The 117,512-nt window shown below is 55.4% G+C and overlaps 33 protein-coding genes and 1 non-coding gene across 34 annotated transcripts; 21 read left to right on the forward strand and 13 right to left on the reverse strand.

The window, feature by feature from the left end:
• On the reverse strand, nt 1–1,124 carry BZA05DRAFT_117342 (uncharacterized protein; the record flags this gene model as incomplete). Its single annotated transcript, XM_051478643.1, has 1 exon — nt 1–1,124. A coding segment is annotated over exon 1 (743 nt), but the record flags the coding sequence as incomplete, so codon positions are not given.
• Nucleotides 1,125–5,168: 4,044 nt separating this feature from the next.
• Nucleotides 5,169–7,480, forward strand: BZA05DRAFT_340420 (uncharacterized protein; the record flags this gene model as incomplete). Its single annotated transcript, XM_051480967.1, has 4 exons — nt 5,169–5,508; nt 5,591–5,664; nt 5,750–6,947; nt 7,062–7,480. The coding sequence occupies 4 exons, from the start codon at nt 5,169–5,171 to the stop codon at nt 7,478–7,480; spliced, it is 2,031 nt and encodes a 676-aa protein (XP_051337435.1).
• Nucleotides 7,481–9,218: 1,738 nt separating this feature from the next.
• Nucleotides 9,219–10,285, reverse strand: BZA05DRAFT_117395 (uncharacterized protein). Its single transcript, XM_051478644.1, has 2 exons — nt 9,858–10,285; nt 9,219–9,804 (listed from the first exon to the last, which is right to left on the reverse strand). Exons 1-2 carry the CDS (start codon nt 10,185–10,187, stop codon nt 9,415–9,417), a joined length of 720 nt encoding a protein of 239 aa, XP_051337436.1. The 5' UTR covers nt 10,188–10,285; the 3' UTR covers nt 9,219–9,414.
• Nucleotides 10,286–14,652: 4,367 nt separating this feature from the next.
• Nucleotides 14,653–16,562, forward strand: BZA05DRAFT_404085 (uncharacterized protein; the record flags this gene model as incomplete). The annotated part of the gene is made up of 2 exons (XM_051484261.1): nt 14,653–15,042; nt 15,079–16,562. 2 exons carry the CDS (start codon nt 14,653–14,655, stop codon nt 16,486–16,488), a joined length of 1,800 nt encoding a protein of 599 aa, XP_051337437.1. The 3' UTR covers nt 16,489–16,562.
• Nucleotides 16,563–17,256, reverse strand: BZA05DRAFT_404087 (uncharacterized protein). Its single transcript, XM_051484262.1, has one exon. It carries the CDS (start codon nt 17,120–17,122, stop codon nt 16,886–16,888), a length of 237 nt encoding a protein of 78 aa, XP_051337438.1. The 5' UTR covers nt 17,123–17,256; the 3' UTR covers nt 16,563–16,885.
• A 1,760-nt stretch (nt 17,257–19,016) lies between these two features.
• On the forward strand, nt 19,017–19,898 carry BZA05DRAFT_426431 (ubiquitin-conjugating enzyme E2 6; the record flags this gene model as incomplete). Its single annotated transcript, XM_051486010.1, has 2 exons — nt 19,017–19,043; nt 19,110–19,898. 2 exons carry the CDS (start codon nt 19,017–19,019, stop codon nt 19,896–19,898), a joined length of 816 nt encoding a protein of 271 aa, XP_051337439.1.
• Nucleotides 19,899–20,580: 682 nt separating this feature from the next.
• On the forward strand, nt 20,581–22,716 carry BZA05DRAFT_404092 (surface antigen-domain-containing protein). The gene is made up of 4 exons (XM_051484263.1): nt 20,581–20,709; nt 20,793–20,909; nt 20,970–21,156; nt 21,215–22,716. The coding sequence occupies exons 1-4, from the start codon at nt 20,680–20,682 to the stop codon at nt 22,402–22,404; spliced, it is 1,524 nt and encodes a 507-aa protein (XP_051337440.1). The 5' UTR covers nt 20,581–20,679; the 3' UTR covers nt 22,405–22,716.
• Nucleotides 22,717–23,394: 678 nt separating this feature from the next.
• On the reverse strand, nt 23,395–25,036 carry BZA05DRAFT_340597 (carboxylesterase family protein; the record flags this gene model as incomplete). The annotated part of the gene is given in 5 exon segments (XM_051480971.1): nt 23,395–23,838; nt 23,946–24,058; nt 24,074–24,390; nt 24,451–24,475; nt 24,529–25,036. The coding sequence occupies 5 exon segments, from the start codon at nt 25,034–25,036 to the stop codon at nt 23,395–23,397; spliced, it is 1,407 nt and encodes a 468-aa protein (XP_051337441.1).
• Nucleotides 25,037–26,952: 1,916 nt separating this feature from the next.
• BZA05DRAFT_475475 (ribosomal subunit 39S-domain-containing protein) lies at nt 26,953–28,342 on the forward strand. Its single transcript, XM_051488194.1, has 3 exons — nt 26,953–27,323; nt 27,390–27,846; nt 27,905–28,342. The coding sequence occupies exons 1-3, from the start codon at nt 26,995–26,997 to the stop codon at nt 28,211–28,213; spliced, it is 1,095 nt and encodes a 364-aa protein (XP_051337442.1). The 5' UTR covers nt 26,953–26,994; the 3' UTR covers nt 28,214–28,342.
• A 294-nt stretch (nt 28,343–28,636) lies between these two features.
• On the reverse strand, nt 28,637–28,723 carry BZA05DRAFT_t235. Its single transcript has one exon. It is a non-coding gene; the product is annotated as a tRNA-Ile (tRNA).
• Nucleotides 28,724–29,081: 358 nt separating this feature from the next.
• BZA05DRAFT_446717 (uncharacterized protein) lies at nt 29,082–31,131 on the reverse strand (the record flags this gene model as incomplete). Its single annotated transcript, XM_051487100.1, has 5 exons — nt 29,082–29,111; nt 29,407–30,030; nt 30,324–30,470; nt 30,552–30,710; nt 30,769–31,131. 5 exons carry the CDS (start codon nt 31,129–31,131, stop codon nt 29,082–29,084), a joined length of 1,323 nt encoding a protein of 440 aa, XP_051337443.1.
• Nucleotides 31,132–31,671: 540 nt separating this feature from the next.
• BZA05DRAFT_446718 (uncharacterized protein) lies at nt 31,672–33,255 on the forward strand (the record flags this gene model as incomplete). The annotated part of the gene is made up of 5 exons (XM_051487101.1): nt 31,672–31,930; nt 32,009–32,316; nt 32,382–32,773; nt 32,840–32,866; nt 33,072–33,255. 5 exons carry the CDS (start codon nt 31,672–31,674, stop codon nt 33,253–33,255), a joined length of 1,170 nt encoding a protein of 389 aa, XP_051337444.1.
• Nucleotides 33,256–33,504: 249 nt separating this feature from the next.
• BZA05DRAFT_446719 (uncharacterized protein) lies at nt 33,505–33,900 on the forward strand (the record flags this gene model as incomplete). Its single annotated transcript, XM_051487102.1, has 1 exon — nt 33,505–33,900. The coding sequence occupies one exon, from the start codon at nt 33,505–33,507 to the stop codon at nt 33,898–33,900; it is 396 nt and encodes a 131-aa protein (XP_051337445.1).
• A 2,590-nt stretch (nt 33,901–36,490) lies between these two features.
• BZA05DRAFT_117567 (uncharacterized protein) lies at nt 36,491–38,481 on the reverse strand. The gene is made up of 5 exons (XM_051478645.1): nt 37,871–38,481; nt 37,694–37,798; nt 37,226–37,605; nt 37,052–37,137; nt 36,491–36,986 (listed from the first exon to the last, which is right to left on the reverse strand). Exons 1-5 carry the CDS (start codon nt 38,081–38,083, stop codon nt 36,550–36,552), a joined length of 1,221 nt encoding a protein of 406 aa, XP_051337446.1. The 5' UTR covers nt 38,084–38,481; the 3' UTR covers nt 36,491–36,549.
• Nucleotides 38,482–47,324: 8,843 nt separating this feature from the next.
• On the forward strand, nt 47,325–50,073 carry BZA05DRAFT_420311 (uncharacterized protein; the record flags this gene model as incomplete). The annotated part of the gene is made up of 11 exons (XM_051485640.1): nt 47,325–47,330; nt 47,473–47,530; nt 47,753–47,828; nt 47,964–48,070; nt 48,108–48,219; nt 48,334–48,363; nt 49,004–49,067; nt 49,291–49,379; nt 49,474–49,507; nt 49,813–49,925; nt 50,049–50,073. The coding sequence occupies 11 exons, from the start codon at nt 47,325–47,327 to the stop codon at nt 50,071–50,073; spliced, it is 714 nt and encodes a 237-aa protein (XP_051337447.1).
• Nucleotides 50,074–51,286: 1,213 nt separating this feature from the next.
• Nucleotides 51,287–52,187, forward strand: BZA05DRAFT_404105 (uncharacterized protein). The gene is made up of 3 exons (XM_051484264.1): nt 51,287–51,423; nt 51,541–51,630; nt 51,707–52,187. Exons 2-3 carry the CDS (start codon nt 51,626–51,628, stop codon nt 52,038–52,040), a joined length of 339 nt encoding a protein of 112 aa, XP_051337448.1. The 5' UTR covers nt 51,287–51,423; nt 51,541–51,625; the 3' UTR covers nt 52,041–52,187.
• A 292-nt stretch (nt 52,188–52,479) lies between these two features.
• Nucleotides 52,480–55,185, forward strand: BZA05DRAFT_356097 (bacterial low temperature requirement A protein-domain-containing protein). Its single transcript, XM_051481402.1, has 7 exons — nt 52,480–52,620; nt 52,734–53,053; nt 53,152–53,507; nt 53,570–53,854; nt 53,924–54,444; nt 54,499–54,743; nt 54,806–55,185. Exons 1-7 carry the CDS (start codon nt 52,592–52,594, stop codon nt 55,033–55,035), a joined length of 1,986 nt encoding a protein of 661 aa, XP_051337449.1. The 5' UTR covers nt 52,480–52,591; the 3' UTR covers nt 55,036–55,185.
• Nucleotides 55,186–57,336: 2,151 nt separating this feature from the next.
• Nucleotides 57,337–58,974, forward strand: BZA05DRAFT_376185 (8-amino-7-oxononanoate synthase; the record flags this gene model as incomplete). The annotated part of the gene is made up of 3 exons (XM_051481810.1): nt 57,337–58,368; nt 58,418–58,560; nt 58,627–58,974. Exons 1-3 carry the CDS (start codon nt 57,606–57,608, stop codon nt 58,969–58,971), a joined length of 1,251 nt encoding a protein of 416 aa, XP_051337450.1. The 5' UTR covers nt 57,337–57,605.
• A 1-nt stretch (nt 58,975) lies between these two features.
• On the reverse strand, nt 58,976–60,466 carry BZA05DRAFT_430957 (biotin synthase). Its single transcript, XM_051486172.1, has 2 exons — nt 60,029–60,466; nt 58,976–59,967 (listed from the first exon to the last, which is right to left on the reverse strand). Exons 1-2 carry the CDS (start codon nt 60,275–60,277, stop codon nt 59,062–59,064), a joined length of 1,155 nt encoding a protein of 384 aa, XP_051337451.1. The 5' UTR covers nt 60,278–60,466; the 3' UTR covers nt 58,976–59,061.
• A 636-nt stretch (nt 60,467–61,102) lies between these two features.
• On the forward strand, nt 61,103–64,019 carry BZA05DRAFT_117689 (onanonoxo-7-onima-8-eninoihtemlysoneda). Its single transcript, XM_051478646.1, has 5 exons — nt 61,103–61,544; nt 61,617–61,710; nt 61,769–63,078; nt 63,126–63,685; nt 63,743–64,019. Exons 1-5 carry the CDS (start codon nt 61,342–61,344, stop codon nt 63,907–63,909), a joined length of 2,334 nt encoding a protein of 777 aa, XP_051337452.1. The 5' UTR covers nt 61,103–61,341; the 3' UTR covers nt 63,910–64,019.
• A 1,584-nt stretch (nt 64,020–65,603) lies between these two features.
• BZA05DRAFT_404115 (ERG2/sigma1 receptor-like protein) lies at nt 65,604–66,605 on the forward strand. The gene is made up of 2 exons (XM_051484265.1): nt 65,604–66,017; nt 66,074–66,605. The coding sequence occupies exons 1-2, from the start codon at nt 65,782–65,784 to the stop codon at nt 66,474–66,476; spliced, it is 639 nt and encodes a 212-aa protein (XP_051337453.1). The 5' UTR covers nt 65,604–65,781; the 3' UTR covers nt 66,477–66,605.
• Nucleotides 66,606–72,930: 6,325 nt separating this feature from the next.
• Nucleotides 72,931–73,707, reverse strand: BZA05DRAFT_404116 (uncharacterized protein). The gene has a single exon (XM_051484266.1). The coding sequence runs from the start codon at nt 73,661–73,663 to the stop codon at nt 73,463–73,465; it is 201 nt and encodes a 66-aa protein (XP_051337454.1). The 5' UTR covers nt 73,664–73,707; the 3' UTR covers nt 72,931–73,462.
• Nucleotides 73,708–74,341: 634 nt separating this feature from the next.
• On the forward strand, nt 74,342–78,519 carry BZA05DRAFT_117715 (uncharacterized protein). Its single transcript, XM_051478647.1, has 2 exons — nt 74,342–76,531; nt 76,583–78,519. Exons 1-2 carry the CDS (start codon nt 74,600–74,602, stop codon nt 78,503–78,505), a joined length of 3,855 nt encoding a protein of 1,284 aa, XP_051337455.1. The 5' UTR covers nt 74,342–74,599; the 3' UTR covers nt 78,506–78,519.
• A 778-nt stretch (nt 78,520–79,297) lies between these two features.
• On the forward strand, nt 79,298–81,353 carry BZA05DRAFT_376194 (integral peroxisomal membrane peroxin-domain-containing protein; the record flags this gene model as incomplete). The annotated part of the gene is made up of 2 exons (XM_051481811.1): nt 79,298–79,592; nt 79,666–81,353. The coding sequence occupies exons 1-2, from the start codon at nt 79,580–79,582 to the stop codon at nt 81,351–81,353; spliced, it is 1,701 nt and encodes a 566-aa protein (XP_051337456.1). The 5' UTR covers nt 79,298–79,579.
• A 695-nt stretch (nt 81,354–82,048) lies between these two features.
• BZA05DRAFT_430961 (uncharacterized protein) lies at nt 82,049–84,187 on the forward strand (the record flags this gene model as incomplete). The annotated part of the gene is made up of 5 exons (XM_051486173.1): nt 82,049–82,233; nt 82,316–82,510; nt 82,618–82,782; nt 82,839–82,982; nt 83,035–84,187. The coding sequence occupies 5 exons, from the start codon at nt 82,049–82,051 to the stop codon at nt 84,137–84,139; spliced, it is 1,794 nt and encodes a 597-aa protein (XP_051337457.1). The 3' UTR covers nt 84,140–84,187.
• Nucleotides 84,188–85,628, reverse strand: BZA05DRAFT_475487 (uncharacterized protein). Its single transcript, XM_051488195.1, has one exon. It carries the CDS (start codon nt 85,578–85,580, stop codon nt 84,303–84,305), a length of 1,278 nt encoding a protein of 425 aa, XP_051337458.1. The 5' UTR covers nt 85,581–85,628; the 3' UTR covers nt 84,188–84,302.
• Nucleotides 85,629–89,060: 3,432 nt separating this feature from the next.
• Nucleotides 89,061–91,595, reverse strand: BZA05DRAFT_117788 (uncharacterized protein). The gene is made up of 2 exons (XM_051478648.1): nt 91,063–91,595; nt 89,061–90,874 (listed from the first exon to the last, which is right to left on the reverse strand). Exons 1-2 carry the CDS (start codon nt 91,115–91,117, stop codon nt 89,109–89,111), a joined length of 1,821 nt encoding a protein of 606 aa, XP_051337459.1. The 5' UTR covers nt 91,118–91,595; the 3' UTR covers nt 89,061–89,108.
• Nucleotides 91,596–93,891: 2,296 nt separating this feature from the next.
• On the forward strand, nt 93,892–95,920 carry BZA05DRAFT_117794 (uncharacterized protein). Its single transcript, XM_051478649.1, has 5 exons — nt 93,892–94,440; nt 94,509–94,735; nt 94,783–94,919; nt 94,989–95,083; nt 95,133–95,920. The coding sequence occupies exons 1-5, from the start codon at nt 94,288–94,290 to the stop codon at nt 95,820–95,822; spliced, it is 1,302 nt and encodes a 433-aa protein (XP_051337460.1). The 5' UTR covers nt 93,892–94,287; the 3' UTR covers nt 95,823–95,920.
• Nucleotides 95,921–97,123: 1,203 nt separating this feature from the next.
• Nucleotides 97,124–98,539, reverse strand: BZA05DRAFT_404132 (uncharacterized protein). Its single transcript, XM_051484267.1, has 3 exons — nt 98,385–98,539; nt 97,600–98,324; nt 97,124–97,520 (listed from the first exon to the last, which is right to left on the reverse strand). Exons 1-3 carry the CDS (start codon nt 98,387–98,389, stop codon nt 97,384–97,386), a joined length of 867 nt encoding a protein of 288 aa, XP_051337461.1. The 5' UTR covers nt 98,390–98,539; the 3' UTR covers nt 97,124–97,383.
• Nucleotides 98,540–101,722: 3,183 nt separating this feature from the next.
• BZA05DRAFT_117866 (uncharacterized protein) lies at nt 101,723–103,483 on the forward strand. Its single transcript, XM_051478650.1, has 2 exons — nt 101,723–103,354; nt 103,443–103,483. The coding sequence occupies exon 1, from the start codon at nt 102,173–102,175 to the stop codon at nt 103,286–103,288; it is 1,116 nt and encodes a 371-aa protein (XP_051337462.1). The 5' UTR covers nt 101,723–102,172; the 3' UTR covers nt 103,289–103,354; nt 103,443–103,483.
• Nucleotides 103,484–105,683: 2,200 nt separating this feature from the next.
• Nucleotides 105,684–107,142, reverse strand: BZA05DRAFT_404138 (uncharacterized protein). The gene is made up of 2 exons (XM_051484268.1): nt 106,230–107,142; nt 105,684–106,176 (listed from the first exon to the last, which is right to left on the reverse strand). The coding sequence occupies exons 1-2, from the start codon at nt 106,891–106,893 to the stop codon at nt 105,788–105,790; spliced, it is 1,053 nt and encodes a 350-aa protein (XP_051337463.1). The 5' UTR covers nt 106,894–107,142; the 3' UTR covers nt 105,684–105,787.
• A 295-nt stretch (nt 107,143–107,437) lies between these two features.
• Nucleotides 107,438–110,114, forward strand: BZA05DRAFT_404140 (uncharacterized protein). Its single transcript, XM_051484269.1, has 10 exons — nt 107,438–107,640; nt 107,694–108,232; nt 108,296–108,340; nt 108,400–108,500; nt 108,569–108,772; nt 108,836–108,935; nt 108,992–109,101; nt 109,162–109,375; nt 109,481–109,619; nt 109,700–110,114. The coding sequence occupies exons 1-10, from the start codon at nt 107,589–107,591 to the stop codon at nt 109,942–109,944; spliced, it is 1,749 nt and encodes a 582-aa protein (XP_051337464.1). The 5' UTR covers nt 107,438–107,588; the 3' UTR covers nt 109,945–110,114.
• A 1,522-nt stretch (nt 110,115–111,636) lies between these two features.
• BZA05DRAFT_404142 (serine carboxypeptidase S28-domain-containing protein) lies at nt 111,637–114,030 on the forward strand. The gene is made up of 8 exons (XM_051484270.1): nt 111,637–112,078; nt 112,141–112,234; nt 112,289–112,409; nt 112,459–112,664; nt 112,732–112,806; nt 112,859–113,342; nt 113,400–113,631; nt 113,689–114,030. Exons 1-8 carry the CDS (start codon nt 111,899–111,901, stop codon nt 113,914–113,916), a joined length of 1,620 nt encoding a protein of 539 aa, XP_051337465.1. The 5' UTR covers nt 111,637–111,898; the 3' UTR covers nt 113,917–114,030.
• A 2,127-nt stretch (nt 114,031–116,157) lies between these two features.
• Nucleotides 116,158–117,220, forward strand: BZA05DRAFT_404148 (uncharacterized protein). The gene is made up of 3 exons (XM_051484271.1): nt 116,158–116,812; nt 116,877–116,923; nt 116,998–117,220. Exons 1-3 carry the CDS (start codon nt 116,399–116,401, stop codon nt 117,071–117,073), a joined length of 537 nt encoding a protein of 178 aa, XP_051337466.1. The 5' UTR covers nt 116,158–116,398; the 3' UTR covers nt 117,074–117,220.
• The last annotated feature ends 292 nt before the right edge of the window (nt 117,221–117,512 follow it).

Here is a 117,512-nt window from a genome sequence, read left to right on the forward strand (position 1 = left end):
GGAGGCGTCGGAGTAAATCCAACGACTGAGAGGTTGCCCAAATCCTGCAGCTCCTTACCAGCCATAATCTTCTTGACGGTGGGTTCGGCAGGTGGTGTCAACGAACGAGGTTGGGGGGCAGTAGGAACAGCAGTATGAACGGGAGCTGTATGATGGCTGGGAGCTGGGGCAGATGGGCTGACGATGTTCTGGGGAGTCAAATTGGTAACGGCAGGATCCATCGGACGCATGGTCGTTTCGGAAGCGACAGACGAGTAAGTTCGCTTGCCCTTGGGGGGAGCAGCAAACGACAAGCTGTCACCGCCCGAAGTCAGGACGATGGCCTCGGTGTCCCGCGGCAGCGGCTTGCTGACGAAACCAGGCTTCGGCGGGAGACTCGAATGACCACGACCGATGCCAGGCGGCGGGTAAGACTTCTTGGAGCCGCGTTGAGCAACGAGAGCCATTGGCAAAGCTGGAATGATGGGTGCTATCGAGGTGGGTGAGGATTTACGGGGGACAGCTTGCGTAGGGGGAGGACGGGGAGGTAACGAAGAAGCTGGCGGAGGTGGTGGTGGTGGAGGTGATGGTGGTTGTTGTAGTGGGGGCGGAGGTGGTGGTGGTGGGATGGCAGTAGTAGTAGTGGTGGTGGGGGTGGTAGAAGTAGAGAAGTTGGAAGGGAGTGATGTTGATTTTGATTGTAGGTGTAGTGGAGGTGTAGCGGGTGGTGTAGCTTTAGCAAGGGAGGTGTGGACTTTACTCATGGCGGGCGGTTTTCTTTCGTTTTTCGTTTTTCGTTTCGACTGTGTTTGAGCGAGAGCGGGAGCAAGAAACGAGGCTGTTGGAGGGAGCGAGCGATTGAGTGATGTGTTCTGACGGCGGCGGCGGTCGTGGTCGTGGGGGTGGTCGCGAGAGAGTGATGGAGTGATGGAGTGATGGAGAGAGAAGGGCGGGCTCGCAGACAACAACTGTCGAACAACTCACTCGAACGGGACGGCAAGCTTAGTGCGAGGAGAAGAGGAGTTTTGGTGGGTTGGAGAGTTCGGAGCCGCAAAAACTCTAATTTACGCGACGGCGGGGGCGGGGGGAGGCGGCCGTTTATGTCCACTCTAGGAACGTGCAGCTGGTGGCGAGTCAACGTCAGGCGGGCCGGCGGGTCGGTCTCGTGAGACAGTATACGCGTCAAGATCGGCACGGGCGAGGGCGAGGGTGGGGCGGGCGGTGAAACGTGAGGGAAACGATTTGGGTGAAGAATATCTGAATGGGAGAGGTGGCGGTGATGACAGCGATGGAGGGGGGGTGGTGGGGGCACGGGTGGGCACTGAGTGGTGATGGCTGCTGCAAGACACGGAGGAGGCCAACAAAGGCGGGAAGAGAGGTGAGCGAGAAGAGCGGCGGAAGAGTCAGTGAAGCAATCACACGAAATACCAAAATAAATAAGAGTTAATGGCATAAATATCACCAGAAGAAGAAGAGGAAGAAGAAGAGACAGAGACACGCACACGACGCGCGCGACTCATCGTTGCATGCTGCATTCCATTCCGTCACGGCCGATCACTCCGTCCTCTCTACTGTCAGTAAAGTGGTGTTCTCTCTCTCTCCCTGCAAGCTCCTGCGATGCTCATTCACGTCTGCCAGCCCGATTCCACGCCCACCCCGCTTTGCCATCAACCGGAGAACCTAGAGTATCGTTCGGGCGTTCGCTCGCTGCTCGTCTCGTCTCGTCTCGTCAGAAACAAGAAGAAAAAAGAAAAGAAAGTAGGCGACAGCCTCTCGCCTGTCACACGCCCCACCCCCCTGCAGTCAGTCAAACGTTCTCCCGCCTTCCAGTGTCCACGGACCAATCAAGTGGTTGATTAAGGAAGGGCAGGGCTGAAACCCCACTCCCCCCTCCTCTCCAGATGCCCATTTGCTAGAGTGAGTGTGCAGTTTTCTCGTTCAGACCGGATGTTGGCTTTTGAGCTGGTGGTGGTGGTGGTGGTGGTGGTGGTGGTGGTGGTGTCGGTGATGCCGCTCGAGATGTCCGACAGTCCGAGAAGAACCCCGGCCCGGGGCACAGTCTACATACAGATGACTGACGCTTAGCTAGGCGCTGCTCGACTCCGGTACCGAGATCACGTCAGATGGGTGCTGCTTACCACTGCAATGTGAAACAGAGAACCCGGATACCTATCATAGGTCACTTACCTACATGCCAGCTCGGGGTTGGTTGGTTTGCCAGCTTCGTTTGCTGGTTCGGCAGGCAGGTTGGATGGATGATTGGGGTCACAAGGGAGCAGCCCGTATCCATCAGTCGAGCTCATCGTCGAGCTCATCGTCGATGCTCTGGGCATTCTCCACAGCAGTGTCCAAAGCTCCTTTAGCTCGCTCAGCCTTAACTTATCTACGCGTGGGGACTTCGAGCCATCCGTGCTCCTTATCCGGCTCCAGGATCCTTATCGCCATCAAGGCCCGGTGAGCTCCTCAAGCTCCGGCAAGGGAAAGAAAAGAAGAAATGGTCTACCAAAAGAAAGAAAGAAACATCACGGCGGACGAAGATGGATGGATTGCCTAGGTACCAACTATAGAGCATTCGCGCGATACTCACCGAGTTCCCCTCCCCCCTACATACCGCACGATTGCGGACTGCGGACTGCAAACGGCTCTGCATGCCAAGATATCGTTTGTTACATCGTCGGTGACTCCTACTCATCGAGCGAGCGAGTCCGTCAGTCACCGTATGTTGGTGGAATGCCGCAGCTAGGTACTTGCCACCATCTTTATTCACTCGGATGTATCTATTCCTCTTCTCCTCATGTGCCATACGTACTAGGTAGGTATATGATTTGTTTGCAGAAACGTCTACTTGATTATACCTATGCCTCCCGCAGCTGCGGGTCCGAAGCCCAGGACGGGGACGGGGACGGGACAGTCCTACCCACCCAGGTACCGTAATGCAGACCGGACGGACGGACGGCGAGGAGTCCGGTTCTTGAGTGATGCATGTTTTTGAGTCACTGAGCCCGGGTCCTCGGAATCGCGACTGGAATAGGTACCATAATGTCTACCTAGGACATGACCGAATTCTTCAAAACGTTAGGAGACACGGCAGAGCATCTGGAGGCTGTTTCCGTACTGGTCGGCCGAGGAATCGACAGTGGGATGGCATACCTACCGATTCCAATACCTGCCGTATATAACGTGGGAGCATCGTGAACACACTAGGAGCAGTACGAGGTGAAGTGATGAAGCCCGCGATACCGTACACACCCCTCACGAGTGAACGGATGGATGGACGCAGGCGGCATCCGGATCACTACCTAGCCAGATTTCGCTACATACAATTTCTCTGGAACCACGTGCCCACACGGTCCAATACCTATCCTATCACGGAGCTTCAACCATAAGCTATCAGGTCGCAACCCATACGGGATCGATCGGAAACCTGCTTAACGTTTATAGTGTTGTAGGTAGGTAGGGTAGGGCAGGTATTCACGAGGGTTCATTTTCCTGCATACTCACGCGACCGTAGGAGGTAGGTACGCTTATCCGACGGGTAGATTGTGGTTGAGGTTGTGATTGTGGTTGTATGTAGGACCGATGGGTTGATTGATTCCCTTGCACGCATCACGCTTGCTTGGTTGATTGGTTGGTTGGTGAAGGAGCGTAGGTACTCTGCATAAAAGCGAGCGATATGTACCGGTACATACCGGTACATACACGCCAGACGAACGTGGCGAATTCGATTCGCTTCCTGGCCCACTATCGTGCAGCGGCCAAGCATGAAGGTGTGTATAGAGCGTATCTCGTAATCATCTCCCGTCTCGATCGCTCACTCGCTCGTTCGCTTGCTCCGTAAAGTTCGCATCGGCGCGCGGGGCAGTCTACTCCAGAGCAGTTGGTCAGCTTGTGGTGAAAAGGCAAGGTGTGCCTGACCTTGGCGCCACCACCACCACCGGTCTAGATACTCTACGGTGACGTTTCTAGATGCGGCAAAACGTCGTGATACCGATATCGATTGCGGAGCGGAGCGGGGTTTCCTTTCCCTCTAGGATCTAGGGGAGATCCATATGCTCGTATGTAGAGGATGCATGCACGTATCATGGGATTGCAGTTCAGTTTGGAAATGGCGAGGTCAAGACTCAAGATCCTCTGTCTGTCTGTCTGTCTGTCTGTCTGCCTGTCTGTCTGTTGCCGGATAAACCGAAACCGAAACCGAAAACTCGCTGCAGCTGAAGTTGCTCGTGATTGTGAACTGCGCGGATTCCGTGTATCCGCGATCGCGACGTAGGTAATCCCGAGGACTGAACGTGATGGATCATCAGGATAGAGTACCACATCCGGAGACAAAGCCTGAGGAGTCAGGAGTTAGGACGGAGGATCCCATAGTTTTTCGACAGGTGGAGATCGCATAGCTACGTCACACTCTCTCCGCTCCGCTCGTGTGTCTCCTGCTTCCTCGGGCAAGCAGCGGAACAGAGAAACTCGCACGGTCCTGCGTTTAGATCTTGAATTTTGGCTTTGATTTATCGGCTTTTTCATTCTTTTCTTTTTAGTCTGTGTTTTTTTTGGTTTTTTAGTTCGGCGTCGCTTCCTTTTTCCTCACGCAAACCGCCCTAAAAGCATTTCTCTCTTTTTGCTTTTGTTTCGCCCTTTGGACACTTCCTTAGGTTATCCCGATCGTCTCGTTTCCTCCCGCGGTGCCAGCTCCTAAGCCGAGAGCAGTTCGTCGTTGCTGTTGCTGTTGCTTGTCGCCCTCCGCCAGCCTTTGCTTTGCTTGTGACAACGACACATCCTCCCCCCCACCCACCACCCCCCATCCCAGCCCACCATCATAACAACAACATCCATCACCCATCTCCCCTCTTTGCGAAGTATCCACACCAACTCACCTCACTCACTCCCGTACCACACTAACCTCCTCCTCCACCCACCACCTCAACCACCTCCACCAACATCACCACCACCACACTTGCAATAACCCCCCACAACCCTACCTACCCCCCCAGTTATACCTTACTTATCCGGCTTTATTACCCACCGCCCCCTCGCCACCACTACACCTACCACCTTACACCACCACTACCACCACATCCCCATCGATAATCACACAATTGCCTGCCCCGCGCAGCACCTCCGAAATAGACGAGGAAGAAGAAGAAGAAGAAGCAGAAGCAGAAGCAGACTGAACCTCCTCCTCCCCCGACGCGATGGGCAACGCATCGACTAAGGAACGCGCCGCCTCGCCGAACGACCAGCACCCGTCTCGGCGGCCGAACCGCAGCAACAACAACGGCGAGGGCTCGTCGTCACATCTCGGCCGGCTAGCCACGCTGGGCGGCGGAACCGGGGGCGAGGGATATACGTCGCGATCGTCGCGGTCACGGCACAACCTTGAGAATTCGCTGTTCGGCGGGCTTGGGAGCAGTAGAGATGTGCGCGAGCGCGACAGAGAGGCCGAGAAGGCGGCGCGTGAGCTGCGGAAGAAGGAGCGCGAGGTCGAGAGACAGAAGGAGCGCGAGAGGAGTCGGAAGGAAGAGAGTCTGGATGGTATGTGCTCTTCTCTCTCTGTTGCTCGGTTCGGGAAAAGATGCGCGAGAGGCTCATTCGTGTGTGCGGGTGTGGCGTGCAGGCGGTTTCTTGGTTACACATGGAGTCTACACCGGTACGGAGGACTTCAAAGATAAAGTTGTTCGGCATTTGATGGTGAGTTCGCAGGACGCTTACTTGCGTATCGTGTGGGTCGGTTCGGAGAGGCTGACCCGAGGCGGGCGCGGGATGGTGACGCCAGATTGAACGTCGATTGGCCCCGTTCTTCAAAGGACTCCGCGACCACGAGGACGATTGGACCGATGCACAGCTCTACGCCGCCTTCCACGAACTACCGATTCCCGGCCCGGATGCGGAATCCCCGAAGGAGGAGGTCGACGAGCGGGAGGAGCAGAGGTCTACAAAGGTGATGAGTCGAACTGTGGGTTCTTCCGACAATTTGACCGTCCCCATCGCTTCGCGCTCGCGCGCCCAGTCTTACACCTCCGAAGGCTCGAACCGGTCCAACTCTTCGACGCCATCGTTTGGCTTCTCGACGTCCAGATCACGCGCGAAGACATTGTCTATATCGTCGCCCAAGAACCCAACCCTAGCCAACACTGCCGGACCGCCGGAAACCAACAATCCCTCGCGCTTCGTCGATGGTCGGTGTATCGAAGCAGTACTCTACAAAAACGCCGTGGAATGTCCCATCTGCTTCATGTACTACCCACCGTTTCTGAACAGGACACGCTGCTGCGACCAGGACATCTGCTCTGAATGCTTCGTCCAGATCAAGCGAGCGGACCCACACATTCCCGAGAATCACGACACGCCAGGAGAGGAGCGGCCCGAACCCAGCTCCACGTCGGAACAGCTAGTGTCGGAGCCGGCCACATGTCCGTTCTGCAAGCAATCGGATTTTGGCGTGACGTACTCACCGCCTGCTTGGCGCCGCGGCATTACGTACGTCTCGCAGCCGGGATCGTCGACGAACATTCCATCCCCGTTCTCGATCGGTGGTAACTCGTCGACGGCTTCTCTCGGCGCATCGTCGAATCCCGCTGGATCGCAGCCTGCATCGCCGCCGCTATCACCATCTTGGAAACGCAGAACCATGCTGCCTCTTGGCGACCCGGGCGTGGTAACTAGCGATGATATCCGCCCCGACTGGAATATCAAGCTGCAGGCTGCCAGGGCACATGCCGCCAGACGCGCTGCCGCCGCGACCGCATTGCACACTGCCGCATTCCTTCTGGGCAACAATGAGAATAGCAGTCGCACTGGTGCCGGTGGTGCTGGTGGCTCCAGCGGACCAGCGGCACCCGGTGGCTATGGGCGGCGGTTAATACGTCGAGCGGTACGGGAGGGCTCGTATGGTAGTGATAACCGCGGTGGTAGCGAGAGTCCATCACCCAACCGTAGCGGCTCGGGAACTCCACGCGATGAGACTTCGACACGTCCCGGGAGTCTACTAGCACTCGGAATGTCATCGTCGACAACGCAAGAGCGTGATCGCGAACGCGAGCAACGGGAGAGGGACCAGAGCATGGAAGAGCGTCTCGCAAGCCTAGGCTTCATCACCCCGCGCGGCTCACCCAACAGTGCCGGCATGCTCGCGGTCTCCAATGCTGGTAGTCGCAACGAGCGTCGGAGCCGCATCGTGGACCTAGAGGAAATGATGCTGATGGAGGCTATACGGCTGAGTCTGGCCGAGGAAGAGGATCGGAAACGCCGCGAGGCGGAGGCCGAGGCGAAAAAGAAGAGGGAGGAGCAGCAGGCGAGTGCGCCCGCTGACGGTAAGGGGAAGAGTGTCGACCGCGGTGCGGGCTCGTCCAGCAGTAGTGCTGTAGAACACGTTGAGGATGCGGGCGTCGTTGGCCGTGGGATTCCTGTGCTCGGGGAGAGGGAGGAATCTGAGGGTGCCGAAGGCATTGGAAAGGGAGCCGTGGTTGAGGTGGGAAGAGTCGGTGCTAGCGAGGAGGCGCGGTGATTCTCGTTCTCTTTCTTGATTAGCCGGATTGATTGTTCGTTTTACTGTTTACTTACACCAATGGCTGGCCCGTCTACAATTGCAACTTTTACGGGAGGTTGTCTCGTTGTTCTTCTCTGCTCTCATTTTTTTCTTGATTTTTCGTTTCTTTTTTTTTTTTTGTGTGTGGCATATACCATTTTTCGTGTTACCAGCGTGTCGGAGGGGGGGAGGGATTCATATACGATAACGGAAGGAACGATGAGATGTGCGATGTGCGATGTGCGATGTGCGATGTGCGATGATAGTGGACTGTGGGGGATGACAATGTAGGTACTTAGTCTCGCTCATGCGACGTCACTCGTAATCTCCCATTGCATTTATCCAGAGTTGTCCAGAGTTGCCGGTTTGAGGCGGGCGGCCGAGGAGCGGCAGACGGCGGATGGATGGCGGTGATGTCCACGGAGGTTTGAGTTCACGAGATGCTGGCGTGCGGTTTGCAGGTTATCAGAAGCAGCTAAACCGAGGATGATCGCCAATTGAGGGATCAAGTTCTCACGCTGGCTGGCCAAGATGGTACAAACATTGTTCTGCAAAGCATGGCCGTGTTTACATACGCTCCTCTTCGAGGTGGTATGTAGAGAGTAAGTGCCTTGCTTTCGCTGACCGTGACCACTGTATGTAGATCGCGATTGACTACGCTAGAAGTACCCGGTATAGTGTGACGTCAGGACGTGGTGACATCACCGCATCCCATCACCGCGTACCATCGCCGACGAGAGGGAGGTCAAATACCGTGCTCCTTCCTCCCTCCGCTCACTCCTTCTGCCACTCTGTCAATTTCGCACACACGCATACATAAACCTTCCGTACACAGAACAAACCACGAACCACCACCACCACCACCGCCGCCCCCCACAACCACCGCCGCCCCCCACAAACCAAACCAACCACAATGTCAACCAACCCCCAATCCGCCTCTCAAGGCCGCCAATCCCCGGGGGCGCAAGACGACAAACAGATCGGCTCGCAGTCCTCGGGCGGCAGCGATTCCAAGCACAGCGCGCCGGCACAGAAGGGACAGCAGAAGGGCACGCCCGGAGCGGGAGGCCAGGGAGGCCAGGAGGGGGGGAGTGGCGAGGCTGTGCAGGGGCTGCAGAGTAATGTCAAGGAGCCGCTGTATGGGGCGAAGGGGAAGGAGGAGTAGGGGGGATGGAGGGAATGGGGGGATGAGGGTGGGAGGGGGTAGTTTGAATAATTCAGTTCTGGTCCTATGATGCTTCTTCGTAACTTCGTGACTTCGTCGGTGTTGTTGGTGTTGTTGGTGTTGTTGGTGAGATCCATCGTATACTATATACGCGGTCAATTCCACGCAGAGACGAAGACTTCTCCGATCCTGTAGGCTGTAGAGTGGGCGTGAGAGAGCCCGGTAATGAATACGTGATAAGTGTGTCGTCCGAGTGTCGCGAGCTAGGTATGAATGTCCTGGGCGTATCCAGGAGGGTGACAACTTACGAGCAGTAGAATAGTATGAATACCGGTAATAGCAGGAAACACTATCCATGGCGGGTCGAGCAAGGTAAGGAGCTGTAGTACACTAGTAGTAGGAGACTATCCGCCACGGTTCGGTGGCCGCTCGAGGGATAACCCAACACAGTACTCCGATTTCTACATACCAGTGTTCGACATACATAGTCCAGTCCGTCGACTGGACTGGACTGGGCCGTATCTGGGCAGTCCGTCCGGGAGCGGTGTTTGGACGGACTATGTATGCAGTCCAAAAAGAATCGAGGGCAGGACGGACTGCAGTCACATCATATCAATAACATCTAGTTGAGTCAAGGAAAAAGAAATATATATACAACCGCAACCAGTTACTTTTCCACATTGATCCTCTCCATCCTCCACTCCCGCTTCTCTTCCTCCCCTCCACTTGTTGCCGATGCTCAATCTATCTACCTCCCACTCCACCACCCAGTAACACTACTAAGCACGCCGACACTCCCGCCAGCCGGCTTCTCCCCCTTAACCAAATCATCAGCACCAAGCCTATCGATCCTCTCGCCTGCATCCCTGCCCTCTCGCGTGAGCTCCACCACGATCGGCGCCACAACAGCCTCAGCCTGCTTCCGCTCCTCGTCGCGCTGCCGCTCAAACGCAGTCTTGTACTCCTGGTCCGCCGGCGTCATCCCCGACAGCGCCCAGGACTTGAACTTCGTCCACGGGCCGACGACGGGGCCGATCGATGCCGCAGCCTCCGCCGCAGCTGCCTCCGCCTTTTCCGTGGGCGGCTGGTGGTGCTCGACGGGCGGCGCAGCCGGCGTAGCAGCGGGCACGGGCGTTCCCTAGTTGTTCTCCGTTAGCCGCGCCTCCCCCCCCCCCTCCTCTATCAACGCACCTTCGCGAGCCCCAACTCCGCCCTCCGCCTGCGATTAAAGATCATCATATCGGTCATGGCATAGACGGTGACGGCGCCCGCGAGGACCGTGCCGCCAATGAGTCCGACAGCGACCACGCGGTGCGCCTTGTCGGCGACGGCGCGGCCGCGGTCCAGAATGCGCTCGAACATTGTCCCGGCGACGCGGTGCTCCTTGGCGCGGCGCGCGGCATCGCGCAGGCGGGCGACTCGCTGCTGTGGTGTTTCCGCTGGGGAGGAGGCGTGGGACTGTGAGAAGGCGTGCGGGCCTGTCGCGGTGAAGCGCGTGGCGTCGGCTACTGTGCGGGGCATTGTGTTGTTGGTTGCTGGGGAGAAGAGGGAGGAGGGAGGAGCTGGGGAGTGGGTTGGGATGCTGGGCTGGTGGTGGGGGGAAAAATCGATGATGTCGTACTACGTTGTCGGCTCGGTTGGTGGACTTTCTTTGGTGGGGTGATGCTTGCTCCGGTACAGCCGGGGCTTGGCGAGGTGCTCGGTCGGTTGTTTTCGCCTCAGTAGCAAAAAGTGGGGCGATTGATACGGGAAGAATATACAGCGGTGGAAGAACCATCAGAATTTTGTTCAGTAGGTACCTTTTTCACATCACGTGTCGAAAAGTAATACGTCATATACAGGCAACGAGAGTTCTGCAGTGTTGCAATGCACTGCGTAATTATATCAAGCGTGTAGTTTCAGGTTCGTCCTATAAACACGACTGCATATTTGGTCAGCTTCGGTGGTACTACGTGATGTTCGACCGGATGGCTGCGTAAGGTATGACCACTGAAAGACTTTCGTGGTTGCAGAAATCGGTGCTCACCAGCACCTTAGGGGATCCGTATTCATACAATGCGATCTTTTGGAGTGTCATGGGGGTTGGTACCTAGATGCAGCAGCACAACGGATTTGCAGACGGCTCCTTTACCAACACCCCTCCAGCTCGGCGGTGGGGTCGACAGGAATTCACGCACTTCCTCTCGCTGACAGCTCCTCCTTCACGCCGCCATAAAGGGGCTGTCAGGACTCAGGACTCAAACAGCAATGAGGGTGTATTATTCGCGACAAAGACAGTGCCACTCACGGTGACGCAGTGTTCACTGTTCGACATAGTCCGGTCCGGACTGCAGTCCGTCCAGTCCGTGCTGCGTAAAAGTAGTCCGTCCAGTCCATGGATTTCGTGGACTGGGGGGGCGGACTGCGGCTGTGTACTCTACTTTACATCCCACTCCCCATGGTCCCCTATCGTAGATATCCATCTCAAAACTCGAAGGGCAAGAGCGGATGGACAATGTCAAATGTGGAGGTGTGTACTCTACATGTTGAGCCAGAGAGGTGAAAACCGGGGGTCGTCAAGTCCGGAATCATGTTACGTCACTCGTACATCCCAGTCGACCATGTCAATTACATAGCATCGTCAAACACTGGCCACTGGCCACTGGCTAGATAATATCTCCAAACCGAATCTTGGCAGATAGTGCCAGCCTTTTATACAAGGTGTTGGCTGGTTCCAAGATCTGTCAGGCAGGAGTGCGTCCTGGACTGAAATTTTCTGTTCCGAGAATCTGTGAGTTGTGTCTTGGATTCGTCATTCAACTCTTCGGTACGAACTATTGTTTCGGGTGCACACTGGCCCACAGGATTTCAACTCCGGTATTTTACCTTACCGATTTCCATTGAGCCTGACGATACCTTCTGGTGTTTTTCCAAGTCCACACACCCTTTACATACGGCTAGTCGGCCCAGTCACGAGTGATGCTGTATGAATATCCCGAAGGATAGTTCACGGCAGACTGCCGAGCCGATATCGGCCGACACGAACACGGCAATTACCCACGTGAGAAACTCGGCTGTAGGGATTCACCCTAGCCCGCAGTCGAATTCGTATTCGGTTGACAAACCCTATCGACCGGGAGGGTGTCGCGTGGATTCCAGAGGCTTCCACCGACCGACGGCAGAGCAGAGCCGCATTCGTCAGCGGGGCAGATCCAACGCATATTACCCAAGTAGTCTCTCTCTCCCGTTGCATATTTCCCACCTCCTCGTGAATCGACATAACCACCATCGAACCCACCTTCGCGAGTCGACATTCATCCACACTCGATCCCGCAGAGATGGACTCCTCGACGCACGTTTCCGGTCCCCCGGCACTTCCCTGGTCCGTCCGCCTCACCGTCTCCGCTCCGGCGAACACTCCCGCGTCCCTCGCTGGCGATAAGATTCTCCTGCCGCAGTCGGCTTTGGAGCAGCTGATCCTTGCGGCGGAGCAGGCCCCCGCCGCGCCCGAGAACCCACACGACCCGTGGGTTCGGCCGCAGGCCCGCAGAGATGCGTTTCTGCCACACCCGATGATCGTGAAGCTCCTGTACCGGCCAACGGGGGTGAGCGTGTACGCCGTCCCGCGCGAGTTCTCGGCGGAGGAGGGCGAGGTTGTTGCCTCGGCGTTTTTGCGCGGGGCTCTGGGGCTGCCGGAGGATGAGAAGGCCGAAGTTGATGTCGAGGCGGCGAGTTTGCCAAAGGGCACGAGGGTGAGACTCAGGCCGCTCGAGGCGGGCTACGACGATGAGGATTGGAAGCCGATTCTGGAGAGATACATCCGTGAACGGTTTGCGACGGTGGCGGAGGGAATGGTGCTTGAGGTCCCGAGGGGCGTGGGCAAGAGGGGCAACTGGAGGTTTCTGGTGGATCAGGCGCTGCCGGGTGGGGCCGTGTGTGTGGTCGATACTGATCTGGAGGTCGATATCGAGCCGCTGGATGAAGAGCAGGCTAGGGAGACGCTGAAGCGGAGGCTGCAGAAGCAGAGTTCCGGCGGGAAGGTCAAGCTGGAGCAGACGGTTGGGGGCGAGATGGAGGCGGGAGACGAACACTATTACGAGCTGGAGGATTGGGATCGCACTAGGCCGCTGGAAATAGAGCTGGAGGGCGACGGCTTGGTCGAGGGAGAGGATGTGGATGTTTTCGTCACGACGGATCGCCAGCACCACAGGCCACGGTTCGAGAAATACGTCTGGGGAGATATGGGCACGACTTTCCCGAAGCGGATACACCTCATGCCAGGCGATGCTGAGTTGGAAGGGGCGAAGACGCTTCACATTGGGATCAGAGGGTGGAAGAATCCCTACGAAGACGAAGTCGAAACGTCGGAAACCGCAACACCTCGGCGTTACACCCTCTTCGTCACTCAGGCTGAGATATCTAATCCATCTGCCAACACCGCCGGCGCTTCTCCGGTAGCCCCCTCGCCCGATCACAAGCAATGCAAAAACTGCACGCAGTGGATTCCCTCGCGCACATTCTTCCTCCACGAATCCTTTTGCCTGCGCAACAACGTCCACTGCCCGCTGTGTAACTCGGTCTTCAAGCGAGGTACCGAAGAAGCACACTGGCACTGCCCGGACTGTAGCGCCCACGGCAACCACCCGTCCTCGCGCCTCAAACATACCCTGACAACGCACACCCCCCACTCCTGTTCTAGCTGTCCCTACGTCGCCACCTCCCTCTACGACCTCGCATCGCACCGCACCAGCATCTGCCCGGATAAACTAATCCTCTGCGGCTTCTGCCACCTTCTCGTCTCGCAGGAAGGCAGCGACTACCCCTCGGCCGAACAAATCCTGACCGGCCTCTCGCACCACGAGCTGCAGTGCGGAGCGCGAACCACCGAGTGCAACATTTGCAGCCGACGCACACGCCTCCGCGACATGTCCGTGCACCTGAGGGACCACACCATGCAGCGGCTGTCGCGTCCGCTACCCACGATCTGCGCAAACGTGCAATGCTACCGCTCCCCCGCCTCTTCCCAGAATGCGCTGCGCCTCTGCGACGTCTGCTTCGGGCCGCTGTACTCGCCCAACCACGATCCGACCGGCTCCGCGCTGCAGAACCGCGTGGAGCGGAAGCTCCTCCGGCAGTTTCTTGCCGGCTGCGGAAAGAGCTGGTGCCGCAGCACGCTGTGTAAGAGCGGCCGCAGCAATGTGGGCGTGGCGGAGGAAAAGCTCGGCGCCAAAGAGGCCATGCCGCTCATCAAAGCGCGGCTTGCGTGCGCGGAGGTTCCGCTTTGCGTTGATGAGATGACAGCAAGGAGGAGGGATATGGCCGAGGTTCTGGAGATTCAGAGTGTGGCCGATGCCGAGGACGGGAAGGGCGGATATGCCCTGCAGTTCTGCTGTCGCGCCGTCGAGGCTGCTAATGGCGATTTGGAGGGCGCCAGGAGGTGGTTGGGAAGGGAGGGAGTTCGCGCTGGGGAGCGGTAGACTGCTTTTACTCATGTACGAAGCGGATGGGCTTGATTCCCTTGATTGTTTTTTTTCTCTTCATTTTTTTTGCGGGAGTTGAGGTATGATACACAGATTTTATGGTAATTGGCTTTGATGGATGGACACTTGAGGATAGTGATGGACAGTCACTTGAGATAGGGATCGATGAAGATAGACATACTTGTACAAGGCGATAATAGACAACCCATTATTATTACATCGTCCGTGAACTCATCAATGCCGCTTCATGCTTCGATCCATATAGGCCCATAGTCCTGTAATATGCCCAGGCGCGCGGGTAACCAAGCCCCAGTGCCCACAGCCTCAGCGCATTTCTGCAGGGCCCGGCCCAGTGCGATAAAGCGCACGGACCACGCACTACCGGGCGCAACATCTCTTTCCAAACTTTCTTTCAACCACGCAGGGTACGCAGCATCCCCCACCACCAGCAGCACCAGCAGCACCAGCAGCACCACCACCGCCGCCGTCCCGCGCAATCCACAACCAACCAAAAGCAATTTCTCGCAATGGGCGAAACAGAACCCAATGCGCCCGCCGCCGGCAGCGACACAGTGCGCCTACACATAACCCCGCTCACCACGGCGACCGCCGCATCGATCCTGCCGGCCGGCACAGACCTGTCGACGATATCGTTCCACGCGCTGCCGACGTTCCCGGAGGCGTCGTACGGCTTCGTGGACCTGCCCGTCGATGCCGCGAACAAGCTGAAAAAGAAGCTGCACGGCGCCATATTCCGCGGTGTCAAGGTCCGCGTGCAGGAGGCGCGGGCTGAGGAGTGGAAGAAACGAACGGTTGAGGAGGTGCCCGAGGACAACGGGAAGGTGGGGCAGAAGAAACGGAAGAGGGCCCGTGAGGAGGGCGTCCTGGAGGGGTTTGAGATCGGCGATAGGAGTGTCGTCCGTGGCTGGGCGGAGAAGATTGATAGAGGCAAGGATGGGGAGAAGAAGAAGAGGAAGGAACGAGGGGAGTGCTTGTTCAAGGTTGTTATTCCGCCGAACAAGACGGATAATGATGTCAAGAAGGAGAAGAAAAAAGAGCTGAGTAAGGAGGAGAAGAAGGAGGAGAAGAAGGCGGAGAAGAGGGAAGGAAAGGATAAGAAGAAGAAGAAGGTGGTGAAGGAGTTTGATCATCTGGAAAAATTCCCGCAGTTTTTGAAGATCAGCCAGCTCGATATGACGAGGGGTAAGGAGTCGCTTGCTGCCGAGTTTGTGGAGGATGTAGGCTGGGTGGATGCAAAGGGGGAGATTGTTGAGCTGCCGCCAAAGAAGAAGGAGAAGAAGCAGAAGAAAGAGAAGAAGGAGGAGAAGAAGGAGAAGAAGAAGGAGGAAGCCCCGGAGCCCGCGGTGGAGGAGACGGCAACGCCTGGTATCGTGGATTTTACCGAGGATATCGCCGTGGATATCGAGTCTATTGCCGAAGCCATGGATATCGACGACAATGTGTCTGTTAGCTCTGAAGAGGTGTTCGCCGACGTTTCCGATAATGTCGAAGAGTCGTCGGAAACCGCGAAAGAGGACGAGAAGGAAGAGCAGGACACGATGGCTGCCGCGGATGCAGACTCTTCCTCCGAATCGGAGGATGACGGGCAAGAAGAGGACGAGGATATGGCCGAAGACGACAGCAAATCCTTCGTTTCCAAAACAGAACCCGAATCGAAAGCCGAGGAACCCGCACCTGCCAAAGTCCTCTCTACTCCTGCCAAAGGAAAGCAGGTCATGTCACATACCTCTCTCCCGCCGCTCGCCATCCACCCTCTCGAAGCCCTCTACAAACCCGCCGCCCTCGATTCGGACGCAGACCCAACCGAAGCTTCCGGAGCCAACGTGAGCGCTTTCAAATTCGGGTTCGGCGGTGATGCCGAGGATTCGGACGACGACGTGGCGCCCGTCTCGACACCCTACCGCGACCCGGGACGTTACCGCTCCTCGGCGCCAACTCCCGACACAGCCATCGGTACTAAGCGCTTCTTCTCTCCCGCTTCGATCTCCGATGACTCCGGCGGCGAGTTTTATCCCACCACCCCCCACACGACATCTTCGAGCAACGTCATCTCCGACGCCCCGCTGCTGTTTCTACACGAGGAGAGCAGGTTCCTGAAGGGTCTGAGCCTGTGGCAGCAGCTGCCACAGCCTACCGCTTTGAAGCCGGTTGAGGAGCCAGCAAAAGAAGAGGAGGGTGAGGCCAAGTTGATTACCGACCCCGTGGAGATATGGAAGAAGCGCTTTTACGAGTCACGCGGGGAATGGAATCGCGATTGGAAGAGGAGGCGTAAGGAAGGGCTGAAGGCGAAGAGGAAGAGGGAGCGCACCGGACCGGGTGGGAGTGGGGCTAATAGGGCGTGAGCATGTGTCAAAAGTCGTTTGCTTGAGTAGATATCCCGTGTAGTAATGCGGATTTGGGAATTGCGTGTGCTGGCTTGTACTTGTATTATGTGCATTCGATTGTCGGAATCAATTGCTCGTGTTTATAGCAGTAAGTGCTCTACAGATACAAACGTGCAGATGTGCAAATGTGCAGTTGTGATCCATTACCACCCACTCTCTTGCCCGGTGATTCAGCTGTCACCTTGTGTGTCTCGTGCATTTCGTCTCCACAATTCTCGGGCTGTTACTTGGTCAGCCCGCAACCCCCACATGCCAAAAGAGAGGAACGCCATACAGACTCCCTTTCGGACAGCGTCCAAGTCAAAACATCCAACTTCCATATCTCCCATTCTCCCATGTACACCGACGCCCACTCCTACTGCACTTCATCTTCAAACAGGTCCTCCAGCAACTCGACCACTCTCCTCCTCCACTCGGCGAGCCTCACAGGATCGCCATAATCGACGCCCTCACAAAACAGCGGCACGCCCAGCTTCGCCATCTCCCTCTCCATCTGCCTAACCATCTCCCTAGTCTTCGTCCAGACCATGCGATCGAACTCCTTCAGCTCCTGCTCGGCGCTGGTCGCCGGCGCCGCCACCTTCGTCCCCATCAGCGCCGACAGCCGCGCTTCGGTCGCCGCGCGCTCCGCGTGTCGACGCTGCAGCACCGAGCGCTCGCTGAAGTAGTGGCGCTCTTTGGCGTGCTGCCAGCCGCGCAGTGAGCGCAGCGCGGCGCCCACGGATGGGTCCGATAGTAGGTGCTGGGTTATGTAGCGGTGCGCCGCGGGGAGGGTCGTGATGCTGCGGGGGTCGGGCGGGCGCGTGGGTGCTGCGGACGGCGGAGGGAATGGTTGCTGCTGTTGCTGCTGCTGCGGAGCCTGGGGTGGTGGCTGCTGCTGTGCCTGCTGGTATGATTGCGCTGGTGGGTGCTGTGCGAGAGACGGATTCAGCGCGGCAAGGATCTCGGAGAGCTTGTTTTGGACGTGGATGTCGTTCGCCATCGTGTCGCAAGCTGTGGGGGGTGGAAGTCGCGCCGCGCGGTGTCGTGGTGATGGAGACGCGTTCCTAGGTGTGTAGCTAGAGTAGGTGCAGGTAGTGTGGTGAGGTGGGACAACGTCATTCTCGGTAAGTTCCATCGCGAGCTTGACACTAGCTGTCACTCATGATCAGGTGTTTTCACGCAAGAGTTTGCGGTTTCGAGTTGGGTGGAACTGAAGTTTGCGAGCGAGAAAAACACAATTTCAACCAGCTTCGGCCAGCTTTGAGAGCCCCAACGTCGCGGATGGCCTACGCCCTCCACCGAATCGTCAATTGTCAATGATATTGGGGTCGGCTCCGGCGGCCGTGGAGAACATTGCTTTCGGTGGATTATGAGCGATACTCGACGGCCTACTGCCATCTTCAGCAAGATGGAAAGTCTTCTATCGCGTAACTAGGTAGCCCACAGTTCTATGAAAGACATTACTACCTGTCACGTCAAAGCCAGGTATAGAAGTGGTCAAGTATGTGGTTTTGAAACAGCAAAGCAAGCTCTCGGGTTGAATCCTCATTGAGACTCATTGTGCCCGTGCACCCAGACGGGGGAAGAAAGAGAGAGGTTCGGGGAAGGAGGGGGATTCATTGATTAGTAACTCGGTACATCTTGCGTTTTATACTCTCGGTGTGCTGCCGTGGAGCCGGCACGGCTGTCGAGGTGGGGTCGATCCGTAACGATGACTTGCGCGAATGTTGAGTTAGTAACATGTAGTGAGGAATTTAACGCGAGGACAGCACGATCTTCTACCTATGGTAGGTCACCAAGGAAGACCACCCCGATGGAATCAAACACTGGATATCGTTCATGGGAATCATCAGCCATCCACATCACAAAAATGGAATTTGTACTAATCAGCCTATCGAGTGATGACATATGATCGGATTCATTCACGAGTCATTTGCCGTGAGGATGGGGGGTCTCTACTAGTACTCGCTGGTTGAGAGGCGATGCGGACTCTATTAGCCTTACGCTCACTATCTCGATTACACTCCCACTCCGTTAGAAAACCATCAAGGTTTGTATTTATTTTATTTGTTAAATCGTTGATTGCATAGAAAACCATCAAGGGATTCCGTGCATTACGTCACGTGTCCAAGATGAGTGACTCGCTGAGCGTCATCCCGGATGTCTTGGCACGCTGGGCACCATTGACTAGGCTTCCTTGAGGCGACCGCTACTCTGCTCGAGTAGAAGCTTGCTCCGCCTACCTTGCGAATTCAAGACCAACCGCCGGCTCCGCCTCCTGTCTCATCCAGCGCCCGATTCCTGTTACCTTAATAACCCTCCTTCGTGTCATATTGCACAGCTTCGCTCTCTGTCCTTCTGCTGTATCCCTGTTACCCTTCTCTTCCTTTCTTTCCTTCACACCTCATACTCCACGTCGCTTGTCTTCGCCTGCGCTGTAGTTGCATTACCTTTCTCCCTCGCCACCCAACCTTCCATCCCCTGCCCCCGTACCTATTCTCATAATGGCGACCGTCGCGGCTAACAAACGGGTGCGTATCTGAACCTCAACTCATCTTTCCTCGCGCTCCGATGCTTACTCTACCTGTCCTTCTTAGCTACAACGCGAGTACAAAGCCATCGCCGCGAATCCTCCGCCGTACATCAGCGCGCACCCCTCGGAAACAAACATCCTAGAATGGCACTACCTGCTCGAGGGACCACCCGCGACCCCGTACGAAGGCGGCCAGTTCTGGGGAACCCTCGTCTTCCCCCCCGACTACCCGTTCAAGCCCCCCGCGATCCGCATGATTACCCCGTCCGGACGCTTCCAGACCTCGACCCGGCTGTGCCTGTCGATCTCCGATTTCCACCCCAAGAGCTTCAATCCTGCGTGGGAGGTGTCGACGATTCTGATCGGCCTGCTGAGCTTCATGACCAGCGAGGAGATGACCACTGGCAGTATCAGCGCGAGCGAACGCGAACGTAAGGTTCTCGCGCAGAACAGCCGGTGGTGGAATTCTACGGGCGGCGGAAGTGCGGTGCGACGCTCGGATGGCACTATCGTCCATGCAGGAACGGTGATGCCGGGAAGGAAGGTGGGGCTGGGGGATGCTGGCAAGAGATTTCGCAACGAGTGGCCGGAGATCGACGTTGAGAACTGGAAGTGGATCGATGCCAACAAGATCGATGTTCTAACGGGCGGTATCCCTGTTGCGGCTGCGGCGAAGGAGCAAGCGGTTGTCAGGAGGCGGGCTCCACCGGCTTCTGCCATCCTGGCGAGTGGGGGGCCTGCTGCGGGTGCTGCGGTTGTGGCTAGAGGCGAGGGATGGCTGAGGAGGCATCGTCTCGTGGTCGGACTGATGGTGGTGGTGGGCTACGTGTTGCTGGCCAGGGCATTCGAGTAGGGATCGGAGAACTGGGGATCGTTGGTTGACCGAGACCGCGCCGAGGAATGAGGGTTTCCTTTACGTTTTATTCGATCGTTGGATTCCGCCGGTCCTTTAATCTGACCACAACGTCTTTTCTTTCTTTCTCCGTTGGACTTACTTTTGCCTCAATTTCCCTCTCGGTTCGACTTTTGCGGCACGGGTTTCTTTTGCGCTTTGTATTTCTGTACGGTTTCGGGTGTGTTTCTTACGTTGGTTCTTTTTGCGGGGCTTTCACCGTTTACGTTTGTGGGGGGCAGCGAGCATGACCGCAGCAAGATAGCTGCTTCTGTGCTCATTCGTGGCCTGCTACAAACCAACCTGGTCGGGCCTGTCTCGTATGTCTGTCTGTAGTCACTGATGGATCTCGACAATTTGCCATAGATAAGTGGGTGTGCTTCTATCTTACCGCGTGACGAGTCGTTGTTGCACAGTGACTGAGTTTCGCCCCACTAAACGATGGCTTCCATGCGAGCTGAAACAAGGCTCGCCGTAGCGAATCGGAATCCAATTTTGTCTCCGCCAATCGTGTTGCCCGAACTCGCCTGGCAGCCGGCAACTGCTGCCTGCTGTGAAGGAACAGACAGAAGCACGTGCGACCACTCTGCCACTCTCCGGGTAATCCACTGTGCCCACAACCCTTCAGTCCCGCTTCCCGACCCTCCCCGGCCGAAATTAACCACCTCGGCCGCCCGCCACACGCTACGTAATCGCACATTCCCGCGACAGCAGCAGCAGCAGCCATCCCGCAGCCCCCCCAATGGCGTCACCTCTCTCCCCCGACGACGATGTATGTCCGCCCCCCCGCCCTGCGCTACCCCTCACCCAAAGAGATTGAGACCGAGACTAACCAATGCTCACACGACACCACAGGTCTTTGATCGTCTCAAAGCGTCCGCCGATCCCGAGGTCGTCTCGGAGCGCGAAAAGGCTGTGCAGGAGCGAGTCCGTGCGCAGTACGAGAAGGCGCAGAGGCGCCTTGCCGGGCTGGTATTGCTTCAATGCATACCTTTCGACGTTGCGGGACGTAGAGGACGCTGACGGGAACAGATCGAAGACAATTCCACGCTGCCGGTCAACATCGCTGATATCCGGATACATGGAACGAAGATCACAAGGGAGGGGTTCTTGAAGAGTGTGTTTGCGGATGCGCTCAAGGAGGAGAAGCAGAAGTCTTATACACTGAAGACCGTAATGGAGGAGCTGCAGAGGACGACGGATAAGCTGCATCGGTTCGGTGGGTCCAAGCTTGGGGGGGTGGTGGGCCTGTTGTGGTTGTGCTGATGGTCCCGAAGGTATTTTCCACCCGACGATAAACATGTACCTCGACCAGGCACACTCGTCCAGCGGCACGGCACTCTCAGCACTTCTTACGGTCCAGGAGCGAGGAAGGTTGGTGTTGAAGACGGGAACGGAGCTCGGCAATGCCGAGGGTGGGGGATACTTGAATGCTACACTACGCAATGTCTTCGGTGGTGCGGAAAGTATCTATGCCTCGGCAACCACCGCCACATCTACCGCCGACGTCGGCGCTCGCTCCCGTTCCTCCTACGAACTCGCTTTCGCGACCCCTATCGCCGCGAACCCGGACACCGTTGCGGAAGTCGCTGGATTTTCGTCGGCCCGGAGCAACCACTTCTTTGCATCCCACGAGGAAGCGACCCAGGGTGTTCGCGCAGGCTTGCGCTTTCTGAGTAGCCACGGCTCCCACGAACTCGGATACACCGGCGCATGGCGACAAGTCACCAACCTCTCCGACGGAGCCTCGCCCACCATCCGTGAAGATGCCGGCGACACCGTAAAATCCTCCATCACGCACACCTTCACCACCGACACGCGCGACAACAAGCTCCTCCCTATGACCGGTTCGCTCTTCCGCAACATAACCGAGCTCGCCGGACTCGGCGGCGACGTCTCCTTCCTCAAGAACGAGCTCGAAGCGTCCCGGTCCCACCCGCTCGCCCACGGAATCTCCTTCTCCGCCGGCCTCCGCGCCGGAGTCATCGTTCCCCTCCCGGGGCTTTCCGAAGGCACACCCGCGCGTCCCTCGCGTATAAACGACCGCTTCTTCCTCGGCGGCGCCACCGACATCCGCGGCTTCCGCGAGAACGGCATCGGGCCGCGCGACGGCAACGATGCCGTCGGCGGCGACGTATACCTCGCCGGCGGCGCATCCGTGTTCTTCCCGCTACCCCGCCTCGGCGTCGACTCCCCCTTCCGCCTACAAGCATTCGTCAACGGCGGCCGTCTCGTCGCGCTCCAGAAACCGGCCGATGGCGAGAAATCATCCACCACCACCACCACCCTCCTGGATGCGGTGAAGGAGGTCGGAGTGGGCCTGCCGAGTATTGCGGCTGGCGTCGGACTGGTCTATGCCCACCCCGTAGCGCGGTTTGAATTGAACTTTGCCCTGCCCGTGGTTAAGCGCGAGAATGAGCGTGCCAGGAAGGGGCTGCAGTTTGGTGTCGGAATTAGCTTTTTGTAGTGAGCAGCGTATGTAGGATATACTTGTGCGTTGTGCCTGGGCGAGGAAAAATGGGACATCTTTTGTATTATGGATTGGATTGCGGGAGGGGAACGTGGATGGATCGATCAGTACCTAGAGGGAATAGATGCGGCTGTACTGCGAAATGGATATGGATATGGATATGGAGTTGGTGGTGGTATCCGTGAATCGGTTGGGCAGGGTCGTTGACTCGGCGGTAGAGACGTCTCCGCGCAGAGAAATATCCCATCATTGTTAGAACCGTGGTATCTCACTGTATCATCAGAAACATCAGGTAATTCTCACTCGGTTCTGGAAGTTCTGTATCACAGCCATCACTCGATTATAGCGAGTGATATCCCATGCATTCTCAGCAGCGCGGCCCTAACAAGTACCTAGCCCACCTGCAGACCGCAGTTCTTCCGAACGCACAATATTACGCGGTGTCCAGAATACCAGAGAACTACCAGAGAACTACCCTATTCGCACAACAGCGTAGTGCAGAGAAAACGTCGTCTTGCAAATCACGCAGTTCCTGGACTGTAGTAAAACTATGACGACAAGCGTCCTTCGGAAGAAATTCCCTGCTGAGCAGAATGCTCCGGTCACTGAGTCCGGTATGCATACGGTAGGAAACCTATAGTTTCAACAATACGTACTGTGAGTAAGACGTGCTGTACGCAAGCAAACATTTACGACATTCTTGTAGTGCAGGGAGTTCTGTAGGCCTACGGAATAAATACTGAAAATTTTATTATCATAATCGGCGTTATAGACATAAGTTCCTCTTTCCATCCTCCTCGTAACAAACACACTCATACCTATGCGCAGGCCTACCTAGTACGGCCCAAAGGACTCAATTGGTATACGCGGCGGGTTGTCGCACCCTCGTCGTATTTCCCGGCTGGCACAAACTCCACGCCAACCTTGTTGTCTGGGAACATCTCGACCAGCGTATTCCCTACCGCAGTGGTGGTTAGCGATTTTCTCTCACCGGACAGAGTGGCGATAAGTACCTGCTGGATTGTATTGCGGCCACCATCGCCGCTCCCGCAGCCCATCCTTGGGATCCTTCACGAAGGTAACCCAAGCATCCATCATGTATTTGCTAATCTCGCGTTCCCAGCTTTGCGGCGTCTCGATGCCCGCATCGAGAAACCCAAACACGGTGCCGACCTCGGCGCCATGGAAAGCGCCGCGGATCCAGCTGTAGGGCGTCACAGATGGCAGGCGCGCCATGTAGCGGTAGTGGTAGGTGGGCACAGAGTTGTTGGCGCGGATCAGAGAGTGTCCTGCTGACGGGCACGTGAACATCGTCTTTGTGCAGATGTCGCTCACTGTGTAGTTTATCCCCCGATCCTTGTGGAACGGGACGGTGTTGTCGCCTTGTTTGTCGTTTACGCCGATCAGGGTGGGCTGTAGGGAGAATTTTAGCTGTGTATGCGGACAGGATGGGGGGGGGGGGGGGGGGGGGCGGATGCTCACGAGCTTTGCAAACTTCCCTCGAAGCCCCGCCGGTAGTGTTCCGCCGTCGACCACACCGTGCGGTTATCCACTCCCGGAGCCCCGCCGTTCGGAGAAGCGAAGTAGTTCAGCGTCAGGTTCGAGATCGCCTGTCGGATCCCTCCTGCATCCACCGCCTGCAAGCAGCGGACTCAATCCTCATCACTCGTGCCGCCGCCGCCACACCCGACCGCATCCGATACCCGCTTGAACTCCGAGTCGTCCGAGTTGCCAATGATGTCGCCGGTGCCGCTTTGCATAATCAACGCTCGGACTAGCGGCTTGTCGGTGTAGGCGTAGGCGTACGAGCCGATTATGGCGGCGCCAGCGCTCTCGCCAAAGAGTGTTATCTTGGAGGGGTCGCCGCCGAAGGAGGCGTGGTTGGCGTGCAGCCATTCGATGGCGAGGCGCGCGTCCAGGAACCCGATGTTGCGTTCCGGGAGCGCGGGGCTGTTGGGGAAGCCGAATGTGTTGAGGCGATAGCTAGATGGTCAGCGGTGGATACGCACGATCAACGGTGGGGCAAGAGGTACAGACTTGAACTATGCGATGATAACGTCGGGATGCGCTTTCACAATGTTTGCACCACTGGTGACTGCACGATCAATGTCAGCTATCTACCCATCCGGAAGCAGTGGCGCACTGCGAACATGCCTTCCCACGACGTTGCTCCCTCCCCAAACCCACCACCAACAATCCACACCATAGCTGGCAATCCCCCCTTCCCGTTCTCGTTCCCATTCTTCCCCTTCCCGTGCACACGATCATGACCGGCCGGAACCCAGATATTCACACTCAAGCAATCCTCACTCTGCGGTTCCGCCGGTTCCGCAATCTCATAGAAGACGGTCTTGTACGCAAACTGGATACAGCTCGGGCCGAAGGCTGTGGCACGGATCGGCTCCTCGCTGTACGGCGCCGGCTTCGGGAGCATGAACTGGAGGCCCAATGGCGGGACTGCATACGGGATTCCCAGGTACGCATGCACCCCGGAAACGGGTTCGAAGCCGCTGACGACCCCGGACGTGGTGTTTACCGCCGGTGGTGGGCTTGTGGTGTAGCCCGGCCTGGCTTCGGTGAACTGGAACAATGCGAGGAGGAGCACGAAGAGGAGGTCGGTGAAATGCATAGCTGCTTCGGAGCCAGATATCCCAGGGGTTTCAGTGTATCGATCTGTACTTACCTACGAAGGAATTCGATGATTTATACACTGTAGATCACGACCGCAAGCCCGCCATTCAGAATAACTCTCAACCCTGTGAGACTGGCCGCCTGCAAACGTCAGAACTAAAAGGCTTTGCGCGCCTCCGACCAACCACGGCGGCAGCCCACAGCCCGCAACTCGTAAACGAATGTATCAATAGGTATCTGCTATGAATAGCAACCGGGGCGGATTTCTAAGGACCACACTTCGGTCTAGGCTATCGGTCGTGAATACGAGTCGGAAGAAAAGCAAGTCCAAGGCATAGCCAGCTCAATGGACTACAGGTGACGTCTTGTGAGCAGAATACTCGAAAAGTGGGCAGCGCAGAGCAGACGGAGTCGGCGCCGCAATACTGGTCAGGTATGGTGATCTACGCATTACATCTCGCCTCGGCCATCTTTGCAAGCAGCAGGTTTGACGGTACTCGCATCCACAATCATCACTCATAAGCTTCAATATCTCTAGAGTAGATCTATCGACCACAAAGCCCGCCGCTTCCCACCCGTGTACCGCCACGCTCGAGCTGAGTTGAGGCAGATTTCCAGGCAGGATCCGTTAAAGGCCGTTTCTGGCCAAACGTGGCGCACCATGATATGTCTTCGTGATTGCTCAGCTCGTGTCTCAGCTCAGCCGTTTCGACCGGGGGATCTTCCTCCTCCTCCGCAGCGCCACGAATTCATTACTTAAATAATATACCACATCAAGAGGAGCAGAGAAGAGAATTGAAGAAAGAATAACGAAGCCACAGCCGCACCGTAGCCAGTAGCTGGTCTTTGCATCAATGACTGCCTCCAGAGAAGGGGCATTGACCTCCACTGAGTCTCAAATCGCTTTGGCAGAATTTTCGCCCAGCAGAAAGGAAGAACTTCTGTCAGCTTCACCTTCACCTCCTCGGGGCTTCCGAGATGGTTGATACGTTCAGAATAATCACTCGCAGTTAAATACGGCGGAGATGATGCCATAGACGACAAAGAAGGCGGTCATCATGTCTGTCTCGAGCTTGCCTAACTCTCTTCGTTTTCTGTCGGTTTCCATCCAGTGTTTTGGGACCTTCGCCGTCCAAGTTTAAATCCACTAGCGATTCCTTTGGCGTATGGATCTAGATAGCGGAGAGAAGTCACGGTTGAAGAGAGGAGGACGAGGAGGGGTATAGTTGTATGTACCCCCCTGGTCGATGCTGCTAAGCTGAGATACAGCTGAGCCATCATGAAGACCTTTCGATTGGGTACTGCATGTGGCTTGGGGAGCCACAGGAGCCTGGCTGTCAGTATGATTCGTGGCCAAATAGTTGTCGTGATGTCTATAGTTAGCCCTGCCACAACTCTGCGGGATGGGAAACACTAGGATTGGTGAAGGAAAGGAGCAGCTAAATTACACCACCATCAGATCGACCGGAGGCACATCACTGCCGGTAGTTCACGCCTGGGAATTCAAACGGGCACCGGTAATGGCGTCTATGTCTGGAGACAGCTCCTGCCGTTGTCGACCGGAGACAACTTCGTAGTAAGTACTATACAGACTCGGAGTTGTAGGCTGTCTGATCCTGCGGCACCCGTAGTGAGAATAGAAGGGGGAAAGAATGAGGGTGAAAGGAATCGAAAGAAAACAATGGGACCCTCCGTCATGGTTAAGGTCAATTGCAGCCACCAGACCAAAAAATAATAAGCGCAGCCGCGTCGACCGGGGCTGTCAAAGACGAAACCTGAGACAGTTTTCGGTTCCGTGTTCTAGCCCAATGCGAACTAGAAGCGCCGTTCCAACTAGTTAGCTGCAGAGGTTACACGAAAAACCGGGTAAACCCGCTAAACACCACCCCGCAACATTTTTTTGGCGGAGCGACACACACTCCCGGCCAGGCCAGCTCTACTCAATTCACAACCACCATGCGCCGCGCGATACTGTCCCGTCTCACCCGGCCCTGCGCCTGCACGCGCCGTCCTATTCTCGCGTCCACCGCCGCCACCACAATCTCGCAATCCGCACGCTTCGCCTCCGACAGCCCGTCCATCACCGAGCGCATCCGTCGGAACCTCTGGGGCACCGATGCTCCACCGGGCCCGAACGATCCGTACAAGCGGATTCCTTCCACCGGCGCAAAGGTCGTTGAGAATAGCGAGATAGAGATAGATCCCGAGTACCGCGAGGCGCTGGATGCAAGGGGACTGCCCATTGCTGGACTGGAAAAGCTGAGTGACATGTGGCTTATTGTTCCGTATGTATCATTCCCAAGGTGGAGCGAGGTAGATGAGGGTGGGGCTGACTCTGCGGCCGGGTATAGGTTTGCACCGAAAACGGAGACGGTGCTGCAGACCGAGGATATACATCGTGCCCTTCATCGGGCTGTCGTTGAGGTGTTCACGCTGCGATTGAATGGGAGGAGTCCGGTAACGGAGATTGGAATTAATACGCCTACGACACCGGAGACTGCTACGGGAGATGTGGAGATTGTAGTTACGGAGAGTGGTGAGGTGCGTGTTGAGTTTGCAGGGCCGGAGGTAGAGGAGGCGATTTTAAACTCGCTTGTGCCTCTTGCCGAGGAGGTGGAGGTGGAGGTGGAGGCAGATATTGTTGCCGAAACGGAGGTCGTGGCTGAGACCGCTGAGGCGGCAGAAACAGCCGTGGAAGCAGAGTTTATGGTCGAGTCAGATGAGCCACGGCCTCAGTGGCTCGAGCAGGGCCTCAGGGGCGAGGGCTGGGTCAGGCTACCAATATCGCAAGAACAAGTCAAGTTCGCGGTCTGTACCCCTTCGCGCTAGCTCTTTCGGCCATCAACCTTACTGACGCTCATCATAGATCATCAAACGTGTTCTCCAGCTCACCGGCCAGCGCATTCCCGACGCCGTAGCAACACAAACCAACACCGTCTTGGACCTCTTGAGACACCTTATCACTCCCCCTCCGCCTAAAAAGCTCGCCGACGCACTGGTGGAGACTGAGCTCGCCGAGCTTCCGAACGTAAAGCTGTTCTCGTCACGGATAAAGCCCATGGACAAGGAGCGGGTCATTGGTCGGGCTAGGCCTATCGAGCAGGTGGTTGATTACACTTACGAAGGCATTGACAAACCACAAAAGGCTTTCAAAGGGCATGTGGTGTACCGCTGAGAGGTTGTGGTTTGGTAGACGGTGTATTGTAATATAGTCGGGGAAGGATGGGCAATTTACGGTACCTAGATAGATCCTTGGGCTCGGTCCTGCTGCCGAAATTGGTTTCACATCACTCAAGCTTTGGAGTACTTACCCAAGTGTTTTGGTTGGTGTTGCCTACGACTGGACCGTTTACTTGAACATTATCCAGCAATAAGCGGCAGTTTCCCGCTGTCCGTGAGTGACCTCAAGTTGCAAGCCGGCGTTCCAGCTCCCATTCGACTACAATCTCACTCGTCGGCACAAGGGAGGGAGGCAGGGCGCTGTCGCGAGGAGCACTTCCCAAGCAGTTCGCTGAGATCACATGCTCCCAGGGTATATAGAACGCGCAAGAGCACAACGACCAGCGCAAAATACTCACCACCTCGAGGTAGCAAAAAATGATCACTACAGGGGTCGAACCTGTGACCTTGGCGTTGCATATCGTTGATATTAGCACCACGCTCTAACCAACTGAGCTAAGCGACCTTTGATGGCCGTTGAGCCCGGTGACCTATAATGAACGTGGCGGTTCAACGCCGTAGCATGAGAGGGGATAGCGTTGAGCAATGGCCCAGGAGGTTGCGGGTAGGAGCTTGCAATCAGTATTTGGCTTCGGAAATGATAATGTATTTGCGCGGGATAGGTATGCACTCTACATTGCTACAAGGAAAACACGAGACTACATTTGCTAGGTAATGTGTGAAGAAACAACCGGACAGTGCGGAAATAAGAGAAAGCGCAAGCATCAAAATGTGAGAGTGTGTTTGTGCGAGAGAAAGAGACAACAGAGCAGAGGGGAAAGTTTCCCGAGTGGGCACCCACCGACGCGGCCGCCACCAACTGATCAGTCGTCCGACATTGCGCTGGTCGAAATCTGACAAATGTGAGTGAGCGCGCTGGGCAGAGAGAAGGAAGAGAGAAACAGAGACAATATAGACTTGCCTTATAGTTCTCCTCGAGCACGTTGATGACATACTGATGGACCTCGTCCTTGTAGTTAGAATCATCCAACCTTCGCGGTGGAGGATTATTGGATCCAGGACGGCATAGCCCGAGACATCGAGACAAGGCAAGCATGTAGCTCTCACCCGACTCGATAAGTCTTCCCACTAGCTGACAAACTATGTCGTAATCCGCCTTGTTGTCGGCTTGGGTATTGTTAAGCGGACGTTCAGGTCTTCGAAGCATTTTCTGAACCAAAGCTCGATTAGGACGATCCCCAGGGAGAAAAGACACTTGTCGTACTCGGCGATTTTCCGCTCGTGATTTATCGTCAATGTTTTCTGTCTCGATACACTTGCGCAGCTGCCAAATTCTTTTCGAACGAAGGGGTTATTGACGATGGGCTCGGGTAACCAGGTCCCGTCTATCGCTCGAAGTTTTGCATCCTGGCGGCCGCAGAACAGTATATCTTCGCTACACCAGCCTTCTTCAAGCCACTTTGTGCCGTGTAGCTGGACAGCAGCTGAGGCAAGCTGGACTTCGATCTGAAGCCTTTCGTTGAGCCCAAGAACACCGTTACGAAGGAGTTCTTGCAGCGAAAACGTGATGGCGATATCAGAAACTGCCAACGGTTCCATGGGCGGTTGCATGCGATGCCACTGGTCACGACCCGGATCCAGTATTCCGACACTGTATTCGCCGAGCTGTCGCTCCGCCCGATAACACAGGTTCTTTATCTCCTTCCCGAAATTTAGCGGGAGGGAGATTGGGGGATTTTCACGCCCTGAGGAGCTGCGGTCTTGAGGCCAGGACCAAACGAAACCCTTTTTGCCAGAGGGGTTGCCGCCGCACTAGAAACGTCAGCTTGTGTTCAAACCTCTCAGGCGAAAGGGCAAGCTTTTGCTCACGCTAAGTGTTGCCCGCTCTTGAAAGTGTGCTTTGTAGATGTGGTCCGGACTGCAGGCTGATTATCCGAGCTGAAAATAGAACCGACTTTGCTGCCGAATTTCTTTTTGACTTGCTGCTTTGGTTGGTGGGGCTTGATGACCGGTGCTGGTTGTAGTTTGACTGCGGGTACTGTGGGTTTTTCAGCCTCGATTGGCCGGAACCCTGAGCCGTTGAAATCCCATGGCGTCCGACTCACCATCGCGTTTTTAAGATCATATGAGAAGGTGACCTTGAACCTCACAGCTCCAGCAGCCCGTCCTTGCTTGTCGATAATGCTCTGCAGTCGAAGGTTGACGATGTGTGCAGCATCACATGTGCAGGCCGGAGCTTCCTGCAACCTCATCTGAAATACGCCATAAATAGTCATGGTATACTGGCGCACCAGATCATAGGCCTCCGGGAGGTGTCATGTCTTTTTGGATACGGAAACTTCGGCAGGACACGTTCGTAACATTGCCAAGGTCGCAAGTTCATGGTTGATCTGGACGATATCTTGGTGCAGTGAAGAATAATCTCCCTCTTTTGCGACAAACTTGATCTTCATCCACAACCGCTTCTTGGACTTTGTTTCCAGCAACGCCGGCTGCAAAGGATCATGATCAATATGTACGTGACGGAAGAATGAGGGAAGAGCTCCATACTTCAAAGTTCTCGTTAAGTCTCAGTCCCTCAGCCAATTCCCTAAGCTTCGAGTTAAATTCCTCCATATGTCGCCTAAAAATCTTGGTCCCCAGTGACCCAAGACGCCGCTCCAGATTTTCGGCGATGGTGGTGCCTTCCCAGCCATTACCATCCAAAAGTTCCTGCAGTTTCTTGGGCGGAACAATATCTCCGAGCAGGATTTCGAATGTGTTCTCGAGCTTCATAGCTTCCACCTCAATCTTTTGCACCAGACGTCCCAAAGCTCTTCGGTAGCCGAAGACCTTACGACTACCATCGTCAATCTGTCGCAGCCCGTTCAAGAAAAGCGGAAGTATGGCCAAGACGAGTCCGGCAACCTCCATGACGGGATGTCTGCGGAATCGGGGCAACAGCAGAGTGTCTCCAGCCTCGCCTGCGGTGTTGGCGGGATTCCTCGTATGTAGTGGGCACGACTGGATCCGCGTATCGGTATATAGGTAGGTATAGATATAGCCCGTCTGGCAAGCGCTCATTTCAGTCAGTGCAATATCAAGTGAATAAGTGACAGCGCAATTACTCACGTATAGTGAGAAAGAAGAGCTTCGTTCTCGCCGGCGGGAAGCAGAAGTGATGGCGTTTAAAGCCTCGGCCCCGCATTTACGATCTCTAAGCCTCATGCTAAGAGTAAGTACCGTAGGTATGTCGTGTTCTGTTCTTGAGGGATGTGATTGGCCGACCTTTCTGCTGCATGTCCTGCCGCAGAAGGATTGGTTCGAAGCCTGTGCGGATGTATCGACAGGGTGGAGTAGATACGTCAGATCCCCTCGCAATCCATATCCTACAATTCAAAATCTAAGTCTCATTTCTTCCTCCATCAGCGAATTCGGGTCCGCGTATGTGCATACGTACGTGCAACCACCGAAATGTCGACCTTTTCCGCTTATCGCGAGCGCATGAAATCCTTTCAGCATCTCTTCGACTCGCTCAGGCTAGGAAGCCCCGGAAATATCCCTACCAAGCTTCGCGAAGATGTCGGTCGATTCAGGGTGTGGGCGGAGAATTGTGGAGCGCATCGACAGAGCAATAACCAGATGTCACTCGATCGTCGCCTACGGGGAGCTTCGAAGGTGAAGGATATGGTCGTGAAGCTGTTGGGTAGTCTGAATGACGTTCTAAAAGACGGTAAGCGGATCTCAAGCCCAGCCAGTACTCGAGCAGAGTAGGTAGTAGCAGTGGGTCTGAGCTGATATCATGAATAAGCGCTTTCGGCCGGATCCGCCAAAACGTTGGCAGATGGGCTTCCGGTGACTGGCGGAATGTCGGAAACGCAAGACCCAGAAGACAGCGACTCCGATTCGGACCCGGATACAAGCGACGAATTCGAAGAGTGTCTACTTGACGTTTCCAATATCATCACCTGTCTCTATAACACCTCAATCGCGGTCGCAAATCCGGCACCACGAGACCGGTTGGAAAAGTGCTCCTTCATCGACGTCTCGCATTATCACGGCCCGATGTCGACCATGTCGATAATAAGTTTCCAGATGCTGAAGACTTTCTGGTGGAACGTCTTGGGAGAGCAAACTTCAAACGCCGCCAACTTCTCAGTTACTACGAAAAACATCATGAAAAGATTGTCGGACGCCCCCGGCTGGAGCTGGCCGTGACAACACTCGACGATTCTGGCGTCCTTGAAAATTTAACCGTCGCCTACGCAACTACGCAAGCGGTGACTACTGTCTCGACGTTTCTGAAGGGTGGACAAGCGGCGGCGGCTAGTGGTGGTGACCCTGCAGAAACGGGCATAGCGGTGGACGGAGAAAGTATATTCCCTATCGACCCAGATCATGGTTGGACCGTAGAGGACGACACTCGGTCCGTGACATCGTATGCGTCCTCTATGGGAGACCCCAACAGGCTTCGCGTGCCACCACCGCCTGACCAAGAATCCTCGTTGGAGGGAACACCTTTCGAGTGCCCATATTGTTTTTCGTTGGTGAAGATTCAGGGTTGGCAGTCATGGAAGTAAGTCCGGATTCTCAAAAAAGAATAATTGAAGGACTGAATCGCTGACTCCTATGGTCATTAAAGACGGCATGTCTTCAAAGATCTCCGGCCGTATGTGTGTACTTTTCCAAATTGTCAAAGGTCAGAGCACCTGTTTGAACGTATGCACGAGTGGTTTGAGAATCCAGCATCGGAGGGAATGGTTCTGCGGCACATGCCAGGAGGGTTAGTCTTCCAGTACAGCGTTTGCACAACACGTCGTCGATTCCCATGAAGACCGGATCGGATCTACCCAACTACCTGTTTTGGTGAACAGGTCCGAAATAGCAACAGAGTCGAAGCAGAGTTGCCCTCTGTGTGGAAAGAATAATCTTACTCCTCGTATTCTTCAGCGCCATATCGGACAGCACATGCAACAGATCGCGCTATTTGTGGTGCCTAATTCGATAGAGGAGGATGAGGAGGGGAAGATGATGAGGATGGAGATGAAGGATCTATAGTCACCCTTGCATCGAAATATATGAATCAGGGTCGGTGGAAGGAGGCCGAGGTGCTGGAGGCGCAGATCATGGAGATACGGATGAGGGTGCTCGGCCAAAAAACATCCAACTACCTTGGCCAGCATGGCTAGCCTTGCAACGACATACAGGAAGCGGGGCCGGTGGAGGGAGGCAGAGGGACTGCAGGTGCAGGTTATGCAAATAAGGATGAGGATGCTCGGCCAAGAACATCCAGATACTTTGGCCAGTATGGCCTCCCTTGCATTGACATACAGGAAGCAGAGCCGATGGAAGAAGGCTGAGGGGCTGGAGGTGCAGGTGATGGAGATAAGGATGAGGGTGCTTGGCAATGAGCATCCAGATACCTTGCAGAGCATGACCAGTATGGCCTCCCTCGCATTGAAATACAGGAAGCGGGGCTGGTGGAAGGAGGCTGAGAGGCTGCTGGAGTCGGCCTTGGAGGCGAGTAAGAGGGTCCTTGGCAAAGAGCATCCAAATACCTTAAAGATCACGGAAAACCTTGCATCTATATATATTTCCCAGGGTAAAATCGACGAATTCGTCGAATTAAGGGAACAAAATCGCCCTCTCAACACCGTCGGCTTCCATATATATGGCGGATCTGATGTCTACTACGAGGACTAGGGAACGACGACATGTTTATAAGGAGTGACTTTATTTTTGCGAGGTATTCCTTTCCCTTTTATTTTCTTAGCATGCGCTAACTCTTTCAGGTTTACGGAGAGGCTTCCGTAAGCTTGTTGGAGTTGTACATTTGGTATTCGTGCAGATCATCATTAGCTGGCGTTGATGTGGGGGTAGGCTAGCTGAATTCGGTCATGTACACGGGTGCTACCTAAGTGTTGTTGCTTTTACCGGTGATTATCTTCCGGAGATACATCCACGCATCATACAACTGCGTATTATGTATATTCACAACTGGGGGCTTGGTTTCTGGAAGGGAGGGTTAGGTGTGGAGTCCGTCGGTATACATACAGAAAAAGATCCCTGATATGTAATGGAGGGAGCGCGGGGGTTGAGGCGCCTTGGTGTTGCGGTGATCGGCGAAATGGAGGGACCTTATTGATGGCTTGCGTTGGCAGGAGAGACCGGGGAAGGGACCTAATGTTATGGGGTGTGATCCGGATTAAACCCGATGCGGCGGGCGAACGTTGAATTGTTTTCTAGATATTGTTTCTGTTCTGTTCTGTCTATCCGTCTTGTTTCCTTCTGTTCATCATCATCATAGACCATCCACAGGATTAGTCAACCTTTTTGCGTCATCCTATTTTTTGGTCTCTCACTATTAAAGTAACTACGGTCAGCCTCCACTACGGTCTAAGAGTGAAAGCCGTCATGCAAAACCTCCCGCCATTTGTGCTACCGAATCTGGTGGACGAGGAAGCCGAAATATGGAGAACGTGAGAACACATAATAGAAAGAGGTGGAGCAAGGAGTGAACGAGAGCTTGAAATAAGACGACTCACCAGTGTTTCCAAAAACTGGATTGATTCGGGTCGCCGAGTGATAAAGCTTGACATGCAGGCTGGATTTAGTGGTCGCATACTACTATAGTAATCCTTCCTCCCTTCCGCGTCTCCCCAGAGGCAACCCCAGAGCTCCAAATCATTTAAAAGGAGCTAGTTAGAGGTCAAGGTGTTCGCTGTTGAATCTACACGGGCACTATGTACAGCCCCGGGAATGATCCGGCATCACTCGTTGTTTTTGACGTCTGAGTACATTAGGTAAGTACCCTGTACTAGGTATGGCGGGATACATCCGAGCATGCGGCGCTTGGGCGGTGCAGCCGCGTCCACTGGGGTTTCTTTCTCTCGGTTTCGCCAGAGTGTCGGGGAAGTTGGAACTAAGTGTTGGTAGTTACTATGTGCCAGGATTAGACCTCCGGAAGGCTCACGATCCTGAAGGTTCCTTACACTGTACGGACGATATGTTGGACACATACAGTGACCCCGTGACGCACCGTACGCATCTTGGAAGCCGGAGGGGACGGGGATAGCTCCTATGTATGTAGGAGTATTGTGTCTTGAACTGGATGGGCGTGTATGTAGAGGCCTTCTCCGACCTACCGGACGAGAAGCATGAGAATCGACAGAAAATCGTCTACTATCCATCCATCCATCCATCCATCCATCCATTCATTGCCCCTTTTCCTAAGTTTACCCCGAAGTACGTTCGTGATAGGCTGATACGTACAAGCAGCCCCGCCTACCCCCGTAGTAGAAGAGATTATCGCAGATGAGCACCTTGCGTGGCTCTCCGCCATCGAACAAACAGGCTCTAAATCCGTTTGAGGTTAACAGCCAAGGCTTAGGGGGAGTGGTGGAGTGGCCGCCGGTGTGCGTGTACCGGTAGTAGAACGGCAACGTCTGCCGCCGTAGGAGCGGCACGACGTTGGGATAAACTGTCGTGATGGTTCGCAGGGATTAGCCATGCACAGCGGGAGCCTTGCTTGGTCTTATTAATACATAAGCACATACGTCCAGGAAAGGCGGATGGATTAACTAGGTATAGCCTGGGATGAGTTATTCACTGCGCGTATGGTCTATGGTCTGGAGGAAGCTATCGGGATTTGCACTGATTCCCGTATACGTATCGTATTATGTACATACAAAGCAACTCGAACCCAGGCCGTTTCTTCATACGGTACGGTATCCCTCACCCTGGAAATTGCTAATTGTGAAAAGTACTCTTTCACGAGTATGACAAGGGAGATGGAGAGATAACTTTATGTCAACGGAGCCTCTTTCGTAGGCATCCGCATACTATCGAGAGAGAGAGAGATAATTCAGTTTATTGTCGCATACGGCCGCATACCACTGATCTCGTTTCGTCTTTTTCCGAAACATTAGGCAGTCCGAGTGACCGTTCATGATGAACCCGAACGAACTATCCACTCTGATGGTAATCCAACGATATTTCCGGCTGTCTGTCTGAAACATTTCCCCCCTCCCCCCCTCCACCCTGTCTGATGTCGAGTTTCAGGTAGCTTCCCCCGTGACCATGGATGCAGCGGGTGCGTGTGCATCATCACCACAGGGAAAAATCTACGGGTGTGCTGTATTCCAGAATACCATTGCGTCTCGAGCTTCGGATCACAACTCTCCGACACCTCCCCACCATCTCCCCCCGTCGGCATCCAATCCCATACTTGCTAGTGTCTTGTGCAAAGGCCGTATCGACATTAAAATGCTATGGTTCATCAACATACAATATGCAAAGTATCTACACGAGCGCAACCGGCGGCGGCGGCGGCTGCAGCGGCGGCGGCAGCGGCTACGCTTCCGAAATCCTCACTTCCGTCCGTTTGACGATTCCCGCCAGCCCGTCAAGGTCACCTCTGGCGTCGACAGCGGAGCCATCATCGTAGTTCCCCTCAATATCCGTGGTCATGGGGGCCGACACGCCCGCGAACCGCTCGGTCGAGGAGGAACAGTCATCGGATTTCGAGAACATACTTTCCAGCGGGATGCCGGGCGCGCCGCCGCCGCCAGTGCGCGAGAAGTTAGCGCCCGAGCGCGAGTGGTACGTGTTGATGGACGGGAGGTGTGGCGGCTGCCGCCCGCCGGTGCCCTGCGAGCTGCTGGCGATAGAGCTGCCGAGGAGCCTGGGCATCACTTTACGTATCGCTGGGCGCAGCGTCGGAATGCTGCTGCACATAATGCCGACGTGGATTTCGATCGTCATCCAAAGCGCTGTATCGGATACGTTGTCTATGGGATGCGTGCGACGTTAGGGGCTGGTTATGATACTACCCAGGAGGGGGAGAATAACTAACACGATGGGTCGATGGGACGGTCTTTCCCGATGGCAGTCCCAATGCGAAGGGCGTAAATAAGGCGCACAATGGCAGCGATCCACACCCTATATAGGTACTTGGGATGAGCGGAGCCGACAACGAAAAACCTCCCCAGCCAAAGTTGGAGAGGAATCGAAGGAAGAGAAAGCTTACAGAGCGCCCAAGGCGAAAACGACGGCAAGACCGTATTTCTGCCCCCAAGGCAAGCGCACCTGCCAGATGATCTTGAGCGGCGCCAGCCACACCACGAAGTCCATGAGGATGTTGACCACGCCGTATGAACTCTGCAATGTGAAGTAATCGAGGCACCCATTGGAGCCACCCGTATTCATCCAGAACATTTGGGGGTGAATTCCGCAGAGGAACGTATGCAGGAAAACGAACAGAGTCGTACAAGTCGCCGTGAAGCCGAATATCACCCAGAAGACCGTGCACATGCGGTACGACGGCGCCAGTCGGATGAGCTGGAGGACGAGGGATGCTCTCGCGAAGCCGAGCCCCAGAATGTAAAGTATGTGGATGATGTAACTGTACTGCACCGACGTCAGTAAGAGGTGACGGTGAGGACGGACATCATTATTGAGCATAGTACATTGAGTATGTATTTTGTACATATCATACCTTCAAGATTATCCTCATGTTTTTGTAGCCGACGAGCCATATATGGTTACCCAAACCGAACGGCACACTGGCAGCCATCAGTCCCGTAATCGTTATCGCTATCATCTAGCACACTGCCGTCAGCACCCCCGAGAAAGGGATCGTATGATTTGTTTGGGAGACGGCCATATGGCGTACCGTAGCGATGACGATGCAGTAGTCGTCGCGGCCAAGGATCCTCATGATAAAGGCCCTGCCGTATACTCGAGTGCTCACGATTAACAAGGCCAGCGCCGACAGGGCGATGGTGGTGGTCGCCAGCAACGGTCCTCTGTTATCGTCCGGGAGGCCCATGGCTGCCGCCTTGGCTGGCGGTATAAGCCCGTCGTACAAGCTGATGTTCGACGACATTGAAGGGATCGCTCGAATGGAAAGACATCACTCTGGTGCCTCGCATGGCCCACAGGGCATAAGCGACTTCATATACCTGATCCCCCCTCCTCCATCCCCCCTGTGAAGAAAAGCGGCTTTGCGACTAGTGTAGAGTGCCTATGTACGCAGAGTAGAGTATTTACTAGCCGTAGCCACCTCCTATGTAGAGTACATCTACATATGCCCCTAGTTACCGACTCGAGCCAGCTCGCGATGCCTGGATCCAGCCCACTACCTACCTAGTCGGCATCCCCGGGCTGCTTGGATCCTCGTGGTGGGCATAAGTGTAGTGCTATAACCAACTACTAGGTATAGAACTTCGAGAATGCAGCTGGTTCCTTGGCCCAAAAGCCTTTTCCGTAAGCAGTAGCATTTCCACCGAAACCATCCGGCTCGAGCAAGATTTGCACGTCTCAGAAATCCCCATCGCACTAAAACCGTGCAGAGACGTTATGGCGAACTTACCATGAGTTGCATCGGGCGACAGATCTTGCTCCTGCGACCACTCCACAATTCCCGGGGGGCAAGTCGGTGGGCAAAAGATGCTCGAATCAGGGGCCGGGACCCTTCTGCTGATGGGGTAGCTAGGTAGGTGCAGTACAGGGTGATATCTACCACGTTGTGGTTAGCAGGTAACTATCATACCTAGTAGGTGCCACGCGAAAAATCGTTTCGCTTGGCTGGAGTACTACATATATGGTACCCACCTATTAGTTACCTAGGTAGGTAGTAAGCTGTCGAATCCTCCCGCTCGCGATGATTCGAAACGATCCGGGAAACCTCCCAGTTCCCCCCATCATTCGGCGTTCGAGAATCTCGGCAGTATTTTCGAATCCTGCAGTCCGCGACGATTCGAAACGATCCGGAAAACCTCACAGTTCCCCCACTATCTGGCGAAGTTTGAGAATCTCCAACAGTATTTTCGCCTCTTTGGCGAGCGAGCGAGGGCCAAACAGTTCCCCTGGGGCCCTGGCCACTGGCCAACCGTGGCAGTGGACCGTCCGGGCCGTGGTTCGTACATGAGTAGTTATCCTACATATGTATAGTGGAACTGTAGATCTTGTAACTAGGTACCTAGGATTATACCCACCTAGGTACTGCACGGATCCCGCAGCTTTCGAGGGAGGTCTGGTCTCTCCATCCAGTCCTCCAAAGAAAAGTATGTAGGTATCCATGTGAGATCCTGTCCACCAGGCAACTCCAACCTCCTGTGGGATTCCCACTAAACCACCTGCGCGTCTCGAGCGCTCTCAGCCTTTCACCGCCGATACCGGCTGAACAGACCGGTTGATGTTGGGTGAGATAGTGAGGTGACGGCCAGCGCGTTCGATTTCCGCAGGGAAAGTCTACGTTGTGCGAGCCGGGTCAGTTGAAACACAAGACGCAGGTGGGGGAGGGGCACCGTACTTCGCTGGTATGACTTACATACTTACTCTGCTGCCGTTCGTTACATAACTATCCAGCATCAAAGTACATCGTGCTGTGTGTGCATATCTACATATGTAGAGCAAGACTTCGGAGATCTCGACAGGACCCCCAAAATCTGGGGGCCTGGAAACAAGACCCACCGTCCCGGGTTCACCACCGGGCGGAGGCTGATGTTTTTGACTGTCTGTATGTAATCTAGGTAGGCAGTCAGCATCTGCGGGCGACTCATCCGATGGCGGTAGGTATGTGCGTAGAGTATCTACATACCTTGCAGAAACATTACCACGGCAGTTGATCTCTGGCAGGGCCGCGTGCTGTGCTAGGCAGGTAGGTGGATATGTAGAATTATGCGCCCACTGCCCACGCCCATATGATAGATACCGGTACATACAAACCTATGTCGCTTTGCCAGAGTACAGCACATACCGTTCCTACCGTATCCGCTCGATAGGTAGGTCAAAGGTTTCTGCCCCACTTGCGATCCGAATCCCAACATGCGTACTCTTCATACCCTACCCTTCCTACGCAGTGCACCACGCGATTCGAACAGATACGGCGAATCGATCGCATCGCTGAGGGGGACGCCATAGGTACGGTACCATAGAGTGCGTACTCAGCTGCCGGGATTTGTTCCCGAGCACCTAGAATCCTAGATAACTATCCTCAAACAGAATTTGCCATTCCAATCATCAATGATCCTGATCCAATCGCGACCTACGAGAGCTCGGCCCTCTTGCTAGCGACGGCGAATCCCTCGCGGAATGAGGGGCCATCCACGGTAGAGGAGTGACTAGAGTTCCTAGATGAACATCCCATAGCAACGGGGCTTTCCGCGGGAACCGAACCGGGAGAAATAAGCGAGCCCAAACGTCGCAACACAAAATTTTATTCGTCACCATCATGCCCCACCACACAGAAACTTGTTACTTACTCCACTTATCTAGCTCTCGACTTCCCCAACCACCCGCAAAACAGGTGAGTACTGTGCTAGTATAAACCGACTTTGGAGATCTCCGAGACACGCCATGGTTAACCATAGTAGTAGGTGATGACAACTCCTCTGTCACCCCGTTCCTTCTCTTGAACTCTGTTTTCTACTCTAGAGGAAGTGGTGTTATTTGAACCTAAAGAGCGTGATGCAAGTCCTTGTGGTTTGAAGGTGCATTCCCATGTATCATACGAATGATTTACCCACCTATGTAACCAAGCTGACCGAGACAGAGATGCCCCACCATATCTAGTGAGTTGGTGAATACCGCCGATGTAGTACTGTGCATACCCCATGTGGAGACTTCCGGAGCTACATATGGTATTTGCCACTGTGGATGCATTCGCATTTCGCCCCACGGCCCCTCTTCGGCAACGGTGGCCAAGTATGCACAGGGGGATTCGCAAGCCTTTCGGCATCGTTTCGGGTACCATGTACTAACCAGTTCGACCGTTCGAGCCCTCCCCCCAACGCCAACGCCAACGCCAACGCCAACAGCCCGAAAGTCTGGAGAACTACCTGGTTGGTTGCAGCCGAAATCTTCGGGGATCTCGAGTTCTAGCGATATCTTACTCTAATTTGCTCAGTGGGACCTCCCGCTTAACTAGGGCCTTTGAGGAAAGGAGCCACTCCTCCTACTACTACCCAGGTATTGTAGCCTGCGCCGCCACCTCGAACACCACCGCGTCGTCGCGAAGGAAGCAGCACTTGTCGTCCGGCAGAACTTCAGGACCACGAAACCTTTTCTTCTTCTTCTTCTTCTTCTTCTTCGACGTTTCCAAGCTGGGGATCTTGCTGCTGAGCTGCTCCCGTCAGCCCAAAAGTCGCCCCGAGAAAGTTGCAGGAATCCCTCACTGAGACAGCATACGTCCAGATGTCAGCCAGCATAAGCGATCATGGGAATCCAGCACTCAGCCTACATACATACCTGGTAGAATCCAGCATCTATGTTAGCGCCAACAGCCAGGACCTGCGTGATTCGCGAGCACTCCGCCGCCGTCAGCCAGACCGCCACCACGGTTCGACGCAAAACGCAAAACGCATGACCTACAATTACAAACCGATCCTGGCGAATAATTCGTGGCTTTGAGGTCGATTGCGGGTGAAGCCCGTTCTGGATCTGTTGTCACGAGCCGTGTCACTACTGAGATACCGCATCATGATGGTTCCACTCACGCTCAACTATGATTCAGCTACCTAGATATATACATAGGATCCAATTGGTCAGTCCGCGACACAGGCGGGCAGACTAAAAGACCCCCAGAGCGACTAGATGCTTGGGTACGCCCGTGTAGAGTATTGAATTCTGAGAGGCGGTATCGGTGGCGCCTGCATGCGGATTCTTGGTACTCTAGCTCTCACCGCATATATACTTACGCGGATTGGATCATGAGGATCGTGCACAGTACCAGTACTCGACGATAACTACCGGGGGTGCGGTAAGCATTTTATTTATCAAGATCATATTTGAACAGGTCGATTTAAACGTCTTGGAGTGTGCGTTTTCTTTTTTCTGTGAAAAATTTTCCGATTGCAGTTAGCCGAGTAACCTCCGACTGGATCATTTCCAGCACTGGCACTGGCACTGAACTCATCGTCTCGCACTGGGCAGATCGCCTCCGATGTGAGTATAGGGGAGCCAGTCCTGCGTTGAAACCGCTAAAGCCTTTTGGGCACAGTAAATAAAAAAATAAAAAAATACAGCGCCACAGTACTCTACTCAATGGATATCCGTTCAGGGGGACATCCTTCCGCAGACGCGTTACCATCACCAAACATTCACCACGCAAGTACACACTTTCCCCGACGCCGATAGCACACTGTCTCCACCACGAATCATCCGCTGGTAAGTTCACTGTCTTCGCTGTCCGACTGACAGCTCCTGCTCTTTGGTAATTTCCTCGTTGCGGATACCACAGTTTTGCGTCGCGGATACCACAGTTTCGTGCCGCGGATAGGTACCCCCGTGTTTTTGCCGACTCACTGCGAATACCATCGTTCAGAAAGATCCCTCTGTCCTCGATTCAAAGAAAGTACTCTGTTAGGGAATGTTTTTGCGTTGCCATCACGGGTTGAGATTCTACAGAAATGGGGACAGTTGACGCCGTTGACTCCACCCACCAAATGAACAAGTGGAAGAATTGTAACAGACATATTTGTCGAGAATGTTTTGTCTCTTTGTTTCCTGTCGCGACATTTCACTGAGTGCACGGGGTGATACTGCTGAGCGCGCCCGGGTGATGATGTTGCCTATATACTTTTATTCCAGTTCAAACTTCACTGAGCGCGCCCGGGTGATGCTACCACCTTCATACTTTTATTTGCAGTTCAAGGTGATGCTATTGCCTACATATTTTATTCCAGTTCACTGACCGTGCCGGGTGATGTTTCCTACATACTGCTATTTCTAGTTCACTGAGAAAACCGAGTGATGGTGATGTCGCCGCCTACATAGGTTTTTTCCAGTTCACACAGCGCGCCAAGTGATGGCCATAAATGCCAAGTGATGGTGTCGCAGCTGCCATAAGAGTGAAAGTGTGGCAGTGCCAATGCCTGTTGGTGGTTAGTGCGCACTAGCGTTTTCAACGCAGGACCGTATCCCGAGTATAGTAGATTAACCTCAATTTCGGACCGCTAGACTGGGTATCGGATCCACTATCCTTCCCGGTACATATGGGGGTGGTGGCGATCTCGACTCCTAGTGACGGATAGTTATAGACCAGTTCTAAGTTCCAACAGGAATCCAAATCATGGCTTGGCCGGGCCCTTGGCACGGTATGTACCAGCAGAGCTGGCCCGAGCCCATCGCTACATATGCGTAGAACCTGTGAGCAGATGGAACCGTGGAACCTGTGAGCATGTCATAGCAGAATACAAGTTCGCTGGGTAATCTTCACTGACCCGAGAGGAGCTCCACCCTTCGAGACGTTCGGGTTGTTGGCAGGACGTCCGGTTTCGTTGCAGTTACAGTTCGACGGCGGGCTTTCCACCAACCAGGGTAAGATTAGGGACCGCTGTCCAAGTTGCCTGCTACTACCTACTCCATAACTAGGATTACGTCCGGTCTTCGAAAAGAAAAGAAACATAAGCACCTGGTGCCCTACCAGCTCCGTCAGCGAGCGTCCAACAATGGCTGGTCCTCAATCGTTGATCTATATCTACCGGTACTCGGACCCAGTCCGAGTCGGATACATATGTTGAGATGCGGCGTCCTGGGCTCCCGCAAGTCCATCCCCAATGTCCACCGAGTGACTAGATACCTAGGTACCTAGCGTGTCGTCCGTCCGTCCCCGTCGCATCCTCGACGACACGACCGGGGCGAGAGTTCACGGCTTTGGGTATATAGAGTACCTATTGGGACCTAAGGTGGTGGCTACCATCGGTATGTACACTCCCATAAAATAGAGAGTTGAAGTCGTGGTAGTTAAGCTACAGCTCCAGCCCCCAAGTAGCGAAATCGCCCGTTCTGCTGGTAGTGGAAGCCGAGTCATGTAGGTATGATGTGGCACTTTTTCCCGTCGGTATCGTTGAGCTGATCCTATGTACATGCTGGACTGTGGGAGCTTTTCCTGGGGAACTCTGATGCGCGACCCATCTGCTTCTCAGGTATGGTAGGGAGGTAGGTAGGGAGGTAGGTAGGTGGGGATATCAACGTAACAAGCTCGTGTGGTATGAGGGTTTATTGGGAATGCCCAGATGTGCACCGGCTCACATCTGTCCACCTACGAAGTTGCCCGACGAGTCATACATGGTGTTGCCGATCACTCACAATGATTCGCGTGCCTTTGTCGATGAAACAGAAAAAGGCATTGGCGATCACGTGCACTGGTTCGACGTAGTCGATAAGCCTGCTGCTCATGCTGCTGCGCGACGTGGTTATAATCAGCATCAACATTCTCCCTGTACGGAAAAAAACCCGCGTGGCCTAGCGGTCACGCACCCGGCGGAGTTAGCATGGACAGCGGTCCAGCTACTGGGGTTTCCAAGCCATCCACCGGGGGCGGTGAAGGTTTTTGGTTCAAACCACGGTTCAGCTTCTTTTTTGTTTGTTTATTGATTGCAGGTGACCTATCTACCTAGATGGTGGCAATTTCTACCCGTCCGCCCCCCCACGTTTCCACGTCACTGTCTAACTCGACTTACAAAGAAAAAATACTAGGAAGAGACAACGTCCGCTTCGTCGACTCGCCCGCTCCCTCAACTCTTCCCCTCCCCCAACCCATCCGCTCCCTCAACATGTCCCTACTCTGCCGCGAGTCCCTGCGGTGCGCTTGGCCGCCTCCTGCCTCTTCAGAAGGAGATGCCACGAAGGAGGTTGCAGTGGGCAGGAATAGTGGGGGTGACCCTGGCTCCTCAACTTCAGCACTTTCCTCCTCCTCAAGTCGCCTCAGTCCCCTCAGCTTCTCCTCTCTTTTCGCTCACCTGCCTCCCACTCGGACACCTCACTTGCTGAATATTCCTCATTGGCCTCTAGGATCCGCCTGCCTACATCGGTGAAGGAGAGTAAGTCTCGGATGGCCTGGCTGCACCGCTCGTCTACAAAGAGGTCTCGGATTTTGAAGCCCCACAGTATCTTCTGCTGGCTCTTCCATTCAGAGCAGCATTCAACTGGCCCAATACGTGATATACAATGTACATAAATCTCAAGTGAGGAAGCATGCCGTTACGTGGCTATCTACAGTAGCAAAAAACGGGGGTAAAATTGACACCGTCGCCCAACCGTTTCCTGCAGAAGGAGTGATGGATACGGTATTATAAAACCAGCTCGCTGTGTCAGGAAAAAAAACGTATGCCGCAGAATGGTTATTTATCGGAGGCGGGTGTTCACGCGGTAGAGTATTGTGAAGACGAGGTGTTCGGCGAGAACACCGGTTCCCAAGACAACGTTGTGAATACCATACTAACACTTTGGGCCACAGAAAACCGTCTTTGACTGCAGTTGGTGCCCGCCTACCGACCGGTTTAACGCAAAAGCCAGATTCTACAGAACTTCGGTTTAATACGGTACTGATGCAGCAAGCCCTTACGCCTTGTCTGCGCTTGTCCGAGTGCTTTCAACTTTGTCTTTCCGACAAAGAGTCTCTCTCTCTCTCTCTCTCTCTCTCTCTCTCGAATAAATATATTGCCACATACGGACTATCTATTATCCTATCTAGACTAGTAATCTACGAAGACAGGATGTCCCCGCGATCAAGAGACAGAATATTCCGAGAAAAAAACAGGGCCGTGGTCGAGTGATCACATATGATGCCCCGTGCTTTTCCCGTGTCTTCGAAAAGGCATCTATTTCTCACGCACTCTGATTCTCACGCAATCCTCGGTCTCACAAAATCTGATTCTCACGTAATCCGGTTCTCACGCACTCTGAGGTCTCACCTATTCTCACGCCTACCCCCCTTCTCTCTCCCTCGGCGGCTGTTTTATACACCGATTGGGTCTCATCTATAGTAGGATAGTCCACTAATTCCTGCAGGGGGAAGAGATGTTTACTCCGTCAGAGTGGCCCTCTCTGTAGTCCTGTGCAATCCGTGGAAAGATCTGATCAGAGTCCGGACGGCGCGAGCGGTATCGCCGCTCGGTGAGATTCAATAGCCCCCGCGAGGCCATTACTAGACCTTCCCTCACCATCTGCTATTGGATCTCGCCAGGAATCTCGCTAGCCTCAGATACCTATTGAAGCTTATCCTCAAGCCTGGGGGACCAACACGCCTACACCCCCCACGCCCACCCACTTCTCTTCTCTTCTTCTCTTCATCATACACACCACACGTTAAAACGACTCTCAACGCCAACTTCAACGCTAAATTTGAGTATCGAACTATTTCCCGAGTCCACCTATAATCTCAAGTAAGTAGGTAGGTAGGTAGATCCGTCTTATCACACAAACTCACTCGCCAATAACGAATGATAACTCGAATACCTACTAGAGATGTCCGGAGATAAATATAACCTTCGCAAGCGCGTAGCGGACCTCCAAGCATCGGAGCCAACTTAAGGGGTTTGCAATTGGCCCGACGTGCATGCGTGCTGAACGAAGTCGAGTGAGTTTTCGAGCATCGAGCTTACTTCACTTGTGAGGGATGCATGTAATTTATATTGCTCGTTCTCTTTCGAACTACACACTCTACATACATATTTATCCTTATGTAGTAGGGGCAGTTTTACGTCTCGGGCATCAGGCGGCGGTGGTTGCTGGCAGATCGGAGTTCGACCGTGCCCGCTACCCACCAGCAAATGCATTCAATCGGAAATCGCAGACTTTCCCTTCCCAAGTTCCCACTCACGCCCGCAATCGCAATCGCATGCGAGAATGAGCTACGGGCCACGATCGAAAAAATCATTATGACACATTGACCCCAACCGTCAAAGCGACGCCGACAAATGAAATATGAAATGTGGTCACAAACAGACGTTGCATTACCTAAGTATTGCATGAGGTAGATATATGTATAGATTGGATTTACATAGAATTTGGGTTTTGGGCGTCATGCCGTCATGCCGGCTGGCTGGCTGGCTGGCTGCCGGAAGTGTAAAGACTAATTTTCTACAGACTGGTCACTGTCGGCCCGGACGTAAGGAGATGCATTGCTGGCTGCAGTGGCTGGTGGCTGATGCCTTGCGGGGTTTATGCAGTTTATTAGAGCTACCGGCGTCCGCAGCCTCACGTGTTATGCACCTAAATACATACACAACGTTAAGAAAAGAACCCATCCTCTGATTCCGTCTAATGCACAATCGCAATCGTGGTGCGTGTAAGACAAGACGAGGCGGTCCGGCGGACGCTCTCATTTCCGCCGAATCCCGATGACCGTACGTATCGGCTCCACGGGTCAAAATAACTTTTTACATCAAGACCCAACTTCGAAGAGGTGTCAACACAAGGTACCAAGAATAGGTACCCAAGTTCCAACTGCCTGTTTAAACTTTACCGATGCTGACCACACACACACAGAATTCAGGCCCGCTTGCGGTTGAGATAACGTTTGAGGGCGTAGTCGGGGGATTCTTCCGTGGGTGCTATTTCCCAGCCTCCAGGTAATTATTTAGCCTGCAGCCGCCGTCCGGGCTTTTGCACTTTGCACTTTGCTTTACGCTTTCAAGAGGGCGGCCTTGTTTCAATGGCGACCTTGTTTCCATGGCAACCCTAACTATCATAGGAGCGGGCTTGTGATATAAATCCATCAACCCATCAATCCGCAGCGGCGGATGGTAACTACTACTACTACTAGTAGTACATCTCCGCCAGCAACCGTTGCAGAACGCAAAGCTCGCCAACTCATCGGGACAGTTTCGGATATCCCGGAATAAGTAAGGCAACCGCTCGGGGAGAATTTCAGGCAGCCGCTGAACGCTTAGACGTTTTAAGCTTTCCGCCTCCCAAGCTCCCAGAGTTACATAAGAGTCGATTAGACCACCAGGCGCCCAAGCTACCTACCAGCTTAGTTATGTATATACTCGCTGGAGCGGCGAGACGACGACAAGGACGACACATGCTGCCCCGCGCAGACCAAGCAGGGACTCCGTTCGGTATTACTATACCGGTACTATAGGTACTATAATATTACCTATACTACCTATACATACCAGTGACGGCGCAGTCTCGGTCGGAGCGTCGGTCGGTCAATCGGATGGTTGCGATGGAGCCGCAAATCTATCATCTCGTAGGGGAGTGGTCCAGTGGGGACTCGTTCGGCGACCGGTAGGTGTTTCATGCATGCCCGGATCAGTCTTCAGGGCGTGTACGGTGTGGCCTCGATATGTAGGCAGTCGCGGCTGCGGACTTGCGGTTGTGGCACCTCTTCTACATAGGTAGAGTACCGGTACCGAAGTTCGAACTGCCGGTGTATGTGAGATTCCCCCCAGCGAGCAGAGACTAGTCAACCTCGACCGCCCCACGGGCACGGACTCGGACTCGATGCCGTCCATCATCCATCGCCAACTTTGATGCGGCACTTCCGAGTCCTCCTGAGTAGGTTGTAGGCAGCTTTCGCGGTGCCTGATTATCGGTGGCCGAATGACGTACGAGCCACAGACCGCGTCAACGTTTTCCGTAGGGACCATCAGCCTCGAGTGACTTCGCATGCGAGTGCTCACTACTTACTCAGTCACCACCGGACATATTTCAAATCACGAATCAAGAGGATCTGGTTCGACACATCTAACTAATATCCATCCTTCTCCAGTAGTTAGCTAAAAGAAAGTCCAAGCCGGCGTGAAAAGTTCCTGCATCTATCTGCCGTCATCAATCGCGGATTCGCAGATTCGCAGATTCGTAAGGCTGAAGAGCTTTGAGCGAGACCGAGCTGGGGGAGAAACAACTCAATCAAAGGCGGGTCCGCAGCATACAGATTCGAAACCGTTACCGAGCTGGGAAACAGCTCAATCGACGGCGGGTCCGCAGCATGATGCGTCCAGATTCGAAACTGTCACCGAATAGAATAACTAGAATAGGTAACTAAATTTTTGGCGACGGGCGTATGTAGGGCTGGAGCCTGGCAGTGGCCGTTGCCCAAAAATAGGCCCCCTTCTGTCTTTTTGGTGGATTGTGTATGTATAGTAGTACCAGGTATGTAGTAGTTGTACTGAGTAAAGTAAACCGCGCCACCCCCGCAGCCAGGCGTTGGGGCTATTCGCCTGCAGGGACTTAAGGCGAGAAAGGCGCACTCAGCCACGCTGCTCCGAGACCAGGATTACATACGCGCCGATGCTGTCGCCTAGAAGTTGCAATTGATCTCCGAGTCAGCCCGCAGTATTGGTAAGCTCTGGGTAGCTCCAGCTCGGGGAGGTGGAGGATTTCGCTTCGCTCCAATCTTTCAACAAGCCTTTCTCTCCGGTCGCCGCCCCCATTCATCGGCTAGAGTAAGTGCATGCCAGCACAGGTATGTAGATACCTTGGTACCTGGCGCACGAAAGCATTAAATTATCAACACGGTACATAACTGCGGCCTTGGAGAATTCAAACTGGACTGAACTGTGCGATCGAGAAGGTGAGCGGAGTGCAACTTCGGGTTCGGGTTCGCCACAGCTGGTGCTCCACAGCAAATAAGCGGAACTACTTACCTACATCGTAGATACTTGGTTGGGACTCGGGAGGGGGGGCATGATTACCACCAACTGGCATCCCTAGGCAGCGATAATATGTATATAGATACATATGTAGAGTTACTTTACGTGCTAATACTGCCCAGTGCTGATAGTTACTGCTAATAGTAAATACTGCTAATAGTAAATACTGCTAATAGTAAATACTGCTAATAGTAAATACTGCTAGTACTAGTTATACCCACATTAGGTACCTCTGTACTTAATGCAACTCGCGGTCGAAATTCAGGCCTTCCACCGTTCCACGGGTGGATATGCTGACGCCGTCCAGACCACGCCCTGCGCCACCCTCCAGGCAGATAGGTAACTTGGGTACATACCGGTACATAGGATACCGAACGAAAAAAGGGAAAAAGGGAAGATGGACGAAGCACGCGCATGGAGCAACACCTCCCGAGTTAAATGTTTACTCTATCATGTACACAGTTGCCTACTCTGGCCTCTGAAGTGAGAGTCAGTCCGAGATCGACAGCAAGGCAAGTAAGACTTTCTCAAGGATAGTATTAATCCTCAATTGAATCCCCTCTATTAATCCTGCAGACCGAACGAAAGCGGGGCGTGTCGGTCTGTTTAGTGATAATCGTTCGCTGTCAAAATGAACCCATTAAGCCTGCCGCCCGCCGCGGTTTGGCCCTAACGATGTGCGGAGCGCAAGGGCGGGCTGCTGCTGGTGCTGATGGTTGTCGTGCCCCTCCTTACCCCACTTGGTCCCGAAATCACAAAATCACAATCGTAGCATACATATCCGTATCCGCACCGCTCTCTTTCTCTTTCTCTGTCTCTCTCGGAGGTGGAGGTGGTGGGCTCGTTAACTAGCTGGTTGGCTGGCCGGTCGATCGATACGGTCGATGGCTGAGAAGCAGAAGCAGCAGCAGAAGCACGAGCAGAAGCGCATTCAACTTCAGCTGAAGGGCAATCATTTGCTCGATTCGCATCGCGTACAAACGAGCCAATAATGCGGTTGGGAAAAAAAATTCTGCACTCTGCGGGCAAGTGTCAGCTGGCGCACACGTAGAAGGAGCTGCTTGCAGCTTCTACAGCACTTTCGCCAGAGCCTCGAGGGAAGGAAGTGATAATTCACAAGAAAAGAAGCAGTGCCGACCAGTATGCGTGCCACGATCCTCCACCACGGAAGTGCATCAGCCCCGCTGATCTCGAGTATGTAATTATGGCTTTTTGTTTGTCGAGAGAGGCGGGTTTGGTTCACCGTTCACCTGGGATGGATGGAGGGGAAGGGAAGGGAAGCGGGGATGGCCACTGCCCACTGCCACGCTTATGCCACACTAACTATAGTATCCGGTAGTACGGTGGAGGCGGTGGACTGAGACTGAGACCAGCTACATACTCTGAATACTACACATACCTGCGAGTCCAAAGTCCAATCAGCTCTCCGCCGGCTCTGCATGCGTGCGTGCGGCTGTGTGTATGTAGGGCCCTAATTACCAACCTTATCTGGACGCGGTGCACATCATTGGCTGGCAGCTGGCGGGCTCGGCTACTGGATCGCATGTGGCTCGTGGGGAACTCGAGCGGCACTGCAGGCCAAGTCATTGTCAACGATAGGTACCGGAATGGCAGGTATATTCGCTATTCGGTCAAAGGTGCGGGATTCCCGACGAAAGTATGATACATACCTGCACGATCCGCCTTTCGAACGGCTCTACGGCACCGCACCGCCCCTCACCGGGAATGCGACTCCTTCAGGTTCAGGATCCTCCGTTGCCCAACCCGGTGCGGAAGTTTCAAGCACCATACCTATGGCGGGCAGGTAGTATGTTTCTACCATGATGGCATGAACGGACTGTACAGTGTACAGTGTAGTTAGTACTGTATTGATAATTGTACAGTACCAGCCTGTCTACCAGGTAGGGACCGTTCTATTTTCACCGGTCAAGGCAGTGAGGCGGTGACCACTTACGACTCGGGAGTCACCACCGCCGCACCGCCCGACGGCAGAGCAGTGGCTACTATCTGATCTCACCTTATTGGCGATCAAGTGGAGCATGTTCTGTAGGTGCTTGGACTTTAGCTAGCTACTCTATTTGTGCATGAGCGGGGTGAGTGCATGTACGGTGCTTACATACCATGATGTGGTTCTTGCAGATTTTGTGTTGCACTCCAAGGTTCAATTTGCTGATTCTTCAGCCCTACCTAGGGACTGCCTTAGTTGGTTGTTCTAGTGCCAAAACTCTAGGTGCACCACTCCAACCTTTGGAGTCGGGGAGGGGGAGGGAGTTCCCTCCCCCAAACCCACCTGTTCCAGCAAAGATCAGCATCTCCGAGCACTGCAAAAAACCATCAGACCCAGAATCGAATGGCAGATCCTACCTATTGCTCTATGGAGCTGTCGATGAGCGAGCGCTGATCCAACAGCTGTGCGTGATGAATCGACGACGAAGGAATGGCCATTGGATATAGACGAAGTGGAACGGCTTGCACGGCATGGAGGATGATTGCGCTGCCAGTCCAGCTGCTATTTGCAGTCAGAGTCAGTGAGTGCTACCCCGCGTCCGCCGGTCCAGAACTCTGCGGGCGGGACGAAGGTGGCTTGTACCTACTTACTTGCTCGATCCTATCTCTGTAGAGTAAGGACGCTGCCGGGGTGGTGGTGGTGGTGGTGGTAGTGGTGGTGAACGGGGCACAGGCATTAGTTAATTCGGCAGGGCAAAAGCTTCTTACTCTACTGGCGACGGCGGCCTATTGGTGAGTGGCCGACAACCCAGCCCATGCATGACAATGCATGCAGACACAGTCGAGCAGAATAGAGTCGACAAGGCAATCGCAGGGGTGCTGCGGCAGTGGTGGGAACACAGCACACGTCCTACCAATCTTCACAATAGTTACCACCCCGAAAAACAAAAATATTTCCATATAATACCTCCTCCTCCACACTTCCATGGAGGCGTCCAGCAGATAGCAACACTCTCCCCCATCCAGTGCTTCCAACTCACATACCTCATACCTGAGCAATGACTTCAGCGTACACTACAGCTGAGCAGTGAGTCCACTACTCCGCATTGATCCCGGCCCCGCACTGGTCCTCCCGAGTTCGGCGTCGACCATTGCGTTCGCAAGTCTACCATACTGACCGCATCTCGTTCTCGCGCATAGGCAACGGCTCAGCCAGCGGAAAGCCCAGCTGCTTCCGTGGATCGCAGATCCCCTCACGCATTTCTTCAACCACGGCAAACACGGCCATGCCCAAGTACACGGTGCGAGCGGCCATCAGGCGCTCCCTCAAGGCGACGAGAAGGAGAGGATCCTGAGCAGCGATGCTTCCATCATCACCACCGACTCGACGAAACGCAACCGCGACATCCAGGAGAAGATTGATGCTGAGGAAGCCTCTTCCGGCGAACTGTTCTACGATCTGTTCTTCGTCGCCAATCTCACCACCGTGACGGCAGTACACTACGTGGTCGATAACCAGAGTACGCACTTCTCCCCCGCGTGCACCCCACCGTCCAACGCACCGCCGCCAAATGCGGTTTGGAATTTGCGCCGACTAACGAAACCTCGAAATATCTAGGCTTGGGCTCGTACGTCCTCTTCTTCATCATCCTGTGGTTCACATGGCTGCAGACCACGCTCTACGATATCCGCTTCTCGGTCGACTCGGTCTACGAGCGCACCATAAAACTGGTTCATTTCGGCGTCATGATCGGTTTCGCAGCCACCACGCTCGCATGGAATCCATTGGATCCGACCCTGACCACGCACATGATGAATCTCAAATCCATGTGCGTCACACTGATGGCTTCGCGGTGGGCGCTCGGCGTTCAGTACGGCGTGACGGCGTACTACTCGAAACGGTACCGCAAGGGAACGACGCCATTGATAATTCATTCGGTCGTCATGATCCTCTGTGGATTCGGATATCTCGGAGTAAGTGCACCCCGCGCGGGCTTGAAGCGAAGGCGGCATGATGCTTACGGTGTTCATCGCAGCTCTGGTTCAGCTTCAACACTTACTCGAGGATGAGTTGGGTCGCTTGGTACCCCATCATCTTCATCGAGCTGGTGACTGTTTGCGGAGTTTCGACCGTCTGGAAGGATATCGGCTTCAAGCGCACGCATCTGATCGAGCGCTTGAGCCTGCTCACGTTGATCGTCATGGGTGAAGGTATTATCGTCATGCTGAAGGCGGTCAACGCTGTCGAGAAGGGTGCCACATCCGGTGCCGGCTGGAGTGTCAGCACTTTCTGCATCGTTGGAGCGTCCATCGGTATAGTTGTCAGTAGCCCCTTGCATCCACGCGGATTCTACCCCTTCGCCACCCAGCGTTACTAACTTTTAAACCAGTACTTCTTCTACATGTTCTACTTCGACTACACGCCGCAGCACGTGCATTACGGTTCCATTCGCCAACAGATCTGGACCTGTCTCCACTTCCCGTTCCACCTCTCCCTCGTGCTTGCCGTCGAGGGTCTGCGTCAGATGACAACTTACTGGGCGTTCATCGAGAGCCGAAGAGCGCTGTCGACCACGTGGGAAGCTGCCCTGGTCAACGCCTCCGATCCCAATGCCGGCATGCTTCGCAGCCTAGGCTTGATGCGTACCTTCACCGAGTACCTTTACAACGACAGCACTGCCATTGAGCTCGTCAAGAATTACGCCTTCATCAACAGAGTCTTCGTCAACCTCACCAGCGTTCACATCGACCAATGGGGCCCGCAGCAGAGGAACGAGACCCTGTGGCTGGATCATTACATTTCGCGAGCTCACGCTCAGTTCTACGGCATGAAGATTCCCTACTCCAAGCCGAACGCGACACTCTTCGACCTCTTGGGTCCCTCGATGCAGTCCGAGTTCCCGGTTCAAAAGTCGGTAACCCCCCTACTCACGAAATCCGACATATTGCTAACTGCTTCGTGAAGACTCTACGCTAGCGTATTCCAGTACTTCTATGGCGCCCTCGCCGTAGTCTTCTTCATGTACGGCATCATGGGACTCTTCGTCCGCCGCAGCAAGGACATGTGGGACTACTTCTCGGTCGGTCTCCGATTCGCGATCGGTGTAACCTTCATCTGCGTGGAGCGCATCCGGATCAACCAAGCGCTGTACGACTCGTTCATCAACAGCGCCTGGCCGATCCCGACCGTTTCCCTGCTACTCCTCGCCGGTAAGCGATCTTCCACTCATCCCTGACATTGCGGTTTCTCGATGCTGATTTGTATGCCACAGTCCTGTTCATCGACAAGACAGTCGGTCTCTACGCCTACCGCCGCATGAAGGCCTCGATGAACCGTGTCAACCGTGAAATCGGCCTGGAACCGGAGAGGACCGCGCTCAAGCACGCGCAGTACTCGCCGCCACACCCCCATCCCCAGCCCCACCCGCAACCTTCGCCGCTGCTCCAGCAGTCGACCGAGTACTCGCCACACGTGTCGCCATCGCCGCCGCCGCACCATTGATGGAGACGTTGATGGAGAAGTAGGCGAGCGAGGGTGAAGTTTGCAGGATGTTTTTTCTTATTTCCCTCTGTTTTGGACCCGGGTTGGCCTTTGTTTCTCATTAGAACATGTTGCGTTTTCTGTTTTCTTTTTTTTTGGGGGGGGGGGGGGCTAGTCTTGTGTTTTGTATCTGGTTTTGTATCTACATCTTTTGTGTGCGCATGGGGTTCTGCGGTTTGCAATATCAAGTTTCTTCCAGGCTTTCGATGAGTTCGGTTGTAGCTGAGCAATTTCCAACCGTGATGACGTCCGCGTGTCTTTCGTTGCACGGAAACTTCCTACATACGAGGTATGTACAAGTACAAACGAAAACCCTCGCACTCGCGAACTCGAGCCCGCGGATGCAGCCGGGAGCGCTCCCGTAGGATGATGACTGAATGAGCCGGAACGATACCGGGGCGCCGGGGCGCCGGGGGCGAGTCTGACAATCGTCACGATGCGCCGCCCTGCGTCGGTGACCGAGCCTCTCATCCGGTACAAATTGCGCTATTCTACGAATCTGCTACTCGGTATCGGAACAAAGTTCTTCAGAGGTCGGCCTCCATACTACCTAGGCTTGGGTTTAGGACATCGGCTTTGAAGGGAGGATATCATGGGCCGGGGTTGTAACTTGTGGCATCGGGTGTCATATTGCGTGAGTTTGTGTGAGAAGTAGATTGTATGAGAAGCAGATTATGTGAGAAGCAGATTATGTGAGACCGAGGATTGCGTGAGATGCCGTTTCGACGACGCGGGAAAGGTACGGCTATCATGGCTGATCACTCGGCTACGGCTTGTTTTTTTTTCTTTCGGATTTTCTCTCTCTCTGGATATCCGGGACATTGTGTTATCGTAGTCTACTAGTCTAGGTGGGATAGTAGAGTAGATAGGCCGTATGTAGCACTATGTTGATGTGATTGGGAGAGAGAGAGACTCTTTGTCGGAAAGATAAAGTTGAAAGCACTCAGGCATGCGCACACATACCTGTCTACCCACAGCATGAGTGGATGAATCCGCTCAAGCCACGACACGAAACTTCCCGTGCGGGAATTAACGACCTGCAGGGGGGCGCAATCGGCGAGCATCGGTGAGCATCGCATACGGCGCTGGAGGAGACCGGACTTGCCTGGAAAGAAGGCGTAAGGGCTCGCTGCGTTACAGTAGTATCGTATTACACCGAAGTTCAGTAGAATCCGGCTTCTGCGTAAAACCGGTCGGTAGGCGGGTACCAACTGTAGTCAAAGACGGTATTTCTGTAGCCCAAAGTGTCTAAATATCTGGATCGATCACGACGATATCGTGTTTCTTTTGTGGCCGCTGTGAGATCGGTTTGGAGATAGCTGACGGGACGAGTGAGATATCGTGGCGTCACCACCTATGGTAGAGTAGAGTATTCAGCGCCGAGCAAGGCTTCCTGCCAAATATCTAACCGAACTTCGCAGTGAGTTGAACAAGCTCGCATCGAGTATGCGCCCCTTGTGAATGACAATGTTTGTTAGTACATATGCAGAACGAGAGTACTCGTGCGTACATTTGTGCTATTCGACGCCCCGGCACCGGCGAGTCCTCCGGTACTCTAGATGAGGTGATATGATGATCACAAAAAGACTAATAACGTCGATACCTCATGAGTAAAACGAAAAACTATGGTACCGGGATTCCCGCAGGTCACCCACTGCCTGCATTACTAACCTGACGATACCTTGCTTAACTGCTCTACTATAGTCTATAGGGCCGAACGGACGGGAAGCCGTGTGTTCAATGAATCAATGTTCTATGACTGCAGCTATTTGGTAAGGTTTTTGGAAATACCAATGTAGAGGAACACTAAAGCGGCCTCATTCCATTATAATATCATACTCCACCACCTCAACATGATCGCATCGGTTTCTAAGGTTCTCGCATGACCACCCGAACACTCTCCGGAGTAAACCGAGTGATCTTGTGACGCGTGTAATCCTACGGCGGTCTGACGTGCTTTTTCGGCTTTTTCGGCCCATTGTGGCATCCGCGGCGGCTCGCCACAGCCAGCCGGACGAGTGCCCACTGCCCCCCCCCCACACACAGAGCGCAAGCAACGCGGTGACCGGCAGCTGTCTTTGACGCGTCATCTGCTGCATTACATACTATGGTATTTCAGCTCCAGCCAAATCCCCTCCTCTTATCTTTTCTATCCCATGCAAGCGGTGCACGTTTCCAGGAAACTTTTTCATGTGCAGGAGCCTGAGTGCTGAAGAAAAAAGCATGCAGGCAGGCCGCAGGCCCGCAGCAGGACCCCGGACCGCCGCGCGCCGCACGCTGTGCAAAAGTTTTTTTTTACCCCATGTCAAATAAGTGGGAATAACCCCACTAGTTGGTGAACGAGAGCGGGCGAGGACGGTAGGTACACTACTATACGCGGCACATGTCGTCGAGACGAGGAACGGGGGGCCGACTTGTATCCTCGGTGGGGGTGAGGAGAGGCCCGAGACGCGATCTTGAGCTCGCTCGAGCCGGATTGATTCGCACACGATAGGTAGCAGTACGTACCGCAAGCAATCAAGACTAGAACGATGTCCTCCCCGTCGTCCTTAGACCGGTCCATGAGCGCGGCGCTTCTCCGCCGCCAGCAAATCTCCAGCTTCCGGTCACTCACGCTCGCGCCCCAGGGGAGCATCGACTTCTCCAGCAACGACTTCCTGTCGCTCTCCGCGTCCGCCTCGTTCCGCGCCTCATTCCAGCGCGAGCTGTCACGCATCGCGCACGCCCCGCTCGGCAGCGGCGGCTCCCGCCTGCTCGACGGGAACTCCGTCTACGCTGAGGACCTCGAGGTCGATATCGCGGGATTCCTCCAAGGAAAGGCCGGATTGCTGTTCAATTCCGGCTTCGACGCAAATTCGGGGTTCTTCGCTTGTGTTCCCCAGCCCGGGGACGTCGTCGTCTACGATGAGCTGATCCATGCCAGCGTGCATGAGGGCATGCGTTTATCGAGGGCCGGGAGGACGCTGCCGTTCGCTCATAACGATGTGGGGGCGTTGGAAGCTGTGCTGAGGGAGCTGGTGGACGGGGACCAGCTGGTAAGGGACGGGAAGAGGAATGTGTTTGTGGCTGTCGAGACGCTGTATTCCATGGACGGTGACCTGGCGCCGCTGCAGGGGATTGTGGACACGATCGAGAGGGTGTTCGGTGGAGGGAACGGGTACTTGATTGTCGACGAGGCGCATTCCACGGGGGTGTACGGGGACATGGGGAGGGGGCTCGTGTGCGAACTGGGTTTGGAGGAGAAAGTGTTTGCACGGCTACACACGTTTGGGAAAGCATTGGCCTGCAACGGAGGTGAGAACACTCGGACTCGAGCTCGAAGCTGTCGCTCACATGCCGATAGCGATCATCCTCTGCTCGCCGCTCGTACGGCAATATCTGATCAACTACGCTCGGACATTGATCTTCACCACATCTTTATCGCTGCCCGCACTTGCCGCCGTGCGGGCAGCTTTCACTCTTCTCTGGAACGGTGACACACGCGATGTCAGTACCGTTTCGACCTCTGTCCCTCGTCCCATGGTCTAGTACTAACCAGGACATTCTCTGTAGGCCCAGGATCGTCTTCACAGCTCGATCAAACACCTCCACAACCAATTATCGCGCCTCACGAGCACCGCAAACTGCGTTCTACAAAACTCCGACCAGAACAACACCCCGATCGTCTCGGTATTGACACCGAAGCCGAGGCTGTTGGCAAAGTATCTACAGGATAGATTGTATCTAGTCAGACCGATCGTGTACCCTACTGTACCGAGAGGAAAGGAGAGAGTGCGCATCTGCGTGCATTCGGCGAATACCCACGAGGAGGTTGATGGATTAGTGGCACGGATAGGGGAATGGGTGGAGCAAGAAGAGAAGGCGGCGGCGGTAACGGATATGAAGGCAAATCTATGAGACACTGCAGTATGCACTTTTCTGGCTGTCATTCTTGAAGATACATTGGAACAAAACGCGGCTTTTATTTTATCCCCTCCAACCGAGTCCTTAAACTGCGCATCCACCCGCCTGCTTCTTCGAGAAGCTCTTCATCGGGGACATTCCCCACCTCTTCAGCATGGCCTGGTCATCGTCCCACCCAGAACACTCCGTCGTCAACATCTTCTCTCCCGTAAAGACGGCGTTCGCACCAGCCATGAAACACAGAGCCTGCTCCTCCTCCTTCATCGTGATCCTGCCGGCCGCCAGCCTGACGATGGAACCGGGCATCACGCATCTCGCCGTCGCAACCGTTCGCAGGATATCGGTGAACGGCAGCGGGTTGTTGCCTTCCAACGGCGTGCCTTTGATCGGGACCAACGCATTGATCGGCACGGACTCGGGGTGCTCGGGCAGAGTCGACAGTGTGTAGAGCAGGCCGATGTGATCCTCGGGCTTCTCGCCCAAGCCCAGGATACCGCCGGAGCAGACACTAATTCCCGCCTCGCGGACATTATTGATAGTGGCCAACCGCTCATCGTAGGATCTCGTAGTGATGACCGTGGGATAGAACTCCCGCGAGGTGTCGACGTTGTGGTTGTACGCGGTGAGACCCGCATCCTTCAGCTCCTTGGCCTGGGCGGCATCGACCATGCCCAGGGTCACGCAGCACTCCATGCCCATGCCCCGCACGCCCTTGATCATCTCCTTGACGTTCTTGAGACTCGTCTTGCGGCCGCGCATGTCGCGCCACGCCGCTCCGAGACAGAAGCGGGTGCTGCCGTTGTCGTGCGCCTTCTGTGCGGCGGCAAGGACCGTGTCGACCGAGACCATGGGCGTAGCCTTGAGCCCGGTCTTGTGTTTCGACGACTGGGAGCAGTACGAGCAGTCCTCGCTGCAGCCGCCGGTCTTGATGTTGTGGAGGGTGCAGAGCTGGATCTTGGTGGGGTCGTGGAAGCGGCGGTGGACACTGGCCTGGAGGGGATCTCGTTCATCAGCCACGCAATGGGAATCCGTGCGGTTGGGATCCACTCACAGCCGCGAAAGCCAACTCCATCAACCCGGTGTTGTAGATCTCCTTGATCTCGTCCTTCGTCCAGTCGGTCCTAGGAGCAGTGGCATTTACCGCACGCTGCAACACCGAGCCCGAGCTGCTGCTGCTGCTCGATACCGGCGGCGGCGGTGCGTCTTTCGCAGCGATTGTCGAATTGAGGACTGTGCTGTATTCCCTTCGCATGCACAACCGTGTGCTGCGGGAAGCGGTTGTGATCAACGAGCGGCGCATGTTGTTTTCTTTTCTTTCCGGTTCGTATGAGTGAGCGGGTGAAGAAGTGGATGATAGGAGTCACAGCTGTCACTACAGTAGAGTAGATGGAGGAGATAACTGCTTAGCTGTAGAGTGTGTAGGTGCCTGGACGATCAGATGTAGAGTTATGTTACATACGGTACGCTCGAGGCCGTCCCGCGGCGTATCGGTACCACAGCCACCGAATTCAGATTACCCCCCACCCCGCAGTCCAAGGCCGTAGTTAGGATCCAGTTAAGCCATCCCACCTACATATTCGCGCACTGTGATAGGTCAGAACACCATCGCAGCGCAAAATTCTGCAGGCCGGTTATGGCCACAAGCAGCTAGAGCGGGGTACAGATGTGCATCATACTCAGCCTGCTAACTCGCCTTAGTTACCGGATAATCACTATCAAGCCGAACATTTCTCAAGCTCATCATACATATCCGGCCCAGCATTTATTTTTCGCGCGATGCATCGAATCCAACAAGTGGTTTTTTTGGCTGCCATGAGCGATGAGCTATGGAGATACCTGCCTTTCACAGGCGATTTCTGCTCGGAAGTGGACGGTGGACCTCGCGAACTCGTGAGAAAGCGGAGACAGCTGTGCGAAAATGGGATGATGTCGGATTAAGGTATGGTACGTGCGTCAGGCTTACCGGACATCTCATACGATATGATCATACTGCCTCAGCATCATCTCAGACTATGCGGATTTCCTAAATGCCCGCCCGCATGTCGGTGCCATATGTATGACTCTTCGATTTTTCACAGTCTCCGCTCGATGTCGATCCTGGAAGGAGGGGTTTATTTTTTGTTGAGCTGTGATGATGCGGCCTGCCAGGTTCCTGCAAAGCGCACACATCCCCGTTTTTCGTTTCGGGGTATTTTTCTTATCTTTTTTCTCTTCTCAGTCATCTCGGCCTCGGCGTGGGGCCAAGGCAGCGGCGCCGGCGCCGGCTGGAGTCATGCAACTACTGCTATTATAAATCCCGGCCGCCATTAAAGGGCCATTGTTCCTCACCACGGCGGATTACTCACCTCGTCACCGAACACGAGAATGAGGTTTCCAGCGCTCGACGGCTCACCGCTGTTGCGGTCACTTCGCGCCTTCCAGGTCTATGGGGCCAACACTAACGTGGGGAAGACAATCGTGTCGACGCTGCTCTGCAAGGCGCTCCTCCGCCGCGAGTCGGAGAAAAATCAGGGTGTGTGGTATCTGAAACCGGTCTCGACCGGTGCCGGCGTGGATGCAGATGACCGGTGAGCTACCTACATACATAGCCGCGTCTGCCGCGTAGAGATGGGGGTATGTGCTTATGATCCGCGCGATAGACATGTAACCAAGTACGCGCACGGCGTGAATGCAAAATGTCTATGGCAGTTCAAGGAGCCGATCAGCCCGCATCTGGCTGCTCCGCAGACTCCTGTAAGCTACCACGATTCCTGTCTGTATCGGCCGATTGCTCATTACATGTCCCCGTCAGCAACATTCGGACGAAGCGCTTCTGTCGCAGCTGCACAAGCATATCGCCGGCATCAAGCAGTCGGGGACGCTGGTCGTGGAGACGGCCGGCGGCGTGCATTCGCCGACGCCCTCGGGGACCTCGCAGGCGGATTTCTACCGGCCGCTTCGGCTGCCAATAGTCCTCATCGCCGACTCGGCGCTGGGCGGAATATCCTCCTCCATCTCCGCGTTCGAATCCCTCCACATCCGCGGCTACGATGTCGAGCGAGTAGTAATCTTCTCGAACTCGACGTACCGCAACGACGGCTACCTGGGGCCATACTTCGAGCGGCACGGCGTGCCCACGACGGTGCTTCCCTCGCCGCCTTCGCAGCACGAGAGCCCCGCCGAGGACGCCTCGGCAATGTCCGAGTACTACGAGTCCACCGCCGCGAGCCTGAGCCCCGCGATCGCGGACCTCGAGTCGCGGCACGCATCCCGCATCGCAGAGCTCGAGAGCATGCCCGCGCGCGCAGCAGAGACGATATGGTACCCGTTCACGCAGCACGCCGAGATCTCGCCGGCGACCATCCAGGCGATCGACTCGGCGCACGGCGATTTCTTCCAGGTGTACTCGCCCGCCGCGAAGTCCGCGAAGTCCGCGGAGAAGCAGGAGGAGGTGCTGCGCCAGAAATTCGACGGCTCGGCATCGTGGTGGACCCAGGGGCTGGGGCACGCGAACCCCGACCTTACACTCGCCGCCGCGTATGCCGCCGGAAGGTACGGCCACGTGATGTTTCCCGGATCGATCCACGCGCCGGCACTCACGCTGGCGGAGATGTTGCTCAAGAACCTGGGGAATGAGCGCCTCGAGCGCGTGTTCTACTCCGACAATGGGAGTACCGGTGTCGAGGTGGCGCTCAAGATGGCGCTGCGCGCGAGTCGCCTGAGGTATGGATGGGGTGCTAACGATGACCTCGGGATCCTCGGATTGAAGGGCGCATATCATGGCGACACCATCGGAGCGATGGACTGTGCCGACCCCGGTGTGTACAATGAGGAGGTGGAGTGGTATAGCGGCCGTGGTCACTGGTTCGATTTCCCCAAGGTCGCGATGAAGGATGGTGTGTGGAAGGTTACCATGCCCGAGGAGATGGGTGGGGGCGAGACGGAGTTCGCAAGCCTCAGCGAGGTGTTTGACGTGGAAGGTCGGGAGGCCGGAAGCCTCGGTGAGATGTATGCAAAGTATATCCGCGCCCGTCTCGAGCAGCTCGTCAAGTTCGAGGGCAGAAAGTTCGGTGCAGTGATGATCGAGCCGGTGGTCCTAGGCGCCGGAGGAATGCTTTTCGCGTGAGCATCCCTCGTTCCCCCGCATGCACCCTTGGCTGACTATCCAGCGACCCACTGTTTCAACGTACACTCGTGAATGTCGTGCGCTCCAGCGCCGACCTATTCCCCGCAGCGGCCTCCGAGCCCACCGGATCACCAACCTGGTCCGGCCTGCCCATCATAGTCGACGAGGTATTCACGGGGCTCTACCGTCTGGGTCGGATCACGTCGTCGTCGTTCCTCGGGATAAACGCCGACATCAGCATCCACGCGAAGCTTTTAACGGGCGGGCTGCTGCCACTGTGCGTGACTCTCTCGAGCGATAGCATCTTCCGCGACTTCCTCGATGAGAGCAAGACCAAAGCGCTTTTGCACGGGCACAGTTACACCGCGCACGCGGTCGGCTGCAACGTGGCCAAGACCAGCGTCGAGACCATGCTAGCTATGGACGCGGGAGACGCCTGGCGTGCGGCTAAAAAGGACTGGAAACGGTCCGGCGAGGAGACGGGTGCCGCTTGGAGTACGTGGCGGCATAGCTTCATCACTGAAGTCTCCCGCTTCAGCCAGGTCGAGGGCGTGTTCGCGCTCGGATCGGTGCTGGCTATAACGCTGAAAGATAATACTACGGGTACGATACCGCCCGGCCCCCACCATGTAATCACGACATCGCAGCTGACAGATGCAGGATATACTTCTACCGCCGCCGCGGGACTGTTGAAAAAGCTGAAGGTGGAGGGTGTGGATGCGAGAACGTTGGGGAATGTGCTGTACGTACTCGCCAGTCTGACGACGAAGGAGGAGGCGGTTAGGGGACTGGAGGAGCTTTTGGTGAGGGGGTTGGGGGAGGTGTAGATAGGGGGTTATCTTTCGACGCGTCATGCTCGACTCAAGAGATGTAGATAAGTAGGAGGTCATCCATCGCTATATCGTAATCGAGCGAGTCTGAAATGCGACATCACGAGCATTGATGACGAGTGCTAGTTCATGATCAGACTTGATCATTCAAGTGTTACTTCACATGGTACCTGGTAGTTACAATGCAGCCCAGCAGAAGTTCGAAACCGCGCAGCACTCACCAGCACCCACCAGTACTCGCCGGCCAAATCACCCGTCAATCACTGGACCTCACTCATCCAATCCAGCGGACCAACCATCGACAAAGTCAGGGGATGCATGTATGTACCTCATGTTCACATGTACACACAACGATGGTAGAAAATCAAGTCAGGCACCGAACATACCGGTCGTGTCCTACGTACGTACGCGATCTCGGCTAGCAGGTAGGTCCCTATAGGTAGCAGGTATGTACCTAGATCATCACTCGGTGGATATACCTATGTAGGTGCTATGAAATAGTGCTTTGTTGATATGGAACCTCGGCGTTCTGTATCCCTTCTGAGCATCCTTTCCACTTCATAGATGAACTTTGGACGGTGATACAAGCAAATGGAAACCACGGTACCCATTACCATCCACCTTTCATCAACTTCAGTTCGGAAGTATGCATGTCCCAACGCAGCTCCGTAACTTTCATGGCTGAATCTCGGACCTCTGATCGATTCGGTCTGGCTCGCATTGGAATGGATTGGTCGTTTTCCATTGCACCAGTACCTTAACACTGGCCAATTCGAGATGAGAGGGATGCCGTGCGTCGGAACGCGTCCATGCGCGTGTTATGGAACGGTAACAGGTGTTCGACTCGCTTATGGTGCCGGACGCTTTAACGGGCAAGCGAGGGACGAAAGATGACCCCCAGCGCCGACCGCTACTCCTCTCTACCACAATAAAAAGAATTTATTTTGAAACCGTAGAATGGTAGAGTAGTATGTGTAGAACGGTTCTACGGGTTCAAAATTAAATTATTGGTGGTTGGTGGAGAGGAGTAGGACTTGAAAAGTCGGGTATTTTGTATGAGGGGGGTATGCCATTGGACATACGCTAGCCGCCATGAAGAATGACACTAATCAGATTAGTACAGGCCGAGTGATAATTAATGAGTATCACAAGCAACATATACAGGCGGAAGAAAAAAGTGGATCTATGAGGGCGCGGCTAGAGTGGTGGTGAGTAGAATAACAGGAGGAATCAAAAATCAAGTCAAGTGAACAAAAACTGGCTGAAATATTGGTTTACCACCATAGGTTTTGCGGGGTCATATATCCGCACTCGATTTCTTGGCGGGCCCACCTCATTGGACATGCCAAGACGCTAGCCCTTTAACGTGTCCGGCACCATAGTTATCCTCCATATCCCTATGTATTGTATGCACGTGCAGAATTGGAGAACCCGTTCAACGACGGTTTCCGGCACACCGGCCACCGCGAGCGCGAACGTATGTAAAACGACGACGTTGCATTACCACCACAACGGATACGGCAGTTACCCCGGAGTAGCTGCGCTGTCATGAATTCGAACGCTTCCAAGCAACCTGCCATAACTAGAATTGCTTATGGTAGAGTGCTCACCACTCCATGGCCAGTCGTTGAGGCAGCCGCTACACTGGATCGGATGCAGCGGATCCGAAGCTCAGGCGAGAACTCGGAAGTCAAGTTCCCAACAACCGCGTGGGCACGTTGCCGCCAAGCCACACGCTATGTTCATTGCAACCATCCCATAAAACTTTAAAACTTTCCCGTATTCCTCCCCTTTTCTTCGCACCATCCAACAACAATCGCCTCGACAGTAGAAGAAATCTCACGACACCCACACACACACACACACACAATGCGGACACTCTACATTATCGGGCTGCTGGTGCCGCTGATCTGCTACCTGATGGACTCGTCGTTGCCGAAATTCTACATCTTCGACCCCGTCAAGCTCCAGGAACTCTCGAAAGAGTCCATCGCCGCCGGAGCCGGAAATGCCACCATTGTGCTGCACCATCTCGTCGACGCGTTGCAGCAGGAATACGGCATCACTCACGTCAACGGCATCGAGAAGGACAAGTGGTTCTTCAAGTATGTCCCCGCCCTTCTCTCTCTTTCTCCCGCTCGAAAAAACTGACACGTTGCAGCAACGCCGGCGGAGCAATGGGCGCCATGATCATCCTCCACGCCTCAGTGACCGAGTACCTGATCCTGTTCGGCACGCCGCTCGGCACCGAGGGCCACTCGGGCCTGCACCTCGCCCACGACTACTTCACCATTCTCTCGGGCGAGCAGCAGCGCTTCAAGCCCGGCGAGATCGAGCCGTCCGTCTACCGTCCCGGCGACCAGAACTACCTTCCCCGCGGCGAGGCGACCCAGTACGTCCTCAACGGCTGGGCGCTGGAGCTCGCGCAGGGTTGGATCCCCAGCATGCTCCCGTTCGGCTTCCTCGATACCTTCACTAGCACCCTCGACCTCCCCAACCTGTGGAAGACCGTGTATCTCACCGGTGTCAACATGGTTGGGCAGTTGATGCTTGGAAAGTTCTAGGCATGGGTGTTGTGCAGTAGATATGGTTGGACGGGAGGAGGTTACGAGATGGACGTTGATTATAATACCCGGCGTGTGTGTATTTGTGTAATGTAATGTCATGTCACGGAATGAATATATGATGTGTGCGTCTTAGTAACTCTCCCATCAATCCGGTAATGTGTCCAAATGCGGCAATGGCCACGTCTCGGATTCTCAAACGCACAAATCGGAGCTCGTGTCGGGGACGAGGAGCGGGTATGTAGAGATGGTGCGTTTATCACCTGACAAAGGAGCATTCCCGGACCGTGCAACCACGACAACATCTCCTTCCTCAAGCCTGATCTGGTACCTACCCAAGTATTTACATGCCTTGTTCCTGCACACCGCAAGAATCAATTGCAGCTATCGTCCGGAGTTGGAACTTAGAACACGTCCATCCAAGGAATGGAGCCTCACGAGTTACCAACGCCCAGCCCAACCCGCAAGAGAGTACCTACTCTAATCTGAAAGAACCACGACGTACTGGTATCACGTGACGTTCCTCCGAAAACTCGGCATTCGGGATGTTGAGTGTTTTGGGGTGTTTTGAGGTGTTTACATCACGATCATGATATTTGACTCGGAGAAGAAGAAAAAAAACAGACGTTTGGCACATCGGCCTTCGGGATAACGGTGTTTGGCCGCACAGTGTCACGGCGTTTATCGGTGATATACGTCATATAGACACCGGTATGTAGTAGTTGATGCTTTCCCCACAACAGCGTCTTCGGCAGAACGATATCATCCCTGGGACGGCATACATACCCCAGATACATACCTAGTTACTGGCTGTGTATGTAGAACTCGGCCTGAAGACTGAAAGTGGGCCCATCGCTCCCAGCTCCCGCCTGCATGTACCGGGCCCGCCGGCCGGAAGCTCCGAGCCTCCAACGGCAGGGAATGGCCGTTTCGGTCTCCGCACTGCACGGGCTCTCATGGGCCAACACGCCTCCGTCCCTGCATGCCGGGAAACCTAACGTCTGCTCAGTGGCTTCCGTGGATCCTGCTGTGGGGATGTGGAGATGTGGCACATGATCCATCCGGATATCCATTCTCCGAGTAATATCAATTTATCAAGCCGAGTCTTGGGCTGGGGAGTGCGGGCCCCGGGGCGGCTGGATATTGGCGGTTTCGAGTATGGAGGTGTGATCCGGGGGTCTCGAGTATACGAGTATACGAGCATACGTCGAGTGCGTCGAGTGCGTGTTGTCGAGGTTTCCCACGAGCTGCTGCATAGATATCTACTAGGTATGTAGTAGCACGGATGTTCTGTGTCCGCGCACGTCAGCGTTTACCTGGGGGTTTTGGATCATCGTTCGCCATGGAGCATGGTCTGGTATCGCGACCAGAGGGACTGGGTAGGTAGTTAGGTGTAGGACGGTGGGGAGAGTGGGTACGGGCACGAACTGCGTCATAAGGGCTGGAACAAGGCTGAAAGTAGGTCTCAGCTGAAGTCGGCGATGTCGAGAGCATTGCGGACTAGGTATCTATAAGTTGGTGAGAAGCGATTGCCTATACATAGTAGTAGGGTGGTGAGATAATCTCGGATCCGAAGGGGTCGCAGCCAGTAGGTGCATCTCGCCAGGCGTCGATCAGTTTCGAGTATCATGTATGTACTTAGCGAAGGAGATCAGCAAGGCAGTGGATCAGACGATACTACATAGTCGTGAACTCCATCGTATACATGAGATGGCGTTGATTATTTGAGCTGTATGATAGGTCTCGCACGTACGTAAGAGCAGCGATCACCTTCTAACGCTCCCCCTTTACTCTAGGTATTCCCCATGACCATCCATAGACCATTTCCCCCGCATTCCAAGTTCTCACTCGACTACCGGTATCGGAGCCGTGGCTGGAAGTGGATGGATGGTTGGATGGATGGATCATCTCAGGCATTTAGACTGAAAGGTGGGCCACCGTCGGTACAAGCCGATCCACCGATTCCTGTTTCATCGTGATACGTACATACATATGCCGATCACGGCTTGAAAACGAAAGGGAATCCATTTCGCTTCCCTTCCTCGGAGTCCTACCTGATCCCCTACCCTCAATTCCTAGCAGCCGCTACTATGTGGTAGATGACGCTGACGACCCGCACTCCGCGGCGGAAAATGCTACGGCCACTCACCAGCGAGTGATATCCAGTGCTGGAGGACGCAAGGTAGAAATATAGAGGACCACGGAAGACCCTCGCCTAAGGCGGGCACGCCAGCCTACGCATCCGATGGGGGCGAGACATGTATACTTCATAGTTAGTAAGGATGATGGCGCCAGCTAGCTACTAACTAACGGTATATCTATCAGCCACAGACCCGCCCGAGCTCCATAGAAATCCGACACAGCGCCGAGGAGTACATACAACTCCCGAGTCTCAAATACGGTACTTACGGTATCTATGTACCTACGGTATGTATCCACCCGGGCGGGCTCGAGAGTTAGATAGCTAGCTACACGTGGCTTCGGGCCGGTGATAAGGATACATACGCCCGTAAGGAAAGCAGGGCTAATAGTAGCAGTGCCGTGGTCCGTCCGGCGGTAAAGTACCGTATACGCTTCTGGGCGAGATCCGACAGTGCTAGGCCGGGACGATTGCCTTCCCTGCTGGATCGAGGCATCGAAGGTCGTCGATACGGGACGATCCGTGACGATACAGGACGATACGGGACGATACTAGTAACTGCTACAGGCTACCGGTATCTTCCTATGTACATAGTATGATAGCCGTACGCAAGAAATACAAATACAAATACATACATACAATAAGCCCAGCCTCCATATTTCCGTCGCACCCGCGCCGGGAGTCCGGGACTCGGGACTCGGCCAATCCTCCACGCTTGTTGCCGATGCCTGCCCGCTGACTAGCCCCCACTGCGCATGTATGTATGTATGTATGTATGTATGTAGGTGGGTATGTAGGTGGGTAGGTAGGTACATCGTGCTCCTCCATGCTCCTTTGTGTAAGTTAGTAGAGTATGCACTCACCATCCATCTGCCGTGCGGGTGACGGCGCGTGACAGCGCATCACGTTGCGTGAAGGAGCAGATAAACATCGGTACATAACAAGTAGGTATTTCATACACACCGGTAGATACATAACTACTGGTAGTAAACCTGAAACTGCCAACGCGTCCGTGTCAGCAGTGAGTGAGCACGAATCTCCCCGGCCTCTGTCCCCCGTTCACCTTTGCTACATAGTAGGTACCTAATCCGCAGTGAACTGGAAAAAATACCAACAACAACAACAACAACAACAATCTCTATTCTGCTCTGCTCGTTGATTCCAACACCGATTACCTAGTCGGCACCGACCACCCCAACGACGAGCCCCCGGTCTCCAATCCTCCAACCCAAGCCCGGCTCCGCAGGGCCACCCCAGCCGTCTCATCCACCGTCACCGGGTTGCCGAGGTCCGACCATGCGCCTGCGTCAGCCTTGCACATCGCGGATTGCAAGGCCTAGTTACTCTAGCTACCTGGAGGCTGGGTATCTACTACCGATATACCTAGTGTTTGATCCGCTAGTCGTCAACCATGGAACATGGAAGAAGCCAGGAGGAAGAAGGATGGAAGGCGGTCGTGCATATGCATGTAAATCATATCACCTAGGAGTCTGGGAGGATATGTATCTCACACGGTGGCCCTGAAATTTGGGGATCTGATGGAGAAGAAGATGAAGAAGAAGATGAAGAAGGAGATTCGAAGGGGATTCGAAGGAGGAGATTCGACGGAGACGCAGAAGAGAAGGGGAAGAAGCAGAGGAAGAAGAAAACGAGGGGGTCCGGGGAGTTTGTTGCAGTGTTGCAGTGGTGCAGATGCCGATGGCGATTAGGTGTTTCGGATTCAGTACCTATGCACTTGGGGACGGGGATCCGCTGGGGGTGGCGTAGGTAAGCCGAGTTCACTGTTCACTGTTCGATGGCACCTAGAGTAGAGTGTGGGGTGATTGTAGGATTCGAGGTACACCACTTCCATGAGCATTGAGCTCAGCTGGTCATCTGGAGAGATTGGTCCGTGTTGGAAAGGACCCGGCCAGGAGTATCTGGGGTGCATGTAGGTAGAGTACCTAGAGTGCGGTACATAGGGCATAAGTTATCTCCGCCAGATAAATTCATCGGCCGCAGGCCACTCTTCCACTCACGAGTCACCGTGGCTACATTGTAATTGGTGGTTGGTCGGCGTTTAGTTCGATGGAAGGGGAGGAGTGGGCGCACCATGACCGCAATGATCAACGCCGCCACCGCCACCAGCGCCCCAGCGCCTTAACGTCCCAGCTCGTCCAATGGATGCCCTCCCGCCCCCCATGGGGGAGCATGAGCTATGCAAGCCACCGACCACTGGCCAAAGGTATGATATGTGCGTGCAGCGTATGATGTGCGAAGTTCAAACTCGCGGTCGATCCCCCCCGCATTTTATACATTCGCCTCTCGAGCTTCAAGCTGCCAGCCTTCCCCAGGTTTCTGCCCCCCGAGTAATAATCCATGCGCTCCCTATCAAGTTTTCGAGTTTTCGAGTTTTCGAGTGCTTCGAGTTTTTCGAGCAGAGCAGAACAGAGCAAACCTCAGCAGAGTAGAGTGCTGTTTCGTGAAGTGCTGTCACTGCTGTTTGATAGTTACTGCTGTTTGACAGAGTAGGTAAGCGATCGCTCGGTGGTGGAATGCATGCTCTGCGCCTTGCATGAGCGATAACATCAGGTAGAGTGGTGCTTTTACGTACACACGGCGAAGGCAGTTAACGGTGGCAGACTGGCAGACTGGCAGTTTCAGTGAGATGTCGCGGTTGGAGCGGGTGCAGATGGAGATGTTAGAGTACATAGAGAAGGTGGAGTGGATGTTTACAGGATATGGATGGATCGTGGAAGGAGAGAGTAACGTAGATACAGGATATGGATAGATGTGGATTGTCCATGCGAGTTCAACCATTTGGGCCGCCAAGATTCGGGTCAACAGTCCGTCATCTTGTTTTTCGTTTTTTTGTTTCCTTTCTTTCTTTCTTCTTCCTTTCTTTCTTTCTTCTTCTTCCTTTCTTTCTTTTCTTCTTCCTTTCTTTCTTTTCTTCTTCCTTTCTTTCTCTCGCGGGTGTTGGGCGGCGGGTGGCGGTAGGCGGGCACTCCTTACTCCGTACTCCTCCCGCCTTACTCCCGAGTCCTGACTCCTCCACATTCCACATCCACACGATCGCTTGTCGGCAGTTCTCGCTTGTCGCGGCGCGGCCGTGTCTTGTTTCCTGGGTTTCGGATTTGAGCCAATCAGCCGGTGTGTGTGCTCTGGGTTTGTAGGAAGTGCCACAGTGGAGCACCACCTTCCTCCCTTGTGGCATAATCTTCGGATGCTATATACTATCGTATGTAGAGTAGGAGGTAGTATGAATGATATGCAGGACTGGTCGGCGGTACCGGTCGGCGGTATTTGTATCGCAGATGCCGACCCTCTACATTTCTTCACACTCTACATCCTCTTTCTTCCAGAAACGGAGGGAGGGAGGATATCATATGTGAGGATTCTCCGTGAGGTGAGCGAATAGGGCACCCCGATCCCTAGCCGAAGAGGCAGCGGTTGTGCACTGTTTCTGCTCCAGTTCCGGTTCCCGTTCCGCCGTCGCACGACGTTAATGCGGCATCCCGCCGAACTGGTGAGGGTGTGGTCACTTGGTGTGTGGTGTGGGCCCTGGAGGGATGCAGGTACCGTTTTACTAGCATGCAGTGCTGATGAACGAATAATCTTCGTATGAGGTATGCATGCTGTGTGTGCTTTCGCCGAGAGACGAACGAGACGAACGCGAGGAGAATGAAAACGAAGAAAAAGAAGAGGAGGCAGACGACGAGAGGCACAGACAGAGAAGTCCTCTAGATACCGTACCAGAAAGCAGAGTTGCGTCCGGGGAGGTTTCAAGCAGAAACAGCGTGATCCCAGTTGTGGCTAGAGTGGAACTCGACGACGATCGTTTTTTCGCTGCGTAATTTCCCGCCGCGGAATCATCTACGGTGCATAGAGTTACGTGTTGGTGCGTTCCTGGTTGCGCGAGAGAGTCGATCGTGGGGCTTCGTTGGAGTCTTTGAGGTTTGAAGTTTGGCTGGCTTGACTTGACCGACGAGCGAGCGAGTGTTTGAGGTTGGAGACTTCACGATGAACAGCTGCTATTATACCGACTGGTAAGTGAGTGCTCAGTCGGTAGTAGATGTGCGTAATAGCAGCAGCTCTCCGCCGCGACCCCTCTCCGCCTGGCTGCCCCCCGAATCCCTCCGCGATCATCATCCCCCCACTCACCCACCCCCCGCTGCAGGCATCACCCATCTCCCTGCGACGGAGGCCTGCCTCCCCTCCGGACCAATTATCAATAATCAATCCATCGAGCATCGAGCCGGGACCTCTAACAACCGCCCTTCTCCTCTTCTCCTTTTCTGACGTTATCCGTGAGTTGAGAGCCCTTCCTGCCCTTCCTGCACGCTCGAACCCCCCTCCCCCCCCCTTCCTTCGTCCTCTCATCCTCCTCCTTCGCCGCCTCCTCCTCCATCCCCCTCCCTCACTCGCTCACTCGCTCAGTCGCACACGCTCGTTCAGTCGCTCCTTCCCCCCGCACGCGCTCGTACGTCCGTGAGCAAGCAACACTCACACACCCGCAGTCGTTTCCCGTTTCCTTTCCCTCCGTGCACAGCAACCGCAAAGCAAAGTGCAGGCCTGCTACCGCTAGACACCGACACCGGCACCGACATCACGAACCGCTGTTTACTCTACTAGTATTGCGAGCGAGCGAGCGAGCAGTACCGTATTCCTGGAAATACCTATTCCACGCCCATTCCATATTCCATATTGCCATAGGAAGCATTCGGTATTCGGTCAGCGATCAACACTGCGCACTGGAGGAGGATCAGTCGTATTTCTATTTTTTATTTTTTATTTTCTATTGCACAATATTGCAGAAACCTGCTGTGTGCCTGCCCATCGCATCGCATCGCGCCGCGCATCTCATCTACCTGCCTGCGGAACCCACACACCCGCACCACCCGCACAACGCGCACCGCACAAGCATAACACGCACCGCAGACTTACTTACATACGCCGGCCGTTTCGTTTCGTGCGATTGATCAAGTGCTGAACTGAAGAAGAAGAAGAGGAAGAGGAAGAGGAAGAGGAGCAATACGCTACCCACAACTCGATCATCGCATAACATAGAAATCCGGGGGGGGGGGTTTTTTTTTTGTATTTGGTTTTTCTATATTGCTATTTCTTATTGCACACGGTACGTTGGTTGGAACTTGGAACTTGGAATTTGGGTGCGGGAACACAGCAGTCGAGTCAAGTCAAGTCAAGTCAAGTCGAGGTCAGTAAGTAGCACCACTACGGACGGACGGACGCCTGCGTTGCTTATTGTTTGCCTGCCCTGCTTGCTCGCGCAACACGAGAGATAGAGTAAACCGAACTGACGAGTTGGGTGGTGATCAGAACGCGCGAGATTCTTCAGACATCTGCCCACCGCATCACATACACAATCGTTCAATCTGTTCCTGTTGTCGTTGTCGAATTCGCAAAAATTCGGCACTCCCGACGCTTCAGTAACTCTAGAGTAACTACTACTACTGCTACTACGCATCAACTCTGACGCGCTTCTACCCCTTCATATACCGACCCACGAAGAGAAGAAATCAGAAAAAAGGGGGGGCGTCCACGGGAATAATCGTCAACACTCACCCACTCACTCACTCATTTACTCATTCACTCACACTCACTTGCAACGCGGAACTTGGAAGAGGGATCGGAAAGAAAGAAAAGTGCCAGGCCACAGCGAACGAGAGGCGGATACTCTACATCGAATCGATCCATACTCGACATCCCCCCCACCCCCTCCCCCTCTCCCCTTACGACGGTCTGATAGACGAGAACACGCAGCGCGGAAATCTGCACTTCTAGCCACTACATACTGCTACCTACTTCACTCACGGTCTTTACTCTACCACAACCTCACCTCAACTCCTCCATCCTTCCTTGCCGGCTGTCCGCACACGCGCCACGAGCCAGCTTTACCGAATAAGCATCTATCCACCTCCTTACCTACCTACTCGCTTGCCTACCTACCTACCAACCAACCGATTACTCGCCTAGTGTTTGAATGATGCATCGTCTTCGGAATAAGAAGAAGACCAAGGGGGAAGAGGACGACGGCGTGCCTCCGGTGCCGCCAGTTTCCAAGAACTTTTTGAAGAAGAACAAGACGGCGGTGCCCGAGCCGCCGCAGGTCGAGCTCGACCATGTGCTGCCGTCGTCCGACGACTTCCGCACCTCGCTGCTGATGCCCAATCTGGCGCAGCGCTTCAGCATCTTGAAGGCGGAGCAGGAGGCGTTGGCCGCCGCGAATGCCAGCAAGGAGGCTGGTGGTAATGGTGGTGGTGGTGGCTTCGAGCTGCCGGAGATGTCGTCGAGGTTCATGGGGCTGGGTGATATCGCTGAGACTGCGTCCATTGACGGGTCCATCAAGTCGGCGCACCACAGGCTGACGTCGAGGTCGGATGAAAGGAGGCCCTCTGAGGACGGGGATGGCAGCATGATGAACCGTGGCCGTGCGGGCGAGGGGAATGTGCTGTTTGGTGGCCGACAGAAGATCTACAAGGTTGCGCCGTCGAAAACGTTGAGGGGCGGTACGAGCTCGATGGAGGATTTGGGTGGTGGTGATGGTGGTGGTGGCGGCGGTGGTAGCGGTTTTGGAAGGTCGCTGGCTCATCACGATGTTCCAGATGTTCCGTTTTCGAGGCGTGAGTGGAGAAAGGGACCTGGGGATGACGATTCCGAGAGGAAATCCAACGACCTCATGGACCCCGATAGGAACCGCTACACTACTTCTTCGACCAATTCTACTCCAAACACAGCCGCGAGGCTGTCCACCGCTGCTACATCCATCAATTCACAGCCCGGCGCTTCGGTCAGCGTGGTGCCTTCGCCAGTGAGTCCTACGTCGATGGCCACAAACAAGCCTCGACGGCCCTTGTACGAACAGGCTTTGGATCAGCATCTGCAGGATCAGCAGTCTACGGCGATGGGCCGACTCGAGAGATTAGCTTCTCTGCGAAGGATGGGGTCCGGAAGTCCGCCGAGAAGCAGCTCCCCCGGGCCAGGGTCTCCGCATCGCTCGATATCGCCCTCATCGCCGACTTCGCACTCAATGATGCCATGGGCGACTCAGCGAACCTCACCCGACACTCCGTTGTCACCGCCCGCCGAGGAAGAAATGAGATCCGAGAGGGGCACGTCGCCACGACCGCCCGTATTCGACACGTTCGATTTCGGCCTCCACTTGCAGAAGCCCATCAGCCCCCCCATGAGCTCCAAGGGAAACGAGTTCCCCGCTCAAGCCCCTTTTTCGTCCGGAAGACCTAGTGGCGAGGGACGTGGACAGCAGCGCAGTCCCGAAAGGGTTGCGAGCCCGGTGTCCGATAGATCACTGTCGCTTGGGGCTGTTGGGGCGAGGAGATCACCTTCCCTCGTGAGAAGGTCCCCCTCTCCCCCTCCGCCCAGGAGCTCCGACGAACTGGAAGTTCGGTCGTACTTGGGGTCGTCAAACTCCAACAGCGAACGCAGCTCCCTCGACAACAATGATTTGGCACCTCGTCGGAGCGGTGATTCACACAGCGTCCGGCGCCTCGATATCAACGGCGGCGGTAGCATGAGGCGGCGTTCCCCCTCCGTCCGAGTATCGACTCACGACGGTCACGAGTCCGAGGTCTCGTCCGTCGGTTCTCGTATTTCGAGGGCATCGCGTGTTTCCTCGATGAGTACCGATGAGCCGGCCAAGGCATTCCTCGAAGCGCTGAAGCCGTCCAGGAATCCATCGATTTCTGCGTCGTCACCGAGATTCAACTCCAACACCCATTCTGCCGAAGATGATTCCCCTACTCTCCCTTCGGGCCAAGGCCAAGGTCTCAGTTTGCTTGTCCGACAGCACTTAAGATCCGGCTCCGATGCGTCGTCAATGTATGCGGCGTCGACGTACACGAGAATGTCACGAGTGTCCCGCTACGGCGTGGCCGCTTCTACTACTACTTCCAAGGTTGGTGAAGAGCCCAGAGCATCGGGGAGCAGCGCAGGTAACATTTGGCAGTACGAAGATGCCGCCGCCGCAGCCGCCGCAGAAGTGTCTTCCGAGGGCAGCGAGCCGAGCAGTCCATCATCAGCATCCCACGTGTACGGCCGCAAGAAGTCCCCCGCGACTCCGCCCGAGATCCCGTCGAAGGCTCCCGGTCGCTCGGGGTCGAGCCTGGGAAATCGAACCGAAGACGAGGACATGCGGAATGGCTCCTGGGAGAGAGGAAGGATGACAACTGATAGTCGGCCCGGGTCCGAGTGGGGTGATAGTAGACCTGGTACCAGAGCACCCAGCAGGGCTGGTACAGAGAGATCCTTGAGTAGAGCCGGTGGTGACCCCGATGACCAGGACTGGGAACAGCAATTGGCCTTCCGGCGACAGATCGTGCAGCAGAACTTAAGGAACCAGGAAAAGATCAACAGCCAGCACGAGATGCCGTACGACCACCCGAAGGAATTGATGAGCCGGGGAAATACCACCGCCAGCTCTTTCGGAGGAATCAAGGTCAAAGGATCCAACATCATCAGAACGGACAATGGTAGGTCTCCCGTGGTTCCAAGGGCGGAAAGCAGAGAGCGTGGAAGGCACGACGGCCGCACGATGGACGCCAGATCCATAAGAGGACCGATGTCTCCGCCGGGTCACCCCGCACATGGTCGTTCCGGGCATCCCGCTCATTCAGGTCATCCAGGTCCAGGTCCCCACGGTTTCCCAGGCTCCCACGGTCCTCCAGGTCACCCCAGTGCCTCTCCCCGGCCGCAACAGCGGCAGCGACCTCCTCTCGCCACGAACCACACTTTTGGCCCCGGCGGCAACGGCAGCCGCTCCGCCGATCCCCTATCGCCCGCTTCCAGTCGCTCCAGGCACACATCGCCGAGAAACTCGCCGCCGCGGGTACGCCAGCAGCTCTCGCACGAACAGATGAACGGCAATAGGGGTCAGCCCATGGGCTGGCAAGACAGCTTCGATCAGCCTCCGATGCAAACGCGAAGCACGCCTTCCACACCGGTTCCTCGACAAGGCCCTATGCCTCCCTTGCCCCCGTTGGTGGGAGGAAAGATCTTCCGACCCGCTGCCGATGGATTCCGGGACGATCTTTCGAGGGCCATGATGACCGGCCAGTCAAACATCACCGAGGTTCCCCGGCAACGCATGAGGAACGGATCCAGCCCGGAGGAGCCCATGGAAAACGTGAGATCCACCTTTGAGGACGAGGACCATCGACCATCACCTTTGAGGAGGCCCCGCGGTAACAGTCTTATCCAGGGAGTACAGGGACTTCGATCGAGGAACATCGACCGGGAAAGCACGCAACTGCCACCGCTGAACACGGCCGGTCTGCTGCCGCCCAATGCCATCGGAACGCCAAACTCGCTGGGATCCAGGTCGCCAGCAACACCCGGACCGTCACCGACACCGTCTCCAGCGGTTGCCAAATCCCCAGCCGCCATCATGCAGCAGATCGCGAACGCAAACTCGTCGCTCGCACCCGCGCGCAAGCGCGTAGTCAACAAGTTTGAAATCGGCGAGCCAACACTGCTGTCAAAGACGTCGCACATCCCCACCATCAACCTGCCCAACCGCCCCGCAGACGGACTCTCTATCCCCCACCTCCTCGCGTCCTCGGCGCAGTCGATCAAGAGCTCCGCGCAGTCGACGAAGAGCCGCAAGCGCAACAATACCATCTTTGGCGTCTTTGGACGGAATAATACTACGGAGGATATTCCTAGCCTGCCGCAGGTCGTTATGCCAACTACTGCTACTCCTACTGGCGGCGATGGTTTCCCCGATAGGTCGAATAGGGCGTCGTATAATACCCTGAGGAAATCGACGAGTGATGGTGGTGCGCTCGCCAGTCGTGCGAGAATGGATGAGGTCAATGCGATGAGACATCATATGCCCAAGATTCAGAAGCCGATGGCTGGTGGGATGATTTGAGGGTGGTTTAGCGGGCGGGTGGAGTGGGGTAAAGGGGAGCGGGGAGTGGGGGGTGAGATGCAGTGGGTGTTGATGACCGTTATGTAGCCTTGCTTTTTTATTTTCTTCTTTTTCTTCTTTTTACTTCTTCCTTCGCTTTTATTCGCTTCTTTCAACTTTACGTTTTATATCTTATGCGGATTCACTTCCTTCGGTGAGCTTGGTAGTTTGGTAGTGTTTGGTAGTGTTTGGTAGTGTTTGGTAGTGTTTGGTAGTGTTTGGTAGTGTTTGGTAGTGTTTGGTAGTGTTTGGTAGTGTTTGGTAGTTTGGCAGTACGGGTGTGCCGTTTTTATGTCTAACTACTTGCTTGGTGTGTGTGTGATTGTGTTTGACTACCTATCGTGTTTCTATTGTATTTGACTCCTGTGTTCGTTTGATCTTGGAGTTTATGGGGGGGAATGGGGGTGGGGAAGGGAAGGGAAGGAAGGGAAGGGAAGGGAAGGAGATAACTTTTAACTGTATGTTCTTTTTTCCAGTGCTGGATACCTGAAGGCTGAAGTACCTATTGTGTACCTATTGTGTAAATGGTTGGGTGATTCTATGTTCTTTTTTCCAAGGTTGGATGGTGGAAGTATTGCTCCGACTGAGTGATGAGTGGTGAATATTGCTCAAACGAGTGAGTGATGAACGGTGCAACTAGGGGCGCGTGCTTGCCAATAGGTATGTAGATTATCACATGCCAAATACAATGACATCATGTGATTCACCCCCGAATAGGATGAACCCTAAAAGGTTGTATGTGGGTACGTGACATGTGTGCCGTTGCATGCCCCTAGGTAGATCTCATTCTGCTCTTCGGCTCCCGTTCTTTCTCTTTCTCTCTCTCTCTCTCACTATCTTCATTAGCCCCACCTTCACGGACTCGACTTCAACTCTTGATTCTTCATTTTTCGGGTTTCGGGTTTCGTCATCACATCGCATTTAGTTACTTGGCGTCTGCATTCGTCATTGGTTTACTCTAGATACCTACCTAGGCGCAGCCACACCCCCCACAGCCCACAGGTTCTACACGGAACGGAGAAACGTGCCCAGTGCATGGCAGCTCTCGGTAGGTGTTGTCTTGTCCCAGTTTCTGTAGCGACGGTTCTGCACGCTTGCTCACACTCACGCTCACGACGCAGAAACCCCCTGGACGACGTCGGACGACCGCCATCACCACCACACGCAGCACTACCAGCAGCACTACAGCCGCGAAGCCGAAGCCGAAGCCGGCCCCATGTCGCCCACCGACCCATCTTCGAGCAACAGCAACAACACCACTACTGCCACCACCACGAGCAGCAGTGCCGAGCACTCCTACCACCCGCCGACGGTAGCCGCGTTCTCCCCCTCCTTCGCCGCGCCCGCCCGCCGCAGCACACTACAAGTGCACCAGAAATCCCCGCTGTTAGTCGCGACGCCGCCGCAGGTGACGCGCGCCCTCAGCCGCGCATACCCATGGATCAAGACGTTGGACTACACGCTGGGGCTGGTGACGTGGACGACGGGGGATCCGTGGGAATCGTTCTTGCTGGTGGCGTTTTTTTGGGGCGTGGCGCTGTATGGCGGGTGGCTGCTAAGGTGGGTCGGGAATGTTGTCACCGTGGGAGTCATCATCGTCGCCATGTTTGCACGGCGGTATAAGAAGGAGGAGACTACGACGCTGGATGAAATACTCGCGGCGCTGAACTCTCTTAATATGCGCGTCGACGTGTTTATGGCCCCGTGTCTCGCCCTGCTCGATGTGCTGTCGACGGAGAAGAGCGCGACTACCGTCACCACTAGGCCCGCGCTCACGACGCTGTTCATAAGGATCCTCCTCCTCACCCCCGTCTGGCTGTTCGTCAGCGTCTACCCGCTGCAGATCCTGACGCCGCGCCGCATCGTCATCTTCTCCGGCACGCTATTCCTCAGCTGGCACTCGCGGCCCGCGAAGGTCTCACGAACGATCCTCTGGCGCTCCAGCACCCTGCGGCGACTCAGCGAGCAAATAACGGGTTTGTCGCTTACACCGCAGCCTCTGCTGCCCCCACTCCCACCGCGCGACGGCTTTACCGCCACCGCCGACGCTGCCCCCACCACCGCAGACCGCCCCACGCCGCTCAACGCAACCACCGCCGCCGCCTCCCCGGGGGTGAAGTTCACCTTCGCGATTTACGAGAACCAGCGGCGCTGGCTGGGCGTGGGCTGGACCAGCACGCTGTTCGCGTACGAGCGCGCCGCGTGGACCGACGAGCACCTGCAGGCGTGTCCGCCGCCGCACGAGTTCGCGCTGCCCGCGACGACGCGGGGCTCCGGTGTTGCGTGGCGATGGGTTTCGGGCGAGGAGTGGGTTGTCGAGGGTGCGGCAGGTGAACAGGGTGGAAGGAGCCGTGCGAAACAGGAGGTGAAGGATCGCCTGGGCGGCGCGGGGGAGCAGGGTGAGGGCTGGTGGTACTATGATAATAAGTGGCGTGATGGGAGACGCGGCGTCGATGGCTGGGGGAAGTATACGCGCAGAAGGAAGTGGACACGCCGCGCGGAACTGGTCGAGGCGGACCTGGTCGAGCAGGTGGTCGGCGAGGTGCCTGCGCCCGCGCCGCCGCTGGTCGAGGAGAAGAGGGAGGCGGTCGAGTTGGAGGCACCGGAGGCGAATGGTAACGGGAGTGCGAAGAGAACGCCCCCGCCACTACCGCCCCGCCCCCCGCCGACTGCTCGAGACGCCGAGGTGCAGGATGAGGATCCGTATGATAGTGCCGCAAGCGACTATGGCGACGATGATGATGCCGCGCATAGGAGGCAGGTTAGGCTGGTGGATCCTGATGGCGGGGTGCTGGCTGAGGGGAGGTAGCGGGGGGACATGACGGGTGGATGGAGTGGGTGGATGGGTGGACTGGGCGGATGGATGGATGGATGGATGGATGGATGAACGGATATGTACTCTTCTGGAGGGGTTGATGGGTGGGGGATGGGGAGTTGAGGGGTTGGATAATGAATTGAACGATATCTTGAATGTATTGTAACTTGTGAGACATACCAGAACGACAGCACGAGAGACAGCAAGAGAGACAATTGTGTTTCAAATCGTCGGGCTGTTTGTGGTGTCGCTATATATCTACCAGTGGACTGGCAGACTGACAGACACGGCTGACAGTAGTTACGCCACGAAGCGAAGAGCCAGCCAGCCAGGCATGCCACGCACAAAGCTGCCTAGAGAGCTATTACAGGGGTGGCCACTGGCGGGATCTACGCATAGCCATAAGCCCATCCCAATGATCCCATTCGTCAGTATTCATGTCTTTATGCATTGAGTCAAGCCCCGCATTTGCTGTCCAGCTGCCTGCACCTCTGCGGGAGGGGTGAAGAGCTGAATTGGTATTTCAGCTCAGGCCCTCCATTCACGACGAGTTTTTTTTTTCATCAGGACAGATACTCAGATACCTCCCATCATACACACCTGCTACCTTCCCCATAGATAAAAGAGCCCACCTCACCTCCTCGCAGCCAACCAATACAGCAAACAGACCCATCAGCAGCAGTACCACGATGGAACCCGCCGACCCGCCCACCTTCCGCGCACAATACGCGCGCCGCCTCGTGCGCGAAAAGCTCTTTGAGGAGCTTAGCCGCCGGCACGCCGCGTACGGCACGGAGCCGGGGTGCGCGCCTCCTCCCGGCCCGCCCCTGCTCGGCGGCGGCCCGCAGACTCAGCCGCCGCATCATCCTTCTGAGTTGCCGCATGAGCCCCCCAACGGAGGGCTCGGCGGGGGAAAGGGGAAGGGGGAGGGGGGGGAAGGGGAAAGAGGGGCTGAGGTTTTGTATCGTTGGCGCGGGCATGGCGGGGCTCTATGCAGCTATGGTGCTGGATGAGGCCGGGGTGAGCTATGATTTGCTGGAAAGTGCGGGGAGGGTGGGCGGGAGGGTCTTCACCAAGAGGCTCGGTGACGGGAAGAATGAGTACTATGATGTCGGCGCTATGCGGTTTCCGAAGATTAAGGTTATGCAGAAGTGAGTTCCCGACTGATGGTGCTGGTGGTGTTGCGTGATGTGTGTGTGTGGGGGGGGGGGGGGGGGGGGGGGGAATGGGGAAGGGATGGTGCTGATACTGCGGGAAGGACGTTCGAGCTCTTTGCCGAACTCGAGATCCCGCTCGTCGACTATTACCTCGCCGGCGAGAACTGTCCCGTCATGTACAACGACATCGTGGGGCCGCCCGAGAACCCGCACGAGACGGATCCGTACCGGATCAGCCAGGAGAATGGCGGGGTGATTCCTGATGAGTGAGTCTGCTCTTGTTGGTACGGTCGGGGGGTGGGGGCTGATAGCGAGGGCAAAGGGCGGTTAAGGATGGTGCCGAGATGATCCTCTCGGAGGCCTTCGGCCCCCTGAAGGAGGCCCTCAGGGAGGACTTCGAACAGGGCTTCCAGATGCTCATGGAGCTGGATAGTTTCTCGACCAGGGAGTTTTTGCGGTCGCGGTTGTGGGTTGTCCCGAGTTTGTGGGGGGAGCATGGTTGACAGTTGGTTGTGAAGGTATGGCGACTCCGGGCTCGACTTCCATACCGTCCAGTGGTTGGAGACGGTCAGCACCTCGTCGGGGCTGTTCGACCAGTCCTTTAGCGAGACGGTGATCGACTCGCTGGACTTTGACGAGTCCCCCGACGAAGCGTGGAAGTGTGTCGAAGGCGGCACGTCCGTCGTGACCGAGGCCATGCTGGCCAAGATCAAGACGAAGCCTGAGCTGAACACACGCGTCACAGGCATCGCACTCGGCCGCGGCGCCAAGGAGAGCGACACCAAGATGCTGGTGACGCTCACCAACGCTTCCGGAGCGGAAGAGACCCGTGAATATGACACCGTCTTCAACACCACGACGCTCGCCTGCGCGCAGCGCATAGACCTCACTGGGGCCGAGCTGCACCCGGCGCAAAAAGACGCCCTGCGCGCACTGCACTACGACGCCAGCGCCAAAGTCGCGATCAAGTTCAAAACGCCGTGGTGGATCACACAGTGCGGGATCACCGAGGGCGGTGTGGCGTCTACGGACCTACCACTTCGCACCTGCGTCTACCCCTCGTTCAGCATCCACGACCCAGTGGACGCGCCCTCCGTGCTCCTAGCCTCATACACGTGGGCGCAGGACGCACAGCGCATCAGCGCGCTGATCACGCCGGACTCGCCCAGCGGCGAGGAGGCGCTCAAGGACCTGCTGCTCCGCGACTTGGCGCGGCTGCACGCGCGCCACGACATCACGCTCGACTTTCTGCGCGACCAGTACGTGACGCACCACGCGTACTCGTGGTACGCGGACCCGAACACCGCCGGCGCGTTCGCGCTGTTCGGCCCGGGGCAGTTCAGTAACTTCTATCCGTTCCTGGCGCGGCCTGCTGCCGACGGGAAGCTGCACTTTGTTGGAGAGGCGAGTTCCGCGCATCATGCGTGGATCGTGGGTGCATTGGATAGTGCGCAGAGAGCGGTCATGTATGCCCTCCTGAGGTTTGGCTTGAGGGAGGAGGCTGAGGAGATCGAGACTAGGTGGGGACCCGTTGGGGAGGTCGAGCTGGCGAAGGATGGGACCGCGCATTTGCAGGTCGCTATGGGATGTTTGAGAACCGAGGAGATTATGAGGTGCGCGTAGAGGGTGGAAATAGATATAGGTGCTGCAGAGGGAATATAAAATGCGTATACCTATGATAGCTACTGGCATCGTACTGGAAATGGGGGTGAAGCATCGCTCTGTGCAGAATACAGGAGGGCTCACTATTCACGGGCGGTGCAATGACTGACTGACCGACTGACCACTACACCTCCCCCGCGGCCTCCTCGAGTATATCCTTCACCCTTACCACCACGTCCTTCATCCATTCCTCCTGTAGCACTCCCTCGATCCAGCCAAACACAGCCCTGAGCCCACTCCCATCTGTAGCAACAGCGCACACATCCAACGCATTCCCGACGGGACTCGCACTCTGATTGAACACGAGCTCCTCGACACCCACGATATCAACAACGCCGAGATTGCTAACTCCAAACGCTAGCTCCCGCCGCCTACCGTCCTGCGCCAGCAGGTGCGCACGAATATCCGGCGCCCACGCCAACATCGCCGCCTTACAGTCGCGCGGGCCCACACGCAGCCCCGCTGTGATCGTCGCTTTCACACCCCTCGCGCGCTCCCACACCCCCCCGCCCGGATGGTGCGTGTGCACCAAACTCGACGCCATAACACCCACACACTCCCCCTCCGCCCCGCCCGCCCCCCTTGGCAGGAACCGCCGAAAACTAACCGCCACACTCCCACTGACGCCCGTTCCTACTTTATCAACCAACCCCTCCGCGACCGCAGCATGTAGCAGCGCGGTCACACTCGTGCCCTCGCGCCTACACCGCGCGCGCACCCGCCACGTCACCGCCGCGTCGAGCTCCAGCAACTCTATCCGCGTCCTGAACGGCGGGCTCAGGCCGATCGGCGGGCCAGTCCACAGGTCCGCCCCCGGCCACGACGGGAGCCACGCCGGCAGCAGCGTGGCGAGCTTTGATGCCGCCGTGCGCCAGGATACCGATAGCGCTAGCTGCTGCTCCAGCGGCGGGGGGAGCTCCGGGGGTGGGGGTGGAGGGGATGGAGATGGCACCGGGGGCACCGGGGGCGCCAGCAGCGCGCCGACGAAGCACCGCACCACCGCCACGCCCGCCTCGCCGTCCATTATTCCGTGGTGGTAGGAGAGTACCACTTTTTGCGCGCGCGCGAAGACGGTCATGCGCCAGCAGACGCCGGCGTCTGCGAACCCCGTGTTCGCCTCGAGGGCTATGTCTGGCAGGTCTGGCGAGTCTGCGTCCGAGTAGACGACGGCATGGGAGAGGTCCACGGGCCACACACGCTGGAAGTCGGTGTCCGAGGCGATGCGTACTGAGAGCACGGCGTGCGTGGATAGGCATACGGTCAGGGCCGCGGTGACCGCGGCGGGAGTCAGCGGGACGAGCAGGGAGACGGTGAAGGTTAGGCTGACGCTGTTGTGGTATGAGAGGGTGTGGCGGATTGCGAACCAGCGCTCTAGTGGGCCGAGAGGACGGAGGGGTGGCATCTGTAATGGGATTTCAAGCTGGAATGTGGAGAGTTAATGGGATATGTGTAGATGTTGAAGGTGGCATGTCAGCTTTAATATATCTGGTCATCCTGGCATGGACCGCAAGGCTGCAAGTGCACGGCATCTCACTCGGGACTACGTCATGGGTAATGACTCGACTACAGATTTCAAGCTGCAGCTTCGCCATCCAATTTCCCGCCTGGGGCTGGTAGAGCGGCGTAGGCTGATGCACGGAGGTAGCGACTACTGCCGCTGGATGATAACGAGCGAGTGAGTGAGTGCTTGGGTGACCCATCTGCAATACTAGTTGCTGTATCATAGTACCGCAGGCTTCCCCGGCAGTTTGTTTCCGCCTGTCGGCGTTCGGGAGAGCCCTGACTATCTAGGTAGTATGTAGGTACTTTATTACTGAGGATCCCGTGTCTGGGCTGTGGGAAGGCCGTGCTGCTGAATACCTAGACTCTATCATACTACTATATAGGTGTATAGGTACATAGGTAGTTATGCGTGATCATTGGGTTCACGATTCGCATCTCCGTTGAGTAGATACATTGCATAAAGTAGCCGGACGACCTCCGCAGCTGTGGCGAGTGATAAATGTAGTAGTAATTCGAGAACCGATCTGTCAGGTCCACCATCGTTGTTTGAGTGAGAGAGTAGTGATTGATGATATCATACGGGTATGGTGCTCTACCGTACATGTAGAAATTACCTTGCCGAGAAGTATAGTATTATAGGTAGGCTCCCGACCAGCGTGTGTGGGGCTCACTCACGGAGGGAACAAACCCACTGGCCGCAAGTGTGAAGTATGAGCCGCAGCGGAACGCCCATAATGCCCAGAACGCCCAGATGGAACTTATGTACCTTTGACTCTTGCGGCGTGATCGTCACTGTCATCACCTGTCAGTTCTTGGTTAGTTATGCCGCTATTTGGGTTTCCTCTGGGCGTTCGCCGAGACTCTACACGGGCCCGATATATACGCACAGTGACAGCGATCGGCTCCTCGGTCCCCAAGGCGAAGCCATTGCGATCGTCAGGAGTACTTGTCACTTCCGCCGGGCCGCAGACGGAGGATTTGGAGTATCTAGATACGGTATCTACCGCTGGCTCGGGGGGTTGGGGGGTTGGGGGGCAATCATCCGAGGTTACGGTATTGCTGTTTGAGTGTTGCAACTTGGCTGCTTGTTCGAACTTCGTGCGGTACCTGGATAGGTACATAATTGGCTTGCGATTGTAGTGGTGGGTGAGAGTGAATGTGGGCTCGTGGCGGCGGTGGCTTGCTATTCAGCTGGTGATTGTAGTTACACAGTTGTCCCGTTGCCTCACCGCAACATGCACTTCTGGACAACTCCCGCAATCTGCACTTCTAGATAACCGCCATGGCTTGCACTTCTCATTGCACTTCGATAGTTATCATGACTTACACTTCTCCACCACTTATCGATACCACGGTTTGCATTTCTCCCCACTTGCGCGCTGCCGATGGACGGCTATTGTGCATTATCTTTGCCACTCGAGTCTCGAGTGTTCACTTCCACCCGCCTTCGCTTCAATCCCTCATCAAGACTCCATTGAACATCCACATGTAACTGCTAGCCCCCACGTTACCGGAATAAGTCCTAACCAATTGCTAATTCTTCTCGACAAGAGTGACGGACACGGCTCCGAAAAGCAATCACGGCTATGTATCCGGCCAGTGGGCAGTGGGCAGTGTCTTCGACTTCCCGTCTCTCCTCAAAGGGTGCATCACTGCATAACTATCCCGCAGGCTCGAAGAGTCGAAGGTTGGTCCCGTGGAAAAGGGGTTGCTGCATCAGCTCGACGCCTCGTTACGCCCCGTCGATGGTTGGACACGCATGACTTGAGAAGTTGAAATCTGCTCCACGCTCGCAGCTCCAGAATCCACAGTCCAGAGTCCTGAGGATATTTCGGTTGCGGTTTCGGGGTGTCATGTCGCCATTTAGAGCAGACTCCAGAGTGCCTTAGTACGAGCCTAATGCAATGCTACGGCGTTTCCCGCCGCCAAAAAAAACACCGAGTTCCCCACGTCCTCCGGGTGGGGTGCCCCTTGAACCTTCACGTTACCGTTCTCGGCGCTGCGAATTGAGTTCGGTTGAGACGCGAGAGCTTTGTCAAAAGTGGTCAACCTATGCATATATCAAACATAATTAGGACACACAAATATCCGCTGCAGAATTCTCGAAAAAGGATTGATCTTCGTGTCCCCCTCCCCACAGAGGTACCGCCCCCACACTCCTCCGTCATTTGTCGCGGATACATCGCTAGGTAGCGACAGTTACGGTGGTCGTAACCGGGATAAATCCTACACACCTACCTACTCTACATACACACAGCTCAGGTCTGGGTCACCATATAGTCGGGAACATATGAGTTAAAGCCGTATATACGCACCGTATGCGACGATAAATTGATGTTCTCTCTCTGTCTCACGGCGAAGATCCACCTTGTATGCTTGTATTTTGGCGGAGAGACCTTATTGGGACCAGGGGGACCTGGTGGAACCCATGTGTCACGGAGGGCAGACCCGATATGGTCGTTGAACGTTGAATTGTTTCTGTTGCTTTTCTGTTCCTGTCTGTTCGCCTTGCTTTTCTTCTCAACATCATCATAGAACTCTCTTCCAATTGATCACGTTTCTTTGACCACACCTGTTCTTGGGTCTCTCAGTACCTACTCTAGAGTACCATCTAGAGTATGTACTCCGACAAGACACGACACGATGTTGGACAGCGGCCTCTCCTCCCCCTCTATAACCGCCCATAACTATCGTGCAGCCATCCGTGCGTTCCAGGTTGGTGATCCGCCATCGCGATCCGATCCCGCGGCCACCACCATCTCCACCATCTCCACCGCCACCGACGATGACGATGAAGGAAGGAGCGCCACTGGCAGTCTCGCCGGTGAGGTCAAAGCGCGGATCGGAACCGGGGAGACCGGGCATACTCCACAGTATCTAACTTCAGCTGTGGCAAATCTCAGCCACTAGAGGTCTGAGGAGTTAGTCACCTAGCTCACATCACCAGAGTCTGGAGCGCACTGTGCTAACCAACTATCCTCATCGCCGATCGGTCCCGTACTCCACATCCACAACTCCAGAACTCCGCCTCCCACGGTGTTTCTATACAAGGATGGCTCGCGAGTGCGAGTGCGAATCGACTCGGAAGGATGCACTAGTATGGAGGCTATCGATTCCTCGAATTTCCCCGCCCCAGACTCCCAGAGTCCAGATCTGCGCTGCAAAACTCCGGAATCCCCGCAAGATGGGCCGTCCAGCCGGACTCTGGAGAGCTCCATCTTCTGGTTGGCGGGATGCTTGGGCCCACTACAATCTTGCTCTTGCTGGAATGTCCGATGGACCGTGGACACTGAAAAATGTGTGGAGACTCCGGAAAAAAAGAATTGATTAACTATTATACACAGCCGAATTGGCGAAAGACATGAAGAAAGAAACAAAGAAAGAAGAAAGAAAGAAAAGAACAGAACAGAACTCAACCAATGGGTATCTACGCCTGCGCCTGTGTCTTCTTCCACTCGTCCACCAGCCCTCTGTAATCCTCTGGTCCGTATGGCGTAAAGCACTCGCTGATCACGCCTCCCTTGCGCCTTCCCGACAATCCCACATCGCCCAGCAACAGGTCGATATATGGAATCGCATCAAACACGAAATCCGGGTACCGGGCCCCGTAGCCGCCCGGATACCGCCACTTGCCGAACCGCGTGTGCAGTGCCGTCTCGCGCAGCACCGTGTCCTCGAGCGTCTTGTCCTCTTCGCCGCTGCCGTCGCTGCTGACGGTCTGGAGCTTTCCGTCGAGGTAGGCGGTGAGCCACAGCGCTTGCGCCTGCGCCACCATTGGCGTGCAGATCGTTTGCACCATCCCGTTGAAGACCACGGTGCGGTCGTGGATCAGTGCCGGAGGCACCATGAAGCGGTACAGGCTGAATCCGCGGTTGATGTCGCCCTCTGCTTCGCTGGTTCTGCGGAGCGGGGTGAGCTTGGGGTTCATCTTTGGGCGATCCTGGAGTATCGGGAAGCGATCCATAATCTCTTTGTCCACTGCCGTGGTGGCCGGGTCGTCGGTTTCGGCCTCGGAGTCGTGATGTGGCAGCCCGAGCTGCGTGTCGAGAGCCATCCCACTGGAGGAGATGAATTTCATTGCGGGGTGGAATTTCCAGCCGGTGGAGCAGATCAGTGCGTCGGCGTGGAGCGTGGTGGGGGTTTCGGAGGCCGAGTCCTGGACGTGGACGGTCTTCGCGGTCAGGTTCGTGATCTCAGTGATGTGCACAGAGATTTTGCCTTCCTTGACGAGGTCGAAGAAATTCGTCGGGTAGTTGAGGATGCTGAGCCCCGAGGCGATCCAGAAGGCGTCGACCCAGGGCTTCAGCTTCGCGGTCTCGGGGTGTTTGTCGTACTCGTTGAGGGCGATCACGTCGCTTCCGAGGATACCCCAGAATCCCTTGGTGATGGTACGTCCGACCGCCGTGTTGTGAAGGAACCACCGAGGATTGGTGAATCCGTCGGCCTCGCCCCACGCGCACGGGCTCAACCACGTAAGGAGACGGGTGGTAACGAGCTTCTCGAGCCACTTCTTCATCGGCGTCACGTATGGCGGTGCCATCCATGTCGGCCCGTGTCCCGACTCGCGGATGACCCAATCGACGTGGATCCCCCTGGTGGCGAACGCGTAAGCGGCATCCCACGCCGACTTGGTTCCGCCAAAGACGACAACGTTGGTAGCCGAGGCGAACAGCTCCTCCGACTTGTCCAGCAGATTACCGCAGTGGATGATGGGCGCCTCAAATCCTTCCTCGCCCGGGAACGTGGGAAGGAACGGCTGCGACGTCAACCCGGTAGCTACGACCATCTTCTTAGTCGAGAGCTTATAGCACGCGGGCTCACCCCGATCCTCGGCCGTCGACTTCTCGACCGTCAAGACCCACCCGGCCGCATCGTCCAACTTCTCGGCCACGGTCACCGCCTCCCCGAACCGGCATAGCTTCAGAATATCGAACTTCTCGGCAAAGCACTCGAGATACTCGTGGACGACAGTTCCGGGGATGTGTTGGCCAGGCTTAACGCCAAAATCGTTGTCGCCCGTCATGGGCGCGTCCGAGTACTCATACGTGCCCAGCATGTTGTTGGTCTTGAGCCCCGGGTACAGCCGGTGCTCGGCCCATACACCGCCGATCGTCGCCGATTTGTCGAGGATTGCCACGCGCGCCGTCGGGTTCACCTCCAGATACGTTTTGGCGGTGATCAGACCGTGCCATCCTGTGCATCATCGACCATAGTACGTCAGCGATTGAGCCCTCTAAAAAAACCGCCGAGCAGCAGCCTCGGTCCGGTGTGAAACGAAGGGGGAAATGCCATGGCAGTTGCCGACGGCCCGCCGAGAAGCTGGATCCGCGAGGGGGAGGAGCCATGGAATGGGGAATGGGGGAGGAAGGAGCGAGACCGACCGGCACCAATGATCACCAAGTCCAGAGGAGCAGGAGGAGGGGAAACTGTTTCCATCGTGAATCTCCGAATGTATGTATGAGGGTTTTTTTATTTAGTCTGGGGGATTCCGTTTCAGGTATGTCTGGATTCTAGCTCTCGGACTCCGGAGCGTGAGTGTGTGTGATGCGTGTGCGAACGGGGACCCGGGGGACAGGACAGGATCTGATTCGACGACGCGGCAGTGATGCGTGCGTTCTTCTCGGTGGAAATATGAGGAGAGCGTGTAAACATGCCGGAGATGATCGGAGGTTGGGGGTGCGCGATTGTCCCTTTTAATTGAGGGGGGGAAGGGGGAGTCCCGCCGCTACCTATGTAGGTACATACATTGCACATATTCACAGTACGCACACGTGCTAGGTATAGCCATCATGTAACTATTGCCATCCCGAGGACGCCCCATCTCATCTAGGGGAGTCCGAATAAGTGGAGAGATCTTCCCTGTCCAGAGCGATGTGGCCGCAACCGGCTATTTTATTAACTACTAGCAACTAGGGACGAGTGATAGTGCGTACGTACCGTATGTAGCAGGCGAAACCATCGCCGAATCCGAATTGTGGAACTGGACCTGGGAAAGGTTGGGGTTGACGAATCACACACGTGCCTATCAGATGCGAAAAGCCCATTTGCTCGCTGTTTTAACCAGATGCTTCATCCCAGATTCTTCATCCCGGAAGTTACCATAACTTACCATAATTCTTGCAAGTGCTTAAAGTGGCCAGACCAGACGAGACAGGCCCTGGTGCTGGTGGGGGGAGGGGGGGGGGGGGGGGGGGCTTGGTGGTGTGGGTTTGTACTACTATAGGTGCTATACCTATAGTAGTATGATACATCTACCGAGAAATTCTGCTCCACAAAAAAAGAAGGAAGGGCGGACGACTGCTCCGTCGTACCTACATCTAGATAGATACTCGTGCAGTGCGCCCTTCGGGCTTCACATATAACTCGAAGCCCTATAGGTATACCGGTACCGGTACTGGGAATTGTGCGAGTGAAGTACCGACATTTATCCAGCCAGAGTAGGTAGGCGTCGTTGGACCTTCTAGGACGACCTCCTCAAGAGTGGTTAGAGTAGGTATCTAGTTAGAGGAGTTGGAGTATCACACCAGAGTCCACTCCACTAACAACTTGACTGCTATGTATATATGTGTGTAATGTGGGCACCTATGTAGGTATTCTTCATATAGAAATCGGATGAGTGCTGCAGTTTGAAAAATTCAGACATGTCATGATCCTGGGCGGAAAGCAGTCCGGCCGAGGACTACTGGCTAGAACCTACCTCCTACTTTTCTAGGTGCATCCCAACTGACAGTGGACACCCGGACGGCGGAAGTACGTGGTAGTGCGTACGCTATTCGGGAGTATAGAGCTTGGCATTGTACAATTGCACATTGAATATTCGCATATTTTGCACATTGCGATTGCACATTGCGATTGCACATTTGCACAGTTGCACATTCACATTTTGCACATTGTGCACATACACTTCGACCTGAGGTCCCGGATGAGTAGTAGATATGACTCTACAGCCTTTTCAGGTTGAACCGACAGCCTGTGTGTGCACATTAGAGCACCTGGGCCAGATGTATAACTCCATACAACCATGAAGTCCTTAGGTAAGAGGTCCACAAGTACTCTAGCCTCGTTCCTCCAGGAGGCCAGTGCACACAACGTGGCCCACCGCAACTTGCAAGTTCGCAACAGCCGATCACCTCCGCTAGCGATGACTACTGTAGGCAGGCCCGTAAGTACCTATGAATAATTGCCCCATCCTTGGAGATGGCTTGCTCTCGAGCCACCGTCGGATCCCGATCGTGGGAGTGCAGATGATACAGAAACGTCGGGATTTTTATACGTAGGGATTTGTTTATATGTTGGAACTTGATTGGTCGTCGTTGCATCTCTGGAAGCGCCTGTCAGCAGAGTGCTCGCGAATGGGGCAGGGGGTAAGCGAGAGAACAGGCTCCAGAGGCGACGGCGACATCATCGCAGGAGCCCGAGATAGGGGTGTTGTGGGGCGGGGGGCTGTCGCCATCTACAGCAGCCGACTGTCGGGAAAGGCAGGCTGATGGCTTTCTCCGTCCCGTCGACCGGATACTCGGCACTGCCACTGCCGTCTGGGAGTGGCAGGAGTTTATGGGTTCCCGGTGGGTGGTGAACGAGAGCGAGAATATTCTGCCTTTTGTGGCTGCGATGTGCGTTTTGTGTGTGCCGTCGAAGTGGGAAGTAGAGTGGGAGGCGTCGTCCCGCGCCAGACTGAAGCAAGCTTAAGCGGCGTGAAGGTGCGCCTCCATCCATGTCTGCGGGATTCTTCAACTTCAACTTCTTCTTCTTCTGCATGTCCATCTTCTGTATCTTCGTCTTCGTTTTCGTCTCCTTCTTATGAAGTGGTATAATACACACCAGGAATCCACACATTTCACAACAAATTCGCTTGCAAGATGTTCTGTGTACCCGTACCGGTGGTGCCGGGGAAACCTGACTACTGGTGGCGATCGAGATGATGCGGTGCTGCTCGAGTTTTGCGGGCGTGCGTGCGCGGACGTGGAGCCTGTGTGGGTCTTCTTCTTACGAACTCGACGAGAATTAGGCTACCAGTAACTATGCTATAGGTACTCTAGCATATAGAGTCAAATCACCCCCACGAGGCTCGGAATTCTTCAGAGCTCCCCACGTTGGCCAAATATCAGGCTCTAGCCTCCTGTGGTTTGGCGGTGAGTGTAGGTACTAGTATACCTACTATACTACATACCGTCAGGGACTGGAACCAAGTGACTACCGAGGATTTCTTAAAACAGCGGCCACTTCATGGGTGCAATTGGCCGTCCTGGGGATAACTGGGTACCTGCTATATGTTCAGAAATTCCGGGTTTCTGGCCAGTCGACCATACCATACCGCACTCCATAGTACCGTACCAACGAATCGGCATCCGCCTTGAGGCTTTCTCCCGTCTGCATTCTTTTATAGCGCAGCCCAGGTCCTCTCCTTTAATCCGTCTCCCCCGGATCGTTCGTTTCGCCGTTCTCATCGTCTCAGGCCCACTGGCCACTATTTTCCACCGAGTGCCTGGGATCGCACCTCATCAGCCCACCGCCATTCACCTCATCGCGGATTCCCGACGTCAAAACTTCTACGTACAGCTGCATCTCAACTTGGCGACGCCGTATACAACCACCCGACACTCACGATGGCGGGAGGCCCGGTAGACGCCTTCATCACGGAGGCCTTCACGCTCCTTGGCATAGCAATCTCCATCATCGTCCTACGAACATACGCGCGATGGAGCTCCGTGGGCTTTCGAAACCTTGCCCTCGATGATTACATCATGGTCTTTGCGGGGGTGAATATGTGCACCGTTCCGCGTCGGCTCTTAACCCCCATCTGACTTACCGCCCCGGGGGGAAAAAGATAGTATACGCCCTCGAGACCTTTGCCGCCTACACCGTCGTCGCCATCTACTTGGGCCTCGCAAACAATGGCATGACCGACGAACAGCGCAGAACGCTGAAGCCATCGGATCCAGAGTGGGACAAGCGAATCGGCGGCAGCAAGACTCAGCTTGTCGGCTGGAGTCTGTACACCTGTCTCTTGTGGAGCTTGAAGCTGGCGATGGCAAAGTTCTACTCGCGATTGACGTGAGTTGCTGCATCTTATGGGAGAGGGTGGTGCTGATGATCAACAGCGTGGGTCTGCATATGAATATGCGCATCAACATCGCATATGCCTCCATCGGTGTCACGTATGTCGTGACGCTGCTCAGTATCCACTTGGGATGCTTGCCGTACGAGAAGAACTGGCAGATTTATCCCGATCCGCGCAGTGAGTACCTATCCCAGTGCCAGCTCGCACACACGGCGATTGAGGGATCGTGCTGATATGCTTCCGCAGACCACTGCCAACCCGCCATCTCAAAGATCAACCTTTATGTAACGGTTGTACTCAACGTCATTACGGATCTCTATCTGATGTCCATCCCGCTTCCTGTAAGGCTTTCCCCCGCATTTCGGACCAAGCAGAACTGACCCCCACCAGCTGCTGTGGAAAGCCAACATAACTCCCAAGCGCAAGGCTCTCCTCCTAATCATGTTTTCGGGCGGAATCTTCGTCATCATCGCCGGAATCCTCCGGTGCGCGCTGATCATCGCCGACCCGGTCAACGGTGCCGCCCAAGCCGGCTCCTGGGCGGTCCGCGAAACGTTCGTCGCGGCTGTGATCGGCAACATCCCAATGATCTACCCGCTCTTTGCGCGCACCGTGGCCAAAGTGCAGTCCTCGGTGCTATCCTCGGCGCTGGGGGGGTCGTCGAACAAGCACTCGATGGGCGGCTCACACAACATGGCCGGCGGCGACTCGATGAAGCCGTCGAAGCCCGCGCGGCGGAAGATGAACCTGATGTCGATCGGGCTGACCACGCTCGGCGGCGGCGACAGCGCCGAGCGCATCGTCGACAACGTCCCCCCCGTCACCCGCGGCCAGGGCTCGCCAACCCTCAACGGCATCAGCGTCACGAAGGAGTTCGTCACCTCCACTACCGGAACGCAGCGTTCCGCTAGCCTTGATACCCGCGATCGCGGCGGCACCGACGGGAGAAACACAGACGACCTCGAATACGGCCCTAGCGATACTAGGAGGATGTCGTTCCCTACCGCCTTCGACGGTCGCCCGGGGTACACCGTTAAGTGCGAGACAGCGGGGGCGACGGTTCGGTCGCCGCCGCGGTAGTGGCGGGCTGGGGTGGTCGAGGGAAGGGAAGGGTTGGGTCGGGTCTGCTGCTTTTCGATATAGATGGGAATGGTGTTTTGTTTTCAGTTCGGTGGGGGCGGGGGGGGGGGGGGGGGGGGTTACGGCCTATGCTTTCTTTTCTTCCGAGGCGGACATACTTCTGTCATGTAGGTGTCTACCGGCTCCTTTCTTTCTTCCTTGTACAATTCTGTTTGACCGGGTGCCTTTCGCATGCCTTTGGACGGAAAATACCTTTGCAGAGCTGAGGCTCTCGGGCAGACATATACTACATACCATATATACACATGCATACCATACTACAGCCAACGAGCGTGCTCGAGCGTCGGCACAATCATTGCGGTCCCTTCACTTCTTGAGACGGTGTCTTTTTGAGGCATTGTGGCTTGGTTTACTCGACTTTTGTATCTACTTCACTATATATACCGGTAGTATATTCAAGAAGAGAGATATCCGCACGCAAGCCAGAGACTACAGTTACTGTAGTGATCACAGCAACGAACCATACGCCGCCACGCAGTACGGTAGGAAGCACTCATGTAGCCACTGAAACACGGATGGCCAGGATCTACTCTGCCGCCCGCACATCGGCTCGGTTCGCTTCGGTGAAGCCTGAAGGTGGTTAGGTGGTTTAGCGAAGAAGGGAGAAGACGAGGGCGGGGATGAAGGTGCCTACAGTGCCTACCTACCTACCTACCTACCTACCTACTCTACATATCATGCCCGCCAGGCGTAACGGTTCTACTCTGTATATAGTACCATGCAGTACAGTACATCGTCTGCCCGCTGATACCTGCCCACCAGGCACCTACTCTGGAGTGTAGTACGAGTAGTGTAGGATCGTGCCTTGATACGTGTAATATGTACATCATGTAATTCCAATACCCTGGTGAAGAAGGCTTACCTACCTCCCCACCAGGTATGTAGATTATGGCAATACCCCGTTTCCACGCCACTTTCCAACCCGACTTTCATCAGGTAGGTAGCCTGATGTGGCTTTCCCTGGCCTCCGCTCTCCGCCCCCGGCCTGTCCCAGCAATGAAGCAAGAGTAGAGGAACAACTTCCGGAAACCAAAAAGTTTTGTGCGCGGCATTTGAAACCGAGTGATGCTATATGTAAACATGTAACCACGTAAACGACGACGATACCAATCCAGAAGTTCTGAAGCCTCCTTTGGCTGCTCTGTAGCATGGCCGTTTCGCGACGGAGGCTACGCAGTAGTCACTCAGCCATTACTCCATCTCACGGCAGCTCACACCGCCATACGCAGGTACTCGCGAGTGCCATCTCATGAAGTCCCGTTGTCAATCCGCCTCACGAATCCATCCCAGTTCCGCGTCCACCGGTGCAACAAGTTACAAACAGTTCCTCTATTCACCTATTCATCCCACCCACCCACCTGGTATCTCAGTTGAAATTGACGAGCTCCAGCCTCAAAGAGCTCAAAGAATAATTTACAAAAACACCCCAAAACGCCTGCCCAACCAAGCAACCAACCCATGCAAATTGCAAACATATGAGATGACTCCTACTACTGCGGTGTCACTCCCGCGGCTCCTCGTGCGGAAACAGTAATCCGACCATACACTTGACAGCCTCGAAGACGCCTCGTTCGGCGACAAGGTCCTTGAACAGCGGCGCTACCCTGGCCAGGTTTCCGTCCGCGTCGATTTGTGTCCCTGAGTGAGCCCGGTTAGTCTGCGCTTCCTTCCTACGCTTCCTGCGAAGAGGAGGGATGAGGAGTGGGAGTGCACTCACAAACGCCCGGCACCCTTGCATCGCCATCAACAGTGCTTACGGCCTCGCCGACCTCATCGACGCCTATACTCCACCGCACCACGAACTCCAGCGATCTCTTCCCCTTGTCCCCCTTCCCCGCACTTCTGGGGCGAAAGCATAGCACCCGCTCACCGAGCAGGGCATTGATCTCTCGGGGCGAGGGTTTATGTGCCTTCGCCTTTGCCTTTGCCTTTTTGCTGATCCTCTTGCTCCCGGGAGCGTACTGCGGCAGCAGTCCCGGGTACCGCCAACACAGCCGCGCCCACACCTTCGCGCGCTTGAGCGCCAGCGGCTGGTACGTGCTGATCGCCCACAGCAGGACCTTTGGATCACGCGCGCCCGCGCACTCCTTGATGACGGGCGTGAGTTCGCCACGCGCCCACTGACTAACGGAGCAGTACAGCTCCTCGACCGTCTCTTCGTGCGCGGACACCACGAGCGAGACTTGGAACGTCAGCGCCGCGATGGGCGCGCCTGCGTACCCCACGATCTGGTGCTGCCGGTTCAAGCCGGGCGGGAGCGGCGTGACCAAGGATTTGGTGAAGGTTAGCGCGGAGAAGGCGCGTAGTTGGGGGAGCGGGTTGGAGACGGGCAGGGGCAGCGCGGACGGGATCGCCGCGTCTGCGACGGCCGCGTCGAAGTCGAAGGTGGGCGTGGGTGGGAGCGAGGCGAATGAGGCGTCGTTGGCGGCGAGGAGGCGGGTGCTGCTTCGGCATCAGCGGGGGTGTGTGTGTGGGGGGCAACTGCGCACCGCGGACACATACATCATTGAGTCTTGATCGTTTGATTTTGCTTTTCCCCGCTCCTGGGCTTGCGCAGCCTCCAGCTTTGCGATCTCCGCCTCGAGCTGCTGGATCGCGAGCTCGTCCGCGTAGATCTCGTCTTCCTGCGCCCTGCGCGCTTTCGCCGCGTCGTCGAGCTCGGGGGTGGCTTCGCGCGCGACGGGAGGGAGGGCGTGGGGGTGCCGCAGAGCGGCCGCCGTCAACGCTGGTTTCCTAAAGACCTCGCTGGCTGGCCCTGGCTTGATGGGAGGTTTGCTCATGGTGTCGAAACCGCCGAACGCGCGTTTCGTGGCGGAGGGAGGGGACGACAGGCTGGATGAGGAGGACGATGCGCCATCGCTTAGGCGGTGGGGTTGGGGCAGGAAGAGGTCCGCCATTGCTGTGCGGGTCGTGCGTGGTCAAGTCGGTTGTGTTGTTCGTCGGGTGACGGGGGTGCCGTTGTGCGGGTCGGAGGTCGCGTTGTTGTGTTTGGGTTTGCGGCGAGGTCGCTTCGGCGGAGCCGCATCCCGTAGTCTGGGACCACCTCTGACGTGACTACGCGACATGGATGTCGCACTATGACGAGATGGGGAATTTCTGACCATCATCACTCGCATACATGGGATTCATGAAATGGGATTTTGGATTTCTTGCATTGTTTGTAGAGGCACCTGTATAAGTCTCCGTTCAACACGCGTGAGAATTATGCAGCCAGAAGCGATGGCGACATCGAAAATTGGGATGACGGACGGCCTCTAGATTCAGAGATTGTAGAAGGAAGTAGTGGTACGTAAATAGCACCGAGATAAAATGATGTGTGCAAGAGGGAGAGAAAGAACATGTGTCACTGACGGTTCCAAGGTCATGCACCCACTATCACTCGGCGGTAAGCTGGACCTCCGTATCTTTCGCCGGTAAAAAGGAGGGGGAGGGGGCTGGTGAATCACACTGGGAAGTCCAGGCACGGTCCGGACACAGGCGTCGGGAAGGGGGGTGTTCGTACTCTATATTTGTGTATTGCCACGACCAAGATAGGTACGGTAGGTATCGAACAACGCAAGGTCGAGCTCCAGATCCCGAGACTTTTGCATTTCAAAGCCATGCCAAATGCTGGATCAGTAGGCAGATCTCGAAGAATCTCGAAGAATAAAGCTGCAGTGCAGAGCAATTCCAAGTGCACATGGCTAAACCGAGTCATACCTACTAGGCAGGTAGGCACATATGCAGAACACCGGTAGTTGAGAGCGCGCCGCCAAGTGTCGTCGTGGTGGCGGGGGGGTGCGCACTGCGCACTGCGGGTTGGAAATCGAACTTGGAAGATAATTGGAGAACAGCCACAGCGCACCGTATATAGAGTAGTGACCGCCAGTGTCGATCTTGGTTGCAGCTGATGTGTGAGTGCGGCTTGGGAATACGCTTTGTAAAGTAGAGTACGGAGCACGAAGGTGGAGCACGTACGCCTCATACAGTACCGTACCGTAGCAACTTTGTTCTGACAACGTAGGGAGTTCCTATCACGACTTGTTTTTGTTTACTCACCAATCTCATGCGACCTAGATAGCCAGATCATGACATTATAAACATATAGAGTAGAGTACAGCGGCCGTCACGGCTGACTGCTCGCAACCATCGACCGCGCCGAGTGATATCCCATGTCCCATATCCCACGGACACGCCAGGTCACCCGTCGGCCCCCCTCCTCCCCCCACCAGATTCCGGAATCATTTACGTACGGCCACTGGTGCACTGGTGTGTGTGCTTTTAGAAACCACCTGTGGAAAACTCAAACTGCGGTGGGAATGCATCCAATCGCGATCGCCAAACTGCGGTGGGCATGCATCCAATCGTGATCTCTGCTCTTAGAAACCACCCGTGGGAAACTCAAACTGCGGTGGGCATGCATCCAATCACGATCGCCAAACTGCGGTGGGCATGCATCCAATCGTGATCTCTGCTCGGTGGTGGTGGTGGTGGTTTTTCTTTTCTTTTCTTTCGAGAACACGGGTTGCTCTCTGCTCTCTTCATGCGAATTCGGAATACCTACTCTACTGCAGCTGACGGGATTCCCAAGCTGTGCTTTGTTTTTCTTTCTCCTTCTATTGAGGAGAACTCTACGTGGTTGCAGTCGGTGACGGGGCTTCCAAGTTTCGGCGTGCTGCCATCCTGCCTGCCTGTGCCAGTGCCGAATCAGGATGTTGCTGTTGCAAGTCGCGAGCCTGTGCTACCAACATATGCACCTGGTACGTAAGAAGTTTATGCTCCACATACTCCACATACTCCACATGCTCCACATGCTCTACATACTCCACATACTCCACATGCTCCACATGCTCTACAGACTCCACATACTCCACATATTCCACATGCTCTACAGACTCCACATACTCCACATACTCTACATGCTCTACAGACTCTACAAGCCGTGCTGCGATGCACCGGTGGCGACCTACCTACCAGCCTATCAGCGAACGAGACCTGCGCACTACGCACGGCACAAGACAACACAAGACGAGACAGGACAAGACAACATCCCCGCGACTCTGCGAGCGACCCTGGCGTTACGTGAGTAAGAAGTTAGAACACCCTTCTCTTCAGCGAACCGGCGGACCGGCGGGACTGAGGGATCGAGGGGAGTGCATGCAGCGTAAGCGTAAGCAGATGGCGTGGCTCGGTACCAGGCGATGGGCGGTATTTAGGTCTGGGCGACGGTATACGATACCCGGTAGATGTGGCAGACGCTGTTTGGCAGTTTGGCTGGGACTGGGGCTCTGGAACTGTTCTGTGTCGTGGTCCGTCTTGTCCGTCTAGTTCGTCTCGTTCGTCTCGTTCGTCTTGTTCGCACAGTGCACATCGCACTGCACTGCACTGCACTGAAGGCTGTGGGCAGTAGGCTTTAGGTGCGCCGACTTCGCTCCGCTCTGTCGATCTCATCACTCTACTCTACACGCAGTCAGGAAGGAAGGTGTTTTGGCGCCCAGCGCGGGATGTCACATGAATACCGGCATCCAGTCAGGTAGGTCGCAGTCTGCACTCGGCACTGCAGGTCTGAAGGGGGAACCCGGAGCGAGCAGTTCGCTCGGAATGATTGATGCACCGGCGTAGCAACATCGTATGGTAGAGTTCTTACTGTGACTGGATCCCTTGCGTACTACCTACCGGTTTCCTGCCGGTGTGTACTGTGGACTCTAGAGTGGAGATCAGCGTGCTCTCGACGGGGTGTCGATCTTCTCAGGTTCTCCTCATGGAAACAACGGAATTCCTTGGTATGCAGAAGGTGAGGGCTGCTCGCGGGGAGTGTGCCTCACTGCGGTCGGCCACTTGATAGGTCCGTATTCGCAGATGAACGATCATCCCACACTCTGCAGGTCACTCGGCCTCGTGTGTGGTGACCCGGAGTTACTATCTGTGACCCTACCGCCATTATCAAACCCGCGGTGATTGGAGCCCGCACCCACTGGACTCAGGGCTGAACACTCCAACTTAGCGAAAGCGGAACGACATTCACCTCCCCGGTGACTGATGCTTGCCGGCGGTGTGCTCGGACCTCAGTGCTGGCCCTCGAGTCTCGACTGGCGACTGCCCCGCAAATAACTAGAGCAGCCACTGCGCAATGCGCGTGCTGTTAGCAGCTCCCTAGACCTCGCCAGCGACATCCCGTTGCTCTGGATACTTGAAGCCGATATATCCTAGAAACCACAGACCCGCCGGCTCCGCCCCTCCGAGCAGTCCACCGAACCTCCGGAGAATTTCCACCTGTTTCTCCCTCGAACCCGCCTAGGAACTAAGTCGTGATGCCGGAGCCAGTAACGATAACCATCAGCGCGGTCGGCGTGATAATAGCGCTCACGTCCAAGATCCTCTCGTACATATCGAGCCTGCAGCGGGCGGGGGTAGAGCACGACGCGCTGCTCTACTACTTCGAGCAGTCAGCAACGACGCTGCGCAATCTGCGGGGCACGTTCGAGGGCAAGGGCAAGGCGTTTCCGGTGGAGCTGCTGGAGCGGTACACGCGGGAGCTGCGGCGGTGCGAGAACGACCTCGACAACTTCGATGCCATAATGCAGGACATCACCCGGAAGCTCGGGAAGTCGCTCAGGTCCCGCATCTGGCAGAAGTCGTCGCTCGCGAACGGAGATACCGTGCAGCTCGAGCGAAAACTTAACTTCTTTAATCAGAACCTCGCCGCCCTCCAGCAGAGACTTACGTTCGAGGTCGTCGCGATCATCCACGAGAAGGTCGCAGATGTCAAGGCTATGGGCGCTGAGGTCAACCGCGCGATGAAAATCGATATGGGAGTGCGATATGGCCCCGCGGCGTTGAAAGTGATCCAGGGCGACGGCTGGCAGGACGACGATGCAGGCGCGGACGCCGGTGTCTCGATCCAGCCGACTCGGTCGTCGGCTCGGTCGTCGGAGCGGTGGAGGGGGGAGACCGAGTACAGAACCGGCGACGGCCAGACGACCACGCCGCAGCAGGCGGCGGCGGCAGCATACGGGGTGGACATGCCCGCGCCGCCATACTTCTACCAAAGCCTGGAGCCAGACTACTACGCGCTACCACGGCCACCACCACCACCCATACCGCCCTACGACCAGCGCCGCACATCGGAGCCGTACTGCACGCAACGGGCATCCCCGACACAGTTCTACACCCCATCGGGCCAGTACTGCGGCACACAATCGGCACCCACAACGCCGTACGGGCAGCCACAACCACCGCCGCCGCGGCCACCACCACCGCCATCGCCCGCCTTTGAGCAAAGACACTCGGCGCCGTACCCCCCGCACCCGCAGTGGATACCTTCTCCTCGCGACTACGATTTGGCAGCCGATCTGGACAACCAGTACGCTCAGGACCAGCGGATCCAGCGCATCCAGGCTTTGTGGAGACTGCAGGAGAACGATTAGCGTGGAGTGGAGATTGGTGATGGAGTGAGCTACGAAGCCTAGGTAGGGAAGGAAGGAAGGAAGGAGGGAAGGAAGGAAGGAAGGAGGGAAGGAAGGAAGGAGGGAAGGAAGGAAGGAAGGAGGGAAGGAAGGAAGGAGGAAGGAAGGAAGGAAGGAGGAAGGAAGGAAGGAAGGAGGGAAGGAAGGATGGCTCCCGAGGCTTGTGGTACACTGCAGAGTGGTCCGAGGGGCGATGGTGCTTAGCAAGCTAGTTACCGCTGCCGCTGCGAGGTTGCGCGATCAGCGGCGCCATGTATTACACTCTACATACTAGGTAATACACAGTTGGCAGAGGGATCGGAGGGATGGGGGGATGGGAACGGGCACAAAGACAAAGCGGTGGGGGTTCTGGGGAAAATACTGTTTCTTTTTGTTTGTACTCCTGCATTAAGTAGAGAGAGTAGAGAGGGGTTTTGCCGCTGCGGAGCGGCGAGGTTTCCAGAAGTCAACGATACGATACGTCGATACCAGCAGTGGTGAACGGCAGGCATCAGGGTCTCTATGGAAAATACTGTTTCTTTTCTTCGGTGAGGTGAATGATGGGGCTCGCATGGCCTTTGCACTCTAGATTACGTGTACGTCGGGATCTGCTTTGCACTCCTACATGGGGGGGAGGCGGAGTGGCGAGGGTTCTAGAAGTCTACGATCGATGGGGATGGACGGCATCAGTGTACCTCCTATCTAGTGGCCATGCATGTGTGGGGACTTGAATCGAAAGAGCTTGATCAGATGTGGATCCTTTCGTCCTCCCCCCTCCAGCCCACTGGCTTGAGAGCTCAGAGGACGGTGTAGTGGAGCGAGAGGAGGAGCTGTCGGCGGGAGGAAACGAATGTGGTTAGTAGTGGGCTTCAACTTTGGCCGACTTCAACGTTGGTGGGCTCCAACTTTGGCCGACTCCAACGTTGGCGGCCATGGCGGGGTCGAGCAGGGGGGGAGGAGGGCTACTTAAACTGGGCCTCTCCCCCTCTTCCTCCTCCTCCTCCTCCTCCTCCTCCTCCTCCTCTATCGGTCACCATCTCCCTAATAGACGACTAACGTCCACATCCCTCTTTCCTCTCTTTTATTCCAATCCATTTTCTACCGAAGACGACCAACGTCCATCTCTCCTCTTTCCTCACACGAACAACTGCTCCAACTGTTGCATGCAGCTTCCACCTCAAATAGCCATGATGCTGGCGGCACACCAGGGTACCATCGCCAATGCCATTGCCATCTGCGAAATCTGCCCTGGTTCCCCCCCTCGGTAGTGTCTGCTTAGACTCCTGACGACCAACGTCCATATCCCCTCTTTCCTCTCTTCTATTCCGATCCACTTTCTACCGAAGACGACCAACTCCGTCCACTACTCCTCTTCCCCATCTTCAGACTTCTCTCCCATAGACGACCTATTTGCCCGAATCCCCACCAGCCATGCCACAGCACTAGACTTGGGAAGCCTGCTGAAGGTGCTTTGCGTGGTCTTCATCAGCCTCATATTCACCCTCGGGTTCGCCATCTTCGAGCAGTACCCTGGCGAGGTCACGAAGCCTACATCGCCCATTCGCCTCACCTCTTGCGCTGCTTTGGCAAAGACGGCGGCCCACGTCGGAATGGTCATTTTTTCCAGATATTCTGGGCGGTTGAGGAAATGACTTCGTGACTCGCCGCCTTCGATGGCCCAGACATGGTCTTCGAAAGCATGGGAAGCATTCGCTGCTGTCCGACATTGACGATTGAAGAGAAACGGATCCTCATTGATACATTGATTTTGTGTAAGTGAATTCAGCCAGGCTACATAGGAGTACGACTGACTTTCGTTTCAAGTTCCAAGAGTGCACCGCGATTAGGCATGGCAACATCGCACGATGAGGCCCCATGCTTGAAAGGCCAAGCGGAGGAGTATTTGTTTTCCATTCTATGCTCGATGGGTGTGGACAGACCCAACGTCACGCTGTTTTTCATACTGTTAGATGTTGTAGTTCGTGTAGTAGTTGGTTTGGCTGTTGTGGCGGAGCAAGTTGTGGAGTTGTTGGCGAGAGGAGGAAGTAGAGAAAGTGAATGAGGACTGTTGTCGGCGGGAGAGAACGAATGTGGTTAGTAGTGGGCATCAATGTTGGCGGCCATGGCGGGGGTTTAAGCTTCTTCTTCTTCTTTCTCGATCATCCCCTACAGAATACACCATCAACCTCTATCTTCTCTTTCTTCTGTGTGTGACCTCCTCCCGATCCCGCCGCCGGTCTGGAGGGGCGTTGGAAAAAGAGCCGTCCGCAAAACTAGCTTATGTCGCATATGCTCGTTGACAGCCTTTGAAGAGACGTGGCCGTCAGGCCACACGGGAGATAGTCTGGCCACAGATCCCGCACAACAAGCCCGCAAAGAACGAGTAGACGAGTCATCGATTGTTCCAATCGTTTGTACATGATATAAATCCTCCTCCGCAGTAAGTAGAATCAAGAGAAGAAACCCGCAAGCCGGCAGGATCTAATACATCAAAACCTGAATCCTCACCAACAAGAGAGTTTCCAAATCCACCGTTTTCTCCAGACCCGGAAACACAACCCCACGAACCTTCGGATCGCGCTTCCGGTCTCCCGCTATCGTCACCGCAACCTCCATCTCCTCTTCGCGGAAGGGGACCTTTTTACGCTCTGTGAAGCCTTTGGCCGTCCATACCAGCTCGAATGTTGCCGGCTGTCGCTCGATGATCTCGGCGAACTGGGCAACGGATCGGACCACAGATTCTAGACTCTGTAGACAGAGGTCGGACGACGTCTTCGTCGAGACAAAGGGGCTCAGCAGGTCGTGCACCACTTGCGCCAGCCTCAGGATGGTCCGTTCACGGGCTTCATGGTAGCCCGCCGGGCTGTTGTCTGCTTGGAATCAGCATCTGACCATCTGGATCATCCGCGAGCCACGAACTAACCCGCACGATTACTGGTGAGCTTCCCGCCCTCGATGTTGTGTTCGGTATAGCGATCGGTAAAGAACGCACCCTTATCGAAGGCCTCGAGGATAATGCCGCCCAGCGCCGCCCGGAGGGCATACACGCGGGCGTCCTCGAGGGCGACCAGGTACTCGAAATGCGAGAGGTGGTGGACGACGCTGCGACGCTTATCATGCGGCACGGCGCGCAGCTCTTCACCCTCCACCACCTCTTCGTCGAGAATGTAGAAGTCGAAGACGTGGCTGGAGATCCTGTCGTCGATCTCCTTGAACCGCCGCAGGATCGTGGCGTCGTCCACAGGCAGCCCGGCCCACTCCGGCTCGAGATCGGGGAGAACCACGTCTTCCTTAGCGGTCGTGCGGTTGCGGCGGGGTGATATCCCGCCGTCGTTCCAAAGGGTCGGTGGGAACAGCGCGAATTTCCGCCGGCGACCGAGCAGCCAGACGCCGACCACGGTCATGATCAGGAGGAAGCCGAAGACGCCGAGAACGCTGGCCGCTATGCAGCCGGGCTTGCACTGGCGGCTGCCTCCTCGTGGTTGTGAACTCTGCCGCCCTGGTGGTAGTGTCAGCGTGGGCGCTCCCGAGCTGGAGTCGTTCCGGTGGTCGTCCTGGCGTTTTCGCAGATTCAGAAGCACCGACATGGCGAATCGCTGGAGCTGGGAGGAGGGGCGATTAGAAATCGCCGGAATCCAGTGCTCTGGTGAGTAGATGGCAAGCAAGCAAGTCGGTCAAGCCCTCCTAGCGGGAGATAGCTGTCAGGAATATAGGAAGAAACTCCAGGCGGGGCTGGCAGAGCTGTGTCTGGTAATAGAACGCACTGGCTGGAGTGCTCAACTTCTTCTTCAGCGGGAGGAGACTCGAGAGGGTGGTGTGCCATTGGCGTGTTGGTGGTTGCCTACGGTGCAACCAGTTAAATATGTTCACCTTACATGAACTCTGTGACCCGCTCCATGCGCAGCAAAGTTCGAGGTCACACTCTACTATAGCTTGTTCCAAGTTCCAACCCCGCCAAAACTATTCTCGGTAATGCTCCAAATCGGACGTGCTGGGGCTGACAGTGCACAACTACACACCTGGTACATATGCGAGGTTCGCCAGGGGGCTGAGCGGTTGCTCTTCTTCGTTAGCCTCAGCTCCTCTATAAAGTTTCTTTTTCGTGATCATGTTCGTTCTTCAGCACAAAACCACCCACCAATTTTGTTGCTGCAGTAGTTGGTCCTTCTGAGCTCAAGTACAGCCATCAGCAGCAACAGCAGCAGCAGCAGCCATCAGAGGCCTTTACCAAAAAAATCTTCAGCCTGTTTTTGGCATTACTGCACCAACTATAGTCCGAGCCATGGCGAAAGAGACACTTGCCATAGCCGTCGATTTCGGCACGACATATTCAGGTAGGTAGTGAAATCCACATCTCGTACCGCAGTTTTTAACCTCCCCTCTCAAGGTGTATCCTACCGCCCCATCGGCGACAACACGGATCCGGAGCCTACGCAGCTAGGGCGATGGCCGGGGCAGCCTGCCATCCGGCAGAGCTTCAAAGTGCCCACGATGGTAGCGTATCCGACGGGCATGAACGCGCACTCGCCCGTTCTCTGGGGCTACCAGGCGGAGCGGCCGCCCACCGACGCGTACACGCAGGTCCGCGCCTTCAAGCCGTTTCTCAGTCCTGATACCCCGCAGGAGTTCGAGGGCGCTCCCGGAAAGACGTTGTTCGATGCCGTGCGGGATTTCTTGCAGGGTGTGTATGATCACCTCGTGCGGGAACTCCGCGGTCAGGGTCTCTCCGCTACTCTCTACGACTACCTTGTGTTGTTTACCGTCCCCGCCACGTTCAATAATGCCACCGTGGAGGCCTTCAAGAGGATCGTTAAGGCGACGGGATGGGGCGATCATAGTATTCAGGTCGAGCTTACGGAGCCGGAGGCGGCTGCTCTGCATACGCTGCGGACTCAGCGGGTGCTGCTGAACCAACTTGGAATGGGGGCATGTGATACCATCCTTCTTCCCTGCGTGCGGCGCATCGTCTAACTCGTGGATTCCAAATAGACGGGGAGGTGTTTCGTTATCTGCGATGCTGGAGGCGGCACGGTGGTGAGTTGCTTCTGCATGCACACGTGACACATTGACTGAATGCATATGGTTCCGTGCAGGATTTGGCCTCGTACTCGATCAGTGAGATGATTCCCAGCATTCGGCTTGCGCAGACGGGTGTTGTTACTGGTGGTGTTTGCGGTTCAATCCTGATTGACCGGTAAGTTCATGTGTGGGGAACTTCGCGACCGCACACCTACTGACCACCGTGCTGTGCTACCCACGCAGCGAGTTTAAGCGTTTCATCAAAAAGCTGATGGGAGAGGGCGCATACAATACCCTCTCCAGCAGCAAGAAAACCGCGTTGGTCGACGAGTTCATCGCAAAGAAGGAGTGGTTTGAAGATGTCGAATATCACAATACTATCGCCCTCCGGCTGCCGGCTGATGTCTCGTGTCCGAGACAGAGGGGCGGGTTTCTCTCGATTGAACGGTTCGTTCCTTACTTTTCCGTCTGATTGGCTCCTATGGCCCGGCTGACAAGCATGCTTTCCAGCGACCAGATGAAATCCTTCTTCGAGCCTTCTGTGAAGGAGACCTGCCAGCTAGTGGTGGACCATGTTCACCAGTGCAACCAGAACGGCTTCCAAGTGAGCGTAAGAACCACCCTCTCGCCCATCGCTATGCGTTTCCCCTGGTTAATACTCTCCAGTTCGTATTCCTAGTCGGCGGCTTCGGCACCTCGCCCTACCTCAAAGCGCGGCTCGCCAGCGTGCTCTACCAGCTGCAGCCCGGCTGCGAAATCATCACGCCACGGCACGCGTACGCCGACAACCCTTCCCCCCATCTCCCCCATGCAGTCCGACTGACGCAATCAAACAGTGAACAAGCGGTCGTCCTCGGGTGTCTATACACGCACCTGCAGCGGCTGCGCAAGGAAGAGGACCCCGTCAGCCAGCGACTGTGCCGCGCGAGCTTGGGTGTCGTCGCGCTCAAGGCGTTCAATCCGGCGACACATGCGCCCGAGGAGCGGTATGTACATCCGGTGACGGGGCAGGAGCTGGCGTTGAACCAGATCATGTGGTTGTGTAAAAAGGTGTGTACTCTTCTCCGCCGGATTTCCCCTGGTACATGTGTAAATGGGTAAATGAATAGGGGGTAGGTTGCTGATATGCACTGCGCCCTGCGTGCGCGGGGATAGGGCGACCCGATTACCCACGGTGCGGTCAGCGAGATCGAACGCGAGCTGGTGCGCTCCTTTGAGAAGGCCATCACCGAGGAGTGGATGGAGCAGCTGGTGTGCAGTGATCACGACATCGCGCCGAAGCGGATGACAGCCGGTATGCTACCTACATCTTACACATTCTTTGGCGCCCCAATCCAACGCAACCACTCGTACTTACTTACTCCGCGTCTCCAGGTGTCCGCGAGATCTGCGTCCTAACCTCAGACCTGCGGCGGTGCCCGCTGAGCGAGTTCGACAAGAAGAAGCGGTCGACGGGCGGGTGGTGCGGGATGGGCCGGAAGTCGTATTACGAGGCGCGATATACGGTAAAGTTGTTGCAGAGCACCGCGGACCTACGCTTCGAGATGACATTCAAGAAGAGAGTCAGGAGCGATCTGCTCAAGGTTACGTGGGATGAGTTGGGGGATAAGAGAGGATGATACCGGCGGCCGGGAGTGGTATATGGAGGGGGAGGGGGGAAGGAGCGGGATCGTCTTTTGTTTACTTGGATTGTCTATGCGCTCACTGGCTTGCTTGTATAACGGTTGGAGTTTTGTAATGTAATGAATATGGTTAATCAGAGGGTGTTACTGTACCCTACTTGGAAATTGTCGCCGTGGTCCGTGGACGGTTCGCCACTCGTGTATCTCCGAAAACATCACGGCCTTGGCCTACCTAATGTGCTTGGTCTTGAAGTCCCTCATCCAACCGAAAACAAAGACGCGGACCGTTTGACCCTTCGAGACTACTATTGTTGATTCGACGAGGTGTACCAGTCACAATATATCACTCGTGAAATTGAAAAAATAAAATCCGAGTGTCGTTTGGAGTCTTGGACGTCCCGGAGGGCCGGAATAATCCATTTTCGGCAGAGAGCACCTCTGCTGGCACAGCCTGGGGGTCCGACGGCTGGCTTTGGTGAAGGTGGTGGTACTAGCACTAGGGCACGCAGACGAAGTTTGAACATCCGTCGAAGCACTGCGAGTTGCCACCGAAGGCGAGTGGAGCAGCAAGTGCTTCGGCAAGAAGAAGCAGCAGAGACTCACTAGCACGAGCAGGAGCACCCTCCTCGCTGGCTCAAGGTGCAGCGAAGACATCCTGAGCTTCCTGCGTAGGGCAAAAAGGGCCGGAATGACAGTTGACCTTCGCCCACATCTCGGCATAGGTACCACTTCGGCGTACTATATCTATTCAGATTCATCGTACATGTTCGTAAGCCCAAAAAGACCATTTTGGGTTCCCGTGACCTTCGATATCACGTGTCGCTCAGATATCGCCAGGAACCATGAGCAGATCGCTCAGCGCGCTAACTGATCCCCGACGCAACCACTCTATCTGCAAGAAATGTCGTGTAGCTATGCTTCAGCTGCGCAACGCATCCGCAGTTTCGCGGAGTTTACTCAGGCGTTTGCACACGCAGGCAGCCCTTCTCTGTGCCCTCTGTGCTTCTATCGCTCGTCCGCTCGCGACCTCAAGTGCTCGGTGCGGCGAGGGCCGGTCCGGTCCCGGTCCCGGCCGGGTTCCTGGATTAGCTGCATACGATCATTCTTCAGTTGCGGGCCAGCCGGCGCGAAGGACAAGGTTGCTTGAACTTTGTAATCGATCTGCTCGCAGAGGTGAAGTGAGGGCTCAGGGAGTCGGAGGGTAGCTGGATAAGTAGTACCTCGTTGTGCAACGGGGTGGGTGGGTGGGTGTGGCACGTGGATACCTGCATCCTCCGCTGCGTGACTGTGCGCATCTCCTTCTGCACACGCGACGGGATCTCGGAGAATTTCTCTGAAAAGAAAATATTTCCCGTATACATGAGGTGGGGACGATGGTTGTTCTTAGGTTATGTGAAGGAATGCAGGAACGATATCCATCCGGATGTAAATATGTACGAGTCTCCTGCCTGCTGTTGCGGGAAGCTTCTATGCCATACAACGAACTCAAGTAGATCCCGGATTCCAAGCAACGCTGGAGAAAGGACTGTCCATGGACCACCCCTGGAACTTCGGCAGATATTGTCCGTTTGTGGAGACAAAGACTTGTAGGTATCTGAATCTGGATCGGGACATGCCAAGAAACAGGTTGTTATCAGGCTTACCGAGTTCAACGGTAGACCGGCCGGTGACGTGCATGCATGATACGATGGGCTCGTCTCCCGTCACTGCAGCTGGCCTTCTGTGGTAACATCCCGTTGGCGTCCTTCCCATCCAACCGTCTGGCTGCTCTCACTCATCCCTCCTCTTTCATCTTCATCTCCCTGTACTCTTCTCTCTGCTTTCCGCAGCTCGGAGCACTCTCTACAAATACCTCACCACCTCCCAAGCTCCAGACAGATCAATCTCCACTCCCCCGGCCTGTCAGAGTGTTCTTTGTTCATCCAGCTCTCTTCCCATCCCGTCCGCAACGATGACACCCCTCCTGAAATTGTTGGTGGCCGTCGTGTGTGTGGCTTCCACGGTCACCGCTCGACAGAGTATGCGGGAGATTCAGATACACAAGCAGCTGGAAGTACTGGACCGTACAGAAGGATCAAACACGGCTCCCGGAGTAGGGCCGAAGTACAAGGTTTACTGGCAGGAAGCGTCGGTTTGTTGCTCTCTGGGGACTGGGAAGACAGGGAGACGTCCGTGTGCTGACAGGAGAGAAAGCTCCCGATAGACCACTCCGGAGAGTATCCGGGGAACTTCAGCAATCGGTACTGGGTGATGGACGGTTTCTATGAGCCTGGTGGTCCGGTGATCAGTAAGTTGGCTTTCTGGGTGCGGAATGAAAAGGGACCGTACTGACAGTGTCAAGGCTTCGACACCGGTGAATCGGACGGAGGACATCGCTATATTGGATACTTGACAGTGAACGAGACCTTCTTTTACCAGTACCTGAAGGAGTTCAAGGGGATGGGTATAATTTGGGAGCATCGGTTAGTGTACCGCTGCAGGATTCACCGGCCCTTCCGTTGAGAATTTTAGGTACTACGGCCAGAGTAAACCGTTCCCGGTGAATCTCGACACCCCTTCGGAGCAGATGAGATTTCTCACCACCGAGAACGCCCTAAAGGACTTTGTCGTCTTTGCAAATGATTTCAAGTGGAAGAACTTCACCGTTTCCCCGAAGGTCACGCCGTGGGTGGTTATTGGCGGTAGCTATCCGGGCATGCGTGCTGCTTTTCTTCGACGTGGGTCCCTTCCCAGGGCTACTCATCTTATCTCCAAGTGCAGACATTGGTATTAATACTTCCACAGATTTATACCCCGAGACCGTTTACGCAGCTTGGGCGTCTTCCGCCCCGGTCCAGGCGCAGGTGGATATGTCCATCTGTACGACCAGCCTACATCTTTGGGATACCTTACTATGCTGATGATGATATAGACTGGGAGCAAGTATATCGAGGGATGGTTCGTTACAATCTCGGGAACTGCACGAGGAACGTCAAGCTGGCGGTTGATTACATCGATCGGCAGCTCTCCAAGTCGAGAACCGCCGCAAAGTTGAAACAACAGTACCTGGGGCGCACGGCAGAGAAAGTAACCAACGGAGGCTTTGCTGATACTTTGCACTATCCATTCTACTGGTGGCAGGCCGAGGGCGTGGGAGAGTACTTACGGTCGTTCTGCGACCATCTTACCAACGGAGATAGTGAGGTCGGACCGGAATGGGCTAAAGAGGAGGACGGTGAGGGTGCTGGAAAATTATACTCCGATCGATGGGCTTCATGGCCCGGATACGTGAAGTTGGTGAATACTTACAACCCACTTGGTCACTGTGAAGGCTCTACTCGAGACGAAACAGCCCAGCCTAACTGTCTGCTTGATGGGCGCTATAGTGGAGATTTGGGAATCTCCTGGTCATGGCAGTGGGTCATCGCCTCACCACAACTTATGTACAGACATGCGAAGCTGATCGTGGTTAGATATTGTTCGGAATGGGGGTACTTCCAATCGACGAACATCGGGCCGCATGCGTTGGGATCCCGGTACAACAACCAGCGGCACCAGCAGGAAATCTGTTACCGTCAGTTCCCGGACGGTCTCTCGTCGGGTTATCTACCACGGAGGCCGAGGGTAGATAAAATGAACGCACTCACCGACGGTTGGAATATGCGTCCTAGTAACGTATTCTGGACGGGTGGAGAGTTCGATCCAGTTTGACTCCTTTTCCCGAAGGATGGCAAGATGGCACGCTGACTATGGGATGCGCAGTGGCTATCGCTATCTCCTCTGTCCCAAGAAAAGTGGTCACCAATGTTGGCGGCTACGCCCGAGGCCCCGCGATGCGGCCATACTCCTCCCGAAGGACAAATGTTTGGGCACCTGTTGGAGAACTCGGAGCATTGCTATGAACTTAGGAGCAGTGTCGAGTCCGCAACGCGGCCGCAGGAGATGTTTCGGGATGCATTGAAGGGGTGGTTGAAGTGCTTTGGGAAGTAATGCGGGTTTATAAGAGTGAGCTGCATGTTTAATCATGGATGTATGAGTTACCGAGCGAGTACCTGTTGTTGTGTCGAGTAGATGAATGGCGAAAAGAGTACTATTCTGGCTAGGACGCATGACTGGTCCGACTCGGCCTTTAGTGACGTGACACTGTTGCTATGCTATGCTACGCTTCCTTCCTTCACTCACACTCGACAACTGGGGCATCGGTCAACAACTCGAGCCCTTCATCCCCAGTTCCATCACCACTCGCTGCATACGATAGCTGCTGCTGGCGGCACTATCGCCACTTTATGTTCACGATCCTCCTTACATCCCCGTTTCCGATCCCATAATCACCGGGAGAGCGGTATGCTCCCATCGACATCAGACATATCTCCAATAAGGACTCACGCGTCCCGAGCAGTTTATGCAGTCACGGACCTACTGGCCCTACCGCAGTAGCGAACCTTTCCAGCTTCCTACCACCATGCCATCCGAGAAGTCCCTCGAGCGGTCAGTATCCTCGGCCGGCCTCGACGCCCCCAAGCGCGAATCATCCAACACCGCCGTTGCCACTCGTCGTCGCGCAAACACTGGCTCCCGTACGCCACACATGATGGGACTCGGTGTGCCCACCGAGAAGATCGTTACGAGTGGACGAGCACTGGAGCGGAGGGAGTCCTCGCAATGTCTAGGACTCGTAGTGCCACAGGGAATACCACTGTCACCAGCTAGCAATCTCGAATCGGGTGCGGTTTCTCCTGCGATCCTGCTCACGCCGGCCAGTAGTGGTGATGATGAAGGGAGTACGGAGTCCTCCGTGGTCAGCGATAACAGCAACCTGTCCGTGCTGCGGGAGGACCTGCCTACACCGCCGCTCGCAACGCTGCTCACGGACAGCGAAGATGATGTATCCGGGTCGGCAATGGAGGATGGAGAAGCGGAGTACACATCGATCCTGATTCCGCCTTCCAGCTTCATCGGCACCCGTAGCCGCCGCGGTACCATGTCGTCTCAGAAATCCGTCAACTTCGATCCCGCGCCAGCCGAGGTGCCACCCGTCTCCTCCTCCATCCGTGTCAAGACCGTCGAGTTCTCGGACCCAGATCCGACTTTTCACCGGGCAGTAGGCTCGCCAAATACACCTACGGACGAGGCGCACGTCGAGCAGGTCGGTGCGTTTCGGGTGACGAACTTACGGAACGACTCGCTCGGGAACCTACCGAAGATCGTTTCCACCACTCCATCCTCCGAGGAGGCGACGCCGATCGAGCCGGTAGAGGGCGTGGGAATGAAATTCCAGAGCGATGGGGGCGCGGATTCGGAGTCACAGAGGAAGCCAACGCCGCCGCCGAAGCCTGCAAAGGTTACCCCGAGAAAAGTGTCGGCTGGTTCCGCGGGCTCGAGCTTGCGCGGAAATCCTCTCATGAAAAACCTCATCACTCGCCCGCCGGCCGCAATAGTCCGCGGAGGAGATGATGTCAACACTTGGGGCCACGGGAATTCGTTCCCCTCCGTCGGCACGGCTACCACCGCCGTGAGCAATACCCACGCCCACCAGGAGGACTCGGTTATCTGCAGTACGTGCAGGCTGGACGCGGCACTGGTCGATATCGGCCCCTTGGTTCTTGAAGACACAGCGCCGGTTGAGGAGGGTGAGAGTGGAAGTATGAGGATAAAGGGCAGCCTCGCTGCAAGCATCCAGAGTGTTCACGATATTCTGTGGAAGGATGATAGCGCGAAGTCTACGCCGCAAGGGAGTAGGCGGAGTAGTGCGTGGGCTATAGGACAGGGGAGCTTGGGTATAGGGATTGATCCCTTGAGTGGCGGTGTGGAGGGGAAGGGTGATGGTTTATGATGGATGGTGGTGTGCTTGTTCGAGTATGCGGAGGAGCGGGCGTTATCGTGCTTTTGGGAGGAGTGGGTGGTATCGTGCTTTTGACTGTACCAGTGGGTAGAATCGAGTCAGTGGTGTTGAATTATTACTATGATACTACATATCCCCGAATCTCACGGATGCAGCTAAAAGGATCTCCAACCCGCACCGGGCTGACAGCTGACTGGAGATCTGTGATTGCAAGGGCTGTGCAACCCTAACCCAACACCGACCTCACACGGTCTCCAGCCCGCCTTTCCGTGTAGTTGGGTAGTTCAGGGCCGAATTTCGTCCGTAGTATGTAATTGTTCGCTTGAGATAAAGTAACGTACCGTAGCTGTCACGCTCCGCATGTGCATGGAATCTCCATCCGATTTCTTCCCGGCAGGCCGCATGCAATCGCCGCCAACGCACGGAAACATCCAGGCCCCGGTCAAGCCTGTCAGTGGCGGCGAGAGCTATCATAGTAGATGCGCTGGTCCAATCGGAACGGCGCTCGCTTCACACTCGAGAACACTCACGGCTGCATATAAACCCCACCAGCGCGCCCAACATCAGAGGACAGCTGGATAGTAGCTACCCCTCCCCTCCCGACCTTAAGCTCCCGACATCTCCACCACCATGTCCGCCACCCTCGGCCAACAACTACTAACGTACTTCGCCGGGCCGACCCTAGCCACCCTCACCTCGCACGCGAGCGAGATCCCCAAAGCGCTTGACGCCTTGCAGCACACAACACACTCAGCGGAGCAGACGGCGGCGCAGATCCGCGAGGTCCTCTCGAATCCTGGCGGCGGGCTCAGCGGGCAGCCCACCATCCCGCGCGGGGAGTTTACGCGCAAGCTCGCGGGTTTCTATGCCAGGGTCTTTCCTGGACATCATGTGCTGGTTGTTTATGATAGGTCGGCCAGGCTGGTGAGCTTGAAGGGGGTCCTGGGGGGGAATGGGAGGTATGTTGCTGGGCCCACGGAGATGTACACGTGCCATAAGAAGGTTCATCGGGGGAGGGGTAGGTTGGGGTTGTGGGGGTTTCATGTGAGTACGGTTCGCGGTGGTGGTGGTGCTGGTCGTGCTGGTAGTCGTGGCTGATGGGCGGCAGTGCTGGGTGTTTAAAGAGGGAGAGTTTGAGCTGTTGGGCGACGGAGGGTACGTTGTGGCCTCCTTCCCTCCCTTCCTTACTGTCCCGCATGCTACATACCGAGCTAATGGACGTGTGATAGCTTCGTCAACTGGTGCTTCGAGAGCCCGAGTTATACGCGAGACGGGAAGTCGGTGTCGTTTCATAAGCTCGAGTGATTAAGGAAATCTACGGACGTGCGGATGGTCTGCTGGGTCGTGGGGATATATGGGTTGGGTTGGCTGGCTTCCTTTTTTTCTTTTGCGAATTGCGGATTGCGTTTCTTTGGTGTTTGCAGAGTGGGTAGAATACAATGCATATGGGATTTATCATTTCGACTCGGTTCCGGGCGGCGTTTTTCGTTCATCAGGATTCAGTGCTTGGCTGCTGTGATGAGAGGCGAGGCTAGAATGGGCTTCGGCAGTACATACGCCCAGACTTCAGACGAGGGGGATATCGGAAAACGACATAACGCTGCTGTAAATAGCCGTGCTGCGCTGAAACATCAACCTTTTCTGTCTCCCGATCCTGCGTGGTGTTAAAGTCGAAGTCGCAATCTCGTGGGACTACAACCTCCCTGACATACCCGCATTCAAGCTGGGTACCGCTTGGTCGCTC

The sequence above is a fragment of the Tricharina praecox genome (assembly GCF_024521635.1).
Source record: "Tricharina praecox strain CBS 144465 chromosome Unknown BZA05scaffold_20, whole genome shotgun sequence".
Classification (NCBI taxonomy): Eukaryota; Fungi; Ascomycota; class Pezizomycetes; order Pezizales; family Pyronemataceae; genus Tricharina; species Tricharina praecox.

Coding starts and splice junctions, on each gene's coding strand:
- BZA05DRAFT_117395 (XM_051478644.1), bottom strand. CDS start 10,187: ATGCCCCGCACAGTAGCCGACGCCACGCGCTTCACCGCGACAGGCCCG. Junction 9,805..9,857: donor CGGAGTTGGGGCTCGCGAAG/GTGCGTTGATAG, acceptor GAGAACAACTAG/GGAACGCCCGTGCCCGCTGC.
- BZA05DRAFT_404087 (XM_051484262.1), bottom strand. CDS start 17,122: ATGGGGACGAAGGTGGCGGCGCCGGCGACCAGCGCCGAGCAGGAGCTG.
- BZA05DRAFT_404092 (XM_051484263.1), top strand. CDS start 20,680: ATGGCGTCACCTCTCTCCCCCGACGACGAT. Junction 20,710..20,792: donor CTCTCTCCCCCGACGACGAT/GTATGTCCGCCC, acceptor ACGACACCACAG/GTCTTTGATCGTCTCAAAGC. Junction 20,910..20,969: donor AGAGGCGCCTTGCCGGGCTG/GTATTGCTTCAA, acceptor TGACGGGAACAG/ATCGAAGACAATTCCACGCT.
- BZA05DRAFT_475475 (XM_051488194.1), top strand. CDS start 26,995: ATGCGCCGCGCGATACTGTCCCGTCTCACCCGGCCCTGCGCCTGCACG. Junction 27,324..27,389: donor GACATGTGGCTTATTGTTCC/GTATGTATCATT, acceptor GGCCGGGTATAG/GTTTGCACCGAAAACGGAGA. Junction 27,847..27,904: donor AAGAACAAGTCAAGTTCGCG/GTCTGTACCCCT, acceptor CGCTCATCATAG/ATCATCAAACGTGTTCTCCA.
- BZA05DRAFT_117567 (XM_051478645.1), bottom strand. CDS start 38,083: ATGTCGTCGAACATCAGCTTGTACGACGGGCTTATACCGCCAGCCAAG. Junction 37,799..37,870: donor ACTGCATCGTCATCGCTACG/GTACGCCATATG, acceptor GCAGTGTGCTAG/ATGATAGCGATAACGATTAC. Junction 37,606..37,693: donor ACATGAGGATAATCTTGAAG/GTATGATATGTA, acceptor ACGTCGGTGCAG/TACAGTTACATCATCCACAT.
- BZA05DRAFT_356097 (XM_051481402.1), top strand. CDS start 52,592: ATGACTTCAGCGTACACTACAGCTGAGCA. Junction 53,855..53,923: donor GAGCGTCCATCGGTATAGTT/GTCAGTAGCCCC, acceptor CTTTTAAACCAG/TACTTCTTCTACATGTTCTA. Junction 54,744..54,805: donor TTCCCTGCTACTCCTCGCCG/GTAAGCGATCTT, acceptor TGTATGCCACAG/TCCTGTTCATCGACAAGACA.
- BZA05DRAFT_430957 (XM_051486172.1), bottom strand. CDS start 60,277: ATGCGCCGCTCGTTGATCACAACCGCTTCCCGCAGCACACGGTTGTGC. Junction 59,968..60,028: donor TGGAGTTGGCTTTCGCGGCT/GTGAGTGGATCC, acceptor GATCCCCTCCAG/GCCAGTGTCCACCGCCGCTT.
- BZA05DRAFT_117689 (XM_051478646.1), top strand. CDS start 61,342: ATGAGGTTTCCAGCGCTCGACGGCTCACCGCTGTTGCGGTCACTTCGC. Junction 61,545..61,616: donor GGCGTGGATGCAGATGACCG/GTGAGCTACCTA, acceptor TCCGCGCGATAG/ACATGTAACCAAGTACGCGC. Junction 63,686..63,742: donor GCTGAAAGATAATACTACGG/GTACGATACCGC, acceptor TGACAGATGCAG/GATATACTTCTACCGCCGCC.
- BZA05DRAFT_404115 (XM_051484265.1), top strand. CDS start 65,782: ATGCGGACACTCTACATTATCGGGCTGCTGGTGCCGCTGATCTGCTAC. Junction 66,018..66,073: donor AAGGACAAGTGGTTCTTCAA/GTATGTCCCCGC, acceptor GACACGTTGCAG/CAACGCCGGCGGAGCAATGG.
- BZA05DRAFT_404116 (XM_051484266.1), bottom strand. CDS start 73,663: ATGTTATGCGATGATCGAGTTGTGGGTAGCGTATTGCTCCTCTTCCTC.
- BZA05DRAFT_117715 (XM_051478647.1), top strand. CDS start 74,600: ATGATGCATCGTCTTCGGAATAAGAAGAAGACCAAGGGGGAAGAGGAC. Junction 76,532..76,582: donor CTTCTACTACTACTTCCAAG/GTTGGTGAAGAG, acceptor AACATTTGGCAG/TACGAAGATGCCGCCGCCGC.
- BZA05DRAFT_475487 (XM_051488195.1), bottom strand. CDS start 85,580: ATGCCACCCCTCCGTCCTCTCGGCCCACTAGAGCGCTGGTTCGCAATC.
- BZA05DRAFT_117788 (XM_051478648.1), bottom strand. CDS start 91,117: ATGGAAACAGTTTCCCCTCCTCCTGCTCCTCTGGACTTGGTGATCATT. Junction 90,875..91,062: donor CTTGGTGATCATTGGTGCCG/GTCGGTCTCGCT, acceptor GATGATGCACAG/GATGGCACGGTCTGATCACC.
- BZA05DRAFT_117794 (XM_051478649.1), top strand. CDS start 94,288: ATGGCGGGAGGCCCGGTAGACGCCTTCATCACGGAGGCCTTCACGCTC. Junction 94,441..94,508: donor ACATCATGGTCTTTGCGGGG/GTGAATATGTGC, acceptor GGGGGGAAAAAG/ATAGTATACGCCCTCGAGAC. Junction 95,084..95,132: donor TGATGTCCATCCCGCTTCCT/GTAAGGCTTTCC, acceptor GACCCCCACCAG/CTGCTGTGGAAAGCCAACAT.
- BZA05DRAFT_404132 (XM_051484267.1), bottom strand. Junction 97,521..97,599: donor TGCAAGGGTGCCGGGCGTTT/GTGAGTGCACTC, acceptor GGGCTCACTCAG/GGACACAAATCGACGCGGAC.
- BZA05DRAFT_117866 (XM_051478650.1), top strand. CDS start 102,173: ATGCCGGAGCCAGTAACGATAACCATCAGCGCGGTCGGCGTGATAATA.
- BZA05DRAFT_404138 (XM_051484268.1), bottom strand. CDS start 106,893: ATGTCGGTGCTTCTGAATCTGCGAAAACGCCAGGACGACCACCGGAAC. Junction 106,177..106,229: donor GCTCACCAGTAATCGTGCGG/GTTAGTTCGTGG, acceptor GATTCCAAGCAG/ACAACAGCCCGGCGGGCTAC.
- BZA05DRAFT_404140 (XM_051484269.1), top strand. CDS start 107,589: ATGGCGAAAGAGACACTTGCCATAGCCGTCGATTTCGGCACGACATAT. Junction 108,773..108,835: donor GGGTTTCTCTCGATTGAACG/GTTCGTTCCTTA, acceptor CATGCTTTCCAG/CGACCAGATGAAATCCTTCT. Junction 109,620..109,699: donor GCCGAAGCGGATGACAGCCG/GTATGCTACCTA, acceptor CCGCGTCTCCAG/GTGTCCGCGAGATCTGCGTC.
- BZA05DRAFT_404142 (XM_051484270.1), top strand. CDS start 111,899: ATGACACCCCTCCTGAAATTGTTGGTGGCCGTCGTGTGTGTGGCTTCC. Junction 112,079..112,140: donor TTTACTGGCAGGAAGCGTCG/GTTTGTTGCTCT, acceptor CAGGAGAGAAAG/CTCCCGATAGACCACTCCGG. Junction 112,807..112,858: donor GCAGGTGGATATGTCCATCT/GTACGACCAGCC, acceptor ATGATGATATAG/ACTGGGAGCAAGTATATCGA.
- BZA05DRAFT_404148 (XM_051484271.1), top strand. CDS start 116,399: ATGTCCGCCACCCTCGGCCAACAACTACTAACGTACTTCGCCGGGCCG. Junction 116,813..116,876: donor TGGGGTTGTGGGGGTTTCAT/GTGAGTACGGTT, acceptor GATGGGCGGCAG/TGCTGGGTGTTTAAAGAGGG. Junction 116,924..116,997: donor GAGCTGTTGGGCGACGGAGG/GTACGTTGTGGC, acceptor GACGTGTGATAG/CTTCGTCAACTGGTGCTTCG.